Consider the following 144,179-nt stretch of genomic DNA (forward strand, 5'->3'; position numbering starts at 1 on the left):
CGATAAAACACTTCATCTAACACCTTCAGCAAAATGTTGAGGGTGAAAAGTGGAGACGTTGAGCCTGGTTGGTGTTGAAAGACCAAACGGTTCGATTGCACTCGGCAGGAGGACTCCGGGTTCAAGACTCCTACCACCACTCGGGTCGTGAGACGGGGGGGGGGGGGGCGGTTGCTGCTACAGGGGCTTAAACATCGCATTGATACCAAAAACCTCAGGAGCCTCAGGCCTCCTTGGTGTGTAGATCATATGTAGATGGTGTGTAGATCATCCAAAGCGTCTCAGTGGCAGATTACTATCACTGTCCTGCGCCATGCCGTTTGGACTGGACACAAATGGGACTGGACTTACTGGATTTACTGGATTACCTGATGATCCGTCTGCAAAGTGACGCCACCCCCACCAAACTACCTTCGCGATGGATGCGCTAGGACGTCTACACCTCCTCAGGAGCGACACTGGGGGGGGTGCAGGTAGGATTGCAAGGTTTACACTGTACGTAAACACTTCCCATCCTGCCTCATGCTGAGCAATGATTGGCTTCTCCAAATGAGAAATATCAGGTTGTCATCCGGCCAGATCTCACGGCACCCCTACGTCCTTCGCCATGGACGGTTGCGGGAAGCCATCCGCACCCGAGGTGGACAAGAGGAAGTCGCCGTGGCCTAGATTCGTCCAACAGCAGACGCCCCCAGGTAGGGAGAGAGATAGAGAACCAGCAAATGAAAATGTAAAGCTGCTCTAAGCGCCATCTTAATGAAATCCCATATTAAGGTGAGCAGGGAGTCAGCGTGCACCGGAGGGAAGGGGGCCCAACGGGGACCTCTGCCTCCCGTCTCATCCCGTTTCCACGCTATTATTCCCCCGTTATCGCTTCCCACACAATTTGATCCCCTTTTCTCCCGATTCCCTTTTTTACTGTAAAAAAAACATCTTGACTCACTTCGCCCTCCTTTCGTTGTCGTGTCATGCTCGCCCCCCAACCCCCGCCGCCCCCGGGGCCCCGGTGTTCCTTTGGCTGTTTCCTTCCGTCTGCAGATGCCACATCTGGCAGCTCCAGACGAGGCCTGCTTGGCTCCAAGAGAGAAGGAGAGATAATCTGGCTAATCCCTCCGTCATCCCGGAGGCTATCACGCTGCTCTATAACCTCCTAATCCCATAATTCCCTCACACTCGGCAGTCAACCTCGCTGTCAGACACATCGGGATCCTTATCGACTGGAGGCGGCGTGTGTGTGTGTGTGTGCGTGTGTGTGTGTGTGTGTGCGTGTGTGCGTGTCCTTTGCAAGCTAAGGGGCCACTTAAGCAAACGGATAAACAAAGCATCTGCAGACAGAAGCACAAGAAAAATATTCTTTCCTTTTGATTGACGCACTGTATGACAATGTTATTCCACCCCCCCAAGAGCAACGTGATGGATAAGCACATTGATGTTGGACCTGCTGGAGATGCCAGGAGAGATAACATAAGACGTACGACGTCAACGTCAATATTGATGAGAGGAGGTGTGACGCTATGGAAGTCTTCTCCTTTTATATGGGGGTGTTCAAAGTGTGGCCTGGGGCCTTAACAGGAACATGGGAGGGGGGGGGGCAGCAAACATCAGCAGCAATTAGAAGAATAAGAAGAAAGTCCAAAGTCCAGCGGCCGTCTGAAATGTCTTTTCTAGAAGATCTGCCGCAACGCTTCTCTTGAATTCAGCGTCACGAAATGTGGCATCGGATGGCGCTCCCTCCCACCGCCGTGGCGTCTCAGCCGGGCTGCGGCGGTGATTTCGACGAGGGAGACGGCTCATCAAGCCGGGGAGGCAGCCAAGCGGAGTGTGACAAATCTCCATTTACCATCGGCGCACGGGGGCCGGGGTAAAATTAGAAACTCCCCGCTGCTAATTCCATTTGGTGCAAATTAATAAGTGTTTTTGTCCTCCTCCCCTCAGTCCGCCCCCGCCTTCTTACTCCTCCCTCATCTGCTCTCCTTGACAAATTGCATTATCTGAAGGAAAGGAAGATGCTCATACACTAGTAATGAGACATTGTTAGGCAAATCCCAAGTCGCTCCCAGCATTGTTTGTGGAATAAACGGCTGATTATCAGCTCGGGAAGTGTGACTGTGGAAGCGAGAGAGAGAGAGAGAGAGAGAAAGAGAGAGAGAGAGAGAGAAAGAGAGAGAGAGAGAGAGAGCGCTATTGGCCGTAGGGAAACACACTGTTAGCTTTTCATCATCGTTACCCTTTCCTATTGGACGAGGAGGCACTCCTGATCATGATAGGAAAGGAAGTGCAGTAGTAGTATCGTAGTACACAGTATATAGTAGTATTGCAACTAGGGAGTTCCTGGGGGAAATGTTGATGGGCATGCCCTGTGTCGTGTACCGCTGGCCCGGCATTTGCTAGCATGCTGTGCTATGCCAGGAAGTAATGCCATGTAGAGACATGAGTAAATTAGCAAAACGGCTAACAGTTAGCATGCTAGCATCAAAATTTCAGAAACCGTCCTGCAAGGTTTCTATATCATGCCAAGTACATATATATGCATTTGGACACGAATTAAATAGCCAAAATGCTAACATGCTAACTATTCTGGCACCTTGCAAGACATCCCTAGGACAAGGAGGAACCCCTGATCATGATAGGAAATTAAGTGCAGTAGTAGTATACAGTATATAGTAGTATTGTAACTTGAAAGTTCCTGGGGGAGATATTGATGGGCATGCCCTGTGTCGTTTACCGCTGGCCCGGCATTTGCTAGCATGCTGTGCTATGCCAGGAAGCAATGCCATGTAGAGACATGAGTAAATTAGCAAAACGGCTAACAGTTAGCATGCTAGCATCAACATTTCAGAAACCGTCCTGCAAGGTTTCTACATCATGCCAAGTACATATATATACATTTGGACACGAATTAAATAGCCAAAATGCTAACATGCTAACTATTGTGGCACCTAGCAAGACATCCCTATGTACCAAAAGTTACGAGGCAGTGGATTGATGAGAAGTTGTTATATTAGAGAGTTAACGAGTTCGCTTTGATTTATTTCACCACTTCCACACAGAATGGGAGAAGAGTGTGGGGGGGTTTTCCACTGCTGACTCCACGCAGAATGCCACATATCACTTCAATATGTTCGCTAATACTCCACCCTCGACTGCCGCCAAACAGCCATCGTTCCTTCATGATTTCATGGCTGGAAAACGCAAAATAGCGAGGGAGCGCTCAATGAACCGTCGTATTTTTCCAGGGATTTGAAAATTATTTAAGTATTTAAATGTGTTTCAATCATGAAACAACCTCATTAATTATTGAGCTTTCATTCATTCATTTTCTACCGCTTATCCTCACGAGGGTCGTGGCCATGCTGGAGCCTATCCCAGCTGTCTTGGGGCGAGAGGCCTCCATGTTGGAGGTGGAATAAACGAAAATTCTCGTCATTCCAAAAATAAATGATTACCCGAGCAGGGTCGGGATTGCCAATGGCTGCTCCGTTCGGTTTGCCGGGAATCTGGTAGATAAACGAACGTCGTCATTCCCATTCCAGTGTTCATTTCATCCGTGCTGATGATTTAAATTTAACCCCCGGCGTCCCAACAAACGGGTGTCGCCGGACAGCGGAGCCAATCAGCCGACAAGCAGGTGCCTTAATAATTCAATACACGTCATATTCAAATATCAGTGCTCACTGAGCCGATTGGCCACCGTCCCTCAGGCCTCGCTGGTTATTAAGGACAGAAATTATATATTCATAACACAGGATATTGCTGCTTGTTTATTTATAGCCTGCTTCCATTTTTCACTTGTAGGTTGTCAGAGGACTCCTGAGCCATCTTCCGTTCTCTACCTGGGGCCATGTACAGGTACGCACACTCACACACAAACACACACACACCACACACACACACACATCAGGCCAACCTTAAAAACATAGCAATGGCTAACTTCCTGTCATTTTCAGGCTGGATGGCGGTTACGTTTCCAATCTTCTTCAACTTCTTCAACCAGCATGTCATCATCTGCTGTGAGGGGCCGAGGCCGAGGGGCGTCAGGGCCTCGTGGGGACCGCAGGCACACGTCCCTCGTGTGAATACGAGACATGAAAACACCTCAAAATAACGGCAACAAAATGGAACGGAAATTGGAACGTGACTGGAATGGAATGAGTTGAGGGTCCGGGTTACTTGGGGTCATCGGGAAGGGGGGCCACAAGATCTGGTGTCAGGACATCCCGTGAGAGAAGGCCAATCAGGTTGAAGTACGGCATGAACGATGAAGGCAATGTTGAAGTGCCAGCGTGCAAGGCATTAATGGGAGCCATAAAAGGTCCCTGACATGATCATATTAGCAACTTTCTGGTCAACGTGCAATTTGCCTGAATATTGATTACAGTTTTGTTAACCTTGCCATGCGCAGTCCTAATTGACTCCCTTGACTTGTGTTTTATTTACACATCTTAAAATAAGCTACTAGTGTGAGTACAATGTTAGCGCTGGAGCTCCAATAATTGTGTGGAAAAGTGGACAAACGCAGCTCATTAGCATTAAAGCTACAGACACAGGAAGTGGTCTAAATTCCGGCATCAAGCACAAACATGGGCCCTTTAAACAGGGGCATTATCCAATAAATACGAAGGTTCCATATTGGTTGGACTATGTTCAAAGTGGGACATCCGTGTTTTCTGGAATGAGCAGAGAAGAAATATTCCTCAAACTGTCCGCCTTCTGGGAGGCATCCGTTCAATTTTTAAAGGTGAGCCTCCCGGTTCTGCCGTGCAAGATATTGGAGTTGGCTCAGCGGAGACCAGTCAATCAGCAAAGGTCAGTCGGGTTTGGGAGACGTGGGACGTCTGAGCAGAACCTAATCTCATCCGTCCTTTAAGGGAAGGATTTGGGATGCGGGAACGCCATTACCGACCACCTTCCCGAGTTTGTCATCCACCAAGGGCAGAAGGGCCGGGAGACCTGCCAGCTGCACACGTACCACACACATTTCTTGGGGGGGGGGGGGGCAGAAGTTGGCACGTGGCTTCTTGACTCCTTGGCATCCTCGACTCTCGTAATCGTTATGAGACGAGAACCAATCACAGTCATGCAGCCATTATGGCGGAACCTTGGTTAGCATCATTTATTCCTCCCAGAAGGTCAAACGAATCCCAACGGATGCTAACCAGATCCAATTTTACCAGAAGAAGAATGTCAATCAGATGAGCGCGGTGATTAGCAGCTTGGTAACCATGGCGCCAGTGGGGGGGGGGTGGGGGGGGTTATGTATCATACCAGTATACCCATAACCAGCCAGTTTTAAAAACGCTCCTATGAGGCAGGATTACCCGTACTGTACAGCTGAGCAAATCAAGCGCTCCTTTTTTCTCCGGCCTGTGATGTTGACTTGTGGTTCACTGGTAAACAAACACAGGAAGTCATGTGACACGGTAGTTGTACCAAATTGTTGTCGCGGTCTGGAACCGATGAGCTGCCATAAACGAGGGACAGCTTGTGTCTGTTGGAAGTATGCTAACTAAACTAAACGTAAACATGACTTCCTGGTGGCGTTAAGGCCTCCTCGCATGAAATACGACAAACTGGAGTCCTTGACGAGCTTCCACGCATCGGCCAAATGCATCAGATAAAAGCGAAACATGCGAATGAATGAAGAATGTTGTCAAACACGACCTAGAATTAGCATTCCGAGGGGCGTTCTTCCCCCGAATCAGTTACCATGGAGAGGAACACTTGGTTGGAGGTTTCACTGAGGATGACGATGATGATGATGATGATGTTGGGGCTTTGAAGCCAATCGCTTTTTGCTGCAGTGGCTAAACACGCCTGGAACACCAAAACAACATCCAGGATCGGAATGAATCAAATACACAAAATCCCATTTATTATAATTATTGGGGGTGTCTTGCTGCCCCCCCCCCCCGTGTTGGCGATTACGTTTACACGCCAGCATGTGACACGGATGATCAACCTGCCTTCCTAAGTTTGATTCCTCAGAAGTGCTGAAGTGCTTGTCCTTTGTTTCCTACTACCCAGCATCCTCCTTGAGGGAGGGGGGGGGGGGCACACACCACAAGGATTTCCCCCCAAATTAGAATTTAAAGATGGTCACTCAGGATGATTGAGATGAAACAAAAACTAAAACTTCAGATCCTCCTGTGGATCATGCGGGAATATCGTTTTGGTGGGTAAAAGAATTGTTATCTCTTTTCCAAAATAATGAGAGCTTGGCCTAAAAGTCCGAGATGGATCTTCACACACACAATGTCCTCCAACATTCAGAGCCCCCGTGGGGGCATGGAGAGAGAACACCCGATGGGTAAAATAACCAAAGAAGCCATTTAAGTCGGGAATAGGACGTTTGCTGGCGTGTGTTGCTGTAAAATGCGTCCCCAAGGGAAGACAGGAGGAAGTCAAGTCGGGGGTTCAGAGTTCAGTTTCAGACATCGTCTCTCCAACCGGTCAGACGTACCCTGACACCCCATAGAAGAAGAGATGATGGATGATTGGATGGATGATGGATGGATGGTTGGATGGATGATGGATGTTGGATGGATGATGGATGGATGGTTGGATGGATGATGGATGGATGGATGGTTGGATGGATGATGGATGGATGGATGGTTGGATGGTTGGATGGATGATGGATGTTGGATGGTTGGATGGATGATTGGATGGTTGGTTGGATGATTGGATGGTTGGATGGATGATTGGATGGTTGGATGGTTGGATGGATGATGGATGGATGATGGATGTTGGATGGTTGGATGGATGATGGATGTTGGACGGTTGGATGGATGATTGGATGGATAGATGATGGATGGTTGGATGGATGATTGGATGGATAGATGATGGATGGTTGGATGGTTGGATGGATGTTGTATGGTTGTATGGTTGGATGGTTGGATGGATGTTGTATGGTTGGATGGATGGATGGTTGGATGGATGATGGATGGATGATGATGATGGATGGTTGGATGGATGGATGGTTGGATGGATGATGATGATGGATGGTTGGATGGATGGATGGTTGGATGGTTGGATGGATGTTGGATGGTTGGATGGATGATGAATGGTTGGATGGATGATGGATGGATGGTTGGATGGTTGGATGGTTGGATGGATGATGATGATGGATGGTTGGATGGATGATGGATGATGGATGGATGGTTGGATGGATGACGGATGATGGATGGTGGATGGTTGGATGGTGGATGATGGATGATGCACCTTGAAAGATCAGCCCAACTCATCAGTCCCGGGACGGCTGGCTTTGAAAACATCTCAATGAATGAGTTAATTAGACAACGCTTACGAAACAGCAATCGGGAATAGGATGCAGTAATGATTCCGAGTCATCGTGGAAGTACACAGGAGTCAAATGTGCGAGATAGCAGAATGCAACACTAATTCCGGCGGGGGGGGAAAAATAGCAACTCTGGGGGCATAGAAAGCATAAACACAGGAAATTATTCATAGCCTCAAAGCCGTGTTCTTCACAGGCTTGGCACGAACACGGAACGAACACGACTGAAAACACACACACACATGCACACACACACGCACACAAACACACACACACACACGCGTTGTGCAGCAAGCTTGGGAGCGCCGTCTCTGGAGTGCAGCTCAGTCTTCCAGTCTGCTCAATATTGCATGAGCCCCCACTAAAGTTGAACCCTGCTTTTGTTTTAGTTAAGCAGCAAGACGGCGAATAGACGATGGCGGCGCCATCAGAGGGACGATTCCATGAACGGCGCTCGACTTTCGGCGGCGTGGGCGGAGCAGTACCGTGTTCCAAAGACGTGTATTGACTGGGAATGGAAGCATCTGGCCCGTGAAGACAATACGTGCATCCCCTAATGAGCGACTGCGAGGGATTGTGTGGGTTCGTGTACGAGTACGTGTGATGATGGAGCTTCCGACAGCGCGAGGATCTTTGAGATAACAACTGATGCAAACCGTCGGATCGGAGGAGGATTTATTCTGTTCTGCTTGGTGACCAGTGAGTCAGCCTCTACTTCTTAAAGCCAAGACTAGATCCCATTCATCATACAGTCTGGCATCATAAGCACAGGATATTCACAACATATTTGCATATTTCTGCTCAAAACATGATTTTTATTTGGTGGAAAAAACCTGCTGCTGTGTTCCTAAGCTCCACATTTAGACCATTTGTAGGTAGAACACTAGATTGCTCCATGTTGGTATTAATTTGGAACTTTTTCTTCAAACCAATAACTTGCTACTTCTACTACTTCTCCAGACCGATGTTGTACCCGTCACTAAGAAGGACTGGAACCAATGAGGATGTGACCAAGTGTCCCTGCTGATTTGTCAATCAAACGTCCTGACATGACTGCCAGCACATCACCACTACCAGGAGAACCAGAGGATTGAGGGGGAGGAGCCACCTGCTCTGGCCCAGCAAGGTGCACCGTATTCGGGCACACGCTTGACTGGGTTGACTATGGCCTGTTCTTATAAAAACTACTGTGGTGTACTACTACTGTAGTATTCTGGTCAGTAGGTGTACATTGGGACATGACATGACATTACCAACATGATGAATGGACAAAAAGCTTCATCTCCCATTCTGTGTGGAAGTGGTACCCTTTTGGTTTTATACTTTGTCCTTCTTGGGTTTTTCTTTGTCCTCAGTGGTTTTAGTTTAGTTTTAAACTAATATGTAGTCACATATTACACATAGTATGTAATATGTGTAATGTAGTCAAAGTCATCTATGAACCTGGCAGCTAGTGGCTGCGTTCACAAAACACAGGAGGGTAATTGTAGGTCATCGATCAAACTTTGGGCTGTCCTCTGGGCATGGTATAATAATAATAATAATAATAATACATTTTATTTGTATAGTGCTTTTCAAAATACTCAAATACACTTTACAGAAAAATGGAGTTGAATAAAAGCAAAGTAAACAGAGTAAAAGATACGTTAGAATACAACATTCATTCGTTTATACACAGTTAATACATGAGTAAAAGCGTGGCGGGGCATGCATTTATACATTTCATTGACTTCATATAACTGGAAGACATAATTAATTGAAGCCCTGCTAATTTTCTTCAGTTTAGAATCCATCAATTGGAGGCTAACCAGTTAGCTCGGGAGAAGGACGTGCTCAAAGCAGCGGACTCGTGTCCCGGCAGCGAGCCCCTAGCTTGCGCATGACAGTTACGCAATGTGATGTAAAGAATAAGAGACGTTCAGAGGTGACTATAGGGGTGTTATTTCATGTCTACAAGGCTCTAATAGTGCCATAAAAACATACTTGGAAAGTCCAACAGGTTTTACACGCTCCAACTACAGAAATATTCCGACCTTCTACTACTGCGTCGCTCCAGTAAAAAAGGAAGAACTAAATGAAAAAAAGGTGCAAGGCCAGCATATCAATTCCATCAATTAATTATTATTATTATCAATTGCATTTGCAGCAAAGCTGAAGCAACAAGTCGACGATTATGACTGTAACTAAGCAGAAACAAATCCATTCCCTGCCACACGAGCACCCTTGCAGCCATGAATGCTCCGTTCATTAGCGTCCGGGTGAGCTTATTAATCATCCAACAGGCAATTAGCAAGCTGTTAGCATTGGCAGCTGGTATGTAAATGTATCCCTGGCTTAATATCCTCCTCAGATAATAAAGGAAACATTATGAAAATGAGCTTTGCCACCATGTGAGCGATCGACGCCATTAATCGTGCTTCACTCTTCAAAGTGTTTGGACGGGCCGATGGCGGTGTGACGGCCTGGCACGGAGCTTATACGCCAGCCTGCGTGACAATTTATGGGGCGTTCCGATGCCTCCCCCAGCCCTTCTGGATCACAGAGGCTGGCAGAGGGGAACCGAGGGCCGGCAAGGCTGCATGGGAATATTCCACATCGGGAATATTTACAATGAAAAGCACAAAACAGAAGATACTCCTTTTGTGTCCTTTTGTCGTGTACTCAGGAGACAGGCTGGGGTGGGTGGGGGGGGGGGGGGGGTGTCAGCCATGACCTTCTGACATGTCTTCATGTCCACCCCCCCATCCGTTTTGTTATTCTGGGATCCGCTTTCATGGGAGCAGATCCTCACAGGGTGGAATCAAACCCGGCAATATCTCCCATGCTCAAGGGCACCCCTGAAGTCAGACCTCAGCTATCAGTATCTCAGCTCAGTTGGAAGCGATGCCGAAGCGGGCAAAATGCAGGGCGCCTGCTGGCATACGCTCACGGCCAAAAAGTTAAGACCTGGTCCCCTCAGGTAAATCCAATGGAGAAGATTTGGGGACGGGGACGGGGACAATGGAACAATGTAGCACATAAGCGACGAGGATCAATCACATCAAGGAAAACACAAAGCAGCTGGCGCTAAAGGTAGCTGCTAGCTAAACGCCGACGTCAGACTGATCAGGATCTGACGGATCCATCAGGATTTTTCATTCTGAAGAAAAACCCGTGCAAAACACACTTTGGACATTTCAGGTGCAGCCCGTTCGATGACATCCGTGAGAAACGTGCTAACCGTCTGATCGTTTACGCGTTGCCTAAGCAGCAGCCGATGGTGGCATCCAATCATCAGCCACACAGAGCGCTCGTACATTGAAATATGTACGCCTGTCCACAGGGCGTGGCGTTCTCCCCGCATGCTTCGCGGTCTGCCTGCAGCGTGTACTGATTTATTGACGCTGGCCGACGAGGGGAGGCGATAGCAGATAGCGTAGCGGGAATCTGCCGCGGCTGAAATGCTTGTGGTTGCTCCCGAGGAGGCGCTGATTTGAAGGGCGTACTTCAGAGGGCTTGGGATCCTGGCCGTGAAATGGAGCCACGTCACGTTCAAACCAAAGGCATGCAAATGGCTGCCGGGACGGAGGAATCAATCACCGTTTCAAGGTTCCTGTCCAAGAAATTTGGATGCACGCTATTGAGTTTCATTCGGCAAAATCCTCACGCTTCCATCACAGCAGGCTTGAATCGCATTCAGTAGCGGGAATACCGTCAGCTATCAAGCCGGATCAATCCAGGAGAAAATCCCCTAGGAACCAAAAACCAGGCTCTTTTGTGACAAGCACAGTTGAGAATCGGCGACTGTGCAATCAATGAGGCGTTTGAGGCCCGTTAGAGCCAACCAAATTGCAGCGGAAGGCTGGGAAGTGTGTCATCCATTGTGGGAAAGGACGGCTTCATTTAGCAGCCGGGGCTTGAAAGACCGCTTAGCCGAGCACAATCCCATCAAATCAATAGCGACAGCCAGGCTGGATTGTTTCAAACCAGGAACAGGCGTGGCTCCGATAGAGAGCACCCAATATGGACGTCTGGGCGGGTAAGACGCCGAGTCACGAGTCCGGAGGAAGTCACGGAGAGAGGCGGAGAAAAGACAGACTGGGGTGTCCAAACCTTAGTTCACAGGACAATTAAAGGCTGGGGGGGGGGGGCACGTTTATAGAGCTGCATCAGGTACTTAAGCCGAGGTCACAACCGGTCCTAGAGAATCCTACAACGGTCTACGTGCTACAGAACGCAGAGGTTCTTCGTCGTGTCAAACAAACGCTACAGGCGCTTTCGTTTTTGTCAGCTTTCATACGTCTTTGAGTCGTGCGTACGGCCAACGTGTGTCTTTGGCGAGCTAGCTAGTCATGGCTGCTGCCACCAACTACAAATGTCAAAAAAAGGGCTGCATGGTGGTCATGTGGTTAGCGCACAGACCTCACAGCTAGGAGACCCGGGTTCAATTCCACCCTTGGCCATCTCTGTGTGGAGTTTGCATGTTCTCCTTGTGCATGCGTGGGTTTTCTCCGGGTACTCCGGTTTCCGCCCCCATTCCAAAAATTGGCCACTCCAAATTGTCCATAGGTATGAATGTGAGTGTGAATGGTTGTTTGTCTATATGTGCCCTGGGATTGGCTGGCTACCAGTCCAGGGTGGACCCCGCCTCTCGCCCCAAGACAGCTGGGATAGGCTCCAGCAACCCCCCAAGACAGCTGGAATAGGCTCCAGCAACCCCCCAAGACAGCTGGAATAGGCTCCAGCAACCCCCAAAACAGCTGGGATAGGCTCCAGCAACCCTCCCAAGACAGCTGGGATAGGCTCCAGCAACCCTCCCAAGATAGCTGGGATAGGCTCAGCAACCCCCAAGACAGCTGGGATAGGCTCCAGCATCCCCAAGACAGCTGGTATAGGCTCCAGCACCCCCAAGACAGCTGGTGTAGACTCCAGCAACCCTCCCAAGATAGCTGGGATAGGCTCAGCAACCCCCAAGACAGTCGGGATAGGCTCCAGCAACCCCCAAGACAGCTGGGATAGGCTCCATCGACCCCCAAGATAGCTGGGATAGGCTCCAGCAACCCCCCAAGACAGCTGGGATAGGCTCCAGCAACCCCCAAGATAGCTGGGATAGGCTCCAGCAACCCCCAAGACAGCTGGGATAGGCTCCAGCAACCCTCAAGACAGCTGGGATAGGCTCCAGCAACCCTCAAGACAGCTGGGATAGGCTCCAGCACCCCCGCGACCCTCGTGAGGATAAGCGGTAGAAAATGAATGAATGAACTTCCAACAAATCAACCAATGTAGAACATATTTCCAAACAATATATCCAGTCATGCCAGGGACCCTTTATGGGGTCCATGGGGGGTGCAGGCCTGGACTCCTCCTGGATTTCTTTCAAACATGACAAATAAGAGTCCGGCGACCGGCCACACGTTCATCCTGCATTCAGACCGCAGACTTTGTGTTCTGCGACTGAAGGGGAAGATCAGTTTGAGCTCCAGCCAGGAGTCCAACTCTCCTCATCAGTATGGATGTGGCCTCCTCATCCCCAACAACAACAGAGGCAGCGGGATGAAAAGGAGCACGGATCCTTTCATAAAACAGGACCAGGATGAAACCTTGTGAAGCCACATTCCCTTCATTCTGCACCAGCCCGCTCTTCAAAGGCAGGGAACGTTCCCGCAGGCTTCCTCGTAGATCACGCCGGCCTGGCCTCGCTGGGCAGGCTGGGAAGGCGCACACACACGCACACACACACGCGCACACACACACGTATGTGCACACATCCAAGCCCATGCTAACACGACTTCCAGCACATTTCCTTTCAGATCAGACAAGTCAAGCTTGTGTTTATCAAGGGTTGGTATCCTTAAGAATACGGGAGGGTCCCAGACCGAAGGCCAGCGGACCCTCACACATTCATCGATTACTCAATTCCCCAACTAACTGCAGCGGTGGCAAAGTGTTTGGGCCGTTCTTGACTTCAATGTTTCAGATCAAACTTCAACATTAGTCAATAATTGAGCGCTAAATGTCGTTTTTTCATCGTTTATGAAAGTAGAACATAAATGGCCCGTTGATCACAGCAAGTCTTCCAGGTCCGGAAGCAGCAAAGCAGCCCCAGACCGGCATACTACCACCACCGTATTTTACTCTTGAGTCTGCCAGATGGAAAGGTTCACCTTCACCAAAGGTCTTGGGGAGCATCAAGATGTTCCTGGCCAAATGGAGACCAGCCTTAAAGCAGCTTTTGGTCTTGGAACGCCGTCTTTTTAGGGTGGAGTCATGAAGACTGACCTTAACTGAGGCGAGTGGTAAACCTTTACCACTTTGCAGCAAGCCCCCAGTGGGGTAGTGATGGGGGAAAGAAGCCAAAAACCTACCACTTCCACAAGAACTGAGAGAGAACCTGTTTTGCCGACTCTACCTCATGGAGGGTGAAAGGTAACGTCATCTAACGTCATGCCGACGACCGCGATTCGACTTCTCACCCGTGGAACAGGGATCGTTTATTCAATCATTTTTGGAAAACAAGGTGACTTAACGAGGACCAACCGAACATCTGAATCCTGTCTACCAGGACCATGGAAGATCTCCATCCTACAGTAAAACGACCCCAACCCCCCATGCTGTTTACCCCATGTGATCGCCGAGCGGATCCTCAGGGACAGCAGGGCAGGACGCTTCCCCATAGACCAGACCTTGAGTCCAGCCGGGCCCCTCCTGGCCTGTAGACCTGCTTCATGGTGAAGAACATCAAGCAGGAACTGCTGCACCGGGCGAGACAGGAGAAGACCAAGGAAATAATGTCCCGGATCTCCAGGGAGGATTTGGTGCTTTATTGGGAAGATGTTTCTCCTGCCGGGACTGCAAATGAGCCAAGTCACCAAAGAGCAGGTTTCCTTTTTTTCCCGCTTCCTTCATCTGAGCCTATTTCTTCCCACTCGGGTCTGCCAGGAATAACCTTCAAGTGACCTTTAAAGCGCGTGAATAATTGAAATCCCATTTTCATATCAATGCAGGAGTCAAGCCAGGCAATTATCTTTTATCTGTGTACTTTGCTGTCAGAGCAAATCATAATAAAGTCATCTCCTGAGAGGAGAAGGAGATGAGGAACACGCAGCGTGGAGAAGCCACGGGCGGCCAAAAGGCTCCGTGTGGGAAGAATATTCAAGCTGAGGAAAAACAGACACGACGCTTTGCTTGCCGATGAAGAAAGGGATGAATAATTCCCAAATAAGCAGCACATCAGCCACGGAGGGGAAGCCATTCTGCGTCGGGAACCCGGATAGGCCTTCAGCTTGGACGCTCCGCTCCGGCCTTTCTCTTGTCCTCATCCACGGCCATCCCAGATCCCAATTCATGGAGCAGACTCAGGCAGACGGAAATGTAAGAGGAGCATCAGGGAAAAATGTGAAATTCCCCCTGGTGCTCATTAAAATTCAGCAGCGCGGTGCCCCCCAAACACCCCCCCCCCCCCTCCGCCTGCACTTCCTTCCCACTCTCATTTTCTCCCGTCTGTTCCGTAAGCCATCATCTCACCTTCCTGCCTCCGTGGACTGGCCATCATGGCCGCCGTGCATTCCTTTCCGGCAGCAAAGATGATGATGCAGGAACAGCGGACTAAGTTGACAAGGAGACCCCCCCACCCCACCCCCCCACAATCATGAAGACTACCAAATCCTGGTTGCTGTTCCGTATGATGGAATTATATCATATCCATAAATAAATCCCATAACATTATTAATAGCTAAAAATAGCTCAGATAATCCTTTTTTTACGCTCAAATGTGGCAAGATTACCCATACTGTGCAGGTGAGCAAATGAAGCGCTCCTTTTCCCTTCCTGCCTGTGACGTTAATGGCCTGTCGTAACATTCCCTGAGCTCACTTTCCCAGGAAGACATTTTGAGTGCAAGTTGTACCAAATGCTCCGCGATGAGGGGAAATAAAACCAGCAGGCAAAAAACCTCATCGGCCACCTGAAACGCCAGCCGCAACGCCGCAACGCCGCAACGCCGCAACGCCGCACTCAGCAGGTAACCTAACAGGCATGTTTTGGGAATGTGGGACAAAAGCGGAGTACCTAGAGAAACCGGAGTACCCTAACCCTAACCCAGAGATGCCAAGTAGAGATTCCAACCAGGTCTTCCCATCTCCTGACTGTGTGGTCTGCATGCTAACCACTCATCCACCGTGCAACAAAGAAAGGACCTGCAAATTTGGGGAATTTAGTCAGGAAAATGTTGTAATATTGTAAGAATCAAGTCAAAATATTATGGAAATAAAGTCATAGCATGACAAGAAAACAATATAAATATAGTAATATGGGGGGGGGGGGGCAATAGACGTAATATAAGGAGTAGAAGTTCATGCCAATACGCCGTGTTCAACTCCTCCATCCCATAAAGACAAATGGCGTATTCGGACTGATTCCTAGCTGATGTTGGTCCTGCTGTACTGGGAATCATCTGACAGTCGTAACCAGAAAGAGGTGGTACACCTGTCATGGTGGTGGCGTGGGGAGGGGGGGGGGCAACTTCAGCAGGTTAATTAAGAGGCTTAATTAAAGTTAGCATACTTCATTCAGGAAGTCAATCCAACAGAACACTCTGATGCGCTTTAATTAACTCTCTTCTTTTTCTGGCGGCGTGGGAACACAAAGCAGCAGGTGGAACACCCCCCAAAAAAAAAAAATCAAATCACCTGGTACACGAAGGGCATGTGACTTGACTTCCTGAAATAACGCTACGCTACGCTACTAGAACACGTGATGGCCAGGTCATGTGACATCACTGCTGGGGTTCTCAACTGGTTCCACCTCAATGACAAGCGCACATCCCAAAATTCTGCATAAACTTCTCAAATATTGGATGAATTCTGGAAATGATATTTAATCTTTCATTTACTTTTCAAACGACAATACTTTTGAAGATTGTGTTTCTATTGTCTTTATATTGCTTTTACGTATATTATATTCTGTTTCTATTGTCTTTCTATTGCGTTTATATTATATTGTGGGTATAGGTATACATGGAAACTACCAACCTTTTCCCCTTCTTTAGTAATTAGAAGTAGAACATACGTAAGTTTCAGGAAAAAATGTGCTCCCAACTAACAGCTTTTTGTGAAAACTTTCACTTTGACACAAATATTTGAAATATTTCAAGTATAACTACACCTAAATATCCAATATTGTATTGTAATAAAATATACCAACATAAACAACATGATTGATGCCGACATCATAAAGTCCCCCCCCCCCAGCAGGTTGCCTACAAACCCAGCATATTTGTTGAAGAAAGCCCAATTAGCCGAGCACACTAAAAGGTATAAATATCATTAAGACATATTCCGAGCTAATTAGTTTGCTCATGCGGGAGAAGGAGAGAGAAAATAACGAATGTTGCATTCAATTTTCTCTTTTGTTAATTTGCACCCCCCCCCCCCCCGCTGGGAGAGGTAAAATAACCCCCAGTCAGACTTTCCTTTCATGCCGTTCATAATAATACACTTGCTTTTTCAACCATGATTTGCATAAATGGGAATGGGCTGGAAACGGGACAAAATGGCCTCCATTTTGGGTTGTGCTCTTCCTGCCTCTTCTAGGAATATGATAACACCCCCCCCCCATCCTGCTCTCCCATGGGGGAGATGCCCCAGCTCCTCTCCCATCTTCAAGGTTGACTCCCCTCTGCCCCCCCCCAAGCACGCCGCCGTGCTTCCACAGTCGACACAAAGCAGCCATTTTCCTGACATCAAACCTCATTCCCAAATCGTTCCTCAAACAACACGGAGCCAAGGAAAGGTACTAAAGGAGACACATCGACAAGCTCCGGGCTGCTGTTGACAAGCGGAAGCTTGCACGTGCGCGTGCACGTCGTGTTTACAATCACATGACAGAACTTTTTGCTGTCGAGACCGAGACCAAGACCTTTCTGATTCAGATTTGACTGTCCACACCAGGAGGTGAGAAGAACTGGATCCAAGCAGGACTTCATTGATTTGTCCTAATCAAACATCATGACGTGTCCACCAGCAGGAGAACCAGAGGATGGAGGGGGAGGGGCCACCTGCTGTGGCCCAGCAAGGTGCACTGTATTCGGGCACACGCTCCGAGCACTCCTCCTGTCGTCCTTCCTCTTAAAGTGAACGTTTGTTTCCAGATGAGCTCAGCGGTTTCCATTTTGTTTAGCTAGCTAATAGCATGCTAACAAGGAGGATGTAAATACATTAGGAACATAGCTAGCCTCACTCCGTCTATTATTAACGACAAGACCTAACCAAAAAACACGCTAACCAAGGTGGACGCTAACCAAGGTTCCCCCAAGGTCATTTAGATCCAAATCGGTTTGAGCGCCTTCCTCAACCCATGAGCCAAGACACGCTTCTTCCCCATCTCGTCCAATCAAGCGTTTTTCTATTCTCACCTCGGGCCGCTCGGAGCCCGTTAGCGTCTCCGCTCGCCGCGTCGATAATTCAGACAGCGAAGCTGCGTGATGGTCCATGCATTATTCAGCATCATGGCCGCCTGCGAGCGGGCAAACACGGCGCCATCGGAGACGCACCGAGCAAACGGCAAACAGTTCAAACTTCATCGGTTGCTTCATTGACAGACAAAATAAACTCAAGTAGCCCAGGGGGGTTGTGGCAGGCGATGATGATGATGATGATGATGATGGCAAGCGTGCCGGGCAACGTACAGGAAATACACCGTGTACGCACCGCTAGCAACCGCAACTGGGGAACTCACGGGACCCGTGGGGTCAGCCCCCGATGGGGGCGTCCTATAGCTTGGGTACCGCAGCCCTAAAGTCGTCCTAGTAAAGCCTGTGTGAAGGTGGCGGTGCAGGGAACAAGCCCCCCCCCCACCTGACAAGGCACTAATTTGGAAGCTGTTCCTCTGTTTCTCAGTGGGGGGGAGGGGGGGGGGCTCCAGGTGGCCGCTGAGCTGTCCACCGATGTCACGTCACCCGAAACAACATCACAGCTCATTGGAGCATCTTGGCCAACACACACGGATGCTTTTACCATGACGGGGGGGGGGGGGCATGTTGGCTTCACACGCACACACACACCGACACACACGCACACGCACACGCCACAAACATGGCAGCCGCTCCCTCCTAAAGGCTGACGTGTATTCTAAGTGCTGCTGCGTGTAAAAAGGATTTAATGACTAATAAATGAACATCGGATAAAAAGGCCCCAAAAGTCCTTTCATATCTGAGGTGTGAATCTTTTATGCAAATGGAATTTCAAGTGGGGGGGTGGTGGGGGGGGGGCATGGCTGTTTCTTCACAGGCCTGGATTGATGGCGTCGCTGATTCATGGTATTAATAAGACGGCGCCGAGGAGGCGATGAAACGGCTTCACGTCTTGGTGTCTTTCCTTGCCCCCCCCCCCAATCGCTGGTCCTGCCGGTCCCTCGCCGCCGTCTCACGGCTTTCCACGCTGCTCGCCCGTGTGGCGTCTCCCCTGACTTCTTAATTGGCCCCGTGCTCGTTATTCCAAACCCTGCAGGACCAATTAAGGGCGGACCTCCTGACCCCGACTTGCTGTGTAATCGGAGATCAGACGTCCGGGTCGTCTTTATGCGGATTCCCATTTCTGTCCGTGGATTCTACTTTATTTTGGAACTGCATTTTCCTTGTTCGAGAAATGTTACGCTGAAAGTACCACCAGACAGGAAGTTACCTTGTCTCCTTGTCTCCTTGTCTCCTTGGTGCGGCATTGCACCTTCTGCTGTGGCGTCTTCTCCTTCAACCTTTCCATCCTCTTTTCTCTCTCCACCCTCCATCACTCTCTCTCGCCACCCCCCCCCCAGGAAAGAGTGATGCCCCACAGATCCAGGCTTGTGTTCCAGGATCCTTCCCTAGAACAGTCCTTCTCCAATAGTGGGGCGGGCCCCCTGGGGTGGAGGCTTTCATTTCAATGCAGACCTACCAACATGTACTCATTTTAAGTACTCAACATGGAATTAGACTCTTGAATATGCTTTATGCTGAACAGTACAGATGGATGAAGAAATAATAAGCTCTTTTCTGTGGGTTCGAAAGATATAAAAACAGCTAAAGAAAGACAAGAATGGACATAACGAGACACACCTATTCCATCATAAAACCTTCTAAAAAAAACAAAACTCCAAAAAGCGGCAACGAGGCGCTAATGAGGCGCTAACGAGATGCTAAGGAACTACTTTACTTTGCCACACCGCCCCGAATGAAAGTGAAAATGGAGTGGCGACTAACTGAAGTACAGAGAACCCCAATTACAGCCCCCCCCCCCCCCCCTTCCTCCAACAGGGTGGCGTTGCAAATGAAGTATCGTCAAGAAAAAGTACCAAAGAGAGTATTTGTTTCGTGGTTGCGGGTCTGAAGCCTGAAGCCAATTAAATCTGAGTGCCGTCATGGCTGCTCCTCCGTCAAGCTTGGGATTCGTCCCAATTTGGGTGCTACTTGTCGTGAAGGGGTGATGGTGGATTCCAACCCACCCGGTGAGAACCTCTGATCTAAAGAGATGTTCCACGGAAGCCAAAAAACTGGCCTCCATTTCTGCCCCGAGAATATAAAAAGCCACCAGATGGCGGCCAACTTGACTTCCACATTGGACGCGTGTGATGAATGGTTTGTATCAAAACGACTCCATGTCAGCCAAGGACGTCCGAGGAGCCAAGATCTCCAGGCCTCCATCAATGAGATCCAAACATCTCCTTTCATGACCGCTTCTGAGGCCCATCGTAAATCCTTAACGTCTATAAACATCTCGCCTAGGAATATTTTCAGATGCCGTTTTCTGTCTCGGGCCTTAAGACTTTAGACTAGCTTGACCCCCCCCCCCCCCCAACGCTCAACAACCTCCTGATGTTTGGTCATTTCAACTGGAATGACGCACAGAAGTAATTCCACTTTGTTGGAAGTCAAGAGGAAGCCTGGAAAAGGGAAGACAACGGACGTCCGCACATACGTTCTTTCCTCCATCTGCGCCATTTGCGATGCGTTTGCGATGCGTTTGCGGAGCCCATTCGAGGAGCAAATGGAGGCTCAGGCATTCCCCGTGCCGTTCGTGTTGTGAAGCACACGTCCCAAAGTTTCACGCCTAATTAAGGAAGTTTTTGTTAACCCGACTTTCGGAAAAGACAATATGGCAGACTCCAGTCAAACAACAACAAACAGCAAATAAAAGGATCCGTGAACCGCGGCAGCCATTGTTCTATTTCCAGCACCAAGCAACACAGGAGATCAAACGTTGAGGTTTATTAGGACGCAGAGCATCTCCTCCAACAACCGCAGGATGGATAAATAATTGATAGCTTTTATCCGTCTGCAGCCTCTCCACCATCGTTGCAAAACAACTTGCCTGGGATTTGTTGGGCTCTGAAACACAAAAGTGTTTACATGACAGAGATCGGGAATTCGGAGCAACACGAGGGAACATCCAAGTCATCCATCAGCCGCCATCTCGGCGATGATCTGAGGCAACCATTACCCTGGCGGGTGAACAACAGAACAAATACGACTTTAGCACTCAAGGTCATCAGACCTTACCTTTAATAGTGTTCAAATATTATGTTTGGGATATTTGCCCCCCCGTGCTGGCAGGCGGGGGCCAGGCTGCCGGCCTGCGCTGGAACCACCTCCATTCCCTTTGCCCCCCCTGGTGCAAGTCTTCTAGTTCTTATGTTGTAAAGTGTGCTTATTGTGTCTACGCTTTTTTTTGTGGCCAATTCCACACTGTACCCCCCCCCACCCCCCCCGGAGCAGAGTTAGGTCATTTTAGTTCCACTAAATGTGGACTAAAAGTAAATGTGGAAACGACCAACATGGAACCCAACCACGAAGCATCCATGGCTGAAAGACTGGAAATTAAATGGCTGCCAAAACATCACCTTTTCACTTCAATCATGTAAAAAAAAAAGCCTCCCCCCCCGGCCGCAGTTTAGAAAGCCACAGTTTATCCGCTCCCCCCCCCCCCGCCTGTGCGTTGAGTCGGGTTCGATTCTCAGACAGTCAGGACTAGAAAGGATTCCCGAGCTGGCGACGGCGCAGCAATGGCAGCCGTCAGGTTTTCAACCTCGCACGACGAACATGAAAAGGCCAACGCTGATGAGATAAAAGCGTTAAAGAGGCGGAGAAACAAAGGAGGTGAGGAGAGAAAACTCATCTAATTAAGATCTTCAACACTCAATTAGCCTTGAGCACTAGAAGCTAACGGCAAATAAATTATTTCATTACAACAAGCGGCTTAACAGCTGGAAGATGAAGCAGTGTGTGTATTTGTGTGTGTGTGTATTTGTGTGTGTGTGTGTGTGTGTGTAGGAGTTGGGAAGACCAACGGAGGGATCGGAGGAGTTGAGAGATGATTGTGCCGTCGCTGAGGCTTGACCGTGTTTATGAGCGTGAAAGTGCGGAGGGGCAGCCTGGTTTATCCCCCCCCCATGCTCAGGTGGGGAGGGGCAGGACCGGGGCGCTCACGGGTTCTCATGAGAGCGCCATGCTCCCACAGGAAATGAGGAGACTCTTTGGGGTTTAGGATGTCTCAGCGCCCGACGGACCGGCAGAAAGCCTTCACTTTCCTCAAATCCCATTTTCATCGTCTGAGGCCTTCCTCTCATGCTGCTGCCAACGCAGGTCAAAGTTCAACCTGGCGTTCCTTCATAGACATGTTTTGTTTCGATGAATCAACGTATGATTTAGCAGGTGCCTGTGGGAACAGGTACTATGTACTATGTACTATGTACGATGTACTATGTACGATGTACTATGAAATCCTGTGGCAGGGCAAACATACTCAATGAGCCTATGCCGCCCTCTGGTGGACAATAACAACCCATGCAAGAAATCCGATTTAAACTACAAAACATGCTCAGGAATACTCATTACATTTTTCTGGAAGATTCATCCATATATTTCAAACAAATACGTGATTGGAGATTGTTACGCATGTTTATTATATGTAAAAAAAAGAAATAAAAACATGACAAAAAGGATTTTCCTATGATACTAAGGCTGTGTGGTAACTTTCATTATGTTAGCATGTGACGTCGAGCCACGCCCCTTCGTTATGACGACAGACGGAAGCACAGTGGGGGTCTCCACTGTGGGGGGGTCAGAATCTTCTACAAGTTTATTCTGAGCCGAGCACATCGGCAACATTCCAACATCGAGTAGGGATCTCCTCTAAACGTCTATTCCTCCTAACCAGCAACATTCCAACATCGAGTAGGGATCTCCTCTAAACGTCTATTCCTCCTAACCAGCAACATTCCAACATAGAGTACGGTTCAGCTGCAATAAGGGCGTTTTTTTTATTTCATATCACCATTATTATGACAAATGCTCATTATTATATATTGCTGAAAATGTATCAAAAGTACTGTTCACACACTGAAGTCTCATAAAGTTATGTTTAAAAATGAAAATGCACCATTCTACTTTTCTGGGCCAAGCACAACATTGCAACTGCGCATGCGCCTTGTCTACTCAGGGCTGGAAAGAGCACGTGATCACGCGACGCACTGAAGAGTTTACGTTTACGTCACTACGCAAACTCTACCGGAAACATGATCGCTTCTGCGCATGTGTAAGAACTACGTCACTTGCTCCCCCGGCGAAAGCACTGGTCTCGACGTCCAGCAGAGGGGGTCCTTTTACATACTCTATATTAACACGGTGATAAAAAAACAGAAAAAGTGGCAAACTTTCACGACAGCATACGGGATAACAGAATATAAGAAGACATAACCAGGCATAATAAGATATACGACATTAGATATAAGAAGATAACCAGGCATAACAAGGCAGTTCCAAAATGTAAACAGTGAGCCAACTTCAAGTATAAAGATAGCAAAATGCAGAAAATCCACAAAAGTTACCTTCATTGCATTCCTTCACGCCTCGGACGGGGCGGCAGAAGTGACCTCCATAGTAAGTGAATGGCGGACGGAGTCGAAGGAATCATTATGGAGTCATTATGTTTGTAAATCAAGCCAATTAGTGCATCTGTGCACCATGGCTGTTCGTGATGCGTTCAAGGAGCGTCGACTGTGGGAACTTCGCCCTTCCAATTTAGACTGTGAAATAAAGCACCTCATGAGACACATGAACATAAATGGTCAGTGACCATACTTCATATAGGTTATATATTAGGAGGATCTTATTAATGATTCTGCTAGCATGCCATCGTCTTTCTTTTACCGAGACCGAGCGACGTAAAAAGCACGCAAAGACAATCAGAGTGCTTTGGGAGAGACAGTAGTTGTTCAATACTCCAATCGACAATTGCAATTCCATCTTAACACCGCTAGAGGGCAGTGTTTCCACGAGCGTGTGCAAGCACTGCTCCGTTGACGAGCTACATGTAAAGCACTACCAGACATACTAGGGAGACGCCGCATTGAGGGCTGAGCCGTACGTCAACACTGACGCCATATTGGATGGGTCAAGGCTGCGCTGTAAATGAATACAAGTGAATGTACTTACTTTTATAAAGCGCTTTTCTACAAAGAAATTGAAGTTAATTCCTATTTTTTATACATTCATTCACACATGTACTAATATACTAAACACACACACACATAAATATATATATATATATATATATAAAACAATATAATATACACACATATATATACATACATACACGCACACACACACTAACTATCAATCCATCTCGGAGGGATAGGGCGAAAGAAAAACACGGTGTCTATGTTAGGCACTTTTATTGATTCAGGAGTGACTGACAAAGACAAATATTTCATATTTGAGTCGCCATGGATGGTTGTGGAGGAGAAGAGAATCCAAAGACGCGGGCCAAGTATCAAAAGTGACTTGTTAAGTGAAAGACAGGAGTGCTCTATTCTTGGGAGATAGGATGCCATCTCAGTCAACATAAGGTAGCTTTTGTGCCGTTCTACTTCTACTTCCAGACCTGCTGAATGTTGCAACTGTCACACCTTATTTATTTAGTCCAGTCATCAAACGAGTACAAAGCCATGAAAAAAGTGGGTGAAAAGGCACAAGACACACACACACACACACACACACATTCAGATGGCCGAGGGGGGGAGGGGGGGGGGGGCAGTCACGGGGAGCTGTGATATTCTCAACACTTTGGCTTCAAAGTCAAGTTTCTGTCTCGGCTTTCCAAAGTCATCAGCTTCCAGGGAGTGCGCCCCCCCCACCCCCCCACGGGACCTCACAAACTCTACCAACTTGGCCTGCCAAGTCCGACCACTAGAGGACACTCGGGTTTCAACACAGAGACCAGCAGCCACCGCAAACGGAAGGAAATCCAGCATAAGCCCACACCACCCAGCACACACGATAACCACCGTCCGCATTCCTGATGGACGTCTTACATTTTTCTGACTTTATTCTCGTAGTATTTCTTCTCCAAAAATGACAACTTTCTTTCTTTTGTTGTTTGTTTTTCATAATATTACCACTTAAAACACAACATATTTTCTTTAATATTTTGTGCTACTAAAATGATGTTACTTAACATTCATCTCATAAAATGCTTTGACGCTTGTAAAATTATTGTTAATTTCTCCATGTTTTTTTTAGTAATATTCCGACTTATTGCCATAACATGATACCCTTGTCCCCAGCCGACTTTCCCAAATATGACAGTGTTTTGTTTCTCATGATATCCTGACTTTTATTGGGGAGACGAGCTCCAGCGTTTGGCACTTCCAAAGGCACACCAAGCGTTTGTTGTCACGAGGAGAGGCCAGCATGCCCACATGGTTTGAAAGCCGGCAAACACCAGAGGATGGCTGCACTTTGACTGTCAATCAAGTCGGAATGTGAGAAGTGGTGAGGAGTTTCAGTTTGTACCCGAGTTAGACGGACTGCAAAGGATTTCATAAGCGTGTGCCTAAGACCGACCGACTGGGGGGGGGGGTGATAGTATACCGAGAATGGTGACCTGGATCTGCGGGTGGCATGGCGTGATGCTGAGGAAAGCTTTTAACACACAAACTCTTGTCTCATGCGGATGATCTGCAGCAACGCGGCTTGGACGTCCTCGTCCATGTGGCCCTGCAGACACAGAACACCTTCACTTGCTATCACTCGCCGCTTGACTTGCTTGCACATTTTAATCAGATTTAAAAAAAGTTTCTTTATATACTGTATATATCTATACATGGAAGTATTAACTGTACGTAGCTTGTACATGTGAATCAGGGGTGCACACCTATCATGTCCTACTATAAAACCGTTTAGATTTTGTACCCACACGACTAAATACTAGAGGAGCCACAAGACACTCGTTCACAACAAAAAACCAAGATTTTAACAATACTTAAGTAAAGTACAGTAAAAAACTACTGCAAGCCAGGACCAAGTGTTAGCATGCTAACATTAGAGGTTGATATTGCTAGGCTCCTAAAATTAAGCATGACAGCACTTTGAACCGTTTACATAGGTAGACACTTGCATGGTGTTAGCATGTTAAAGCTATCATGCGAGCATGCTAACATTAGCATAGTAGCCTTTTTTCCTTTTTCATAAATAAAACACTAATGCTACATCTTACACGACAACATTAGCAAGTTAACATTAGCATAGTAACATTTTATAGAATCATAATGCTAAATCTTACATGATAACATTAGCATGTTAGCATTCCTAGCCTGTCAACATTAGAATAGTAGCATTAGTAGACCATTATGTTATGTGTTAGCATGAAAACGTAATTAGTAATAGTAATTTTTTTTGCCAGTTTCGTAGTTACTCTTAATCATAAATTTTACATGCTGAAATTAGGCATGTTAGCATCGCTGGCATGCTAGCATTAGCATAACGCCGTTGTCTGCCAATTTTATAAGACACTTAAATAAACACTTTACTTGCTATTATGCTGGGTGTTAGCATGTTAAAGTTATCCCGCGAGCATGCTAACATTAGCATAGTAGCCTTTTTTCCTTTTTCATAAATAAAACATTAGCAGGTTAACATTAGCATAGTAACATTTTATAGTAGAATTATAATGCAAAATTTTACATGATAAAATTAGCATGTTAGCATTCCTAGCCTGCCAACATTAGAATAGTAGCATTTGTATCCACTTTCATAAGTAGACCATTATGCTGTGTTAGCATGAAAATGTTAGCATTAACATAGTTTTTTTTGCCAGTTTCATAGTTACTCTTAATCATGCATTTCACATGCTAAAAGTAGGCATGTTAGCATTGCTAGCATGCTAGCATTACCATAAGGCCATTGCCAGCCAATTTCACAAGACACTTAAATAAAAACTTAGCACTATTATGCTATGTGTTAGCATGAAACGTTAGCATTAACATGTTTTTTTTGCCAGTTTCATAGTTACTCTTAATCATGCATTTCACGAATTTCACATGAATTCACAAAATTAGGCATGTTAGCATTGCTAGCATTAGCATAACACCATTGTCAGCCAATTTCATAAGACACTTAAATAAACACTTAGCACTATTATGCTAGCATGTTAGCATGCTAACATTAGCATACCAGCATTCATAGGTAGATGCTCATACAATGAGAACAAACCTGCGCCGCACTGAGGAGATGAGTTCGGTAGATGGACACCACCTCCCTGTGTTGCCTCTCAGCATCCTTTATGGGCAAAACACACAGAAGGATGTCATTCGGCATCGTGTCATACAGTTTTACACGCGCATGCACGCACACGCACACGCACACGCACACGCACACGCACACGCACACCAGTTTCTTACATGACATACACTCCATGTTCTTTAACTCAAACCATTATGGGTCCAGTAGCACTGGTGTCCAATGTGTGGCCCAGGGGCCACATTCACAAAGCGTGTAGCGTGCACATGAGTGGAACGCGTGCGGCGCCTCCACTCACAGCCAGCTGTTGTTGAAGGTTCTTGATCTGGACCTGCAGGGCGTCGATGTGCTGCGTCTGGCGTTTGTTGGGACTGTTGCTGGTGTACGCCAACTGGGACAACCCGTTCAGTGCTTGCTTTAGCCGCTCCACGTCCGTCAACAACTCCGTGATCTGAGCCGTGAAGAACAGCGAAGAGAACATCACTCATCTCCAGCAATCTCACCACAAGAGAAGTGACGCGTGTACCTTCTTGTCTTTGGCTTCGGTCAGCTGAGACGACATCTGGATTCTCCTCTGAAGATCACCGATGGTGCTGAGCGACTCATCGTAGCGCTCCTTCAGCTCCCCGATTTCTCTTTCGATGGCCCGCCCCTTCTCGTGGACGGCCTCCATCTCCTTCCTGGCCTGGCTCTCGCCCTCCCTTGCCTGGGTGGCGTCTCGGTGGACTTTCTGACATTCTTCTGTCACGCTCAGCAGCTTGGTGCCGAGGTCGGCGGCCTCCTCCTCGAGAAGCTGCTTCTCCTTCTTCAGTTGGGTCATTTGGCCGTCCTTGTGGCGACGCTCCTCCAGAGCCTGCGTGGCTTGGAGGAGCTCGGACTGCAGCGCCGAAACATCCTCCGCCCGCTGGCCGCTGGTCTCCTCCTCTTCACGGAGCGCCACGCGAAGCTCGGCGACTTCAGCCTCCAGGGCTTCCGTGGCCTTGCCGTGTTCCTGCAGCAGAGAAGCCTGTTCTCTGCGGAGTTCCTGGACCTCCTTCTGCAGGGCACCCGCTTTTTGGACCTCCACCTGCTGAGCCTCCCGTGCTCTCTTGCAGTCCGCCTGGGCTTGCCGCATGGCGTCATGGAGAGCCTTGAGCTCGGAGTCGTACGTCGCGATCCGAGTCAACTCGGACTTCAGACGGTCCTGGAGGTTCTGGATTTGCGTGTTGCATAGAGCGTTCTGGTCTTCCAGCTCTGCTTTGTCAAGCTGCACCTTGTCGTGCTTCTCCTCCAGACCGGCCAGCTTCAGGGATAACTCCTCGTAGCGGCCCTCAAACTCCTCCTCGCGCTCCCTGAGCTCCTCACCAACGGCGAGCGCCGTCTCCAGTCTTTGCTGAACGCTTTCAATCTCAACTTTCAGTTTCTCTTTCTCCAGTTTGTTGTTCTCGCCGTCAGACTTCTCTTGGTTGTACTTGTCCTCCATCTCCCGTAGTTTCACCGTCATCTCCTTGACTTGGCAGCTGTAGGAGTTCTCCTTCTCCTCGGCCGCCGTCACAGGGATGAACTTGGACCGGATGGCCTCCTGGATGGTATCAAGTTCCTTCTTCTGAGCTTCCAGTTCTTGGGTCAGCGTCACGTTCTCCTCCCGGGCGGTCTCCTGCATCTGTGACAGCCGGTTTGCTTTGTCCTCGGCCTCGGCCACGGCAGCGCCCAACCTTTCCGTGACCCTGTTGTGATCCTGGATGCTTATGTAGTGGCGTTCCCTCTCCGACAACACCGCTTCCAACTCGTCCCGTAACTTGGCATTCCCTTCCGTCACTTGCTTCAATTCCTCTCCACTTTCCTGAGCTCTGCACTCCAGATCCGCCGCCTCGGCCTTCACCTTCTCCAGAGCGGCGGTTAGCTCCATCCTCAGCTTCTCGTGCAGATGCCTGGCCACGTATTCTCCCTCCATGCTCTTCTTCAGGCTCTGCTCACGCTCCTGGTCTCGGTCTTCGCTCCTTGTCTGGAGCGTCTCCAGCTTCCTCCTCAGCGACTCCATTTCACTCTGCTGCTTCTCGGCGGCGCCCTGCAGAGTGTCGACGTTCTGCTGGAGCGTCACCCGCTCCGTTTGAAGCTGCTGGACCTGCGCCTCGGCTTTTCCGTAACGTTCGCTGGCCTCCACCAGCTTGTCCTCCAGTTCCTCCACAGCGGACACCATGTTCATCCGGGCTTCCTCGTGTTGCTTCAGGGGTACGAATTCCGTCTGGAGTCTGCTGTTCAGCTCCTCCAGCTTCTCCTGCAGTATCTCTCTCTCCTCCTCGCTGTCCTCCACCTCGTGGATGAGCGCCTGGCTCTTCGCCGTGACGTCATGGAGCTTCCTTTTCAGCGAGACGTTCTGCTCTTCCAGGGCAGCCTGTATCTTCTGTTGTTCCTCCGAGACCACCACCCCCGTTCCACCCGGGGCCGGACTATCCAGCTTGCGATGGAGCTCGGCCACCTCCTCCAGGACTCGATCGTAGTCGTCTCTCAGCTCGGCCAGCTGCCGTTCCTTTTCATCCACGGCGTTGGTCAGCAGGTTTTTCATGTTGTCGAACTTCTCGGCTGGCACCACGCCGTCGTGCTTGGCCTTGGCTTCCTTCAACTGGGTTTCCATCTCCAGAACTGTGTCTGCAAGTTCATCTCTCTGAGCGCTCACCGCCCCGAGAGCTTCGTTCAGCCTTTCAGCCTCCGTGGCCAGCTGGCTTTCACTGTTCTTGTACTCCTCCAGGGCCTTCTCGCTCTGTTTGAGGCGGTTACGAACCCGGCCCACCTCGGCAGAAGCTCCTTCGTACTTGCTCTTGATATCCTGAAGCTGGGCACGCAGCTCCTCTGTGGCCTGGCCTCCCAGGTGCTCCTTCACCGCAACCACGTGGGCCTGCAGCTGCTTGACCTTGCATTCCGAGTCCAGCATCCTCTTCTGGACGTCCCCCAAGGCATCCTCCAGCTCCTGAACCTGCTGGTCCGCCTGTTTCTGGATGAGTTCTCTGCTCTGGAGCAGTTCTTGGCATTCTCTGGTTTTTCGACTCAGAGCGGAATGAAGTCGTGCCCTGTCCTCTTCGGTCGCTTGCTGCTTCCTCCTGAGGATCTCCAGCTCATGTCGGACAACATCAGCCTCACCAGGGAGACCCTTCTCCGACTGCCTGGCGAGTGAACGCGACATGGCGGGATTCTGCACTTTCTGCAGGGACAAACATAAATGACTCACAATGTGGTTGAAAAAGGTATCGTAACTTGACTTTGAAGAAAATAACCATGCAAAAATAGAAAAAGCATATGACAATATCTTCTAATATGATCTCTACTACGTTACACTCTGCGTCTGCACCCGCCTCATTCATGCACAGATACAACCTACCTGATCCGAATCCAAGCTGTAAGCTTGTTTGACCAAATAGTTCTCCTTCCCTGTAAAACAAGTACAGATGACATCAATTTGCTAAATATTGCTGCTGCCAAATGAACATTTCCAATTTGTCTGGGAAAACGCAAAAACATTTGGAGCAGGGATGCTCACACTTTGTCAGCCTGTGAGCCCAAAGTTCCTCATCCTACTGTACATTTGAAAAATGTCCATACAGTATGGACTATATAGATGTAAATATTGGTATTCATGCACCTTTTCCATGTGTATCAGGGGTTTCAGCATGAAAGTCTTTGATTATATCTTTTACTGTAAAATATACTGGACATATAAAATCTAACCGTACTATACTAGATACTAATGATTAGTATTTCATAGTTTAGTTCATAGTAGGTAATCATTGTATTTAATATAATTCACAATTCATGAGTTGTAATATGTCAGTCAAAATACCTACAGTACGACGCATACTTTATACACACAGTTCATGTATTTACTGTCAAACATGACCGATGCACAAGAAATGAAAATGATGATCCAAAAAACAACGCAGACAAAGTCAAGGCAACATATTAGAAATGTTTTCACAATGGGCACATTATCCAATTCATTCGATCATGAAATAATAGTTTAAGAAACAAAAGTGTAGAAAACACGCCTTTTTATAGTGGAGTTCATGACGCAAATCAAAGCATAACTGGCCGCTACAAGTGATGGGATAAGTTTATTATTAGATATAATATATATATATATATATATATATTTATCTTACGGCTGACTTGGTTTATTCTAATAAAGATGAACGCCACATCTCCATGTGTAGTTTGAGAGGTCTATTCACCACGTAATGTTCACCAGGGGGAGCGAGAGCCAATCAGGAGAGGGGTTGAATGTCAACCGACCGATGTCACATGACATCTATAAAGTGACGTTAATGCGATCCCTCTAAACTGCCTTTGACTGATTTAGAGATGCGTGCTTTTCCATCAGACGTTGGAATGACATCATTGATGAAATGGCGGCACTTCAAGAAAAGGAAAGTTAGCCAACCTTTGATCACCGACTGGCCGCTGTATTCCCCCTGAGAATGAAAGAAACAACAGCATTTTAATACCACATGGACACGATCATTCCGATTCCACTTCCTATGAAATGATCTGCACGCAGCCACGGACCATGGTGCTTTTCAGCTGGACCTTGACCGTCTCCGAGCCTCGCGACCCTTCTCGCTCTTTGGCGCTAAGTAACACCTTTAAATGCTCCTTCTGGTGCAATGAAAAGAACAACAAAAAGAACAAAAAATCAGTTTGAACAGCTTTCCAAATCAGCACGCAAAGGAATGAGGCTAGCAACCTAAACAACAGTTTGGCTTTCCAACTGGTGAGGTGAACAAAGAAATGAGAAAACTAAAAATAAAGTGGGATTCTGTCTTTATAAATGGAATGTTGTTTTAGTTAGAGCATAGAAAACTACTCTCCGAACACATAATTAACATTAGAGCCTTCTAAACATGGAATAACACCCCAATTGTCACCTTCACACTCCCAATGTAGTAGATAAAATCAAGGAAAATAAGCCATTTAAGTCGACTAAAAGCTAATGCTTTTATTTTTCCCAATATTTTCCCGCCTGTAGCCGAGAGCACCTCGGCAACAGAGCCGCCTGAACGCCACGTTTGACGGGCTTCCTTCAGCCGGCTTGCTGATGTCTCATTAATTATCATGTCGGCTATCTTTTACCCAACAGCAGCAGCCTGGATGGCTCCCATTTGCCACCTTAGCTGCCCTGCAAGGTGCCTGGTGTAAGCAACAATGACGTATAAAAGGGTAAAGGGTGTTACCGTGAGTCTTCTGTGATATAAAAGAGTATGCGGTATATTGTTCAAGAAAATGCCCTTTAGGCTAAAAATCCGCCATTACTCTTGGTTCTTACCAAGAGCAACAAACCACAAGGAGGTAGAGCAGCTATAAAGTAGACGCTCCAGTATTGTATCAAACGTCCTGAACAGCCCTTGGGTAAGTCCAAAAGATGGACGGGTTGGTGATCCCTGCTTGAGGCGACTATGCCTTTCTAACTCCCTGATGGCTTTTCAAGGTCACCAATACGATGCTTCACATCGACGTAAATGTCATTCTGGCGTGACATCGTCAACACGTACAAAAGTACTTTGATAACCTGCAGTGTTTGTGTTTGTACCTCCTTGTGGGTGTCTTCTATCGTTTTCTTTTCCTGCAAAAAGAAAGAAAAATCATCAAGTCAAGTGAGGGACATTTCAGCAGAACCTGGGACATTTCTATTTTTGAAAAAAAAAAACACTCAGTACGACTGTGTACAGGAGGTATCGTTTTACAGCCATATAACATTCCGTGGTTACAAACGTGCTTCCATAAATTAAAACTGTCATTTTGGTCAGCAAACACGAGACATACTGGACAGTTTGTTAGAGTTTGTTACGCTGGCGTAAGAGTACGACTGACTGGGCAACAAAGCCAGCTGAAAAAGAATAAAGTCGCTTCTTAGTTCCTCTTTTGGACTTCATGTCTCCCAAGCGGCAGTGTGTGTGAAGGAAAAGGAAAGCCATCATCATGGAAGAGTGAGAAATCATTGTGACCAATATTGGCCCCCAGCCTGACTACCATCAAGGGGAAAGACTAGTGAATGCTAATGAATGCTAGAGGGGTCATGGAGTCTGTGCGCTGCTACAAGGAGATATATGAGGAGATGAGGAGGGGATGGACCCTTTCCTGTTCCTGCTATTCAGGTTCCTGTATTCGTAGCCGTAGTAAACAGGAGTGCATGGCCATATCAACCACGCGGTCAACAAACAGCAAATAGAAACGTCACCTGTGTGAGCTGCTGTTGGAGCACGTTGACCTTGTCCAGCAGAGCCCTCTGCTCCAGGTGGTATTTCCTCAGGCTTTCCTGCAGGGACTCGTTCTGCCTCTCCAAGTCCTGAAGCACAAATCCAAACCAAATATCTCATACCAGAAGGTTATGGACACGTCTACAACAAAAAGATACGATTCACTCAATACGGGGGTGTCCAAATGGCGGCCCAGGGGCATGTGCGGCCCGCTGCTGTTTTTTCATTAGTACGTAGCACATTAAAAAACCATAAATGAAAAAATCTGCGCTAATTTGACAGGAATAAAGTAAAAATGTTGAGTTAATTAGGGACGCCACAGATTGGTATCAGCCGATTTCCCATGAAACTCAACATTGGTACATGTTTGTATATTTCTAAGGGATGACATTTCAGTGTTAAGTTGCTGGGTGATGAGATTAATGTTTTTTTTTGTCAGACGAAAGCGTGAGTCGGACTTAAATAGTTGGTAATGGGCTCCAGCAGTTTCCAACGTGTTGAGAAGCTGCTAAGGTTATTCAGAGCTCACGATTGGCTCCTTTCAAATAAAGAGCTGCCCCGTCCTCACCGACCCGCGCATGCTACAGTTTGTCATTTTATGACGTGGACACGTGTGGCTAGCACACCAGTGCGGCTGACATGAACAAATGTGGTTTTTCCTCTGAATGTAGTGGGTGGAGCTTACATACCGGAGTTTACGGGAACATCATTTAGTAGCATGAAGTTGAAATATTAAAGAAAAAAAGATGCAATGTTTTTATAGTCATAAAATTAGGTATAATAATTAGGGATATCAGATATTGCCTTTTTGGGGGAAAGCCGATATGCCGATATTGTCCAACTCTTAATTTCTGATACCAATATCAGCACATCATGTGTTGTATACAGCATTTTTTTAATATCGGTTGTCATGATCATGACAAAATCAGATACCGATAACAAATATCATATTTCTGATTTTATTGTAATTTTTGGAAAATTTGGTTGGGGAAAAGTTATAATTTTATGGAAATAAAGTGAAAATATTGTGGGAATAATGTCATACTATTATGAAAAGTTTACAATGATTTTTTTCAGAAGTTGAAATATTTTGGGAGAAGAAAAACTGCATACGTGGGGGGGGGGGGTGCATATCAAATACTAAGACGCTTTTTCACCTAGGTATATGACAAAGCTATCTTTTCTTGAAATAACTATAGCTTCTTAGCACAGCCTGTACAAAACATCAAGTGTCAAAGTTGCATCCTTTCATTTTCACGTTTGGACCCCCCCCCCCCCTCCCCCACAGAGCAACGTGAATGTGTGAGACGATGCTTACATGTATGATGTGATCCCTTCTGTTTGACTCCATGGAGTCTGAGCGCTCCACCGACTGCTGAGGACAAGACGGACATCATAAAAGTCACCAAGTGGAGCACAAATCAACTATCCATGTTCACGGAGAAAGTGAGACACAAACACTCTTTTCTGTGCATTCTAAAGATATACAAACAGCTAAAATGCACATAATGGGACGCACCTATTCAAGCGAAGCTATTAAAACACCTCCAACAAGGTTTTATGCTTTTATATCCAAGCTGTTAGCAAGGAGTAACATGAGCAGAACTTCCTTCCTGGGTGCATTGGAATGCTACACCTAGCATCAAAAGCACAAACACGTGTAGCGCTACCTTTCCGGCGTGTGGTGTGGCGAGGTGTCACTACTCTGGTAGAGTAGTTCTTGGGTCTACTAGTGTTAATAGCAATGTCGCTGTAGCTTAGTTAATATGCAGGTCGCATTATGGAAATGGGGCGTCGGCCCTTTTTGGAGGTGCATCCCATTACGTGTATTCTTAGCGGCCTCTTTTCATCTGTTTTGATATCTTCAGAAGGCACAGAAAAGAGAAGACGTGTGCTCCTGTCTCACATAATGACTGTGAAAAAGCTCTGCGGTTCTTTAGTGTTTGATGTGGAAGTAATGGCTGCTGTTATAAAGAGTTGGGATGAAGGTAAAAAGGAAGTGAAAACAGACGCCGTTTTATCACAACATGATGAGTAGTATAAGAATATAAGTATAAGAATTCCGCCATGTTACCTGTCGCTTCCACTGTTCTATTTTTGCCGCCTCTTTATCTGCAAACAGAAATAATGATCGTGAAATAGAATCAAACAATGCAGGCGGTCCCCGCAGTGAACGTGTGTGATTGCTAGCATTAGCAGACAAGAACGTAACATGAAGCAAAAGACGTCCACCAAAAACGGCCTCCTCACCTCTGCTGGCCTTGTCCAGGCAGATCTTCATCAACGCCACCAGCTCCTGGTTCTTGCTGAGGCGAGCGTAGTGGAAGGCGTCGTGGCCCAAGCTGTCCACTTCCTTCACGTCGGCGCCATTCTTTAACAGCACTTCCACCGCGTCCTTGCAGCCGTACTCACAACCCAGGATGAGCGCTGTTCTAAGGTTGGGAAGAAAAGAGTGAAGCAGTGTTAATGTACACTGTACAAATACTCACACACACACACACACACACACACGAGGGTCTTCATGCACTCGGTACCATCTGCTCTAACAACCTCCACAAACTGTCAACGTGGTAAATCTGCATTCTTCTCGTTAATTTCACTATACGCAAGATGAGTAGTGAAATTGGTTTTGGTGTTAGTTTTTTTATGCAAGGTCAAATTCCAAATTGCCCCCCCTTTCCGGGCCCTGGAGGACAAAGAAGTCCTGCTGGCTTCCAGTCTGAGGACCACTCCAGGGTGTCAAATCTATCATATTTACTAGAATATGATTGGACAATATTCACATTGGAAGTCCTCCTGGACTTTGTGACCGTGTTGGGTTCCGCTGGGGGGGGGCGGGGCTTAACAGCCATTTTTCAAAAGCCGCCCGTCTCGGTACTGGCAATTTTTGATGATATTTCAAGGCGCACAGAATCTTGTGTCCTAGAGCTACACAAACACGATACATGCCGACCTCTAGAGGTCGTGATGTCAACTAAAAGTGTAGGATAGGACCCCTTAAAAGTTATTAAAGATCTCCTTATTTGTTATGTGCGCGTGAAATGAAAGGTTCCGCCATATGTTTCCTGGCCAAGCGGTGGAGATCACGTGTTGTACATCCACGTGGGAAGCTCCTACTTGTTTTGTTTGTCCCGGACGGAGATATCAGCCCCTCGCTCAACGAGAAGCTGACAGATGCGTGGATGGCACATCTGGGTTGCCAGCACCAGCGGAGTCCTGCCATCCTAAAGAACATAAGACACACGGGGACGACTGTGATGTAAGAGTGACGAGTAAAGTTCACAGCAGGTGTACAATTTAGCGAGTCTTTGTGCGGGTCAGACAGGATAACTGCTGGTGATCGCTAGAGAACACCAAATGCTTCCGACAAGTCGACAAGTGGCAAATGGAAGAAAGACTGAAGTGGAAGCTCGCTCTTACAAAGTCGCTGGCGTTGACCGCAGCGCCGCTGTCGCAGAGAAGTTTCACGCTGGATGAGCAGCCCGCCATGACTGTGGAGAGAACAACCAAGTCCCATCATTCAAGTCCATTTGCCCCAACAACAAAAACAAGTAACATGGAATTCTGTTCAAGACGATAATCAATCAATCAATCAATCAAAATGAACTTGGTCATTTTGCCTGCTTCGATATATTGACGTGTGTTTGTGTCCCCCCCTCCCTCTCTCCCACGCAGGCTGGATGACAAGAGCAGAGGGAGCCACCTGCCGTGGCCCAGCAAGGTGCACCGTATTGGGGCACACGCTCCCAGTGGTCGGCGTGGCGCCACGGAGGTCTCTGGCAAACCTTCTGCACTTTTCAAGCGTGCAGTGCTGGCGTTTCTGATGAGGTTTTTGTGGAGCATTTGGTACAACTTGAAGGCCAAAATGTCTTCCACTTGAAGTCAATGTTTGTTTACAAGTGAGCTGAGGGGCGTTTTGTTTAGGATATTGGTTATCAGAGCTATTGATCTGATTGATCAGTATGATGTCATCCTTCATCTTAGGGCAGAGAATGACATCTGATCCCACAAACACTCACCAGCATCATGGAGAGCCGTCCTTCCTTGGAGGTCCACGTTTCCAACCGGACAGTTGTGCTGTTGAAAGTGAGAGACAAGCTTACTCGCAGTAATAATCCATAAAACTACTCAATACTACAATACTACTGTAACAAGTATTCGTCATCATTTTGCCCAAAAGCATAGAAGATAGCATGGCAGCCTTTCCCACTCAGCAGTTTGTCTTTGAAGATTTGCGTTGTCCTGCAAGTCCCAACAAGATCTGCAGGTGGCAGCGTAGCATCACAAGCTAACACCACAAACTTTAAGAACACATCAAACATGAAAAAAGGCCTAAATCTTTTGCTTGGATAATGGACTTCTGCTCAGCAGTGAGTGACGAATAAAATAATCATTCAGTTAACAGAGCCTTGTTTTTGAAAACCTTCATCCGCCCAAACAAGGCTTTGCATGTTAAACCACTAATGATTGACTGTATAGTACACACTACTACTACTACTACTACTACTACTACTATAATTCCCTCTTATCGGCTTGATGACGTTATTTAAATAGCATAACACTAAAATATGAAAGATGGTCATTTTGTTCAAGTCAAAATGTGAAAAACAAACAAAACAACATTCATTCATTCACTTTCTACCGCTTTTCCTCACGAGGGTCACGGGGGTGCTGGAGCCTATCCCAGCTGCCTTTGGGTGAGAGGCGGGGTACACCCTGGACTGGTCACCAGTTTTACCAATGTTATACTGTAAATAGTGTCTTCCAGTTTTGTAGTGTCAGCTGAAAATGAGGCCAAGCGAGGTCATGACAGTTATGGCCGATACATCCCAGTGACCATGTGCTACCGTGCTACTGGTCCACCTACTGCATAAAGATGAGGGCCAGCAGGCCTGGAGATGCGGTGTTGCTGGGTAAGCGTGACATCGAGTACCCCGAGCTGACTATAAAAACACACGGCTCTGTAGCAACAAGGGCCAAAAATGAGCATCATGCTCAGATGACCCTGTGTGTGTGTGTGTGTGTGTGTGTGGGGGGGGGGGGACTATCCTACAGGACAAGTGGGAGCAGATGAGGTTAGACCCTTGGTGCTTGGGGCTGCTATGTCTGGAGCCATGACGGCACCCAGAAAGGAGGCGTAAGGCTTGTCAACGCTGCTGAAAATCCACCGCCACGGCCCTCAGCTCCATTAGAGGGCGGCCACAGTATGACTGGGGGTTGGGGAGTGGGGTGGGGGGGGGGGCAATGCTTGTAAACACACTCGTGCTTCAGTGCAGCCGGCCAAGCGGAGGTGCCGGCCAAGAGATATTTTGCTGTCAGTCATATGCACATTATGCATAAAATATGGGAAATTGGGTTGCCAAAAAAGCTAGAATATTATGACAAAACAGTCTAAATATGGTGGGAATAAAGTCATAATATTAAGACAAGAATATGTACAAGAATAAGGTGGAAATAGTCAAAAAATATAATCAAAAACGCAACAGAAATGGAATAAAAGTCTAAATATTAAAACAAAATATTAAGACAAAAATATTATATTGTATTGAGGGAAAAGCTACTATTTTATGAAAATGAATTTGTAATTTTATGAGAATGGATAACTAGTTAAAATTCATTCATTTTCTACCGCTGATCCTCACAAGGGTTGCGGGCGGGCTGGAGCCTATCCCAGCCGTCTTGGGTGAGAGGCGGGGTCCACCCTGGACTGGTGGCTGGCCAATCCCAGGGCACATATAGACAAACAACCATTCCCACCCACATTCATACCTATGGACAAAAACCTGGCATGTTTTTGGAATGGGTGAGGAAAACCCGGGAACATGCAAATTCCACACAGAGATGCCAGAGGATGGAATCAAAATAAAATCATAATTATGGAAAAAATTAGGTTGGAGAAAAAGTTATAATATTATGGAATTCAAGTCATAATATTACCGTAGCAAAATTACAAATATTATTTGAAAATTTTGAATTTTTTTAAAATAATAAAATCATCAATTACACTAGAAGACATTTGAGGGAAGATGGGCCAAAGTTTAAGGGCCAGTTTACCTGAAGGAGCTTTTGCACACACAGCGAATGGCCATTTCTTGCAGCCAGATGGAGAGCATTTTTACCTGCAAGTATTGGAAGAGATATTATTATTATTATTATCAGGAAGAGTAAGCTGAAAATAGAAATGACGTAAATATTCGGGTATTCACACTGTCATGATCTCTTGTTGGCAAAGGCAAAAAAGCTTTCTCTCTTTGAACCCGGTGGGATGGTTGACCTGCATATGCATATGCATATGTAGCTATTTTATGAAGTTTGAGCGATGGTCTTAAACTTTTGATGAGCTTATGAGCAGCCAATTTCACTTTGGTTGCAATAAATTGCTGATGCAAAACTGTTTTTGTCTCACTCACTTCTTCTTTTTGCATTTTGAAGCTCTACTGAGAACCTCCTTAAAGGGGACCTATGATGCCTTTTCCACTTTTCTGACCTAGAAATGTAAGAAATGAGGTTTGTGCATTTGGAAGTGAGCCCTTATATGGTCTGTAGTTAAGAAGCACTTTGGGTGCGGAGTGGGCGTGTCCGGAGGCGGGCCATTTTGGCAGGAAGCACAAAACCAAGGAAATACAACTGGAAAAGGTACAGATTCTGGAAACTCTAAAAAGTGTAATTGGTTATTGTGTGGAGCTGCTCTACAGGAGACCACAACGTCATACGATGGCTGGAAACATGAGCCTAATAGGTCTCCTTAATATCCTACAGTGCAAAATGTCTTGCAATTTTTCGGCTGGTGCTAAATGTCAGCATGTATTGGCATGTATTGGCATGCATTGGCATGTATTGGCATGTATTGGCATGCATTGGCATGTATAGGCATGCACTGGCATGTATAGGCATGCATTGGCAATTGCATTCATGCTTGAATTGAAGTAGATCAGGAGTCACCCAGCATGCGCTTCACCTGTGGCATCCGTCGCCGTGACGTCAGCGTTGTGCGACAGTATGAGGTTGAGACAATCCAAGTGTCCACGCGTTGCAGCCAGGTGGAACCTTTGAGAGACAAAAAGAAGGGTCTGACATGGAAGAACGCTCGGATCATTTCACGACAGTAAACATTTGCCACTGGCTGCCGGTTTGCCGAACGCTTGTGAGCAACTGAGCTCAGTCGGTAACACATCAACCGTTTATAGACTAGCCTCAAGGTATCTGCCAAGGCGACAGCGTGGCTGTCACCTCAACACCAACGTGGGTATTAAAAGCGGTGTTGATGGCTCGGAGGAGCTGGATCTTAAGGGAGCAGTGGACGGGCTGACCTCACCTCACAGGAAACAGAGAGAAGTCATGTGATGTGATGTAAATAGATGTGGCTGTAGACGGCATACACATTGCATCACATGCGTGTGATTTGGCAGTCTGCAGGACATGGCGGCTGCTTTTAGCTCGTTCAATGCCACGGACCTAAGTATGCGTTTTTTATCAACATAACTTTCACTTTGCTCCCCCGACGTAAACAACCCAAAGGGCTTTTACATCAACATCAATTATGTACAAATATAACACCATTTTTCACAGTTGTAGCTGAACTGTGTGTGTACATGCGTGTGCATGCGTTCAAATTTCCCTGCAATGCGTAACCTTCTGCACGCTACACTCCTCCACGCCCCCTCAATCTCTCCTTGCCGTCTGGCGTGTCAACACGTGCAAAATGTCCATGGCCGGTCTGGGCTCTTATCAAAGGCACGCCAACTTTTCTTGTGCACTTGCATCATCTCTTTTTGCCTCTAAAACTAAAATATGTAAAATACGTACAAATACATCTAATTTTAGAACACGCGAGCCATGCTGTGGGAAGATGAATTCATAATGAATATACACAACAAAAGTCAGTGAGCATAATTCTTATCTAAATGTGTAATGTAATGTTGCATGAGATACTGCATAACGTCTAGTATCCGTACGCTAGAGTACGCTAACATCCGCGCATACTGACCAGCTGCGGCGAATAAAGAGACTAACTGGAAATGTTTACGCAGCTGGAAGCCTTCGACATTTAGGAGATAAATGAATTAGCCGGACACAATGATGCTAATCCAGTCTGCAGAAAATGAAATTGATGGGTTAGCGGTTTGTAATTAGCGTCCCCCCCAGAGGTCTGTAATAACCAGAGGTCAGCCACCACTCAACATTCCTTTCCCGGCGTTTGCGGCAAGTGAAATACCGTCGACACGTGTTAGTCTGTGTGTGGCACACTGAACTAAATGTAGACTTGCTGACGGCTGCAATTGTGGTTCATTTTTGTTTTGGGCCGAGCGAGCAACTGCCTGAGCTCTTTTCCTATTTGTTAATCCGCCATCCAGGCCCCCTGAAAACTGTAGCAGTTGGGTTGTTTCAATAGCGGCCTTTCTTGGACAATGCCACAAAAACATTGCAAGGAAAAGTCACAGACATGAACACGTGTCTCTCTCTTTGCCCTGCCTTCTGAAGATATAAAAAACAGCTAAACAGAGGCAGCTAAGAACGGACTAAAAAGGCCTTCTGAAAAGACCTCCAAAGCTCCAACAAGGCTGTGTTTCCATAATGTGAGCTGCATATTAACGTGGTTATTATTTTTGTTATGAACATTGTTACGCCCAAGAACTACGCCACCACCGCCTCACTACAAGCCAGCCAGCATCTAGCGTCACCATACGCTACGGTGATGCTATGCATTGGAGCTGCCGCCACTGCTGCTGTTTTTGTGTTTTTGGCAAAGGTTCCTTTCTATTTTGCTATGTGAAATCAACGCACCCAGGAAGGAAGTCATACTGTCAGTAGGACACGTTATCATGAATGTACCCGTTACTACTCACAGCATGGATATTAAAGCAGAAAACCTGGTGGAGGTCATTGGCGGTGTTTAATAGGTGGGCTTTGAGTATTTTGATATGAGAACCCAGCGACACACCGGGGCTGCTCTCACAGTGTGTTCGACTACAGTGCACCTTTCTGGGCCGTACCAGGTGGCTCCACCCGCTTCATATACTGGTTCTACTGACCTCCAGGACTCCACCCAAGGCGCTCTAACAGTGTGTCCGACTACAGTGCACCTTTCTGGGCCGTACCAGGTGGCTCCACCCGCTTCATATACTGGTTCTACTGACCTCCAGGACGCCACCCCAGAGCTTGCACCTTGCAGGGCCGGGGTTCCATGTTGCGTTGCAAGCTCATTCAATGAGACGTTTGGTCATTTTAAAAGAAGGATGAAGACGGCAATGACGGTGCGGACTTTGCGGAGGGCTACTGTGTATGTTTAATCTTTGCGTGTACAAATATCCTATGTCTATGGACAAACCTGTTTGTCTCTTTAAATTTAGTGGGTGCGCCTGAAACACCGCTGCATTCTGTAGCGCGGACGTGAAGCTAACTGATGCGTTGCTTTAGCTGTTTATGTTAACAATGCACAGGAAGAGAAAGACGTGTGTTCACGTAAAGATTGTAGGTGATAAAGTCCACAGACTGTGCAGAGAAGCCAGGAGGCTCCCCGAGGAAAATGTAAGCATGTTAAATATGATGATTTTAGATCCCAATAACAATCTCCATCTGAGCCAAAATGTCTGCCGCGTTGCCGTGCACGCCACAGTGGGTCTGAGCGGACTCATTTCCTGTGAAAACTATCCAAACAACCCTCGGCCAGCGTGGTCAAGCCTCCAGAGGCCACAAACATTTTTTAGAGCAACTCCCACACTGACCTCCACAGGCAGACGGCCATTTAAAGGGACACGCTGGATATATAAATCTCTGTATTCCCATTCTAAAGGTGATGCCCCTGAAACGGGAGGCAGCTGGAAGGCGGTTTAAGGTTGAAATGTGAAACACGTCCTACATAACTGTCAAGACTTTATTGGAATTTTTTGGAGGGTCAGACGGGAGATGGAGCCTTGAGGTCATAAAGGGAGGTATCAAACTATTTTGGAGTGAGCATGAGCTAAGAGAAAAAGAATTCCCATCTATGTGAGAAAGGGAGCTCCAAACATCTCCTGGTCGCTGCACCGTAATGAGCGTCAAAGCCGTTTTTGCAAAGGGTCTATTTTCGTATGGCGGGGCGGGCGCTGGTCTGGGCGCTGGTCTGGGCGCTGGTCTGGGCGCTGGTCTGGGCGCTGGTCTGGGCGCTGGTCTGTGCGTGTCTGTTTACTTACGCAGACCGTCCCTCCACATCCAGCTTGGTGGGGATTATACCCTTCTTGCTGAGGACGGCGGCCGCCTTGTCCACCTCCCCGCGTTCCACCGCTTTCATCAGCCGATCGTCATACTTGTTCCAGTCCGTGTTCTGCCAAACACAAACACGACAATCTCATTGACGGTCCCGGACAATATGAGCGACCGTTAAAGCACAACAAGACGTTGCAAGGTTAGAACATGACCAGATTTCCCCTTCATTCTCCTGGGCAGTAGACCTGTGACAATAATAAAACATATTTCATACATAAATTCATACATAAATACATGAATTTCCTCATGTCTCGCCTCCAAACAGGCAGGAAGAGGATTCACTCTGTGCATTCTTTTTAGCACCCTGCTGCATTCTGTTCCATAGAACAACGGCATGAACGGAGTGCGCCGTTTTGTCAGTCATACAGTAGGAGGAGGCGGGGCCGCTAGTAGACACACAGAGGGTTTAAGAGTGTAACACAGTCGAAATGATATTAGTAGACAAGATGTTAACATTACATTTAAGAAAAGTCTTGTTCCGTAGACCCTTCTGGTGACCCCCCCACACTCGTTAGGCATATTTGGTTGATATAAATTGGCCAGCAATGATAGAAGAAGCTATTTAAAGCTATTTAAAGTTGAGACTTTCGAAGCAAACAGGCACCTGAAAGAACAGCCAAGGTCATGCAGCAACCAAACATTTTGGAGGAGTACATACAAAGTGCATGGAGGTGCATTTCAGCCAGCGGCTCATCTTGGGCGAGTGGAGCTGGTCCTTGCACCGTGCTACCGAAAAGGTCGCCAGCGTTCCGGTTTAAAAAAAGAAAAAAACCACGGAGGAGGTGGGGGGGTACACAAATCTCCTCGATGCACTCAACCAGTGAGTGCGAAAAGAAAAAAGGGCAGCGACGAGGTCCTGTTAAAGAAGGCTTCTCCTCTGGAGTGTTCTGACATTTGGGGAATATTTGAGCATTCCCGTGTCGCTTACAGGCTCAACCTGTAGGTTCAGCACTACCGCGCAGCAGCTCTTCAAGGGAGGATGAGGAAAAGTGGACGAGGAGGAAGGGACGGAGGTGGAGAAGCAGTAGGGCCAGCCCCTGCCAGCCTTGGGACCTGCCCTGGCCGGCAACTGCAACTCCTCCTCGGGGGGTAAAGTCAGCTCAGCCTGGCTGCTTGTCAACCCCCAGCAGACGTCTTCTGCTCCTCTAAATCCTCAAAAAGTGGCCTTCCTCAGCCTCCTCGATGGTATCTGTGATATCTGGTGTCTCCCCCCTCTTCGCCGGACGGACACTGGAAGCCAGCCACTCTTTCTCCGCCAGTGGTCTCATGCGTCTTAACCCCCAGCAAATGGCAAGGTCGGGCCAACTCGATGGGGTACATATGTGGGCTCTCCGGTTTAAAATATCCCCCCCCCCTCCCTGATAAATAGCAGCGGTGCAGACAGACTGCAGACATGCTACCTCTTTTTTTGACCTGTAAACCTTCCTGTAGTGACTGATTGGAAGACAGCAGCTAAGAATACATTCTGCACATGACTGGGCCATGAGTAATGGCTGGAGATGCTCCACTCCCAGCAGGAAGGAAGGCCGTCCAAAAGACACCCCCCATTTGTCTCCAGCTGAAAATATTCATGCAGGGGGAGAGTGGAGGTGTTCCTGGCATCGACGCTGACGGCATATCGATGCTGCTGACTTTTAATATCTCCAGAGAATGGGATCCAAATCGCACGGTGGCGAGGTTAAAAGCCAGCCTTTTTACAAGCGGCTGTCTGAGGCTGCGGCTCGGCGGCGTACCGATGGTCCCAGAGGTCAGAGGTCGCAAAAATTACACATAAGATACGAGTGAAAGAGAGCTTTTGTTCACTTGACACAATTCTGGGGTCAGAGAGGCCCCCCCGCTGGGGTGTCAACAGCGCAGCACTGATACCCACCAACACGTCCAACCCTCCTCCACATGACATGGTGTGTGGAGGAGTGGGTGTCAATTTACCAAAGCTGCTCACCCCAGCATGGAGACAAAGGTGCCAAAATGGCACCTAGCTCTACTGCATGTCACAGAAATATCTCCCATAGGCTTGTGTGTATTTGGTAGGCAGTCTGTTTATCTACTAGTTAATAATAGGGCACTTAGCGAGAAAAAAAAAAAGTTGTCACTTTCAAGAAGACAAACATGACATAACACGGCGGTCCGAACGTTTTCCATCAAGGGACGCATTTATTTGGTTCCAAAGAGTATTTGCTGCTTAGTCTCTGACCATGGCCTAGTATTACTACTAAATATTGAAATACAGTTTGTATGTATTATTGTGGTCTCTTGGTATGATGTTAGATTACATTAGCTTAAGCCTTCACACTGATGGAGACAGACTGAGCTAGCATAGACGAACCATGGCGGCCATGTCTACTGCTCCTCTCAATCCTCAAAAGGTTGCCTTAGTCAGTCTTCTCCATGATATCTCCGATATCTGATTACTGAGAATGAGTGTGTGTGGAAGTGGTAATTTTTTGGCTGAATCCCAATTCCATCCCTTAGCCCTAGATGTTGTGCATTGACGACAACCAAGTGGTGTCCCAATTCTCCTTATGTGGAGGCGTAAGGGGTAAATGCTAATGGTTGCGCAGCCGTCCAAACCAACTGTGGTCGGGGAGTAGACTTGAAATGAAGAGGAAGGAGAATCCTTCCTTCCAATCCACTGACGAGACGGCAGAGGGGAGACCGAGAGAAGCGTATAAATCTATGTATTTGAGCTCAATTATTGATTTTCAAAGCGACATCTAAGGTTTCTAATCTAAGATTCGTATCACGATTCCATTCGATACAACACGATACTTCAATGGGAACTGCAGTTTTTTGTGAAGCATGAACACATATTTCTTTCCCTTTTGTGTAAATAAATATAGCAAAAGTTCAATCTAATCTTCAGTGCAATCATAATCAGTCACAGTAGTGTCTCTGTCGTCGGGCTAGCGCCGTTAGCGCTTCCATCTCACGTTCCTCATGACGACAGATGGTAAACATGGTTGATACCGTCTTTACACAACAACCTTTATACCGTATACCTTTTTCGCTGTTCGCTCCTGCTATGCAGCCTCTCCTCCTTTGTATCACTACTGGGATCTCCATTAGCTCCGCGATTGAAACATGAGACCTCCGCATCAAATCCAGTCTAGTATATCCATATGAAACAATATGCTTGGTTTTGATATCGTGCTTCAAATAAATATCAATATTTTTTAAATATCCATATATTGCCCTAGTATTGCCCCTAGTTCAGGGGTAGAATTGGGATGTTCAAACATCGGCCACGGTTAACCTTTGTGTTCATCCCCAGTGACGGGACACATAAGGATAGCGTAGCACATGTCGATGTTGATATGACAGCTTTATACTTACCCTGTTTGCGTGGATCTAAAGCTAGCATGTCTCTTCAAGTTGCTATTTAAACACGGCGACCTCGGCAGCATAACATCACCTGACACGTTTGAGGCGTTGAAGTATTCACACATATTTGTGTTGCCTGGAAATGTTTCAGCGTGAGGCTTCTGTCATCCTCAACTCGGGCTTTCAACCCCTCCGTATGCGCCGTAACTCTTCCCAACACCTTGGTTCCTTGCCGGTCCCTCCTGGCTGGACTAATGCGTGTCTAATGTCCTGACAGATGAAATCACTGGCAGCAAATAGAAAGCCGTCATCTGATAACAGCCTGCAGCCGGGACATAAACATAAAGCTGGATGCCAATATGTAAAGGGACACTCCAAACTACTGATGTTACCGATGACGACAGCGGCGAAAACGATCATAGTGGACGACGACATCCATCTCCTGATGAACGATGACATTATGCTATGAAAGGTCAAAGTTTGACGGGGGAAGTGAGACAGCGACTTGGCGTGTATTGCTTGCAAACATATTTAATTCTAATTTGAACTAATTCAAAGTCAACGGTGCAATCGATCGGCCAGCCTTTTGGAGGATCTACGATTGGCCGATCCTAATTTATGAACCGATCTTATCTACCTCCGCAAAAGTCAGCCAAAGATGGCGTTCACGGCATTGGACGAGCAGCCACTTCCAATCGCTGGGCACATGATCTTTGGTAAGAAGCTGAAATCAGGTCTGCAGTGTGACCTCTGTGACCCAACTTTTGGTTGTTTTTAAAATGTGAAAAAGAAAAGACTAAAGGAACTGATATTTTCTAAACGCTTCCTTCTATTTTCCTTTGTCTGTGTTTGCTCGCTAGTTTAGCGTCTGGTTTGTTACGACGTCATCTTGAACCGAGCGCCCGAGACGAAATCTCATGATGCTTGCACATGATCGCACAATGCACCGTGGGCCGCTGGCGCCATTTTGGGGCAACACTGTTTGGTCATATCAGAGATGCTGTGCCAGAGAGCGATACGCGACATAACAAACACATGGACCGCACAATGGCAATGGACTTACCAAGACAAGGGCGCAAGACCAAGAGAGAAGACCAAGCTTGCTTCCAAAATGGTAGCAACATCAAAGGCCCACCTCAAACACATCCACCCAACCCAGTGTCTCCATGCAGATCCTCGTCCCGACAGTCAACACTCACCGAGATGTTTGGTCAGCAAAGTAAATATAAAACGAACAGCGCAAAATGTTGTGCGTTCACAGAAAGTCAGCGCAAAAGAAATGATGCTCTTTAATATGGTTGAAAAGCTAGCATTTCAGAAATGCTGCAAATGTATGACAACCTGTACAAACAAAAAAGGGAAATTCTGTGAAAGATGACATATAAAAGAAAATGAGTGTGATGTATTCTCTTTTATTATTATTATTATATAATTATATATTTTTTATTATAAACATTTCACACCTGCATTGTTTTGTGACTCGGTCAAACAAAATGTCTGTCCAGTCGCATTTTTCATTGTATTTCTTAAAATGAAAAGTTAAATGAAATATAAAAATTTCATGTTTTATGTAGTATTGTGATCACTGGGCAGCAGTAAGGTTATGGAACATGACGTTAGAGCACATTACTTTTGACACTGCATGGAGATGTGCCCTGGCTTAGACCGATGTGCCCTGGCTTAGACCGACGTGCCCTGGCTTAGACCGACGTGCCCAGGCTGAGACCGACAATATTGCGTTTATTAATATTGTAACCTACTTTCTGGAAATTCGCTCATCGGGGGGGGGGCTGTATAGGAATCAGATGGAGGGGCCACTGTGATCACACCTATCATCGCCTTACACCACTAAAAACAATATCATGACATCTGGTCTGGTACGAGACCCCAAATAACCCTAATCACCAGTTGGTATATTCTATCATCACTGACACCTATGATATACCGTATGCCATTAAAATAGCTGCATGCTGGAGAAAATCACTGTGACACACTGATTTATCGGTGCAATATACCTTGGCTGTAAGAAGCTTAAACCCGAGCTAACGTATATCAGCCAGAAGATAAAGATTACATCACTGTCACTGTCGCTGCAATAGCCTGGAACTATGCGGGTCCTCGGTGTTGGCCAAGTGTTTATGCAGTCAAATGCTTCACTAATCATGTATTATATTCTAAGCTATTTTGGGTGGGAAAGAGCATGCTAACATCTGTCTTAACCACACTTTTAATTGGCAGCAGCCCGTGAACAAAAGGGAATCGTCTCAGAAATGTGCCAGAAGACTGATAAAGAGTGTACCCCAGAATAACTTGTGAAATCATCTTCTCCACCAGGACCACGCAGAGGTTACGTTTCACACCACTTGTGTTTTTACAGCTCAGTGCAGACGTTCCACCTGCACAGCTCCAGGCTTTTGATTACCCCGACCGTCTTCATGTCGTCTTGACAGCAGCTTCTGCACATGCATTTTCCTGCTCGGGATGCAGAAAACATCAAGATGTTTCATGGCAAAATTGATGTCAGCCTGGCGTGTGAGGCCTGCGGTTCTTTGGATGTGGTTGCAGGTTTTTGTGTGACCCCTTTTGGTTGACCAGCTACTGACTGATAGATCTGGATTATTTTCAGTGAAGTGATGTTCCATCACCTTTCCGCACTTTGTCTCCCTTACTAATAAAAGGTTTCATGTTAACTACATTTTGTGTTCAGTTGTGTTGTCATTGACTAATATTTACATTTGTTGATGATCTGATACATTCAAGTGTGACAGAAATATGAATTTTGGAAGGAGGCAAACACTTTACCACACCACTGTACATGCCATTTAATAGGGGGGCTTGAATGAGTTCAAGCGTAATGGGACATTTCGTATATTTAGTATAACAAGTGAAAACAAAATGCCACAAAGCGCCAGTGAAGATGTGAGGAGATAAAGTGAACATCTCAGCTTGTTCAGGTCAGTCATTATGAGCGTTATGGACCTAAAGCAGGAATACTTGCAGTTCTTAGTGTACAGTAAATACTGCAGGATAGACAGACCAATACACCATCTAGTGGTGCAGAGTAAAACTACAACTTCCTTTCAACAGTAACTACCCGGGTTCCTTTTGAAGATGCTGTTGATGAATCCTTTTTGCGGAACATGAACTGTTGTCACTTCGGGGATGCTACTGTTTTAGCTGAAGTGCAATCTTGTTGCTTTCAACTTTTGCATCTAATACACAAACCTGACCAGTCCGGGGTGACCCTGCCTCTGGCTCAAAGTCAGCTGGGATAGGCTCCAGCACACCCCGCCTCCCTAGTGAGGATAAGCGCCATAGAAAATGGATGGATGGCATATTAACCTGGTCAGCTGTTCGTTCATTTGTTATTTTAATTACTAATTTATTATTATTTTTGCATCATTTTCTGCATGCAAAAGTATAATTCCTGTGTATAAAACAACATTTGTGGGTGTCTAGTACAGATAAATTGGATTTTCATTATTTTCCATGCGAAAATTTGCTTTGGTTAGAGTCTGTTTTGGTTTGAGTTGATGAGACATGACCTCACCTTAACACTGCATAAAGTCAGCCATGGCGCGTCCCACCATCATTGAGTGGAAAAAAAGTTATCTTCCCATCACGTGTGGAAGTGGTACAGTTTGGATTTCTTACATTTCTTCAGAAATAAATTAGACTAGTTAGATTGCTAGCTTGTAAGCGTAAACAATGAATAATAGGAGTGTAAAGGTGACTATGGGGGTGTCTAAAATTGTTAAAAGCAGTATTCGGAAAGTCATAACCAGGTTTTCTATGCTGTATTATTATTATCAGTGAATCCTATGAAAACCCATTTAACATGGTCGGGTCGACTTCATATGCTACATAAGCATATGTATATCTCTCGCACTCCCAGGTAGGATTATAACATCTCCACTTGGCCAAGCCGTGTGTGACCTTTGACCCCGCCTATGTGCCTATGAAGTTACTTACGACACAATAAAGCCACAGTAGTCATGCTGGGCAAAGGTGGCGAAAACTGGTCAATCTAAACAGACTAAATCCTTGTTCCTGATGAGTTGATTAGATAAAAACCGATGACTATTGTTAAGTCTGCTCTAACGCCGCTACTAATCTGATGCTGGCTTTATGCAAATGGCTTTAGAGGATTATGCAGCTAATGTGTTGTAGGCCTTCAAATGTTGCCGAGCAATAGTGTGCACTTGCCTAAAATCAGCAGGATTCTTGATTTAATTTTATCAGTGGGAGAAAAATGAGCGCCCTGTGTTTTCCGTGTTAACAGAATCGTGGAACTGGCCAATAAAAACGTGGATTCTTGCTGGAAACTGACAGCATTAATGAAATGCCATCACCGAAGGAACGTTTGGCAAGTTGGCAAGAAAAACTGGGAAACAGAGCGTGAATGGAAGCCAGCTGGGTTAGCTTAGTTTAGCAGAGCATGCTAGTGTGTGTGTGTGTGTGTTTGTGTGTGTGTGTGTTTTACCACTTGTTAATGCAAACAAGCGTTTATGACGCCTGCTGGCGTCGTGCAACTTCTGAATGAAACGAGGGCGAGGGGCACGTTTATTCTCGCTGCCAGGTCGCCTTCATCATCAGACATTCTCAATGCTACCGCCCTTCAAAATAAGAGCGCTGTTCACCACATCTGACTCACCATGGAAACAAAATAAGGGCATCATAATAAAATGTCTAATTAATAATGCAACATTATTTTGAGACAAATGGATCAATATTGTTATCATACATCAGAACCATAATACACACAGTAAATAAATAACTACAAATTTATACGGTAATTTACGGTGTATAAGCCACTCATGTCCACGTCATAAAATGGGATATTGTGGCTCGCACGAGTCCAGGAGGACCAGGAGGTGATTATGTAGTCCAATAACATAACAGTCTGACTGACTCACGGTGTCGTCTTACTAACCACATTAAACTCATGACGCTGGCACTGCAATGCTGCCTCTGTCCACCAAAGGGAGCCAGAGGAACCGGAGCCCAAAGCCCAGAGGGAGGCTGACATCATTGCAGCACCCCAATGAATGTTTTATGGGGAAAATTTGCTTTTTAAACACATACTTGCATATTTGTCATGTATACATTTTGAGTATTTCTTTGCTGAGTGATGAATTTTGTGCTGTCTGTGAGTCAGGTGGTTGTGTTAAGGTAATATTGAGTAATGACCTCAATGGATTGACAAACTTGTTGTGAGCGCACCGATAGCTCGTGATTGGCTCCTGCTGAAGAAAGAGCTACTGTTTCCTCGCTTGTAGTTTTAGTGTAATACTGCTGCCCTTTTCCTGTTTTCCTGATTCCTCTTTTTCCTGATTTCCTGTTTTACTGTGTCGACATGATTGGTGGCAGGAAAACAACATTTGTTGCAACCTAGAACATACTAATATTGTATTTTTTTTGCCCAATTGTTTCCATTTGCTTTCGACAACACTAACATGTTATTGGCAAGCGTGGTATGAATATCAATGAGGTTAAACACTGCACATTGTCATTTGAACTCCTGTGGAGATAAGAAGAGAGGCCTTCAATTCCTCTCTTACTACATTCCTGGGACGCCAGATAAAGATCAGGTAAGAAGAAGCATGTAAAAACCTGTCCCGATTCACAACAAGGCAGAGCTGAGTGAGAAACGTCTCCACCCGGTGTTACGAAACGTGGAATAATACACACCCACACCTGCAAGTTGTTCGATGCGGCCTTATAAAAAGCTGCTCCGCACAATAAAGCCATAAAACCTCCACCAGAAATACAAAGTTCAAGTGGAAGTGAAAGGCAGACGGTTTGATGGGAGTGATACCATGTGTAAATCATTTGGTAAGCTCATGCAAAGTACGAGAATGAGCTTCCAGACGGGGGTGCAAGATAAAACGCTGGCTAATCTGCAGGGTAGAGAACCAACGCCCAGCGAACAGCTTGATGAGGCTTAGTCAGAGCCAGGTCACACTGGAATGACACTCATCAGCACAATCTTTGTCTTCCTTCTGCTCGGCGTGTCTGCATATGTGGCTGTCTATGTGTGTGTGTGTGTGTGTGTGTGTGTGTGTGTGTGAGAGAGGCGGGAGAGCTGCTGATATTAGCTGCACCCCACCCAAAGTGGGTCAATAAGCTGGGGCCCTCTCACATTCCAACCCCCCTAAACCTAAACCATCTCCATTATGGTCTATGCGCATATTACATATTACATCATATTACGTGATAACAAGAGCAAGACACATGCGGAATACGACCACACAGGTACTACATAAAGTAGTGGCCGCACGGCACGGGACACAGACGGGTCGGCCGGGTAAGACAGCGCAGATGACCTCATGGCTGCCCCCTTGGCGCCAGACATTAATCCTAAAAACACAGACTGTCACGCTAGCACACATTCTATAGCCGATACTACGGTATAGTACACTCGGGCCTAAACAAACTACTGTCCTCATGCTGCTGGACGGCCTACAAGCTACATCAAAATGTACGCGTGGGAGCTAATTACCATCATTTCTGTCCTCATGTGGAACCAAATGGTCATCCTTTGAGGAAACAGTTAGCTGCAAATGGAAGACACGTTATACTGTATTTGGTGTTATACTCATATTTATTTGGAACATCTTACATTTATGTTAGACACACTTTAGGATATTTTTTTTTATGAGATGCACTATATCTTCTTTCAAACTGATACCGCTAACTTTGTGCTCCTCCGCTAACTTTTTTATACTCACTTGTTTGTTCACAGGTCTGAAGGACTGGAACAAATAAGAGTGTAGAGTGGAAAGAGCATGAAGACTCTGGTGTGGCCCAGTAAGGTGCACTGTATTCGGGCACATGCGCAGAGCAGCCGGGGTGCTGCTACGGAGGTCTCTGGCAAACTTTTTGTATTTTTCAAAATGCGGCAGCACTAGTGTTTCAGGCGGCTGATAAGGTTTTTTTTGCGGTTTTGAATTATCTGTTATCTAAGCTCTTTTTAAAGTTATTGGATTTATCAGTATGATGTCTTAAGTCCCTCATGTATGTCCGATAACTATCATGCACCCCAAGTGACTATAATATTATATATTTCACTTCAACAAGAGGGGTTGCTGCAAAAAAGCAGAGGGCTCTGATGGTCCCTCCCCCCGGCCCTCACTACCCCCGGCCTTTTGTTAAAAACACCAACGCTGTTTCCACTTGCCAACATAAACAATACTCCATACGCATTTTTCTTCTGCCGTGCCATCGCCAACTGATCCCAGCCCAAATCTCCTGGTTGGACCAGCAAATGTCCTCAGCACACAGAAGGCAGACCGAGATGCAGGAACCCAACACTGAAGTCGGTTCATAGCTAAAACGTGCTGGGCCGGTAAACTGCCACCGCCACGTGTTCAGCTAATGCAGTACTTCGCAATTATTTTCTGTCATGCATGTCTGCATTAAAATTAAAGCACCCCCCCCCCCCACACACAAACACACACAAACTATTTTGAAAAGCACCGAGTTAATGGCTTCAAGGAAAAGTGCACTTTTCTTCCGCTAATGCTTCAAAGACCAAAATACTGTAAGTACATGTTAGCATGATGTACCTGTTACTACATGATCACTGGAGGTGTTTTAATAGCTCCCCCCTTTAATAGCTCTCCCATTACGTGCATTAATGACCTGTCTCTTTTCAGCTTTTTTAATATGTTCAGGAAGCACAGAAGAGAAGCTAAGGATTATCATGGATGATGGGCAAAATTCCCCTCAGACAGTGCAGTTTTCCTTGGAAGTGCCATCCTTGATTTCAACTCTTTCACAACAGGCGTCTTCGCCTGAGGGAACTCGATAGACGCAAGTGTAAAACCATTAGCAGCTTGTAACCATCAAGCCACCAGCATCGTCCTTTTTAATCCATGCAGCCTGCAGACGTCCAACAGCCATGTTTGTCACTCCAGCACATACAGATTATGGAACCAATGCCCCATCAGATATCAATAACAATCAATAAGGCATGTCAACTATTCACGCAACTGACCGTCGTGCGTGTGTTGACCCTATTTAGTGCTTTTGAGCAAGTATTACAATGTGGTCCAGAGATTTAACTAAGTTAAGGCTATAATCCATCAATATGGTCAAAAAAACAACCAACGTGTCGGAATGCATACATTCCAGCAAACGAAAGCAAAGCTATCAGATAGCAGAAACCGCACACATGTGCAGTGCATGCTGGGGCTTTTTCTTCAACCTCATAGAAGGTTCATAACCTTCTGATATCAATTGATGCTTTTCAATCTAAAATGTCTCCGCTGTGTTTTCCCCCTAAAGTGAAGGAAGGAGGAAAAAGGGCAAGGAGCAAAATAGTGGAAGATTTAGTCACAATTTAGTCTCAGTTTGCGTGCATTCTCTGCGTAGCGTACGTCTTGTCATGTTATTCCTATGCTGCGTATTCTTAACTCATTCCATCCCAGCCATGTTTGAAGCCATGTCATTTCACACCATTTTGACTGATCTTTCAAGGCACACATAGTATTGTTTTCCATGGTTATATAAACATGGAACCTACCAAAAGAAAGATTAGACTCTTGTCTTTCATCAGAAAAAACAAGTTGGTTTCTACCTTGTTCAGTTCTTTAGTAATCAGCAGTAGAACACGGGGAAGTTTCAGGAAAACTAAGCTAATCTAGCTAGCTTCCATTCAGGAGGAGTTACAAAGTTTTTTTTCACAAACGTTTGTCGGTGTTTCGGGTTGCCGTTTTGGCGTGTTTAATACGGGAGGGGGCAGGCTGGTGTTGTAATGACATTCCGCCATGACTGAGCGGTCGGCCAGGGAAACACCTCCCCATACAAACGTTCCATTTCATCGACAATATGATTTGTGTTTCATTCGCAACAAAAGCCTACAATGAAATGTCAACAGCGGGGGTGTCCACACAGAAGGTCCCATCATGAAATATCTACAGTATTGGGGGGGGGGGTCAATTCAATCTTTAAAATTTCAGAGCAGGCTATAAAAGATGCTATTGTCAGAGTTGACTAAGGTTAAGAACTTAGCTTGGCAACCTCATCAAGTCCATCTAGGTAAAGGTAGCGCCTCAGAGTGGGCGGGACCTGGGAAGATCATAACAGAATAGGCACTTCCTGGTTGGAGACATCTTCCTTGATGGACTGGTCTCTTTTTGGGATAAACTAACCCAAATCTGGTCTATAGGACATCATGAATGACAGCTGTCCTGAATTACCGCATCCTAATTACTACAGACGTGTTTATTAGACGTGTTAATGTCTGGAAGGAATCATCTCACAGCCTCCAACGCCATAGCGGGTTCCACCAAATAAAGATTGCGCTGGGAATGTTCCAGTGTGAATAGAAATGTGCTTCCGTCCTGAAAGGCTTTTTTAGTCCTGAAAAAGAGGCCAGATAGTTTAGCGGACGCAGATCGCTTGGCTTTGTGCCTTTTGTCATGCTAATTGCTGGCATCTGAAAGCAGCGTGCCGTGCCAAACACCCACTACGTCTTCCAGGCAACACGATTGTTTATTAGCGAGCAGCGCAGGCCGTGCTTGAACTGGGACGACGCCGTTTTCATCTGGACCGATGCGAGTCCACACTGGAGGAGAAATACTCACCGATCCCAAGCTCTTCATGGACCAGCACGGCTTCCCACAAGATATTGGCGGCAGGAATGGGCCATGCATGACGCACGTGCACATGAGGTAAGGGCAGCAAAAAATATTTTTTTAATGCTGTATGCAACACATGTGTTCATTCTACCACCAGAGATATACCACAGGAGTCATATTACACATATCAGTATCTGTATCAGTATAGCCTGATATCGGTATCGGAAATTGAGACTTGGACAATATCGATTTTTAGCAAATAAGCCAATATCGGTCGTCCCTAGTTGAAAATAAATGAGTCTTCATGCTAGAATTGCAAATACTGCACACTACGTTTTCACTTCCTGGTTGCTGTGGGCCGATCTTCTCCAGAAGAAGATGCATGTGTGCCAGCTCTTCTAAAATGCACTCCTGCGTCACTCCTAATGCGGAAGTACAATGTGCTGCATTTAAGAATGCTCAGAAATCTCAGGAAATACGCTCAATTGATGGGAATTCAACTTAAATTACATGGTGTCTTTGAACGCAACCCATCATTACATTTACAGTGGAACATTGGCTAGCACCCTATTCGCTAGCTAAACAAATCGGCAACCAAAATGGGAATTTTTGGCACACATTTATGATGTCATCAGCAGTTGACGCTGTCAAATGTAAACACAAAACAGCTTTTTTTATATAGTTTGACAAAAACTGTAAATCAATTGTGCACAGAAATGATGAATGAAATGGATAAATTTAAGGCTAACAATTTAGGCTACTTTCACATTCACGGAAGACATGAGTGCTCCCAAAGACGATGTGGCGGCGAGATCCACCACCGCCACCTTCCTGTTGTTCCTTCACTCACGTCTTCCACAAAGCGGCCTTAAATGTTCATTTGGCCTTTTCATTCATCGTTGTTTTATTCATGGCAGACTATCATTGCAAAACCAGAAAAACGTGTTTTGTGTTAACATTTATGTCTGGAAGAAGCTGATTATATTGACATGATTTCTCATGGGAATAAATGGACTCCAACCAATGAATGACACTCACCGGGATTCTTGTGTATAATCTAATAATATAGCTCTTCAAGTACTTATTTCAAGGGCCAAACAAAAACGAGCAGCTGACCGGAACTGCCCCCCGGGCCGCACGTCGGACACCCCACACGATGCAACAAGTGTCCCGGAGCTACCGCAGGTGCCCCCGGGCCTGCTAACCTCCCCCGGGGCCACCCCGGGAAGGAGACGTGGAGGCGGTGAGGAGGAGGATCTTCTGACCCAAAACGCCTCACATCGTTGACGTCTTCCACAAAGCTAAAGCTAATCCAACAATAACAAACGGAGCCGCCGTCCTCGTCACAAACAACATTGTACTCACAGTGATGTTCACTTCGTGCTTTTTCAGACGGTACTTCAGACTCTTCATTTTCACGTGTTGGTTTGAGTCGCCAAGTTCCTCTTTTCTTTGACAAATCCGCCAAGAGTCCGACCAGAACTTCCCATGAGACTGAAACCAAGTTTGATCCCCCTCTCCCGCGGGCGAGTTCCACCTGACGCTGAAACGCAAAGTCTGATCGCGTTGGATGGGCAGCCGGCTCAGCCAATCGGTGTCGAGGATGCGCGGGCTGTTGGAGTTCTCGCCCAACCGGTTGCGTCAGAGGGCGGGACTTCCGCGTTTTAGGCTCGGAGGGAGAAGTTGGGGACATCCTGGGACAAAGCGGGGTGACGTCAGGCTTACCTGAAAACCGAAACACCTGGAAAACCAGCAGAAATCTCAGCTTTTAAGAGGTGTTTGTGATTAAGTTCCTACTTTATGGCGGCTATGTGCTATTTATTAGGATCTTCAATAGAGGTGTATGTCGATGCGTCGCTTTAAGCATTGATTTAATCTGAATCAAAAATGTTTATATTTACTTGTGGCCAAGTAAATATGGAACAAAGACAAGCTTGTCCCGATGTGTTTGGCACAATTTGTGGGCATGCCGGAATGTCGCTGTTCCCTCCCCAAGCGGCTGCTCATTGTCTGAGAATATGAGCTGGGTCTGCAACCCACGGCTCCCTGAGTGGAAACAAATACCAGTTGTGAATATTTGTAGCATTTCAAACATTTGTTGGGGGACAGAAAATGCCGGTCTACGCTCTGCCAGGGTGAAACTTTTGTCAGCGACGCCATGGCAACAGTGTTACCACGGCAATGAAGCTAGAGGCCTTGTACTTGACATGCAGAATCATGCTGACCTGACCCACAGAACTCAGTCTACAAGTCCAATCCACCAGAAGCGTTACTATTTGTGGCACATTCTACATGCTAGGATCATCATCAGGCCGAAATGAGGGAATCATAACATTAAAAATAGCTCTCATAAGTGACCATTTAAAAAAGAAAACCCTCCAATGAGGCGAGATTACCCGTACTGTGCAGGTGAGCAAACCAAGCACTCCTTTTTTGTCCTGCCTGTGATGCTAACGTCGTAATTTCCCTGACCTCACTTGTAAACAAGACCTTTCACATGCGAGTTGTACGAAATGCTGCGCGATGTGGGGGGGGGGCGCTCATCTGCCAGAGACCTCCGTGGCGTCAAACCGCCTGCTCGGTGCGTGTGCCTGAATACAATGCACCTTGCGGGGTACATTAGCTGTAAGAGTCAAAATATTACGTCGTGCCATTTTAGTAGCATATAATGCTAAAGAAAAAGATGTTCTTTTTTGTTGTGCCAACAAATAAAGTTGTAATTTTTACAAAATTAGGTATAGTTAATAGTTAATCATTTAAAAAAAAAAACAGCAGAAATGGTTAGAGGAGGATCATAATTTTACAAAAATGAATCCTAAATGTGAAGAGAAAAAAGTCATAATACAACAAAAACTTGTAACTTTACGAGAATAATGTAACGAAAAAAATGATGTAATTTTAGTAGCATGTAGCTGAAATGTTAAAACATAAAAAGCTATAGTAACATGAGAAATAAAGTATCAACAAAGAATAATGGAATATTTAGAAAATTAGTCTGGAGGAAAAAGTTATATAATAAAACAGGAAATTATTTTTTTAATTGCAATATTTGTGCAATTTAAAAAACATTAAAAGTGTAAATAGAAAAGAGTAAAGCGTTAAATTGTTTTAAGCTGTATGACAAAGATGAGATGTTGAAATATATAGAAATGTGAGTGGCAAGGTTGCAGCCCGTGATTATTCACCATGCGGCCGTCCGATGGCCACCCCGGTATCGAGCCACAAACAAAGACGCCAAACGTAGACCTTCTGTGGAAATGTTTTGTTTTTTACAAAAACACAAGACGCAGGTTGTAAAAAGAAGACGTGGTGCTCCTGGTGTGGCAGTGATGACCAATAAATAAATATAAATAGCACATGCAACAACATACGCACACCAAAAGGAGGCATGGCAGACGGCATCTCCTTTTTTTCCTAAAGTTGCTTTTCACTTCACCTCTCATTTTAGTCTCTTGGCTGTGATGACCTCTTGGGAGGCTTGCTGAGAAGAAAATGTCATCCAAGCGTGCACTCGGGCGGCCACGGTGATGACGCAGGTGGGGGGCGTGTCCACCGGGGGCGCTCACACGGCCTTGCGGTGGTACTCCGGGGGTGCCACCTCGTAGTCGCTGGCATTAAAGAGCGTGGGCAAGTTCTTCACCAGATACCTGAGAGAAAGCGAGGCCATGTGTCAACGTTTTGTGACAATCACAGCCTTTTTTTTAATAGTTGGCAAAACACCAAGAATACAAACGTGGGCTCAAAACCCAAAAGCACCTCAGAAATCAACTTTGGGTGTTTATGGGACACGTGGATGAATTAGGAAACAGAAAAGGACACAAAATAAGGTGTTAACAGCGGTAAGATATGATATGAGGGAATGATGACGTCATACCGTCACATCCGCTAGCTGCGTGCTATTAGCAGTTTAGCAGTGCGGAGTGGCCGACAGCAGCTGCTGTGTGAACGTTCTCTGCTTTTTAATAAGCGATGGAAATACATCGAGAGTCTCGCTCTCTCTCCAAACCACAAACACTGGCAGTAGAGTAGTCTTCTAATGTGGTCTCTAGGGGTCTGTAACGTTACGTTGATGACACTATCAGCCACCAGGAAGTACGCTGTTGTACTGACGTGTGAGTCTATGTTATCTTATTTATTTATGTATACATAAGATAGCCAATTCTTTACAAGTTTGGGTAATACAAATGTAAAGGTGACTATAGGGGTGCTATACCATGTCTAGAGGGCTCTAATAATAGTAAAACCCATATGGAGCTAGTTCATAAACAGGTAAACTCCTATAACTTCCCATTTATTAATATCTAATCATATATTGCGGGCATTCACCAATCAACCCCCATAAACGAGTCAAACTGTGATGGAGTGGCAACCTGTGGGAAGGCTGAGGAGAAACAGGAGTGGCCCGATCCGTGCGTGGAGGAAGTGCATCAGGCCTGACTGCACTAATGTGCACGTGAACGCAACATGACAGCCGACAGTCTCCCCACCGTGTCACGCTGGAACAATCGATGAAGCTCAAGCGGGAGTCGAGGCTTACTTGAGGAAGTCCTGGAGATAACCCAGCAGCAGAGCCAGACTTTTCTCATCCAGCGGCGTGTAAGCCAGCATGGCTCCGATTCGGACTAGCGGGAGCAAAATCACAACAGAAGACATTTGAAAGCAAGGATGCCACAACATAAAAAGTGTTTTATATGAAAACTGGTTTTAGCTTGTTTGGTTTGTTACGTTTATGTCTTAAAGGGGACCTACTATGCTCATTTGTATTGATGTGGACTCCTGTAGAGCAGCGCCACACCATTACCCACACGGAAAGCTTTCTACATCTTCCAGAACCTGCACCTATTCCAGCTGGATTTCCTTGGATTTGCAAAACATTCCACTCCAGTGTGATTGGTCACACTCCCAAGCGCTCCAGAGTACTTCCAGACTACTGCCGAACCACCCCTTTGTAATTTGGTGGGTAAAGGTTGATCATAAATGAAGGACGCCTTTGGAGAGCTCCTTGAAAAGTGCTCAGCCACTGTTTGGAGACCCCTGCCTCACTGTGGATAAACTCACACCGCTTGGTCCCGTGGAGCCCGAGGAGGAGCACTCATTGTCGGACACACTTTGTCAGAAGCACCGCGAGTGAGGGCGCCGCGTTTACTAAGTGCAAACAATCTTGGCACAACATCGGCACAACACAGACAACCACGGAACGCCACTAAATAAACACGGTGAAATAAAAGTGCAGCACAGCGAGGAAGTCCGGTGTTTGAAAAGCTAAACTTCTCTACTTCAGAGCTGGCCGCCAATGATTTCAAATAACGAAAGCAGCGGCAGAGTGAGGCTCTCAGGTTTTAATGAAGACACGCCCCCAACACACAACAACCACTGACAGCAGAGATGAAGCGTGGGTTAACCCACGTGTGAAAACGATGCCTTGGAGACCTTCTCTCACGCGTTTGCTCCTTCAGCCCAATCCATGTCCATCCCATCAGGGAAGGAAAATCAATGGACAGGCCAACACGGCCATTTAGTGGATCCCCTTAGTGAGTTCAGCTCTTCTTCTCGGGCAGGTCAGGTTGTTGAAATGAGGAGTGGAGCATGGTCAGTGCTAAATGCCTGATTTGGTGTCAGTGGTGGAGTTCATGGGCTTTGGGTGCCGTGGAGTTGCAGGAAAAAGTGACTTGGTAACTTAGACCTTTGGTCTCTAAACATAGCATGACAATGCCTCCACTTGAGCCAAAGCTAATGATGCTAATTAGAGGATGACATCATCGAGCAACCTTTTGGGAGAGATAATGTAAATCATAGTCCCATTTTCTATAGTGCTTTCCTCGTTAGGGTCACAGGTTGGAAATATTGGAGCTAGCATCATAGCTATCCAGATGATGGAACCACATCTTAGCCACGGTATCTAGATGCGTATCAAATGCTAAATATTAGAGCTAGCATCATAGCTATCCAGATGATGGAACCACATCTTAACCACCGTATCTAGATGCGTATCAAATGCTAAATATTAGAGCTAGCATCACAGCTATCCAGACGATGGAACCACATCGTAACCTACGTATCTACAAGGTGCGTATCCAATGCTAAATATTAGAGCTAGCATCATAGCTATCCAGACGATGGAACCACATCTTAACCTATGTATCTAGGTGCGTATCCAATGCTAAATATTAGAGCTAGCATCACAGCTATCCAGACGATGGAACCACATCTTAACCTATGTATCTAGATGCGTATCGAATGGTTCACCACAGAGATTTCCATCTCTACTTATTAAGAACACATTTCTCCATTGATTGTGATTAATTATGAGTTAACTATGGACAAGACATGATTCATCAGGATTAAATGCCAGCCCTAACATACGGCATATATATTTTGTACTTCATGTTGGGTATTGTGTGTGAAGGGGCCGAGTGCTGCTACTAGTAGCTTGGAGCGAGCATTCAGGCGTGGCGTGTGTGTTTTGTGTGTGTTTTGTGCTAGCGTCCTTACCAAAAAGGCGTAGCAGATGTGGCGCCCCGTACACCTGGGACATCATCATGTCCGGGTGCTCGGCTAACATCTCAGCGTACTGCGGCCTCTCGAACTTGTAGAGGAGCTGGGTGCCCAGCATGACATTGAAGTACTCACGAATGCCAGCCACCACTTCATTGATGGCGTATTCCCTGGATGGTTTGGGGGGGGGGGGCAAGACATCACATCAAATGCTTCTCATGGACTTTCATGAGATGACTGTTGGTTCTTCTTATGAAGATGTGATTGTGGAAACACTTAAAATTAGAGATGCAGTATATGCACAATAGAGTATTTTATCCAGCCCTTTACTGCTGATATCAATAGCATAACCCAAAATGATTGTTATGTAGCTATATAGCTTTTAGCCTACAGGACAGAATGTACTGCATATTGTCTTACTTATTGTCAGAGTTTCCTTTGGACTTCTTGTAGTTGGCATAGTCCTCCAAGACGCCCTCGATATTCTTCTTAGCAGGCAGGCGAAACAACTGCAAGACAAGGACAGACATGCTGGACGCCTGTTGGACAACAAGAGGAGGTGACACTTTGCGGATTGTCATTCGTGATGCACCTGAACGCACCACTGCCATTAGGATCTGGTTGAGTGGAAACTCCTTGCACACCACGGCTGATTAAAGCAGCATGAGATGCTGACTTTGAATACTTTTGCCGTGGACATTCATAGTTCACATCTACATTCATAGATCTAGACACCATCACGAGCTAGCTGTTCGAGTTGTCCAAGCTGGGTGGGACCAGTTATTGTGGGCGTGCCCAGAGGCGGGCCGTGGCTGGAATAAATTAAAACAAAGCATTTTGGAAATCCAAGGAAATGCAGCTGGAATAGGTGCAGATTCTGGAAGATGTAGAAAGCTTTGTGTGCGGGTTATGGACTATAGTCGCTGCTCTATAGGAGTCCACAAGTCAATACAAAGACCCAACATGAGCGTCATAGGTCCCCTTTAATGGGCTCCCTCTTTTTATCTGATGTGGGTGCTCATGTCTCACCTTGATGGGCAAAATTCCAAAATAAGTGCAGTTTTCCGTTAATCACAGAATGTGTGTGTGTGAGAGTGTGAACCTGTTTCTGGCGCGTGATGAGGTCCCAGTCGTCCACAAGCCAGGGTTTCAGCTCCTCGGGGATCTTCACCTTCACCTCCAAACGGTTGGTGAACATCTCTTCCTGGACACAAACACAACACCACACATTACCACACAATAAAAAGGGTGCGCCGAGTGGGAGCGCAGCTTTGCAGCAGACTCATCTTCCGCCGCTCTGTGCACCGGATCGTTATCTCCACTGAATGAAAGGCTGGGAAATCTGCCATTCTTTCCCTCGGAGGAGCGCTGACGCCACGCTGTGCGCACATCTTTGAGGCCTCCGTGATGCGCCTGCTGTATGACAACCATTGTGCTCATTCAGTCTCTATCAGTCACGTTGGCATCTCCGCTCCCGGACCAATACCCTGCATGGCTTTTTAACAATGCAACTTATTGAGCTGCCAAACTTTTGTCCTTTTAATGTGCCAGTGTTAGCATTGTGTCTGTCATTCCTTTGTTATTGTTTATTGTGTTGGTCCACATAAACTCATTCACTTACACATAGCATCCGCATGTTGACACTTGGGGTGTCAATCATTCTTCTTCTATGCCGCTTATCCTCACTAGGGTCGTGGCTGTGCTGGAGCCTATGCCAGCTGTCTTTGGGCGAGGGTCGGGGGCACATCTAGACAAACAACCACCCACACTCACATTCATGTCTATGGACAATATGGAGTCGCCAGGTAATACCAAGTGGAGATTGAAGCCCAGGTCTTCCTGACCTCCCGACCGTGTGGCCAGCATGCTAACCCAACACAAACATAATAAAAGATATTGATGATACTTACGCTCTCCACAGTTGGATCCACACGTGCACGCTTCTTCCGTGGTCCCTGCGGCATTTCTCCACTGCTAGTACCTTCGCCTGGTCCTGGGGCTAAACACATCAAATACTACTATATACTATACTTAAATGCATACAATCATGGTACTTAGGACACATAAGAAAAAGACTTGACTTACTCTTCTGCTTTGCCTTTTTCACTTTCCTAGAGTGCAAAGACATGAAGCATTCAGGTTGAGCTACATCGTTGTGATTATTGGCTGCTGCCTATGACCTACACGTCCTACACGTGATACAAAGTAAGAACTTACAGATCAACATTTTTCTGCTGCACAGCAGCAATCTTCTTGCTTGGTGCCAAACCTCTCATCTTTCCCTCAACATAATGGTCCCTGCGGGGGAGAAAGTCATAGACACGCTGTCACTCATAAACCGGGACTGTGTTCCAACCCCGTAACTAGGTGGCAGCATAAGTAACACACCCAATCAGACAGAGAAGAAGAAGACGTAGCAGGAGGGATCAGTGAAGCCTACTTATTCAGCGATGAGTCAAACCCCTTTAAAAGCCACAAGCACGTTTTTCTGATCTTATTGGACATTTTTGGAGACTCTTTCTTGATGGTGAAATAATGGGATTAAAAGCAACGGAAAAAAGTTCCTTTGTATTTCTGAACATATTTCTTTGGCTTTTCATGTTTTGCGCTCCCATCATCATCTCAGGCAATTATGAATTGTTGCTGGGGATGCAATCAACCTACCAAGGCGATGGTGTTTCGGGCTGATTCCCAATCAGATGCCTCTAATCACGGCCACGATGGAGCGGAACTTCAGATATGACTGAAATGTAAACACGGAGCAGGCTGTACGAAGAACTGTACTATTCTATGTACAAAAGTTTGTTTTCAGGGGCTCTTTGGGTCCACAAAGTCGCCAAATCCATATGTGCCATGTTGCTCTATGTCGCTATCATCGCAATTCACCGTTGGCTTATCACTCCATCTCCGTAGGGAGGACTTTCAGAAATTCATGAATAAATGATGGTTGTTGTGTGCTGGACTATAATTAGTCAAAACATACCAAAATATGCTTGATATGTCTTATTCTGGCCACTAGGTGGCAATAATGACACAAAACATTGAACCATGAGCTTACATGACATCACCTTAACACTGCATGAAGTCAGGCATGGCATGGCATGACTTAGATTTAGCTGTTTGGAGATCAGCTTCGCATACGCCGTCCCATCAAAACTTCATGTTTTTATATACGAGTGTAAAAAACAAAACAACTTACTGATTGGCCTTTTGAAGCTCTTTTTGTTTTGCAAGGTTGCTGTCCACATATTTGAGAACTCTGCTTTCAGGAACCCATTCATCCCAGCTGAAAGACAACAAGAATACTAAATCAGGGAAGCACAAAAAGGAAAATCTATCCGATATCAAGCACAACAAATCAGGCGAGTGATCCAGATTGCAACCGGTGTCTCCGAGGGTGTGGGGCAGTGGGACACACAAGCACCAGTAGAAATTTACCCGTATCAGTTTGAGAAAAAATATATCATGCATCTGCAGAATGAATTGGAAACGTGTGTTTAGTGCGTTTGGGATGCGGCTCCACCTTTGCCCCGTCGGCCACAATAGGTTTGATACCATGACAGGAGGTAAAGCTCACTTTTTGTTCCATCCGCTGTAATGAATGAAGTATTTAATCTGCTTTTCCTTTATGCTGATCTTGACACACTGCAAGACACACAAAAAGGCACAACCAGGTGAGAAATGGCCACGCAGCACAACGCAGACGATAGACACGATACCTTTGCCTCATACAGCAACGGCCCATGAAAGCACAGGACTCTTTCACCTGTGAAGAAACCACGGTTAATACACAAAGGACTGCAATATTGTCAGCTTTTAGGTTCACTTCCTGTCTTAGACAGGAAGTAGAATCTGGTAAATGATGGTTAGCTTCTAACAAGCTAGCTAGGGGTTAGCGTAACATCGTGTGTAATGTGCCCCGGTTCGTTCGATGCACTTTATTTATGTTGTGTCACATTTGCGTAAATGTGACTTAAATAAAGAATGAGGTTATCCGTGCGTCCAGTCGGCTGTGCGCCTCCCCCCGTGCTCCGTGCCGCCATTGTTTGGGGAAGAACAACAACAAACCCGCCCCCTTTGCCGCCATGCATTTTCTCCACTTACCTTCTTGAAATTTAGGTTTCGGCTCCTGTTTTGGCGCCATTCACAGACTCCGTTGATCCGATCTCTGGATGGTCAAATTCGGGCATCGCCAAAGTCCATGTCTTCCAGATAAAAAGCAAGTCGACATCGGAGCCGCGCTACGCCGAAATGCAAGCGGAACTGGTTGCTGCGGGGTCACGTGACGCCGAGGCCGGGGCGTTCAGGTGCTCATTTTTAAAATGGTAAAAAACAGTGACGTGTTGCATAGTACGCCACATACAGTAAGACGCAATATTTATTCAAAAGAAAAAAATTGTCAAAACATCAATACTCAATGCTTGGCCGGTGTCAAGTTCCAGAAAACTTTACATTTGAACGAGGGTTTATTGTGAAAAATGAACGGATGCAATTTTGCTATTGTGTAAATTAAGCACCGCTCAGCGGTTGTATGTGTATATATTTTTTTATCTGTATACTCATCTTGGTCATATAACTGAAAAAAATATTATTAGTATCAACTTTACCCTTTGCCTCGTGTTTTCCTTCTCAAATTATTTTCGTCAATTTTCTTTTCATAGTATTATGAGTAGAACTACCTATATGGTATGAGGGTACCTCAGGGTACCTACCCCTTCCCTCACACTTCTCATCACAATTCTCACCTTACGCTATTCTTGACCAGGACCATCCTTTCTTTCCCCAGCATCTCCCAAAACAACACACCAGCAACCAGCATGGACACATTTATTCTATGGAAAAGAATGATCATATAAGTTATAAGACATAACAAGGTTCATGTAACATCAAGTAACATCATGTAACACCAAAACATCAAGACCAACAGCGTCAAACACGACATCGACCTTGACAAACGGCTAGCGGAACTGCATCATGTTGTCCATGTCACTGCCAAGCTGGTGAAACTTGTGTCATCATCCAAAATTTGGGTCGGGGGGGGGGGTCTTTCCAGGACCAGCAGTGAATGGTGATGAGATGGCCGTGCATCCCACGGATCAACATTTGCAATAAATTCAAATGACTGCCATGATGACAAAGTTACTCATGACAAAGATGCATATTTCCCCCACTCTGGGGTAAATAAATACTTGAGCATTACGACGGGAGCCACAACAAAGAGGCTGAAGAGCCACATGCGGCTCTGGAGCCGTGGGTTGCTGACCCCTGGACATGCCAAGGATAACTGGCGGGGTGTTTGGCCAGCATACGATGGGTTACACCTGGGATGGGCTGAGCATTGGTCCAAAATAATAATTGTATCTACATTTTATTATAACACTTTTTTTCTCATAAATGTACAACATTTTCCCGTGAATTTAATTTATTAAATTAAATATATTTTCATTTATTTATTTTAATTTATTAGGGCCACATTGAAAAAATAATCATCTGAGATTTTCAGATTAAAGTTGTGAATTCAGAAAATCTGAGATTATTATTGCTTTTCAATGTGACCCTAATAGTTTGTGGTAGATATGAAAGGCCAATGTGGACATTTGGACCCCCCCACCCCAACCCCACCCCCCATCACCACCACCAAGTAGTGGCCCACAGCGGTCAGCGGCCACCCCGGCTTGCTAAAAGATTCCCCAATGCGCGTAAAACGCCCCCAAGCCCCGCGTAATTACGCCCTTTACGCACGCCGCGCGTCCCGGGATTCTAGCGGTCCGCCGTGCGCCCCCCGTGGATGAGAAGCTTCAGCCTGGTCCTGAACTCGGCCCTCATGAGGCAGTAGATGACCGGGTTGAGGCAACTGTTGGTGTGCGCCAAACACACGGTGAGCGGGAAGACGTACGTGTGCACCACGTAGTAGGTCCTGTCCCAGTTGGCGGCGTTGAGCTTGACCAGGACGCTCCACAGGGTGACGGCGTGGTTGGGCATCCAGCACAGGAAGAAGGACAGGACGACGATGGTGACGGACTTGGTGACCCGGGACCTCCTTTTGGGGTTGCCGCACTTCATGCTCCTCCTGCGGACGAAGCGCAGCAGCTTGACGTAGCTGACGCACACCACGGAGATGGGCACCACGAAGCCGACCAGGATCTTGTGGATGTGATAGACCGCCAGCCAGCTCTGCCCGCCGGGGAACTTGAGCAGGCACAGGTTTTCTCCGCCGACGCGGCTGACGGTGGAGAAAACGGAGGTCGGCAGCGTGGCCACGGCGGCGAGGCTCCAAACGACGGCGCACGTCCACCTGTCGGAGCTCCAGGAGTGCGCGCAGGTGCCGCGGAGCGCCGACGTGAGCGCCAGGTACCTGGTGACGCTCATGGCCGTGAGGAAGAAGACGCTGGCGTACATGTTCATCACCGTGACGGACAGCACCGCCTTGCACATGGCGTCCCCGAAGGGCCAGCTGAAGTCCAGGGCCGTGTCCGCGGCCCAGAAGGGCAGCGTCAGCACGAACAGGAGGTCCGTCAGCGCCAGGTTCAGCACGAAGAGGTCCATCCTGGACGACCTCCTCTCCGGCTTGGCTCCTATGAGGAAGAAGACCAGCAGGTTGCCCGCCAGACCCGCGGCGCACACCACGGAGTACACGACGCACACCAGGACCCGGAGGTGGGGACCCCCGTCCGCCGAGACGTCGATGTCCTCCAGGTTACTGAACAGGTCCGACGCGGTCCCGGAGTCGTTGGCGCAAACGCTTTGGTTGTCTTCGGCCATGCTTTCAGTCTGCTTGGATGCAGACACAACTTCTCAGACTGGAACGCTGGCATGCCCCCCCCCAACCCCAAGCCCACCCCCCTCTGACGCAGCATCACCGAGGAGCATCGCATCATCTCCCAAAGCATCATCTCCAGCTCTCACACGGCATGAACCGGAAGGTGACAGGTCAGCTGTTCCACGTGCGTGAGAGCCCATTCATGCACCTATAGAAAATATGAAATATGTACAGCGGGTACAAACCCCACCCTCATTAATCAGTAAGGAATCAGCAACCCCCCCCCCCCCCAGCCCGTGACGTGATTAATCGGAAAGGATAAAGAGTCAAATTGAATGAGGCCACAGACGCCATTCCATTCCAGCATCGCATTGGTCTGCTCTTTGCTGCCACCCGGTGGCCAGTAAGGGAGTAGCGCCTTCTCAGTCTTCCACTTGGAAATAAAACATTCCACGTGTCATTGAAGTGTGCAATATCAGCTGTTTCTTTCTATTTAATAACACTTTTTACACAAACGTGGCTTCCACAGCATCAGACGTTTATGTGGAAAATAAACAGCTTAAAAATATTAAAATAAAACAAGTAGCTAAAGGATAGTATTTCATTTATTTATTTTTTATTTTACACAAATGCAATATTGATCATTTAAGAATTATAATCATTTTCTATCCAATAGCTGCAGGGGTCAAATGTATTTGGATCATTTAGCCTTTATACGCAAACAGAAATGATTTACATGAAAAAACAATGATTTAATTTGTCTTTAATTTAAGATTTAAGTGTAGCGTTTCTGCTTTGAGTTGCTTTTTCCAAAGATATGACCTCTAGCATTATTTGCACCATTTGGGGTTTACGGTTTTACCAATATTTTAACAATTCCAAGTCATTTTAATTTCAAATTTACATTCATTTATTTAGTTTTAAACTCAAATATAGCCTTTAGCTAGTTTATGTAGCATGCCAACAGCGGCTCAAGTGTATGGATTTCTTTTCCCCTCGATGACCTGATGAAACACAAGAAGGTCAAAGGTCCAACCTCCGTGGTCCTTCCAGAGATCGCCTGATGACAAGGAAGCACGGAACAGACCAGGAAGGACATGAAGGACGGCGACTACCAGAGACTAATACCAGAGTGCCAAGTCAACACCTCATCCTAGCAACCTTTTACAAAGCAAGTGCCGCAAGGCATGCTGGGCAGCCGTAAGCAACGCCACAATCCAACATATATTAATTATATGTTATATTCACTGCATGCATGGAGCGGCAGGTATGACAAAACGATGGTAATATTTCCAGAAAGGGGTCAAAGGTCATTCCTCCTCAAAGATGCAGCACGGAGCCGTGCGTGAAAAGAACGACCAATTTGCATACAAAAGTGAAGGAAGTGGCGAAGAGAAACGCCATGGCTTCTGGAACCTTCTCACGTGCGACATCATGGACATCCGCATCTGTCAACAAAACAACATGGCAGTAGCTGCACTTGGGTGGTCTTCATCTAGCTCTGCATGCGCTTTAAAGCGCTGCCACTCCAGCCAGATGTTGGTTCTTTAGTTCAGAACACGTCGCTGCTGGAGGACACCGAGCACATTAAAGTGGACGCCTCGGTCCCACGTTGCCCGTGTGAGCAAACATCTGGCAAGCCATACGCTCCAGTTCCTATATGGCAGCTCCGGGAGGGGGGGGGGGGGGGGGCGTTCTCCTCCACACCCTGAACTCTGACCTCCCGTCGCTTCCTTTCCAAATAATTGGAAATGAACATAAAAAAAGGGAATGAACATAATGTGGTTTTTTTGTGTTGTGCAGCTGGCAACCGCACGCTGGGGAGCACCATGATTGTTCTACATCCTAACATCCTCTGGCAGAGCTTCACAGACACGGTCACAACATTAGGTACACCTACCCAGTAATTACATCCCCTGGCCAACAGGGGGCGCTAATGCCAGCTTGGAGGTCCCGCAGATGGCGTTCCATCCTCCAAAGTTCTCATTTGGGGAAAACGTTAATATTAGGGGAATAAATAAATAAAGTAAACATTATAATGGCAATAAAGTCAAAATACTCAGGAATAAAGTCATATCATTAAGGGAATAAAATGTAAATATTACAGTAATAAAGTCATATTATTAAGGGAATAAAACATAAATATTATGGAAATAAATTGTAAATATTAAGGGAATAAAGTCACATTATTAAGGGAATAAAATGTACATATTACGGGAAAAAGCCATATTATTAAGGAAATAAAGTCAACATAGTGAGGGAATAAAATGTAAATATTATGGGAAAAAGCCATATTATTAAGGGAATAGAGTCATATTATTAAGGGAATAACGGGTAAATATTATGGGAATAAAGTCATATTATTAAGGGAACAAAGTCAACATATTAAGGGAATAAGGTCATATTATTAAGGGAATAAAGTCAACATATTAAGGGAATAACATGTAAATATTATGGAAATAAAGTCATATTATTAAGGGAATAAAGTCAACATATTAAGGGAATAACATGTAAATATTATGGAAATAAAGTCATATTATTAAGGGAATAACGGGTAAATATTATGGGAATAAAGTCATATTATTAAGGGAACAAAGTCAACATATTAAGGGAATAAGGTCATATTATTAAGGGAATAAAGTCAACATATTAAGGGAATAACATGTAAATATTATGGAAATAAAGTCATATTATTAAGGGAATAAAATCATATTATTAAGGGAATAACGTATGAGAACAGAGTTGACACGAAAAAAGTTGAAATTGTTGGAAAATAATAAACCAACAACAAGAGAAATCTTGTGATATAACGAGAATAAACGTAATAGGAAAAAGAGGAGGAATAATGTCATTTGGGTCGCATAGAGTTAAAAGAGTTTTTACAGCCGTGAAATGAGAAAAAACTCGAGAAACTAAAGTTGCAATTTTTGGAAAGCTAAAATATTTGGAAAATGAAAACGTGATCAGAAACGGAGACTACCCTGCAATAGAAGAAGTAAACATGAGGAGATGATATGAACTGTATTCCATCATTGTGTAGTTCTTCTCCTGTCCTGTAGGTGCTGATAAAGAGCATCTGAAATCTCCCCCAAAATGAAGTAAAAAAAAAAGCCTGGAGTTTTATAATCAGGTATTTTTGGCGTGGAGATGCAAAAAAGATCCAAAAACGCCACAGGCAGTGAAATGGTGGCCAAATCTTCAGCTGAGTGCTAATTAGTCTAACCCGCCACCTCGTCGTGGCCCACTAATTAATGACTGTCCAAGTGATGGGGGCACTTCCTGTCCTTCCCCGCGGGCTGCCAGCGGTGGATGGCCGGGTCTCGTCCGCCCGGGTCCTCCTACATCCATCCCTGCGTGCTCTACATAACACCTTGCTCCGGTGTGCCGACGGGAAGCGGGCCTGTTGGACCCTGTTGGACCTGGCTCGGCACGACGCTGGCCCGACGCCGGCACGATATCAGATCCACACCCGGTCTGACCTGGCCTGGCCGGGGGGAGGAGCCTGAAGGATGCTCACGGGCGGGTGAGAGGTCAGCTGTCTGCTTTGCGGCCTTGCTTTAACTTTTGGCGAGTGGAGGCAAAGTCATCCAACAGGAAGGCACGACTCCCCACGCCGGGGGCGGGGCGGGGGAGGGAGGGCACCTAACCCCCTGGCATCCTATTTGAAACATAATTTAAATAGCCAATCATCACCTTTTCCCTAGCGCTCATCTGATTGACAAAAACACATGACTCCAGCTTGTAGTGACCAGTTTCGACCAGCGAGCGGCGCTGTTGCTCCACGGCCGTGGGAGCCCCAACAAGTAAGGACATTCGAGCTCTCTTCTTCGAGGCTTTTTTCATACTTTTCAAGTGAAAGCGAGCACAGCTTTGTACCTGACAAGCAAGGGCATGCGCAGTCATAAAGGCAACAAAGAGAATATTTGGTAATTGTGTTTAGCTGGCTGCAGCCCACAAAAAAAGCGTCTTTCAACCTTCATTGTGGAGCTGTGTTGCATTCGAGGATGCTGGGAATTATGGCAGTTAGGGTTGACGAGGTCTGACCTCAAAACGTCCCAGTAAACAAAACGCATGACTAAGCAACTGAAGTCTCATTCGTTGTGTCTGACGAGCTCATTTGATAAAGCTCATCTGCTGTTAGAAATACACTAGCGTTAATGCGGCAACGTCCCAGTGTACTTGAACGCAGCAGCCTTTTTTTGAGCCAATAATGGACTTTGGTCAATGACTTTTATGTCGATAGCAGCGGGAGGCGACCTTTAGCGTCATCTATTCTGTCCATTTAAGGTGACACCCCCTTGTTGATGTATAAAATAGGATTAAAAGTCATAGTCTGGAATTTTTAACAGGAAGTCTGTTACCCAAACTCTGGCATTGATGCAGGAATTAAAGTGTGTTGTGTGTGTGTGTTCGTGTGTGTGTCCAAGAAGCTATTGTGTACTTCTATCCACTTTGCAGCAACATTATGCTATGTTAGCATATTTGCTGAAGAAAAACTAAATGGTCAGAGTTAAACTCCCACGTCTGACTGACGGATCGTTGGTAGTAGAGAGGCTTTCATTTCAATGCAGACCTGCCAACTTGTACTCATTTATAGTACTCAACATGCACTCTTGAATAGTATCTAGTTTACTCTCCATTTGGTTGCATTTTCCTGGTTTCACTTTACGTTCGGTCTGTAGAGTACAGGTACATGAATAAATGTCATCAGTTTCGCTAGTATTTCAAATGGGGGGGGCGTATGACAGAAAATAATTGATGAAATAATTGTATGCTGTCTTAAATAAAACCTGGTACAATGTCAAACATCACCAATTTCACAAAATGATGTTTTAATGGTGTCCTGACGTTGGACCAAGCTTTATTTTAAGATGTGTAGCGAAGCCTGGTGATGATTTCGCTTTTTTGATATGCATAAAGAGGCCGTAGGGACACACGTCATTAGAGCTATTTAGCATAATTGGTGACAGTTGGCCTGGAGTTGGCTTTATTTTAAGATGTGTAGCGAAGCCTGGTTAAAATTTGTTTTGAGGTTCAGGCTTTAAGCTGTGTAGTGAAGCCTTTGATTTATTTGTTTGGTTTACAAGGCCGGGGAGGGTACATCTTACATCCAGCCAAGGGGGGTTACATCTAGCCAGGGGCGGGTACATCCAGCCAGGGGGCGGGTCAGAGGCGTCATGTCCATGAGTCTCCGTTGTTGGTTTTGGTTTATTTAGGATGGAACCAGCAACCCTGCAGTTGAGCCACAAGCCGGTTGAATGATTTGAAGGCGTGATGGTCTTTGAGGAGATGCTTGTTTTCTCAACAGCAAGCCTTGGGGTTTTTTTTGGTAACAGGAAGATTGCAGCTTTACACGAAGGTCACCACTCAAATAACCACTCAGTGAGATTCTTATTGTCTCCAGCGGCCATCCTCCTGTGTGGATGCTTCATATGCATCACTGCACACTTGACTGGCTACATCTGCACAATCTAATGAGATCCAACAAAAGAGCAACAATTGTGTCTTTACCAAGACCGTAACGCTCACTTTTGTGTGTTTACTGCTGCAGTCCGACTACGTAATCAATAATCGCTTTTAAATTCCTTTGGCATCAGCGAGTATCAAATACACCAAATATTGATACCAAGGGTAAGACCGGTACGGGATCATCAAGAGTAATATTTTTGTTGTTTTTGTCCGTTTTCAGGATGATACAAATGTGTGAAGGACAGATATCTCGGGTCTTTCTTTCCTGCGGCTGTCAGATAAATTCTTCCAAAATCCTGTGCAATAAACCGTGCAATAAACCTGAGGCATGATCAACACGTACACAGCAGTAAATAGCTTACGCTCTTCAAGTAGCCTTTTTAATGCTTGAAAATCCATTGTTTTTCACCAGAATAAAATATTTAGAAAACCTACTTATGACCTTCTAAATACAGTTTTGAACATCATTAGAGCCCCGGAGACAGGAAATAGCACCCCTATAGTCACCTTTACACTCCATCCCAACACAATGCGACCCATTACCCCGACTTAAAGCTACGACGTCACACGTTCACCTTACCATCGTCCTTCCTGGAGGACGCCTCATGAATTCCAACTTGAACGTGAGAAGTTGGATGGATGGATGGATAGATGGATAGATAGATGGACAGATGGATGGATGAATGGATAGATAGATGGAAAGATAGATGCATATACAGACAGAGTTCGGCCTCTCCAACCACTGGATTGCCCCTTTCTGCCAAGACCTCATTCAAATCCCCCAAATGACTTTTCCTTCTCCTTCACACTTCCACCCCTGTGAGTTCGTCCCAAACGTCCACGATGGGCCAATGATTGATTTCATATGTACGCTACATATTTCTATATTGTGATGAACGTTTCTGTGACACATTTGGACATTTTTGTCTGTAGGACCATAAATTAAAAAGCACATTTTACTTTGGACTTTATGGCACCGTAGTCATTTTTATCCTCAGCATGCAGACTGAAGCAAGGCATGAAAAGATGATATTAGATATAAGATATCACCGACACTATATCACATGGAAGTGAAGACCATAAAGCGGGGGTGTCCAAGGGCTCCCAGCCAGTGAGATTAAAGGATGCTATTTCCACTCTGGTATTTTCTTATGTGCTTAGAAGTTAAGGAAAAAAAACTGCATCTCAGCTTCGTCATGTCGCTGAAAAAGCCTATGAATAATATCAACTTCACTTTTTCATCCTTTTTGCTGTTTTTTTCACATATATTTCTCATTTGTTCTTCAATAATATTCATAAATGTTCTTCTCGTTATATTATGACTTTATTCCCTTAATATATGGACTTTATTCTCACAATATTGGACTTTATTCTCGATGTCATTTCCCCAAAAATGCAAATGTATTTTGTTTCACATATTTCTACTAAAATATATATATTTTTCCTCATAATATTATAGGTTGACGAAATGTTTTCCTCATTTTTATTTTCCTATTTAGACTTTACTTTGATAGAACGACAGGTTTTATTTATTTTATTCCTTCTGTTTTTTAAAACTCAATTATTTCAACTTTCTCCTGGTAAAAATCCTTCTCATAATATTATGAATTTATTTCCATAATATCTTGATTTATTCTCATAATAATTTTTTCCACAACCAAATTTTCTAAAAATGATAAATGTAATAAATGTATAAAAACATTTTTTGTATTTCAAGTAAAATTATTTCAATGATTTTTCCTTATAATACTACATGCTCATTCTCATAAAACTGCAACATTTTCCTCTCCTACTTTTTTGGCTTTATTCTTGTAAAATTAATTGTTTTTTAACTTTATTGTGGTACATTTTTGCTGTCATATTATTACTTTATTCCTATAATATTTGCACTTTATGTCCATAGTATTGTCGTTGTTGTTACTTTTCCGAGCCTAATTTGCCAAAAATTACAATAAAAAAAAAACTGTTGCATTCTGGTGTTAAACATGCCAAAGTTTCAGCTCCAATGCTAAAGCTACTTACCATTGGAGAAACCTGGGACTTCCAGTCTCTACACCCGGATGGGATTGACTGGGAGTCAAAAGTGGGTATTTTATGAAGATACATCGCCCTTTATTATCAACTCCTATACCGCCTACCAAGTCCTATAAAGTTGGGTTTGCAGCTAGCAGCACTTGAGGTGTGACCAATCACAGTGAAGTGGGCGTGCCAGGAGGCGGGCCGTGGGTGGAATACATTAAAACAGAAATCCAAAGAAATACAGTTGGATAGGTGCAGATTCTGGAAGCTCTCAAAAGCAATAGAAATACAATGAGCATAATAGGTCCCCTGTAAGAGCTGTGGCTTTAAGTCATGTGACACCCTCATGTCGTTTTTATGACGAAAATAACGATGAGCGTTTGGCCAAAGATGGGATTGTAGATCTTCACATAGAAGTGTGAAAAGCAGACGTGCGACCGTCGGCGTACTGACTGTGAGTGACGCGCGCGGACATTTGGAGCGCCGCTAATGAATGGTAATAAGGTTTGGCCACAGCACACGTTGGCAGCCACGCCTGGCTCGGGGGTTTGGAGACCAGGGCTCGGCTTTCGCTCGCTAAAGCCGCATTGGCGTTTTGGATCCGGCTGGCGCCGCCGCTGCATCCACGCCGCGCGATGTGCACTGGCACCGGTCGGCATGCATGTCCGCTCTGATTAATCACCTGCTTCGCCTCGCGCATACATTTCATGATTGGCCTTAAGTGGGCGAGAACAAGGCTTTGAGGTTGTGACGAGCGGGAGGAAGAAAGGCAATTTATCAGAAATAGATTAGTGACCTCCCTCCTTGTTTTCCTCTGATGGGCCTCAAACCCTGTTTGACCTCTGGTGACAAAAACATGCAAGATGCCACAACGCATTTGACGCTCTTTGCTCCGTGCTGCCATAAACGCATTCAAGGTCCGCTGTTATGCAGAAAGGACCTTTGAACTCGTTCAATCCCAGCCATTTTTCACCATTTGGACTCATCTTTCAAGGCACACGGAATGTTGTGTTCTATGGCTGTATGGACATGGAACCTACCAAAAGAAAGATTAGACTTTGTTTTCTGTTCTTCAGTAGAACATGGGTAAGTTTCAGGAAAATATCAGTTCCTGACTGGAAAAGGGAAAAACTTGGTCCTTGGTATTGAAGGTGTTTGTAAAAGTAATAGTAATCCCTCGTTTATTGTGACTCCAGAACCCATGGCGATAAGGGAATTTCCGCCAAGTAGGAGTCTGTGACTATAGGGGTATTATTTCATGTCTACAGGGCTCTAATCATGTTGTAAACAGGTTTCCTATGCTCTAACTGCTAAAATATTCCCGTTATAAATAAGGAATTCCATTTCACGGTCACAATAAACAAAGGATGACTGTAATCCCTCACCACTTCGCACTTCAAATTGTGCATCTTCACTCTATCATGATTTTATATGAATAAATCAGTTTTGTGTTTAAATACGGTGTATTGCGCATAAATGTTGGTCTACTTAATCAAACATTGGGCATTTCTTTGCCTAAATGAAGGATTTGCAAGCATACAAATGGCTAAAGGAAGAGCACAGAAAGTGAAGTGCAATGATAGACTGTAGGCGAAGCTAACTGGCCGACTACAGCCACCAAAAAAGCAGGCTTCGCTACACACCCTAAAATACAGATGGTAGCTCTGCTAATGTGCACACAAAAAAAGACATGCAACCGACCACTTTGAATAAAAAGCAGGCTTCGCTACACACCCTGAACAGGACACCAACACCACTCGTTAGCATTAAAGCTAAACACACACACACACACACTAGGGCTTGCTAAAAACACTTTTAATCCGTCTAAATTCCAGCATGGAGGCCAACACACTTTCAATACACTACTGTGCTACCTTTGACACTTATTGAAACTTGCTGAAAACATTTAAGGTTTCATCTCGCCAACGTTTGCCAGGCTGCTGAAGCTTAATAAGAACATTCAAAAGCCAACTTAACCTCCGGCAGCAAGAACCACTGGACCAATGTACCGGACCACCTGGGACCGACTCAATAAAGCCTGAAAAAACCTCCAAAAAACAGATTTAGGACTTGGAGCAATTTAGCTGCTTGCTTTGACCTTCTCTTCTTTCAGTCCTTGAATCGGCTCAGATTGGGAGCTGAACTACTTGAAGAAAGAAATGGTGATGTTACGCCCCTGATATGAGAAATGATTACACCTCGAGTTGTGGTGTTTCCTCCATTGTGAAAACGAGTTACAAAACTACTCAAGTTCGTCTTTTTCATGCTTCCATCCAGATCCATGTCCAAGGTGACATATTACAGTCATGTTACCATCCTTTAGCAGTGACAACATACCTGATATGGGGAGAAATGACGACACATGAAGTTGTGGTGTTTCCTCCACTGTGAACGCCGGTGTCATGGCGTCCCAGGGTATGTGGTCGGAGACAAAAGCAATCGATCACCGGCTAATTGATGATCATTGCTCGACCACAGATTCACATTTTACAAGCAGTTTAACCAAATATAATGAAATAAACAGTATAAAACACTTTTCCTCACTTATTTACACTAATTCATTTCAATTACTAACTATTTACATGACATTTACTGATTGAATGGATGATCGTTTTATCTTCCCTTCTGAAACAGTTCCAAATCAAGTTGTAACATTTCCCATTAAACAGACATTGGCTGTGTTCGAAACCGCATACTAACTACTACATACTCCCATGTACTACTATCCACACTCCATACTGCATACCCAATCCATTAGTATGCAAAACTGCAGCTACTACATGATAACCCACAATGCATTGCTCCTCCTACCCCAGCCGAAGCTGATATCACTTTAGCTCTAAACTCTTTAAATATCACTTTATTGAGATTTTTTTTTAAATCAGGCGAGAAAGTGGCCGTTTAGATCCCGAGTGTGACATTTATTATTATTATTGTTATTGTCCAAATACCAACCGTTTACAATTTTGTTCAGATGAATTCTGCAAAATTTAAGCTAGCTAGTGAGCAACGCACTTCCGGGTTATTTTCACAAAATAAAACACCCCCTTACTTTTCACGTACAAAAAAAATAGTGATTTTACTTTGAAAACAAGAAGTGAATCAACTCACAATATATCCTGCTTAACAGTCTTAACAGCCTCATCATGTAAGGTAGAGTCACGGCTGCGCCTCCAGACGCCACTGGTGTGTGAGTGACAGGAAGATAAGCTCTGACTCATTGTTTTGAATATTTATCCAAATGCAAATATTTATCAAAATGCTAGCTTGTAAAGGCGTAACGTCATGGTGTGGGACGTGCCTCAGGTTGAAGGTGACGGTTCTGTTCATGTTAGCCATCCATTCAATGGTTCCATCAACAATAGGATTATTACGACAGGCGACCTGGCCCAACGGCGCCTCTGCTGGTGGCAGCCAGTCATGCGTGCCATTTTTCCTGCGCCGCTTCCGACCGTCTCGCGTTTGCGTTTCCAAGCAGTTTGAGTGGAAATGCGCTGGATTTGTTCGTCTCGCCGGCGGAGAACAAAGGCTCAGCGGCTAACGTGACGGGCCGTAAAGCCGCGAGCGGTTTAATGCGTCATGAAATTGATGCCGCTCGCCGTTGCCGACCTTGAATCATTTACTTAACACAATCTCTCAGCCTCCTCCGCCTCCTCCCTTCATTACTGCAGATGATGAAAATGAGGTGCTAAAAAACAGAACACCCCCGGTGACTTTCAGGCTGCCGGAGAGGAAAAGCGGCCTGGGCGAGTTGAGGGGAGATGATGTGAGGGGGCGGGGTGGGGGTGTGTGTAAGCGATGGCCTACATCGGCGCACCCCTCACCTTTTCTGTGGTTTTACAGGACGGGCTTACCTGCAAGGCCCTGCTTAACAGTGAAAGGTGCACACAATCCCATTTGAAGGCCGCTCTGTGGATTTAGCCACTTTGTAAATTCAAATCAGTCTCCCCGCAGTGTCAGGACGAGGGGGTGGGGGGTACTTAATATAAAACCCAAATCCCATTAGAGATGGACGTGAAGGAAATGAGGGGCTGGCACCGCGTCGCCTCAGCGCCGCGTATGCAGAGAGGAACTCTTTGATGGGGGTCAGAGATGACGTCCCACTCTTCCCTGCTTTTTTCCCTCCCAGCCATCAAAGTGAAAACGGCCAGAAGTGAAATGTATCATCGCAGGATCTGCGTCCGCAGAGGAGCCGGGCGAGGAGGAGTAGGTGACTTATCTGCCACCGACACGGGTCTGCTGGGTAATAAGACATGCATGAGAAGCTGTTCCCGTCCTCTCCGTGGCCGAGCCGTGTCCGCCGGTCCCCACCAAGCCTGAAGACTCTCTCAAGCGCTCCACTTGGCCTGGCCCGCTTGTATAATTAGTCCTCCATCGTGCGGGAGGCCTTTCCTTGCCCGCCTCCACACGTCTTGCTTTCCATCCGTGCTCACCTGCACATCATCCCGTATCCTGGTATTCAAAGCAGTCCTGGTATCAACCTGGCATTTTGGATGCTACGCAAAACACTGGAAGAGATGTTAACTTGGGTTCTGGGAAAGTCTACTAATGGGTACCGAGTACAAGAGTCCTGGTATAACATTATTCCCAAAATAGTATTCCCCACTCAAGCATCTCCGTGTGTTTGGTCAATCTGCACGTTGGCGTGGGAAACGTGCGTAGCATCAAACATACACGATGTTTATGTCGCACGTGCACGTCACTCGATATTAACGCGTCCGATTCCATCTTGGCGAATGTGGAATTAATTCCATCAATCATTATGAATGAGCTTGAAACCCCGCCCCCTCCCCCCATCCGCATGCTTGGAATGGTGCCAGTGGATCTTTGGTGCCAATCCGTGTCCTCCAACTGACCTTGCCCGGCTCGGGAAGAGTTGGTGGAGCAGATTGTTTCATCTTGAAGACGGCGGACGTGCGTGAACGGTCATCGCCATCCCCGTCTGTCCGTCACAGGAGGCGGGATCTACCTTGGCTCCTCGCTTAAAACATCAACAACGCAAATGTTGCTTCTTGCGCGTCTCGCTGGTCTCCTTCCTCCGCTCGCGTTTGCCAAAAGGACCTGGCAGCATTTATTACCTTCTTATTAGCATGTTCATGATTTCATTTTTACAGTTATGATGTATGATTTATATGGATATGTATTAAAATAATTATATTAAGCAACAAATAACAGATGAATAAATAACATTGATCTTATCTTTTCAAAGTGGTTATTTACAAAAACAACATTTATTATTTATAATTTACATTTTTGGATTTCAAACATTTTGATTTTTTATTTCCTGAATTAAATGTTCTTATAAGCTTTGACTCATTTATTGTAAATTAATCACACGATGCCATTTAGTCATTCTACATTAAGACAATAAAATCATATATTCATATGAAATAATGCAATTTTATGACAAAATTACAATAATAGGGCTGCACGGCGGTCGAGTGGTTAGCATGCAGACCTCACAGCGAGGAGACCTGAGTTCAATCCCACCCTCGGCAAGTTTGCATGTTCTCCCCCTGCGACCGTTGTGAGGATAAACGGTAGAAAATGAACAAATGAATTACAATAATATTCTGTGTTGTACTTAATTAGTAAAACATTAGTTGGCTCTTCTGTAATAAACGCCATACCGCTTAAGAAAATAAAGCCATCCCGGCGCCGTTTCGGAAAGACTGCAAATATTTGAAGGAGATCCAGGAGAGGTGGAGAAGGTCTTGTGGTGGACACATTGGCACGCTGGAGTCTATTTTGGAGAGCGGCTCGACGCATGAATATGCAAATGGATGTCAAGGCTTTGTTCCTAAAAATGAACACAGGTGGCGCCTCTCCAGCGGCGCCGCTGATTGCTGTCGTGTCTTTTTTAAGAGCGGCGGACGTGCGCCGAGGTGATTGATAATGACAGCAATTAAACACAAGTTAGGTGAGGGGAACCTGCGGGGACCGTATTTACTCTTGATTGTTCCATTTAAACACACACACACACACACACACACACACACACACCAAAAAAACACCATCAACAAACTCCTCTACAACCACCCGGTCACACACACACACACACACACACACACACACACACACCCTGATGATTTATTTTAGGACTGTAAGAATTCCATTTAGTGGAGCTGGCAGCGGGTAATAAATCCTCATCACGTCTGGTTCATCCTGTTAGCGTCTTCTCTGCTGGTGACAACTTTTTAATAAGGCGTGTGTGCTCCTGCGTGCTCCTCCGTGCTCCTCCGTGCTCCTGTATGTGTACTTGACATTTACTAGCCGACCCTCCCCGTCCGTCACTGCACATGTTTTTCCAGGGATCCCTGGGCCAAGAACGGTAATGAAGTGTGTAGCGGCACACGGGCTGCGCTTGTCATGGCGTTTCGGCAGCACGGCACAGAAACCCACCAACACGAGTTCCCACACGGTCCACGAGACGTGGGGGCCCTGCAGCCTTTGGCTAGCGGCAGGCTAGTCATCGTGCCGAACCCAATCCATCAATCAATCCGTCAATCAATTTGTCCAACTTCTAATCTCAACGTCTTCTCAGAGTTTACAACTTTTTTCTCAGAATTTTACAACTTTCTTGTATATTTACAATTATTTACAAACATTTTATACAACATTACTCTGAAAAATTTCTGAATTTTTTTCTCACCATTTTTTTATTTTATTGTGAATTTATGACTTTGTCCTCATAAATTAACAACTTTTATCTTGTAGGTTTACAACTTTTCTTGTGAACTACTTATTCTTGTAAATTTATGACTTTTTTTTCTTAATTTTACAACTTTCGTGTACATTTACAACCCTTTACAAACATTTTATGCATTACAAAATTTCGGATTTTTTTTTCACCAATTTATGACTTTTTATCGTGAATTTATGACTTTGTTCTCAGAATTTAACGACTGTTATCCCGTAGGTTTACAACTGTTCTTGTGAACTACTTATTCTTGTAAATGTACAACTTTTTTTCCTCGTAATTTTACAACGTTATTCTCACAAATCTATGACTTTAATCTCGGAATTTGAAACTTTTTTTAGCATGAAAAAAAACATTATCTCTCATAAATGTACTAAATTTTTTCCTCAATAATTGACAACATTTATTTCTCAAAAATCTTCGTGAAAGAAAAAGTTTCTATAAGAAAATACTACAACAATATCAGGATAAAAATAGTAAACATTTATAAGAAAAATAATCTTAAAGGATTCCATGTGTGAAAAAGTCGGAAACGTATGATACATACGTTGCAATTTTATAAGACAAAAGCTGTCATATTATGAGACCACTCTTGGAATAATATGTTAGAATTTGATAAGAAAAATGTTTCAAGTCATACTTTAATATGAGAAACGAGTGAAACATTAAAAGAGTGAAAAAGATCCGATGACTATTGTTTGACTAATGACAAAGAGTGATACTTTGATGAGAAACTACTGCAGTTTTCCAAGAAATAAGCCAGACTTTTAGAGAAAAATGGAATTTGTTCCTAAACGAGGGATGACAGTCGTCACTTTATGAGAAAAGTTGTAGATTTTCTGTGTCATTTTCTTCTGACCTGCTGGCGGTTTGTTGATTAGGAACAAAAATGCAATAGCAAAATCAATAGAAAATCAAAGGAGATGAAGAATATGAATGTGTAATAAATGCAGGCTACAGACAAAGTCATAAGTTATGAAATAGTGATAAGTGAAATCTGGATAAATGTTATCAGACAACATTCTCCTTCCTTGTAAACAAGTCGACTTTTTCTCACCTTCTGCTGAGAAGAAGTCGCAGCCGCCCGGGGAAAAGCGCCTTTGTGGCCATTTGCTGTTGGGCTGCTTTGTCAGCAAAAATTAATTACTACCCCCCCCCCCCCCGCCTCCACAGAGCCGTTACTTCTATGAGCATGGAGATACGCAGGCCAATTAGGTGCTGTAAATAAGATTTGCTCCATAATTGTTTGAATAAAGACTTCCGACCCAGCAGCCATTGTGTCCATGTGACGAGGACGACGACTCGCGTTAAAGCGGGCGGCGTCCGGCTGCATTATCCGCGCCGAGATCTCAAATTTCCATTACCAAGGTCTGCCCGGGATGCAAACGAGAGCAAATGAGAAGAATGAAAGTTCATTTAGCACTGGCAAGGACAATGGTCCTTATCGTAATCGTCAATGAGGCCCGTTTAGGACACGCAAGCCGGGTAGATGTGTCCTACTAGCTAAAGGTCAAAGCGCGGTACGCACCATCAATCCATGTGCTCCACCTTCTTCTCCTTCTTTGGAGAAACAACAACAGCAAAAGTTCCACAATCATCATTCAAGATCTCAGCATGGGACTCTAACGGGACTTTAACCGGCAGCATGGAAACCACATCAGAGCTGCCCAAGTTCCCTTCAACAGTAGCATGACAATAGACAGTACCCCCCCCCCCCCCCCCCCCCATGGCTTATTGGAAACCTTTGGTAAAAATCGTAGTGGAGAAGGGGGTCGAGGACGTACCAGAGAACAAGTCAAGAATATTCCTTGAGACCATAATCCTCCCAGTTGACTGGCCAGTATACCTTGGACTGAGAAGGCCGGATGGCCATCCACCAGTCCGGGAGGAAGAGGCACCTCCAGGGGGTTGAGGCCTCAAGACGCAACTGGCTGGGGTGGGGGGGTTGGACACATGACGAACCAAAGCATCTTAAGTGAGGTCAGAACTTGAGGAACCCCTCAGCCAGGTTGATTAGGCTTTCCACTCCAAAAGGGTCCCACAAAGCCAGGTACCAACTTCCCGCATTTGACAGCCAGAAGTGAATCACAGAGAGAGAAACCAGAACCTTCTGGCCAGGATGGTGGTCGGATAAGGGTGCAGTGGTGGTTGGCCAGCCTCCGGTTGCAGGCAGAAGTTCAACCTCATGGTTACCGCATGGTTAAACCCAGGCTGGCAGGAAACCTGAGACTTGTGGGCCCTTCTGAGGACATTGAGATGCAGATCTGAGGAGACTTTTGGGGAGCTATTGGGGATCTGGGACCAAGGGATGATGTTCTCCAAGGAGGAGTCATCTGAGTTGAGGAGATCATCCCGGAAAAAGCCACTGGCTTTTTGTTTAGAGAACCGGGGGTAGATGAGGGTGTAGTTAAATCCCTGTGAGGAACAGCACCCAGTCCCGGCTGGGGGCACAAGGACCGGAGTGGCGGAAAGATGGCAGTGAAGCTTGGTCTCTGGACTCCGTACTGACTGTTGCTGAATGGATGAACCCCGGACTCCCAGGGGAGGATCCTGGACTGGCGTTCACGTAGGGCTTCCATTTTGATTCATGACTTCCTGCTATGCTATTGTTAGCATGATGTCGTTAGCGGCACATTAAGGCAAGCATCAGTAATGTGCAAAACAATTGGAGGGATGTAGGGATATTTGGCTTAAATTGAAATCCTTTACTTTGTGCTGAAGTTATGTACTGTTTTTTACTGCCTTTGGTCACATGACAAAAATAGCAGTACGAACACAAAGCAAAAACCAAAATGGCAAAACGTTTTGCGTCAGCCCCCCAAGCGTGAACGTTAAAAACATGACAGAGTATGATGTCAGTACGGCACCAGGAAGTTGCCAAAGTAACTTTGAAAGCGGACCTCGACACCCGAGCAGCCCGCTGCCCGCTGATTGGCGACCTGCAGATTGCTTTGGAAGGAGCGCCCCCCCCCCCCCCCCCTTCTAGATGCCGCTGAAGCCAAACGGTCAGCACGCCTCGCCCGGCCTCATTTGCTGCTTAATTGCATCTTCTAGTTGAGCTAAAGACCTGTCATCTGTTTCTGGGCTTCCATTTATCTTGGAAAATAACCTGGAAGGTTCAAGTACCGAGCGCCTCTAAACGCCTCTTAGCGACCGCTATTTTTCATAGCGGATTTCATGGCTGGCGTGGGGCGGGATTACATTTGGGGAATTACGGCGGACCGACTGACGATGTCGGGCTAAAGCAAGTTTCACCGCTACGGCATTGAGGGTGTCCTAAGGGTGGCCTGGGGGCCTTTTAGGACCTGTAGCTCGGTTTTGAATTGACAAACTCTGATTAGGGCCGCACGGGTATTATATTACAAATACAAATACAAATACAAATACAAATACAAATACAAATACAAATACAAATACAAATTACCAATACTACAGTCGGACGGATTTCTTTGGTTTCAATTTCCAACATCCACATTTCTTGTAATTCCACATTCCTCAGGGCCGTAAAACATTCCCTGTGCTCCTAAGAATTCCCACCACTTCCACATTTGTCAAGCAATTCAAAGCATCATGTTCGGCTCATCCGGGACATGATGGCCGTCTACTGTAGCAACACATTCCCAAAAATGTCCACATTTTCCATACTTCCATATTCACACCACGGATGACACCCAAAGTGGATGCAAAATTAGCCCCAATTTTCCTACCAATTCGAAACATCCCAACATAAAATTCCGGGCATTCTGGCGAACAATTGTCCTTATCCCCTTAAGATTCCCATACATAAATTCCCTATTTCCCAGAATTCTGCATTTTCCAGGCCTGGAATTCCAACTGATGACATTTCTCAACTTGTTCCAACATCAAAACATTCAGGTCAACAATTTCCTCCTTCCAAGAATTCCCGTTCATATGACAATAGTCATCTTCCGGATATCAATAAACTCCATACGGTTGAAATTCCATGAGAAAGAGCTGATACTGAAGACAGGCGTTCCATCCATGAATTGATTCCATGAATGTGATGCCGACATTGAACGGGATCCAACGGGATCCAACAGGATCGGTTTTCCGGTGTTTTAAAGTTTGGTCTTCCCGCCCGAGTCGGCCATGACACACATAAACGCCACGCCAGCGAGCTAAAATAAAGCGCCAATCAGTCTTATTGTGTTTGCGCTCGTCGAGGTAGCGTGTATTCCCACGGTATTCCCACGGCGAGCGCTGTCCCCGTTTCTGCTAATTATGCAAACGACACGTTAACGAGGTGTAATTGTGAATTCATAAAACAGCGGGGAGAAACTCTTTCAAAGGCGCCGCTTGTGGGAGCGCTTCATCTTTGAAGGGTGAACGCGCTAATCGTTTAGCCGCCGACAACTTTTGAGGGCCGCGCCGTCTCGTTAACCGTCGTGTCTCGTTTACGCCTCTTAAACGGACGCCGCGCTCTTTAACAAATTTGGAACGACTACACTCCTTGTTCTCGCACTCGTTGCGGCGCTTCCCGTTCTTTTTACAGGAAAAGCAGAGTGCTCCCCTCGTATAGAGGATCTTTGACTTCTTTGGAGGAGCTGTTTAAAAACAGCACAGCACTCTCGTCTTATAGATGATCTTTGACTTTGTTTTTGGCAGTAGGTCCTTAACAGAGGACTCGCTCCGTGACTCGTGTTTTTGTCCGTGGAAAAAACAAGAGTGCTCCCGTCACAGAGAGGACTAAAAACAGCCCTGCGCTTGTTCTATTGAGGATCTTTGTTTACTGTTTTTGCAGCCTGTACCTACAAAAAAGATATTTGTCTGTGACAACAGAGTGCTCCTGTTGTAGAGAGGATCTTTGCCTGAAGAGGCCCGCTGAGGTCTCCTGTCACATACAGGATCTTTGATGTTCTAAAGGACTTGGACTCCTGTCTTTCAGAAGATTTTGACCAGTTGATATATAGAGGATCTTTGACTAGCACTGAAACGCTACTTTCAGATACAAAGGACATCCATTTGTCTCAATAATCTCGGTAATCTTTGTGGATTACCCTGATGACTGAGAATCTAGACCCACGCCATATAGATGATCTTTGACTGGTGTTTTCGGCGTCATTCTTAAAAACTATTACAGCGCTCCTGTCACAGAGAAGATCTTTGCATGACGTTTTGCCCCACACTCTCTTTTTAGCCACTTGCAGCAAAAAAGCTCGTCTCATTTGGAGGATCTTTGACTCGCCTTTTTGCAGCAGGGCAACTCTTGATGCATAGAGGATCTTTGATTAGCGTTAAAAATACTTGAAAAGGAAATGGAATGTTGCTTCAATTTTATTTAAAAAATATTTTTTATAATTAATGATTTATTAAGTAACAATTTATTAATAATGAAATAATTAATAATGAATACTTTCTTATAATTAATAATTTATAAAAAATAAATATTATTAAACATATAGGATAAAAAATGTAATTATTAATGAAATGAGATATAAATTTGAAGTGAAGGCAGATAAAACAGAAGCAAACGTCGGTGCAGCCTCGCCTTCCATCCAAGATGAGAAGAGCGAAGGAGGCGTTGCTTCAGGAGATGGAGGAGGAGGCGCACGCGTCTTCTCCTCGGCTTCTCCAGGAGAAACAAGGAAAGGCGAGGAGCGAACCGCCGAACCTGAAATGTGATTTAGTGGGCGAGAGGCCGGACTAATGAAGGCTTTAACGAGGCGATGGAAGCGCTCCTTAAGCCGCCAAGATCTCCTGATGATTATGAGATGGGCGAAAAAAAGTGCCATTTCCACCTCATTTTTTCTCCTTAATCCCATTTTCTTGAAAGAAACGTTTATCCACAACAAATTTGGAAATGAAGAAGAACTTTTGAAATCCATCGGTGAAAGAAACAACAAGCGCGGAGAAGTCGGAAAAGGCTTTTCCTGTGCAGCTGCACTCCAGGATTTGTCCTGGCAATCCAATTCCTGCGTTCCGATTTAAGAGGGAGACGTAATTAAGGCTGATTACTCGCTGGAGATCATTTAGGAAAATTACCTTCATTGTCCTGACATCACGGATGCAATGGCGACAAATCAGTTACTTCCTGTTTGATGGCGAACGCCTTTTTCACGTTTTTCATCGCAAATATTTGCTCCTTTTCATCATCCCGTCATTCATCGGCCGTAATCCAATTGGATTTACTATGTCAGATAATCTGGAGGCGCAAATTAGATGAAAAGGACGACTTGAATGTCACTCATGCAGCCTCGGGGATGATCTCTTTAAAAGCATGTTTTATGAGCTTTTGGTCAAATTTAAGACGGTACATACAGCCAATGATAAACATAATCTACGCATTCAATCCGGCAGAAGACCTTTTGCTTTGGAATATTTGAGCTAGGTAACGAACTAGGTCAGATATGCTCTGTAAAAGTGTATTTTAGAAGCTTTTGGTGAACTCTAAGAGGATTCATATAACCAATGATAAACATAACCTACGTATTCAATCCAGCAGAAGGCCTTTTGGTTTGTAATATTTCAGATAGGTCACAAAATATGTAACGGATGCTCTTTAAAAGCATATTTTAGAGGCTTTTGGTGAAATCTAAGATGGTAAGAATAGCAGAAGATAAAAACAACCTCGTTGTTCAACCCAGCAGATGGCATTTGGGTTTGGAATACTTATACATTTGACATACTTGAATTAAACCACGTAGTATGTCACAAAATCCCTTTAAAAGCATATTTTAGAAGCTTTTGGTGAAATCTAAGATGTTAAAAATAGCGGAATATAAAAATAACCAATGTATTCAACCCAGATGACAGCCTTTTGGTTTGGAATACTTGAGCTAGGTCACAAACCAGGTCAGAAATGCGCTGTAAAAGCCTATTTTAGAAGCTTTTGGTGGAATCTAAGATGTTAAATGTAGCAGAAGATAAAAACAACCTGGGTGTTCAAGCCAGCAGACGGCATTTGGGTTTGGAATACTAGAATTACTTCACAAAGTAGATTTTGGAAGCCTTTGGTGAACTCAGATGATAAGAACAGCAGAATATAAAAATAAGTTGGGTACCCAAAACCCAAAAGAGAGGTTGGACGTACTTGAATGAAGTGACATCATCGCTGAAATATTTGCGTTAGGTTATGCGATACGGCAATCAAGTGCTTATGTTGTGCATACTCTATACGTATATGTTAGCGCGGCGCCTTTGGTCACGTGACAAAGGTGCATTTAACATTGTGGGCGGGGCCTGCGTGGCGTACACGTGCTGGAGGAAGAAAGAAAGAAAGCCTCCATGTTTGTCCTCCAGCATCAACACAATGAAGCCTTTCTCCATCCCGATTGCTGACATGAAAAGACACGCTTGCTGTTATTTATTTGCCTCTAACAAGCTGGGGGGGGGGGGGGGGGGGCTTTTCAGGCTGCTGGAAGAGTCGGGGGTAGACTTTGTTGTCGGTGCCTTTCAGACAAATACTACAAATACTACACTCCACTTCAAAGGATGAGCTTCTTTGGTTTTGCTTTTGCTTTTTATGTCCACACAAAGAAAGCCCACTCGTATTAAAAAGCCTCCAGTGTCGCCGACAAGACCCCCCCCCCCCCGAAAGTTCTCTCTTCTAAGTTTTCTTACCATAACGCTGCTTCACGTCTTCCTCCACCTCTTTCGTTTGTTCGACCGCTGATCCTTCATGACACAAAGCTCGTCTTTTCACGTTGGGGTCATTTCACCTTTTATTTTGAAGAGGATCCATTCTGAACAGAAGAAAAATGTTGCTTTCATGTATATATTTTGTATTTTGGTTATTTGCATTTTATTTGTACATATTGAAATGACTAATCATTAATATCATGTATATGATGTTATAATTATATATATTGTCTAATAATTCAAAATAACCAAATATTGTGTGTATATTTATTAACAAAATAAAATGAAACACGGTAATAAAATACTAGAATTGTTTTTAATGAAAATAAAATATAACAAATATTTTGGAATAAGATATTGACCCAAATACTGAATGACTTAAAGGCAGGGAGTGCTTTCATATTAGCGCAGACCAGCTGCCAACATGTACACATTTATGGTACTCCCTTGACACGAGCGTCTGGGGACGTTTTGGTTGTACGGACGTATTGGACGTAAACGCTAAGATTCCAGCTTTCCTCCCCGAGTGCAGCGTGTCGTTCTGCTCCGGAGTCGAGGAATCTATTATCCGCGTGTATTTTTAGGAAATTCATTTGTCGGCGTCATACAGCCGGCGGCCTTCAAGCCGTCGTCAGCTGCGGACTCTTAATTAGACGAGGTTAGCGGAGGGGCGTGACACTCGCCACCGCATTGTCTTGGTCCGGAGCGGCTGGGATGTTTTCCTGGATCACGTCACCCCCCCCATGATTAATGTGTTGGTGTCAGGGGCCGCTTTTTGGCAGGGGCCCGGCTACCGTGTCTGCAAAGTGGAGGCGCGTCGGCGGCGAGGAACATCAGACTTGCAAATGGCGGCGAGCGTGTCAGAAGCTGGGGGGGGGGGGGTCTTATTCCAGCGAAATGGCCAGGCTCGGTTTGACGAAGGGACAGGACGTCAGCTTGAATCGCCAAACCGCCACGTTTGGTTGGCATTGATTCCAACATCCGCCGTCGCTCCTCGTCTTTTGGTTTTCCACTGCCCGCTCGTCACGCCGCGGCGGCTGCTTTCTGTCACCCGCCTCCTCTCTCGATGTGCCAAATATTTCTCGGTGTTCACAATTTTCATTTGCATGCTAATGAAGGTGAAGGGCGGAAGCCACTAATTATACTCCAGTAAAGGCCTGCCTAATGGTCCACTAACGACAGAGCATGGCTGAGCCCATAATTCCATTATGCTAATGCGCAGGCAGGAGTGCAAAAAACGTCTCGGTCGCCGCCAGCGGGAGTCGAACGACGTCGTCACACTTGTTGGAGTAAAGAAAAAAAACATCACTGTGGTCAGGAGGGGTGGGAAAGTCCTTACTAATGGGGTAGTAAGTATCGCTACGACGACCGAAAAAAATTGCTTTGGAGAATAAAGTCGCAAATTTATAAAAAAAAAAACAAATCAGTACATTTACGAGAAATTGACGAGAATCGGGTCATAATATTAAAAAAAATAAAGTTGGAAATTTACTAGAAAAACAGAAAAGTCGCCAAGTTACGATAAAAAAGTGGGAAGATGACAAGAATAAAGTTGTAAATTTATGCCAAAAATGTTACATTTATGAGAATAAAGTTGCAAAAGTACGAGAAACGTATGAATTTTACCGGAATAAAGTCATAAATTTAGAAGAAAATTAGTAACTTTTCTCATTTGTTGAAAAAATTTGGTAAAAAAAACCCTCAAATTTACCAGAAACGTTGCAAATTTACTAGAAGAAAAGCCATAAAATTGAAAGGATTAAAATGGTAAATTTGAATGTAGTATTCTGGTATTAAACCATTCTGACCAATAACGTAGTACGAATGTAGTATTTGTATTAAACCATTCTGACCAATAAAGTAGTACTAATGTAGTATTCTGGTATTAAACCATTCTGACCAATAACGTAGTACGAATGTAGTATTTGTATTAAACCATTCTGACCAATAAAGTAGTACTAATGTAGTATTCTGGTATTAAACCATTCTGACCAATAAAGTAGTACTAATGTAGTATTCTGGTATTAAACCATTCTGACCAATAAAGTAGTACAAATGTAGTATTCTGGTGTTAAACCATTCTGACCAATAACGTAGTACTAATGTAGTATTTGTATTAAACCATTCTGACCAATAAAGTAGTACTAATGTAGTATTCTGGTGTTAAACCATTCTGACCAATAACGTAGTACTAATGTAGTATTTGTATTAAACCATTCTGACCAATAAAGTAGTACTAATGTAGTATTCTGGTATTAAACCATTCTGACCAATAAAGTAGTACGAATGTAGTATTCTGGTGTTAAACCATTCTGATCAATAAAGTAGTACGAATGTAGTATTCTGGTATTAAACCATTCTGACCAATAGTAGTACGAATGTAGTATTCTGGTATTAAAACATTCTGACCAATAAAGTAGTACGAATGTAGTATTCTGGTGTTAAACCATTCTGACCAATAACGTAGTACAAATGTAGTATTCTGGTATTAAACCATTCTGACCAATAAAGTACTTAGAATGTAATATTCTGGTATTAAACCATTCTGACCAATAAAGTAGTACAAATGTAGTATTCTGGTGTTAAACCATTCTGACCAATAAAGTAGTACTAATGTAGTATTCTGGTGTTAAACCATTCTGACCAATAACGTAGTACGAATGTAGTATTCTGGTGTTAAACCATTCTGACCAATAACGTAGTACGAATGTAGTATTCGGGTGTTAAACCATTCTGATCAATAAAGTAGTACTAATGTAGTATTCTGGTGTTAAACCATTCTGACCAATAACGTAGTACGAATGTAGTATTCTGGTGTTAAACCATTCTGACCAATAAAGTAGTACTAATGTAGTATTCTGGTGTTAAACCATTCTGACCAATAACGTAGTACAAATGTAGTATTCTGGTGTTAAACCATGCCAAAGTTTGAGATCATGAGGTAGTTCAGGAGAAGGTAGCCCTGAAAGAAGTTTGGGACGTCTCCGAGGCCGAGGTCTATGATGTCACACATCAAACAGGAAGTGGGCTTCCTTATATGGGCGTGGCTGTAGGCCAGATGGAAGGTCTGGAAGCTGCTGGTTCCGTGCTGGTCATGGCGTGTAGGTGGTCCGTAGGAGTCCACTGGTCCATGCCAAGGGTGGGAACAGGAGCATCAGAGGTCCATCCAACATCCGCCAATTCAAACAGAGACGACATCAAGTTCACGCCCCCCCCAAGATGGCGTCACGAGTAAACAAGGAAGAAGCAAACGTGTGACTGAGCTGGAGTCTCACATGATCAAGCCCTGAACTCCGAGCATCCTCCTCTTTTTCGGCATTTGGGGAGTAGCACCTCGGGGCCCGTCACGGGCGGGACGATGACAAGCGGACATCTCCTTGGATGGACTCAGGAAGCAACTGAAAGGATTGAGGAGAAACGGCGTGCAAAAGCCAGCGAATAAATGTCAGCAAAGAAGAAGTGAGAAGAAAGCAGATGAGTAAACGTGGGCGGGGTTAATGGCGAGTTAAAAAGTAAGACGCTCCCCGCCGAGATTTGGAGCCGAGCAGCTTTGGATGGCAAACAAACGCAATCCCGTTCAGCCGGCTGCAGAATTCCTCAAAAACACTTGGCAGCCGGCGACGTTTGCACAAGGGAGCGGCGTGGAAGGAAGACTTCCTCCGACGGCATCCGAGGAATCATCATCATCATCATCATAAGCGGCATCGTCTTCACCCCCTTGACCCGTCACCGTGGAGGGCGCCACAGCCAGCCAATGGCAGGGGGGTTTACTTCCCGGGGCCCGACGCTCCATTTGTAGAACCAAACCAAATGATAGAAGAACATCACAGCAGCTGGAAGACACTAAGAGTCTTTAAGAAGATCAAGTGGACAAAAGGGATCTGTCTGTGGTGTCATTAGGCCTATTTTAGAAAAATATTAAATAAAAAATATTTTAAAAATATATTTACAAAATATATATATATAATTATATAATATATATATAAGAAGAAAAATATAAAAACAATTATAATAAATAAATAATTCATAAATTTATAATAATTTATAAATGATAAATATATAATAATAAATATAATTGAACCTCAGAACCTAGTGACGCCTCTGCCGTGCACATACCCAAAGCATCCTTGTGTGGTTGGACTCCATCGGACCTACAGACCTGATCATCATCTCAGGACCGGTGTAGAAATAGCTGGGATGGACTTTTAGCACTTTTTGGATCTTCAGGAGGTTTTAAGTGGAGCTTCAATAAAAGCAGGAAGGGGAAGGGAGACTAAAAAAATGTTGAAAAAGTCATTATTGAAAAGAACTATCCACCCATCTTCTGTACCGCTTATCCTCATGGCGGTGGTGGGCATCGTGAAGTGAAATCAGCTGGTCAAACGTTGAAGATGATGGCTCCAAAAAGGAGAAAAAACTCTGAGAAACTCTGAAATGTCAGAGTAGGACACTTCTTCTTCTTGGGCCATGCTGGATGGGAGTGTTTCCAGGAAGCTACTGGGAACGTTGGTCCAAGCGGTGAAGATGGCTTCACCAAGGGCATTCACCAAGGGCATCCCAAATGTTCTCTATGGGATGTCAACCAGGGGAAGATGCGGGATGTTCTTGGTCCTTGGTCAAGCCACCGTTGTGACCTCCAGCGTTGGCCTGTTGAAGAACTTTGACTTTGACTTGGCTTTGTGTTCCGTAATGCTGCGGATCTTTCCCAAAAGTGGAATGACCGTCTTCCTGCGTCCAACCTCAGCCGCCGTGGCAGGCTGCCAGAGGCCTGGCCGATGGAGGTCCACCATCCCACCACGGTCAGGAAGAGAAAGCTTCTTAGCTTTAGCATCAGGAGGGCTGACCGTGTCAATGCCTGACAGAAAGCGTCTGCCCTCTTGTGGCCGTTTTTTATGGCGTAAAAGTGCTGTGAAGGGAAAAGCATTGGTGGGGAGTTGCATCATCATGCCCCTTTTTGGTAGGCACCAAAAAACGGAACGTTTAAATACGGGCGTTTTGGTTTATAGAAATGTATAAATACGTCTTTGGGATTGAATGACTTCATATTTTGACTTTATTGTTGGAAAATTACTGCTGACTTTCTTTTGTTGTTGTTTTTTTATGTTTAATGTTAGACGCTATTTTTAGAAGGTGCCTTTAAGAGCAGCTGGTTTTTGTGATTAACAGAAGCCAAACGCTACATTTCCTAAAATGCATCATTGTATCCGTGTTTCCTTTTTCACTATGGATCGTTTCGGTATTACCGGACACGAGGCGCCCTGTTGCTCAGTGCCCCAGGAGCGCGTCAGTGAGGGTCTTGTTACGCCCCCCCCCTTGTCTTTCCTGCACATTTCAATCCCGCCAAGCAGGATGATTTCTCCATCAAGCGGCTGCTTTGTGAAGCACCCGAAGGCAGCACGGGCGACACCGTGTTTACTTATTTATTCACGAGTCTCCCCGCGACTCCTTCCTCTCGGTGACATTTCCTTCCCCTTTGATTAGCAGGCCTTTACGCCGAAATGATCCCGTTGGTGACGCGAGGCGGGGAAATGGAGGTGAACGCCACCGAGGACCTGGCGTCTAATTGGCCAGATGGACGGGAAAAGAAAACTTTGATTGTTTTGTCTTTCAAAGCAGATGTGCCAGGTCTCTGACTTTTGGCTTGGGGGACGCGGCCGACTCCCCGACTCCCCCCCTGATGATTGCCGCTATAATTGCGACACGTGTCTTCCTGCGACGATTACGTCAAGCTCAGCCGTGCGTGCTTTTTAGAGAGGCATCAGGTAATGGGCGGCACATAAGCCCTGGGAGAAAACCCCAAAGATCACCAGCAAGGCTCCATTTCCGTAATGACCAAGCTGCAGCGACATTATTATTATTATTTTCATTATTACTGTTATTATTATTACTATTCTTACGCCCAAGAACTACGCTAGCGGAGTAGTGACACCACGCCATATAGCGGCCAGCTTCACCAAGTCATTACCGTAATGGCCACCACCCTGCACACTGGGAAATAATCAGACCAAGACTGGAAATCATCCCAAAAGTCAGGAAATTGCAGTGCAGGAAGTGAAAAGAAGCGATGGGACGAGCAAGGGTGGGCCAGCAGAGAGGAAGGGAATTGAACCCAGGTACGGCATGGAAGGAAAAGCCTCAGACGGCGTCAGCCCTCCAAGCCGCGAGGAAGCATGATGGCCGCCTGATGGACGGCGGTGCTCTCTAATGGCGTCCATGAAGAAAAATAAATGTTCTTTTCTATTTTACGACACTTTTATAGGCGCCGACTGAACGGCGTGTGCGGGGCAAATAGTCCTAGTCGGGAGTTATGATGTAGTCCTTTCCGCTCCTGTCAATTCGGACTCTGAGGATTGATGACGCATGGATGGCGCCGCGCTCCCTGCGTGGCGGCCAAGTGGAGTGACATTAAAAAAACACCAAACGGTGCAGCCGAGCACAACGTAATGGCAGGAAACAAGAGCATTAAAAACATCTTCTCTAAATGGGACGGCTTGGATGAAGCTGGAACGTTGATGAACGTTAGCGTCTCCATGTTTGCAGATGGGGGTCATGCCGCACATGAACTGCAGATGGCAGCACTGAGTCCTTGCTGAAAGGGTATCAGACCAGGGGTCCCCAAAGGGCGGTCAATTCATGAGAATAAAGTCTAAATATTACAAAAAAAAAAGTTACATATAAATATATAAAACCCACAATTACAAAAAATAAATGTGTAATATCAGGAGGAAAAATATTTTTATTTTAGTAGCATAAACTTAAAACATCTAAGAAATAATACACTATTTTTATGCTTTCCGCTTATAGACGAGTGGACTAGCCACGTTTATAGACGAGTGGACTAGCCACGTTTATAGACGAGTGGACTAGCCACGTTTATAGACGAGTGGACTAGCCACGTTTATAGACGAGTGGACTAGCCACGTTTATAGACGAGTGGACTAGCCACGTTTATAGACGAGTGGACTAGCCACGTTTATAGACGAGTGGACTAGCCACGTTTATAGACGAGTGGACTAGCCACGTTTATAGACGAGTGGACTAGCCACGTTTATAGACGAGTGGACTAGCCATGATGTTTATAGACGAGTGGACTAGCCACGTTTATAGATGAGTGGACTAGCCATGATGTTTATAGACGAGTGGACTAGCCATGACGTTTATAGACGAGTGGACTAGCCACGTTTATAGACGAGTGGACTAGCCACGTTTATAGACGAGTGGACTAGCCACGTTTATAGATGAGTGGACTAGCCATGTTTATAGATGAGTGGACTAGCCACGTTTATAGATGAGTGGACTAGCCACGTTTATAGACGAGTGGACTAGTCACGTTTATAGACGAGTGGACTAGCCACGATTATAGACGAGTGGACTAGCCACGTTTATAGACGAGTGGACTAGCCATGATGTTTATAGACGAGTGGACTAGCCACGTTTATAGATGAGTGGACTAGCCATGATGTTTATAGACGAGTGGACTAGCCATGACGTTTATAGACGAGTGGACTAGCCACGTTTATAGACGAGTGGACTAGCCACGTTTATAGACGAGTGGACTAGCCACGTTTATAGATGAGTGGACTAGCCATGTTTATAGACGAGTGGACTAGCCACGTTTATAGATGAGTGGACTAGCCACGTTTATAGACGAGTGGACTAGCCACGTTTATAGACGAGTGGACTAGCCACGTTTATAGACGAGTGGACTAGCCATGTTTATAGACGAGTGGACTAGCCACGTTTATAGATGAGTGGACTAGCCACGTTTATAGACGAGTGGACTAGCCACGTTTATAGACGAGTGGACTAGCCACGTTTATAGACGAGTGGACTAGCCACGTTTATAGACGAGTGGACTAGCCACGTTTATAGACGAGTGGACTAGCCATGATGTTTATAGACGAGTGGACTAGCCACGTTTATAGATGAGTGGACTAGCCATGATGTTTATAGACGAGTGGACTAGCCATGACGTTTATAGACGAGTGGACTAGCCACGTTTATAGACGAGTGGACTAGCCACGTTTATAGACGAGTGGACTAGCCACGTTTATAGATGAGTGGACTAGCCATGTTTATAGATGAGTGGACTAGCCACGTTTATAGATGAGTGGACTAGCCACGTTTATAGACGAGTGGACTAGTCACGTTTATAGACGAGTGGACTAGCCACGATTATAGACGAGTGGACTAGCCACGTTTATAGACGAGTGGACTAGCCATGATGTTTATAGACGAGTGGACTAGCCATGACGTTTATAGACGAGTGGACTAGCCACGTTTATAGACGAGTGGACTAGCCACGTTTATAGACGAGTGGACTAGCCACGTTTATAGACGAGTGGACTAGCCACGTTTATAGACGAGTGGACTAGCCACGTTTATAGACGAGTGGACTAGCCACGTTTATAGATGAGTGGACTAGCCATGTTTATAGATGAGTGGACTAGCCACGTTTATAGACGAGTGGACTAGCCACGTTTATAGACGAGTGGACTAGCCATGTTTATAGACGAGTGGACTAGCCATGTTTATAGACGAGTGGACTAGCCACGTTTATAGACGAGTGGACTAGCCACGTTTATAGACGAGTGGACTAGCCATGATGTTTATAGACGAGTGGACTAGCCACGTTTATAGATGAGTGGACTAGCCATGATGTTTATAGACGAGTGGACTAGCCATGACGTTTATAGACGAGTGGACTAGCCACGTTTATAGACGAGTGGACTAGCCACGTTTATAGACGAGTGGACTAGCCATGATGTTTATAGACGAGTGGACTAGCCACGTTTATAGATGAGTGGACTAGCCATGATGTTTATAGACGAGTGGACTAGCCATGACGTTTATAGACGAGTGGACTAGCCACGTTTATAGACGAGTGGACTAGCCACGTTTATAGACGAGTGGACTAGCCACGTTTATAGATGAGTGGACTAGCCATGTTTATAGATGAGTGGACTAGCCACGTTTATAGATGAGTGGACTAGCCATGATGTTTATAGACGAGTGGACTAGCCACGTTTATAGACGAGTGGACTAGCCACGTTTATAGACGAGTGGACTAGTCACGTTTATAGACGAGTGGACTAGCCATGATGTTTATAGACGAGTGGACTAGCCACGTTTATAGACGAGTGGACTAGCCACGTTTATAGACGAGTGGACTAGCCATGATGTTTATAGACGAGTGGACTAGCCACGTTTATAGATGAGTGGACTAGCCATGATGTTTATAGACGAGTGGACTAGCCATGACGTTTATAGACGAGTGGACTAGCCACGTTTATAGACGAGTGGACTAGCCACGTTTATAGACGAGTGGACTAGCCACGTTTATAGATGAGTGGACTAGCCATGTTTATAGATGAGTGGACTAGCCACGTTTATAGATGAGTGGACTAGCCACGTTTATAGACGAGTGGACTAGTCACGTTTATAGACGAGTGGACTAGCCACGATTATAGACGAGTGGACTAGCCACGTTTATAGACGAGTGGACTAGCCATGATGTTTATAGACGAGTGGACTAGCCACGTTTATAGATGAGTGGACTAGCCATGATGTTTATAGACGAGTGGACTAGCCATGACGTTTATAGACGAGTGGACTAGCCACGTTTATAGACGAGTGGACTAGCCACGTTTATAGACGAGTGGACTAGCCACGTTTATAGATGAGTGGACTAGCCATGTTTATAGACGAGTGGACTAGCCACGTTTATAGATGAGTGGACTAGCCACGTTTATAGACGAGTGGACTAGCCACGTTTATAGACGAGTGGACTAGCCACGTTTATAGACGAGTGGACTAGCCATGTTTATAGACGAGTGGACTAGCCACGTTTATAGATGAGTGGACTAGCCACGTTTATAGACGAGTGGACTAGCCACGTTTATAGACGAGTGGACTAGCCACGTTTATAGACGAGTGGACTAGCCACGTTTATAGACGAGTGGACTAGCCACGTTTATAGACGAGTGGACTAGCCATGATGTTTATAGACGAGTGGACTAGCCACGTTTATAGATGAGTGGACTAGCCATGATGTTTATAGACGAGTGGACTAGCCATGACGTTTATAGACGAGTGGACTAGCCACGTTTATAGACGAGTGGACTAGCCACGTTTATAGACGAGTGGACTAGCCATGATGTTTATAGACGAGTGGACTAGCCACGTTTATAGACGAGTGGACTAGCCACGTTTATAGACGAGTGGACTAGCCACGTTTATAGATGAGTGGACTAGCCATGTTTATAGATGAGTGGACTAGCCACGTTTATAGATGAGTGGACTAGCCACGTTTATAGACGAGTGGACTAGTCACGTTTATAGACGAGTGGACTAGCCACGATTATAGACGAGTGGACTAGCCACGTTTATAGACGAGTGGACTAGCCATGATGTTTATAGACGAGTGGACTAGCCACGTTTATAGATGAGTGGACTAGCCATGATGTTTATAGACGAGTGGACTAGCCATGACGTTTATAGACGAGTGGACTAGCCACGTTTATAGACGAGTGGACTAGCCACGTTTATAGACGAGTGGACTAGCCACGTTTATAGATGAGTGGACTAGCCATGTTTATAGATGAGTGGACTAGCCACGTTTATAGACGAGTGGACTAGCCACGTTTATAGACGAGTGGACTAGCCATGTTTATAGACGAGTGGACTAGCCATGTTTATAGACGAGTGGACTAGCCACGTTTATAGACGAGTGGACTAGCCACGTTTATAGACGAGTGGACTAGCCATGATGTTTATAGACGAGTGGACTAGCCACGTTTATAGATGAGTGGACTAGCCATGATGTTTATAGACGAGTGGACTAGCCATGACGTTTATAGACGAGTGGACTAGCCACGTTTATAGACGAGTGGACTAGCCACGTTTATAGACGAGTGGACTAGCCATGATGTTTATAGACGAGTGGACTAGCCACGTTTATAGATGAGTGGACTAGCCATGATGTTTATAGACGAGTGGACTAGCCATGACATTTATAGACGAGTGGACTAGCCACGTTTATAGACGAGTGGACTAGCCACGTTTATAGACGAGTGGACTAGCCACGTTTATAGATGAGTGGACTAGCCATGTTTATAGATGAGTGGACTAGCCACGTTTATAGATGAGTGGACTAGCCATGATGTTTATAGACGAGTGGACTAGCCACGTTTATAGACGAGTGGACTAGCCACGTTTATAGACGAGTGGACTAGTCACGTTTATAGACGAGTGGACTAGCCATGATGTTTATAGACGAGTGGACTAGCCACGTTTATAGACGAGTGGACTAGCCACGTTTATAGACGAGTGGACTAGCCATGATGTTTATAGACGAGTGGACTAGCCACGTTTATAGATGAGTGGACTAGCCATGATGTTTATAGACGAGTGGACTAGCCATGACGTTTATAGACGAGTGGACTAGCCACGTTTATAGACGAGTGGACTAGCCACGTTTATAGACGAGTGGACTAGCCACGTTTATAGATGAGTGGACTAGCCATGTTTATAGATGAGTGGACTAGCCACGTTTATAGATGAGTGGACTAGCCACGTTTATAGACGAGTGGACTAGTCACGTTTATAGACGAGTGGACTAGCCACGATTATAGACGAGTGGACTAGCCACGTTTATAGACGAGTGGACTAGCCATGATGTTTATAGACGAGTGGACTAGCCACGTTTATAGATGAGTGGACTAGCCATGATGTTTATAGACGAGTGGACTAGCCATGACGTTTATAGACGAGTGGACTAGCCACGTTTATAGACGAGTGGACTAGCCACGTTTATAGACGAGTGGACTAGCCACGTTTATAGATGAGTGGACTAGCCATGTTTATAGACGAGTGGACTAGCCACGTTTATAGATGAGTGGACTAGCCACGTTTATAGACGAGTGGACTAGCCACGTTTATAGACGAGTGGACTAGCCACGTTTATAGACGAGTGGACTAGCCATGTTTATAGACGAGTGGACTAGCCACGTTTATAGATGAGTGGACTAGCCACGTTTATAGACGAGTGGACTAGCCACGTTTATAGACGAGTGGACTAGCCACGTTTATAGACGAGTGGACTAGCCACGTTTATAGACGAGTGGACTAGCCACGTTTATAGACGAGTGGACTAGCCATGATGTTTATAGACGAGTGGACTAGCCACGTTTATAGATGAGTGGACTAGCCATGATGTTTATAGACGAGTGGACTAGCCATGACGTTTATAGACGAGTGGACTAGCCACGTTTATAGACGAGTGGACTAGCCACGTTTATAGACGAGTGGACTAGCCATGATGTTTATAGACGAGTGGACTAGCCACGTTTATAGACGAGTGGACTAGCCACGTTTATAGACGAGTGGACTAGCCACGTTTATAGATGAGTGGACTAGCCATGTTTATAGATGAGTGGACTAGCCACGTTTATAGATGAGTGGACTAGCCACGTTTATAGACGAGTGGACTAGTCACGTTTATAGACGAGTGGACTAGCCACGATTATAGACGAGTGGACTAGCCACGTTTATAGACGAGTGGACTAGCCATGATGTTTATAGACGAGTGGACTAGCCACGTTTATAGATGAGTGGACTAGCCATGATGTTTATAGACGAGTGGACTAGCCATGACGTTTATAGACGAGTGGACTAGCCACGTTTATAGACGAGTGGACTAGCCACGTTTATAGACGAGTGGACTAGCCACGTTTATAGATGAGTGGACTAGCCATGTTTATAGATGAGTGGACTAGCCACGTTTATAGACGAGTGGACTAGCCACGTTTATAGACGAGTGGACTAGCCATGTTTATAGACGAGTGGACTAGCCATGTTTATAGACGAGTGGACTAGCCACGTTTATAGACGAGTGGACTAGCCACGTTTATAGACGAGTGGACTAGCCATGATGTTTATAGACGAGTGGACTAGCCACGTTTATAGATGAGTGGACTAGCCATGATGTTTATAGACGAGTGGACTAGCCATGACGTTTATAGACGAGTGGACTAGCCACGTTTATAGACGAGTGGACTAGCCACGTTTATAGACGAGTGGACTAGCCATGATGTTTATAGACGAGTGGACTAGCCACGTTTATAGATGAGTGGACTAGCCATGATGTTTATAGACGAGTGGACTAGCCATGACATTTATAGACGAGTGGACTAGCCACGTTTATAGACGAGTGGACTAGCCACGTTTATAGACGAGTGGACTAGCCACGTTTATAGATGAGTGGACTAGCCATGTTTATAGATGAGTGGACTAGCCACGTTTATAGATGAGTGGACTAGCCATGATGTTTATAGACGAGTGGACTAGCCACGTTTATAGACGAGTGGACTAGCCACGTTTATAGACGAGTGGACTAGTCACGTTTATAGACGAGTGGACTAGCCATGATGTTTATAGACGAGTGGACTAGCCACGTTTATAGACGAGTGGACTAGCCACGTTTATAGACGAGTGGACTAGCCATGATGTTTATAGACGAGTGGACTAGCCACGTTTATAGATGAGTGGACTAGCCATGATGTTTATAGACGAGTGGACTAGCCATGACGTTTATAGACGAGTGGACTAGCCACGTTTATAGACGAGTGGACTAGCCACGTTTATAGACGAGTGGACTAGCCACGTTTATAGATGAGTGGACTAGCCATGTTTATAGATGAGTGGACTAGCCACGTTTATAGATGAGTGGACTAGCCACGTTTATAGACGAGTGGACTAGTCACGTTTATAGACGAGTGGACTAGCCACGATTATAGACGAGTGGACTAGCCACGTTTATAGACGAGTGGACTAGCCATGATGTTTATAGACGAGTGGACTAGCCACGTTTATAGATGAGTGGACTAGCCATGATGTTTATAGACGAGTGGACTAGCCATGACGTTTATAGACGAGTGGACTAGCCACGTTTATAGACGAGTGGACTAGCCACGTTTATAGACGAGTGGACTAGCCACGTTTATAGATGAGTGGACTAGCCATGTTTATAGACGAGTGGACTAGCCACGTTTATAGATGAGTGGACTAGCCACGTTTATAGACGAGTGGACTAGCCACGTTTATAGACGAGTGGACTAGCCACGTTTATAGACGAGTGGACTAGCCATGTTTATAGACGAGTGGACTAGCCACGTTTATAGATGAGTGGACTAGCCACGTTTATAGACGAGTGGACTAGCCACGTTTATAGACGAGTGGACTAGCCACGTTTATAGACGAGTGGACTAGCCACGTTTATAGACGAGTGGACTAGCCACGTTTATAGACGAGTGGACTAGCCATGATGTTTATAGACGAGTGGACTAGCCACGTTTATAGATGAGTGGACTAGCCATGATGTTTATAGACGAGTGGACTAGCCATGACGTTTATAGACGAGTGGACTAGCCACGTTTATAGACGAGTGGACTAGCCACGTTTATAGACGAGTGGACTAGCCATGATGTTTATAGACGAGTGGACTAGCCACGTTTATAGACGAGTGGACTAGCCACGTTTATAGACGAGTGGACTAGCCACGTTTATAGATGAGTGGACTAGCCATGTTTATAGATGAGTGGACTAGCCACGTTTATAGATGAGTGGACTAGCCACGTTTATAGACGAGTGGACTAGTCACGTTTATAGACGAGTGGACTAGCCACGATTATAGACGAGTGGACTAGCCACGTTTATAGACGAGTGGACTAGCCATGATGTTTATAGACGAGTGGACTAGCCACGTTTATAGATGAGTGGACTAGCCATGATGTTTATAGACGAGTGGACTAGCCATGACGTTTATAGACGAGTGGACTAGCCACGTTTATAGACGAGTGGACTAGCCACGTTTATAGACGAGTGGACTAGCCACGTTTATAGATGAGTGGACTAGCCATGTTTATAGATGAGTGGACTAGCCACGTTTATAGACGAGTGGACTAGCCACGTTTATAGACGAGTGGACTAGCCATGTTTATAGACGAGTGGACTAGCCATGTTTATAGACGAGTGGACTAGCCACGTTTATAGACGAGTGGACTAGCCACGTTTATAGACGAGTGGACTAGCCATGATGTTTATAGACGAGTGGACTAGCCACGTTTATAGATGAGTGGACTAGCCATGATGTTTATAGACGAGTGGACTAGCCATGACGTTTATAGACGAGTGGACTAGCCACGTTTATAGACGAGTGGACTAGCCACGTTTATAGACGAGTGGACTAGCCATGATGTTTATAGACGAGTGGACTAGCCACGTTTATAGATGAGTGGACTAGCCATGATGTTTATAGACGAGTGGACTAGCCATGACATTTATAGACGAGTGGACTAGCCACGTTTATAGACGAGTGGACTAGCCACGTTTATAGACGAGTGGACTAGCCACGTTTATAGATGAGTGGACTAGCCATGTTTATAGATGAGTGGACTAGCCACGTTTATAGATGAGTGGACTAGCCATGATGTTTATAGACGAGTGGACTAGCCACGTTTATAGACGAGTGGACTAGCCACGTTTATAGACGAGTGGACTAGTCACGTTTATAGACGAGTGGACTAGCCACGATTATAGACGAGTGGACTAGCCACGTTTATAGACGAGTGGACTAGCCATGATGTTTATAGACGAGTGGACTAGCCACGTTTATAGATGAGTGGACTAGCCATGATGTTTATAGACGAGTGGACTAGCCATGACGTTTATAGACGAGTGGACTAGCCACGTTTATAGACGAGTGGACTAGCCACGTTTATAGACGAGTGGACTAGCCACGTTTATAGATGAGTGGACTAGCCATGTTTATAGATGAGTGGACTAGCCACGTTTATAGATGAGTGGACTAGCCACGTTTATAGACGAGTGGACTAGCCACGTTTATAGACAAGTGGACTAGCCACGTTTATAGACGAGTGGACTAGTCACGTTTATAGACGAGTGGACTAGCCACGCCGATAGACAAGTGGACTAGCCACGTTTATAGACGAGTGGACTAGCCACGTTTATAGACGAGTGGACTAGTCACGTTTATAGACGAGTGGACTAGCCACGCCGATAGACAAGTGGACTAGCCACGTTTATAGACGAGTGGACTAGCCACGTTTATAGACGAGTGGACTAGCCACGTTTATATCAGACAGCGATGTTATTTTACGTGACAGTTCCATTTCCTTTCAAAGGTGGAAGTTTGAACCCGGTGCTTCGCCGCCAACAGTGACGTTATTGTGTCTGACCGTAACAAAAACAGCCAATAAGAGAACGCTTTGACTCGCTTTCATTTTAAAAAGGCCCCCACGTTCCTTCGCCGCGTCGAGACTCATTTTAGCGCCGGCATTGAAGAGAGCGTGACGCGTCTGCACACAGACGGCGCCAGACGGAAAGGCGGCGTGGCGCGGTGTGAAAAGGCAGAGGTGGGCGTTGCGTTGGCGACGGCGGTCGTCTCCGATTGTTTTCCCGCCGTCTTCCACCCCCGCCTGAACCTAAACCGGAATCAAATGAGTTCCGGTGTCATTTTTCCCGACGCTGTCGTCGTCTCGGGGCAAATGTGGAAACAAAACGGCGGTGACACCTCCTCATGCATTTATGCAGCAGATGAAATATGGCGGCATTACAGCGAGTCGACGCGTGCGGCGCAACTTCCCTCGAGTCACAACAATATTAATCTCTCGGCGCCACAAACGGATCAGCGAAGCATCTGTTATTGTTTGATAAGTCGCAGCGTGGAGAGGTTTAGGAACGCCGGATGACACTGATGCTGGATTAGAGTCCACCTGGTGACTAAATTGAACGCACCTTTCCAGCCGGCAGCTGATAAAAACTCCTCGTCGGCGACGCCCTCGGAGTTAATCACAACCGTTCTGACGCGACACGCCGCCGTCCGGAACGTGAAAGGTGGGGGATCGGGCTTTTTCGGGAACGTCTTTTTATTCCGGCTTTGGCAGTAAGTGGCGCCCGGCTTGACAAATAACCCTTAAGCGCTTCCCACCTACATACTTCCCGGATCCCGGAGCACTCGTGCCGTTGCGATAAGACCGTAAGACAATCTGGCACCTGACGGCCATCCAGCCGCTGCGACATCACAGCCGAGGAGGCCGCTGGGAATTCTGTGGCTTTTAAACAAGAGCGCGGCGGTAAGCGTTGACTGACAGCGCTTGAGTGGTGCCCCCGCCCCCCTCCCTCCATTCCCCAGCCTCCCGCCTCCCAGTTCTCGCTGATGGCTTAATGGTGTCAACAGGCGAGATAGCGACCCGACTCCTTTATCTGGACAAAATCTTAGCGCCATCACCTTCTCTGTTTGCCGTAATTGCGGGCTCGGCTCCAGGTGGAAGGCAAATCAAAAGGCTCGGCTTCAATCCACTTGACCGGGCGGGTCAAAGGAAATAAATGACTTTCCTTTGACCGCCTCTACGTCTATCTCTTCGGTGGCGAGGACGCCGTGGACGATCGGCCCCCCACTAAGAGCAAATGAAACTGGCGAGCGGTGCAGTAAATGCCTTTCTTTATCCATCTGCTTGCTTTGTAACAGTGAAGGAACCTGTGGGAGAACCAGCATCTTCTCCTCGAGCCCTCACCTCGGGGGGGTCATGGGGGAGGAGACCGCGAAAGGTCCACCGAGTCTCGACCGCTTCCAAAATGTACGACCGGAATCACAGCTTCACTGCATCACCAGGATATATTAGGACATGGCTTCAAATAAAATGAATAAAATAAACGTCTTATCAAATGCACTTCTGCCCCCTAGTGGCCGCGTTTATGGCTTAAAATTGCTGTTAGTGAAATGCATCAGCGGAGAGTTGCATCATCTCTCTTAAAAACATAAACGACGTATTAATACGTTGTTGCGTTCAGAAAACGTGTCAATAAATCTTTGCTATTGAACGACTTAAAGCGATAAATGAGGGATGGCGATATTTTAGCTCATTTAGCCTCGGCTTAAATTCAGCCTATTTTGACGAATAAGTCCATAGTCAAGCACTAAACAGGTTAATTATTATAAATATTGTAATATAATATGAAATATGATAAATTATTATAAACAGGCTAATTATTATAAATATTATAGTATAATATTAAATACGATAAATTAATATAAGCAGGTTAATTATTATAAATATAATATAATATTAAATAAGATAAATTATTATAAACCGATTAATTATCATAAATATTATAATATTATATTAAATATTAAAAATTATTATAAAAACGTTAATTATTATAAATATTATAATATAACATTAACTATTATGAATGATTATAAACACGTTAATTATTATAAATATTATAATATAATATTAATTATTATAAATGATTATAAACAGGTTAATTATTATATAGCGATACTGTTGTGGGGTTGCACGGCGGATGAGTGGTTAGCGCGCAGACCTCACAGCTAGGAGACCCGAGTTCAATTCCACCCTCGGCCATCTCTGTGTGGAGTTTGCATGTTCTCCCCGTGCATGCGTGGGTTTTCTCCGGGTACTCCGGTTTCCTCCCACATTCCAAAAACATGCTAGGTTAATTAGCCACTCCAAATTGTCCATAGGTATGAATGTGAGTGTGAATGGTTGTTTGTCTATATGTGCCCTGTGATTGGCTGGCCACCAGCCCACCCCGCCTCTCGCCCGAAGACAGCTGGGATAGGCTCCAGCAGCCCCGAGGATCAGCGGCAGAAAATGAATGAATGAATGATACCGTTGTGGATGTGGTCCTGTGTTGGGTCCCATTCGGTGATGGTGGAGGTGTACCTCGTCAATCAGTCTCCATGGCAACATGGCCACAGCATCCCTTGATGGCCGGATGACCCATGATCAGCGCTAAAAGTGTAAAATAAAAATTGTTCCCGTGGATGAACCCCCCCACCTGAGGGAAGGGGGCGAGGAGGTGCCGCTGGCACACAAGCAGACGAAGCAGATGGCTCGCCGCCGTCTCCTCGCTTGAGGAGCGTGGAAGTGGGTGCTGGTTTTTCGAGAAGCAAACAAGCAGAGGAGACGTCGTTATTTACGGCTGCGTTGCGTGTTTTCCTTCAAGGCCTTAAGAGGATGAAGGCCACGCGACTTCCTTACCGTTTAGCTTTCCGCCTCGTTAGCCACCTCAGCGCCGCTGCCAAATCCGAGCAGAGCACTTCATGACGTGCCCCCCTTTTTCCTCCTGGCTCGCACCCCCGGCTCCATTCCCTTCTTTTCATGGGCCGCCCGGGTGCCAGATGGAACGCGACGACTCTGCTCCACCCCGGGGTGGAGGTGGGTGGGGAGGATGCTTTCTGTCACCGGTCTGCAGGTGGAGCGAGACCTGGTTATTCTGGGGGGGGGGGGGGGGGGGTGGTGCTAAAAATAGCAACAAACTACAAGAAAATAAAGCCATACTGTCTGATATCACGCTTATCCGACACAAATGTTAGCAACACTAGCATAGTAGCTACAGGATGTGATGCTAAAGTGCTAGCATTACAGTTATTTTACTAGCATCATCATGCTAGGTTAGCCTGTTTGCTGAAGACAAACTAGTTGATCAAACGTACGGCTTACATATCTGTAGATGACTGACATTTTAAGATGTGTAGCGAAGCCTGCTTTTTTGTGTGAATGTATCCTCACCCTCAGCCCGTCCTACTTCTCCTGGTCAGGAATTTACGCACACCAGATCAACAAATACACGCGGAATACCTGGGAATCACACGGCAGCCACAAACTGGGCGGCCCAAGTCCGTCTGAGCAGATGCTGAACTCTGGATGGATGAGAGCCGAAGGACAGCCGGGGGGGGCATTTGTCTTCTTCAGGCCATGAGGTGACATCTCAACACGGCCGTGGGTCCGAAGAGAAGACTCCACGTTCCTCTTCTATGATCGTCTTTTCAGGCTGTCGCCTGGCGAGGACCACAAGCGTCCATCCGTCATCATCCATACAAACACGGGCGCTGAACCAGCAGCATAAATCATCACGTACACCCTGGGGGGGTAGGGGGGGGTGGGGGTAAATCAGCAGGCATTAGCATGGCTGCTCCATTTGTCAGATAATGAAGACATCTTCATAATAGTCTCAATCAAATAAACTAACTCCCATTTACCATCAACCACCAAACGCCTCAGGACGCCACAACCTGGGGACGCGGACGCACGGTGGACGTGGAGATCCTTCCACTCCAAAAAGAAATACTTGATGATGATGATGGCCCCTGCGGGAAGTAGTACAGAACAGAAAGTAAAACAAGGAAATTTCCCAGTACTAATTTGTTGTTCTATGTTATGTCCTATTTATGTCTTATTTTCTCTTATTATCCACCGGGAGTGTAACTATGGGGGTGTTATTTCCTGTCTAGAGGGCTCTAATGTTAAAAACTCTATTTAGAAGGTCATCAACTTACATTTCCATGCTCAAACGACAAAGATATGAAATTCAACTTAACGGAACGTCATTCATTGGTCTGGAGCCAATCAACTGGAATACTCCACACATTCCTGGGAATATTGGAGACAATCTGTAAAATCGTTTCTAAATCAAAGGCTGCGTGTGTTTTGGGATGACGGCTGGAAGATGACCGGCCAAATTGGCCGGTCGATGGCGGTAACCTCTGGTGGCGCCGGCCGACCAGCGTTGTCGTGCTGGCGTCTGACTGGCACCGCCGTGGAGCGCCGTAATTGGCTTTCCAAGACAGGTAAACATGTCTGCAGCCACGCTCGGAGGGCGGCCGGGGACTGACCTTCACGCGGGCGGAGGAGGGTAAGGAACAGGCGGAGTGGCGGCGGCGGCGGCCTCGGGCGCTGCGCTGTACTGGCTGTCATCCGACTGCCGCTTTGACACCACAGCTGTAATTTTACCTTCCGAGGATAATCACATTCCAAGCTGGCACATTACATTTCTCATTGGGACAACGGGGACGGGAGGACAGCGTTCTCAAGGTTCCTCTTCCATGTTTCTCCTGATAAGGCGCCCGGAGGTGTGACGACGTGTACAGTATACGGTTGAGTGCTGAGAAGCTTGTACGAGATGTCAGGCCGGGCGACGGCGGCGGTATTCCCAGGCTTCGCCCGCTTCCTGGTTGCTGACAGGCTATTTGTCGAGCTAATTGTGTGACGCCGAAACACAAAGCAAGCGTGGGTCTTTGTTGGAAATCTAAACAAGCTCAGCAGAATGCAGAATATTTCAAGATGGATGCTGCCGGATTACGCTCCTCTCGCAAGTGCTGGCTGCATGCATATGGAATATTCATGGAAGCAATCATGGATCCGCATGATGGATGCTGGGGGGGTTCAACCAGGGGTGTTCAAAGTGTGGCCCCGGGGCTGTTTGTGAAAATGGCCCAAGAAAAAAGCTGAAGCTGGTCTGAAATGCTGCATGGAAAATGTGGAATGGCGGGAAAAGTGGGAATTCTGGTGTGGAAAAAGCTTAGCCTGAATGTTTGTGATGCTTGAATGATTGCAATTTATTTCAAATATTTCTTTTTTGGCTGGAAAATGTGGAATTCTGAGAAACCGGGGGAATTTTATAAATGTTGAAAATAGGTCACCGGAATGTTTGCGTGATTTGAACTCAGCCATGTTTGGATTAAATGTGAACGCAGTGAGAATACTTCGATTCTAATGTGTGGAAAATAAAGGGATTTATTTTTGGGCTGGAAAATGCAGAATTCCAGGAAAACGGTGTCATAAATGTCTACGTTTTCATGTTGGAAAGTCTTACATCTGAAATGTGGAGTTTTGGGAATGCTTTCAATCAGTTGAGGAATGTGCGGATCACAGTGCCGATGAAAAATGGTCATCCATCTGAAGGATGTGTGAAATGTGAAATTATGGACAATATAGGATTTCTTTGGGAATGTGTCAATACATAGCCATCCTGTCCCGGATGAGCTGAACATTCTCATGTGGGAACGTTTTGAATAGGATGAGCAGTGAGCGAGTAGCCGTGCACCAAGAACAAGAACAAATAATAGCATCTAAATTCTGAAGCTGAACCGGAATACAGTGTGGAAAACGTAGAATTAAGGCAATCCTGGGAATATTGAATAAAATAGTTGGACAAATGCGGAAGTAGCCGAGCATCCAAACGAGTGGAATACAAATAAAAGTGAACTGAAATTTGAACAAAAATGTGGAATCACTGAAAAAGTGGGAATATTTGCCAATTGGGAACACATCCCAATTGAATGAGTGCTTTGAGAGAGTTGAGAAAGACGGAAGAGTAGCTTGGACACTCCTGGTTTGAGCCCAGCTAGCTGCAAAGATTCTTAGCGGCCTTGCCGTCCTTTTCCTGTCCTGACCGACTCCTCGGTAAATACTATCGGAGCAGTGAAGTGCGCTCGCTTGATTAGTTTCTGGCGAAGATGGCCGACTTTTCCCTGCACTCCATCTTAATTAGCTAGCCGAGACGCTTCCGCGGGCTTGATGAGGTCAAAGATGTTCATTTTCCAGCTCAGCGGGGAATCTTCCGCCGCTCACTTCTGCCTTTTTTTGTATTGACACACGGCGATAATCATATCGGTGACCGCCCTTGCCAGCCACCGCTTCCCGAAGAGGAGCCCACCGGAAAGGCAAAGCAAATGAGGCGAAGCCGGAATGAACAAATCAGTTCAAGGAATTCTTACGCCAGAGTTTTTTATTAACCCTTTGGAGTGCAGGGTAGGAGTCTGGGTTTATGTTTAAAAACCGACATTCCACTTTCAACAAACGAACAATATAGATCATAATTACAAATAATCCAGAACATATTTAAGGTAAATGGATTAATCAAGTCAGGTTCCCTTCCAAAGGGGACGTATTGTGGACTCCTGTAGAGCAGCTACACACCAAAACCAGCACATAAAGCTTCATAGATCTTCCAGTATCTGCACCTATTCAGCTGTATTGCTTTGGATTTCGTACTTCCTGCAAAAACGGTCCGTTTTAATCAATTTTAACATGTAGGCTTTTGTGTTGGATCCCCAATCCGATCTGGAAGTAGAGACCGGACAGTCCAAAGTTTCTCAAGATGTCTCTCAATGGTAAGTAGCTTTAGCATTTTAGCATTAGGTTTTGTACAGCATCGGTACCCAAACCAATGGCGCTGAGAAACGGCTATTAGCAACCCCTGCATTTTGGTATCAGTTTGATATCAGATATCAATGTTGGAACAGAAACCCCCAATTACCTCGGAATAGTAACATTTCGGAGTACTCACACGTTCCCCCCTCCCATTCAAAGCATTCCAGCGTGAAAACACTGAGGAGCGTTTCGGTTCATCTTCAGCGTTCGACCACAATTCCTACACAAACGTTCCAATACCCGATTGTGTTTGAGGTTTGAGCCCCTGATTGTGTGTTGTACGTCGACACGGAGCGCTACGCTGGAGCACAATGCTGCTTTGCCTCTTCAGGAGCCATACGGAGGAATACGTGGATTAACATACATTGACTTGTTGTTGGAGAACGTAAATAAAGAAGAGATTACTACCATCTCTGGGAGCCGAGGGATTTCTCTTCTCACGGGGAAGGGATGATGATGAGGATGAGGAGGGGTGGTTGCTACATAACAATGAAGAGTTCTCTTTCAAAAGAACACGGCAAACGTGTGACAGACTTCTTCTTCTTCCATTTGACGGCTCGTATTTGCCTTTTTAAACGGGTGATGGCAACACAACAGCATCTCCTAGATCTCCAAGTTGCCCCCCCCCCAGATATGCAAAAGGACGCGATGGTGCACTCCTCTCACTCAACGTCAGGAAGATCTACCATCTCCGCCACTTACTTGCTGCACGTTTGGGGGGGGGACTACCCCTCCTTCCTGCAAAAATGAGGAACCTTGCAAAAGACATGCATGCGGCCTGCATGGGGCTTCAAACCGCAGCACCCAAAGCCTGCAGGTCGCAACGGCACGGCAGAGGAGGAGTGCGTGTGGAAAAGTTTCAATTACATCGTGAACATTTATCGTCCACGCCAGTGGCTCCTCCCACGACAGGCGACGCACTTCAGCTAATAATAATAATAATAATAATAATACATTTCATTTATAGGCACCTTTCAGGACACTCAAGGTCACCGCACAGAGTTGTTAAAATAGTTGTTAAAAAATAAGTTAAAAAAATGAGTTAAAATTCCACACATACGTATATAAAACACAAAGGTACATAAAATGGCAGAATTACGGGATAGAGTAAACCTGTCTGAATGAATACATTTTAAGCTGGGATTTGAAGGTGGTGACCGAGGGCATTCCAGAGGCGGGGGGCTGAGCGACTGAAAGCTCTGAAACCTCAAATTTCCCCGAATTCCGGAGCCCGTGTGTGGCAACATGTACGCCGTGATGTAAGTCCCACTTTATGAGAGGAGGCATTCGAACGCTGGTGTTCGGGCGCCCCCGCTTAGGTGCGCTATGTCCTACGCCGCCCTGTTTCCCGCCTGCTGACAAGCCTTCGCTTTGGTTCCATCGGCCTCGTGGAGCGTCTCGAAGACGCTGACAGGTATTTACAATCAATAAAATAATAATCCAAGAATTAGCAGAGGATAACAGCAAAGGAACACTTAGCGTCACCTCTCTGCTGCCTTTATTGTTATTAACGCGCACAATGGAGCGTCAATCCTGTACACAAATGATATGTCACTCACGTCTCCTAGGAAACGCTTTCAGCTCAGCTTTGGAATGTGTTTTTTCCCCCTCTCTTCCTGGAGGAAGCGGCTTGAAGCTGTCACGTCGGCACGGCGATAACAACCTGGGGCGGAGAGTGACACCTGGAGAGTGACACATGAAAGGGAATCAAATCCTCCCCGAAGACGACTGTATGGAGAAGATACCGAACACCCCTCCCAGCCCCCAACACCAAAAGCCCAAACCCTCCCCTACCTGCACGCGATGTATCGTCTTGCTGAAACGGAGAATCTATGAACGACACAACCAAAACATTCATGACTCGTTTCCTAATTTATCTATCATCTCATCATCTCACTCTTACTCCAGCATCTTGTGCTGAGCAGCCAGGACAGACAGTTGTATTGCTTTCGTTCATTTCACAAAGATCCTCAATTCCACACGAGCGCTCTACTTCTTATAGAATCTACTGCAAAAATGCTAATCAAAGATCCTTTATGAGGGGCGTCTGGGGACCGCCTGCAAAGAAACAACAACCGACTGCTGCTGAAAAATGCCAGTCAAAGATCCTTTATATGACAGGAACACTGAATTATTTAAGGGTCTACAGAAAAAATGCCAGTCAAAGATCCTCTATAATATGATAAGAGCGCTCCAGGGATTTACAGGACCAAAACGCCAGCCAAAGATCCTCGACATGGCAGATGTGTTTGTCATGGAATCTACCACAAAATGATGAGTCAAAGCTCCTCTATTTGACAGGAGTGCCCTACCGTGTTAGAATTGACTGCAAACATGCTTGTCAAAGATCCTCTATGGCAGGATCACCCTGCTGTTGTAAAGAGCCTAGTGCAAATACTACGCTAGTCAAAGATCCTTTACAAGACAGGAGGACACTCCTGGACTCTGTTTTGGGGAAAATTCAACAAAAATGTTGCAGCAATGCCGTTTTTAAGAATCTACCACATAAGTACTACTCAAAGAGCGCTCTGCAGTTTTTGGAAATCTGTTGCAGTGAAATGATTCAGTCACATATTCATGCCAGGGGCGTCACTAGGTTGTGAGGACGTGGGGGGGGGGGGGGGGCCCTTAGCCCCCATGGAGATGCACAGGATCTGAATGAATGTAGTAGACATTCCAAAAAATCCAAACTTTCCCACTTTTGGACAGATTTAGTAGAGATACTCAATTGTTTTAGGCCACCATTAAATGTACCCAAGAACACACAATCTACACTGCAAAACCGCTGCTCAAGCTCTGCAATCAGTGATATAATAGTCATTATTATATTATTGATTAGCCTATTATTATTACTATCATCATTATTCTGCGGCTAATACCACACCTCCAAAGCAATCACTCACACGCGGTGCTATGCAGCAGAACAATGCTAAGATAGACTTCTTCCCTCACATGATACTGACCACTTTCTGCTTCTCAGACCAATATGTTAGATAACTTTGGATTTAAGTGCAGTTTGTCAACACTTGGAGGGAAGAAGGACTCAAACAAATTTGACAAAGTCTACCTGTCGATTTGTCTGAATCAAATATCCTGACATGACTACGACAACATCACTACTATCTGGAGAACCAGAGTATAGAGGGGGAGGAGCCACCTGTTGTCGCCCAGCATGGTGCACTGTATTCAGGCACACGCTCCGAGCAGCCGGTGTTGATGCCACGGAGGTCAAATAGGACGCTAAACGTCTCTGTGAGGTCAGGGGAAGTTAAAGTCACAGGCGCTTGATTTTCTTTTCTTCTTGCACTCACGCTCAGTAAAAGCAGCGTGTGTTCATGACACGATATTATTTAAGAGCTTCCGTCAACATCGGTATCCGAAACAGACGATATCGGTTTATGATATCAGATCCTTGATCAGAGAAGCTGATGTGGCTGAAGTCGCTGCTGAGGTGTCAAGACATTGTTGCCATGGTGACAGCTCAGCTCGGACCGCAGGTGATCCTCATCTTCATCGTCATCATCATCGGTGTGAGATTTGCTCTCTTTGGTAATGAGCGTATCCTCGCCCCCCCCCCAGGATGAAATGCTTGCTCGGGCTTTTATGAAACTCGGTGACGCAACGACAAACGGCGTGCAGGAAAGGTAAAGGTCGAGTGAGGGAGTGAGTGAGTGACTTCCTGGCGGAGTCGCCAACTCCACCTCCGGGTGTCGGATGCCACGCTGTGCGGCAGATTGAAGTCAGCGACTTTGGGAATCATCTTTAGTAATTTGGCTAATGGACTAATCCCAGCTCAACTTTAGCAAATGGGGCTTTTTACGAGGCGATTCTGGGGAAGAAGCGCTCCGCCAATGTCATGGATGATAAACATGCAATTGAGCAATGGCGGCGTGATGAGTGTTTTCCTTTTTGCACTGCAGCAGGAGCGCCGCCGCCACCGCCGCCGCCTGACGGTACCTCCCAGTGGCGATAACGCCGCCATCTATTATATGGATCTGCACTCTGCCTTTGATGGGTGGAGACGCTAAATCAACGCCGGGATTTTTGTTTGAGCTCAAACTTCACAACTTTGTGGCGACGGCTTCATAAGCGGAACTTTATTTTTTATTAATGGCACTTTTAAATTCCATCACCATTCCCCGGCTAATCCCCTCGGACGTAACGGCCAAAGAACGTGTCCGCCTTTTGATGTATTTGTTTCAAAGTTACAGCTCCAGGCGCTGAGCGTCAACCATTTGTCATTAACGTGTGTGTGTGTGTGTGTGTGTGCGTGTGTGCACTTTTGCCACATTTGTTGCCTGGCTCCTTGGAGTCCACAGAAAAAGTATGGAGGAAAAGGTTTGGACGAGATGTCCATCTTGTATGAGGATGTTCTGATCAGGGTTTCATCCTGCCGATCTCCATAATCCATCAGTGAAATCGTCGATACCAATGCCGATGCTGATACCGAACCAATCACAATTCATAGTGCTTTATCATTCTGCAAATCACTATAATTCCAAAAACAAAGCAAAACCAAAAACTCAAAATGAAGAGTCACGATAAAATACCCCCCCCCCCAAAAAAAGTACTCGCAGCTGCTGTGTACAGTTGAAGGGAATTGAACATTGCCAAGGTTGAGGGAGGATTGTCGCACATCTTCTGGAAGACTGTTCCAGATTTTGGCAGCATAAAAGTCAAATGCAGTCCGGACTCCGCGCACCCGCAGGAGACCAGTACCCGATCTTCAGAACCCGAGACGGTTTATGTGGCTCCAACAAGTCAGAGACTTACTTTGGTGAAAGACCATGAAAAGACCGCAGAGTCCATTCTCTGAGCCACAGGAGGCCAGTGCAGAGACCCGAGTGCTGGACTATGCTCATATGATCTGGTTCTCGCCAGGACTCGAGCAGCAGCATTTTCCAGCCAGTCTAGTGAGCCCAGTGAGGAGACCTGACCTTCAGAGGAGGCTTCATGACAGCAGTTTCAGGGCCTTTGGGAATCATCCAGTCTGGATGGAGACGTCAACTGGATGAGGGAGTTCTGGGAGCAACCTGGGGGGATTTTATCAACATATTTGCATCATTAAAATCACACGTGGCAAATGTAACAGAAGCTAGAGAAACTAGAGATCAATATTACCACCCCCCCCCCCCCCCCCCAATGTACAGCTTTCCTTTGCTCTAATGAGTCCTGCTACTCTTTGTCTGCAGAGGAAGTGTCATCATGTTTGAGGACACATGGATGGTTTTTGGAGAAAGGAAACGATTAGCCGAGCTAGCAGCGCCTTTTGTTCCTTGGGCTAATGCCGCCGTGATTTGGACATCTCCGCACGTCCCATCAAGCCCAAAGAAACAAGGAGAGCCTTCATTTACGTTTCACATTTCAGTCCGGCTGTCACTTTCTTCCGAGCGTCCTCTACATTAAACCTTGCAATGAAGGCAGAGTGAAAAACCGCCTCTTTGACGCGCGTCGTATTTCGTCCTTCGGAAAGCAATGCGCTTTGAAGCCAACATGGCCGCCGAGCTCCGAGACAATATGTCACTTGTGATTAAGGACGAACGGGCCGGCTCAGAAAGAGGAGGACTGCCGTGGCGTCGCACACTCGCAGCGATCCGAGGAACTCCAAATTGTCTCACCCTGGAGGTCAAACGCACGAGAGATGCAGACGCGCACACACACACACGCACACACACACACGCACGAACACACACACACACAGCTTGTTTGCCTGCTGACTGTGGATATTGCAGATCCGTGTCGGCTCCTCCAGCGATGGGCAGGTGATTGGCAGCTCTGTTTACGGTGCCGCCCGCCCCCCACACCCCCCCGCATCACCAGCCCACGCCGTCCTTGACCCCAAAGCGCCACCTGAGCCGCATACGTTTGGATTGAGACTCGTCCCCGGCAGACGGTACCTCCAAGACTCGACCCCCCCCAGTCAAGAGCATGCCTACGCATGCCGCAACAAACCGCAAGCTAGTGCCTGTTTAAGGGACAATTTGAGGCTATCATTTGGACTTTTGATGGCGGAGACTCTCGGAATGAAGATGGCGGACTTGGAAGAATTCCTAATTTGACCAACATTTCCAGGAAAAGTATGCTGACACTTTTTGGCTTCTTTTTGGTTTGGATGACGGCTAATGTTGAAAACGACATTTTTGTTTTTATATCCGAATATGATGAAACTTTGAACTTTGACCCGACCACAGTTTATGTCTAATTACATGATTTCCTTGGGGATTTATTGAAATTGCAGCTTTAAAAGTGTACACTCGAGTGGGGGATGGTTACTACAACAACAAAGAAATATGGCGATGTGCATAGTTTATTATTATTTTTATTATTAACATGTTCAAAGGTTATTATAATTAAATAGTATAAAAGTAAATATGTTTTTTAATGAAAATACAGTTAAAATATTTTTAAAGTGAAAATGATAGCGTGAAAACATGTAATTAAAACTGAAAATGAAAGAAATGAAACCAAAAGTGAAATGAAGCTTTCTTGTAAAAATAAGTGGTAGCTGAGACATACAGAAAAAATAAAATAAAATTCCAATACTGCTCATGTTGCAGGCTAACACCCATCAGCTAACAGTTAGCTAACACACTAGTTAGCTAGCTAGCTAACACACCAACTGCAAATGCAAGCTAGCAGTAGCATGAAGTTAGCGAACTTGACAGAACAAGTACAACTTTTGAAATGGAAAATGCATCTATGTAAGTGCTTTATACACCAATGTACTTACAAAGACGATCACTTCCCAAGAAACAAGCGTTCAGAGCAACTTTCAGCGTGTTTATGAGGTTTTCCCTTCGTTTCTGCCGTGAGGACAGCCTGCTTTTCACCGAGAGAAAACAACAAAGCTTGTCTATATACAAGAGCACTCACTCTCCAGTGGCCCAAAACGATACTTTCTAGAAAAGATGTCTCACTCTGTAAACTTTTTAACTTTAGCGTTTTTAACAATATTTATTAGAACTTTTAGCTATTTATTACTTTCATTTTAACTAACTTATGAAACGTATGAATTATTAATGTCTTCGAACCAAAGATATGACAGAGTGCTAAAATTGAAATTAGTGATAAAATAATAAAAATGACAAAATAAGTGTTAAAAATATAAAAATTATGAAATTGTTTTTGCTAAAAACAATTTAATAATAAATAATAAAAAAAGAACATGAAATATTATACAAATAAAAAATTCCCTGCATGTTTGTGATGCTCTTGACAGATTTGATTCAAGTCCGATTCAAAGACTCGATGAGGCCACGATGAGCGACCGTCTGCTTTTGAGTGAATCCGTTCATTCTTCATGCTGAGGCTCCTAAGTGCTGCTGCAGTCCCAGATTGACACTTCCAAGGGGAAGAGGCACAAAGGTGGCCCAAGAGTGTGTGTGTGCGTGTGTGTGTGTGCGTCCTGTCCTGCAGGTGCTTTGCTGCCATTCAACCCCCCGCTATCTCTTCCCCGTCAGGGATGCGCCCTGGAGGTGGCTGCACACTCGGAAGCAAAACACCCACCATGGACCGGAAGGCCCCGTCTGCCGCCCAGCAGGTCCTCACCTGGGGGTAAGGTCACGGCCCCGCATGCCCGCCTCCTCGTCTATTTTTAGGATTTGGAATCCTATTTTGTTCTTAATAAAAATAATCACCATGGGGATATTTCGGCACAAATCCTCAAAACGTCTCGTCTTTGTCACATGGTGCGTGGTCTGCAAAGCAAGTAACCGCCAGCGTCTCTTAGCAAGTGTAAAAATAAGTTAAGCATGAAGGGAACAGAGCAGTCCAAATAATGTGCAAACGCCCCCCCCCCCCATCTCCACAAAAGACGTCTCGTGTACGACATTGGTGGCGGTCTGTTTGTCATCAGCGCGTCCCGCCGCCTGACCAGCACTCCTAAACCGTCTCATTTCCATTTAGAGTGAACGGGACGTCACCAGGCCAGCCCATCACAGCCCCTCGCCCCCCTCCCTCCAAAAAACAAACAAACAATAAGCGCTGGTGACAGGGGGAGACATCAGACTCGTTAATTTGGCGTCATGGACCCACGAGTCCAGACCGGAATGATAAGTGGAATTTTGCAGGGTGGATGCAAAAGATCCAAATACAAAAAGTCAGCATGACAAAAGATGACAAAAAAGTCATTTTTGTTTGTACAAATGGAGATGGGACGGCAGAAAATCAAGAACAAAACGATTTCTAGAGGGCAAAACAGGTTTGTCATCTCACTGAAGCGTCGATGCCAAACTTTAAACTGCAATCTGCACACAACGGCTCCGAAAATCGCCGCCAGGGGGCGCCAAATAGGAGCAACTCGCAGCACAAGCATCAAAATCAGACGTCATTCTTCATCTATTTAGTCCTTCACTTCTTATTCCGCCTCATTTTTGTCAGCATCCTCCCACCGATTCAACGGCGAAAGGTTCAGCTCATTCCGGACACGCTGGCCATCCATTCAGAATTTTACCAAAATTCACAAATTTCAGGAATTTCATATTTGGGATTGTGAACGGCCAATTTATATGCGGTACAAAACACTTTAAGGTACCCAAAGCCTTTCAAAATAAAGTAAGGCGTTATTCCTTCACTGCTCAGTCACACACTGGAAGTGGTCAACTACACCTGTGGTCACAGGTGCTCTGGGGTCGTCTGACAGAAACATGGCTGCCAATTCGTGCCTACGGCCAAAGACTTTGTTGTGAAGTCAAATTTTTAATGAGAAAAATATGACTTTTTCATGTAAGATGAAAACGTTTTTTCATTCCCAAATTCATAAAAAATGAATACAATAATTTCTAATGGTTGAAGTATCATTTAAAAAAATGTCAGGTCATTTTCTAATTCTTGGAATCTTGTGAATAATGCCATCCCCTAACAATTTTCATTGTTAGACTTTTCTCATGCTAGCGTGATTTTATGTTAATAACACGACTTTCATCGTGGAAATTTTTTTTTCATTTTCATTTTTCAACAAGTTTTCATTTTAATGTTGGACTTTTTGCCTTTAGTAACACTGAATTATTTTCTCTTCATTTTTTTCTTGCAAATTGCAAATTTGTGGCTTTCTCAAAAATGTACATTTTCTCAAGTTGCTTTCGGATTTGTTTTATGTAAGATTCCAATATTTTTTTGAAATGATGACTTTTTCATGTAAAATTACAAATATTTTCATTCAATATTTCATGATTCAATACGAATGAATACAACAGTTTGTTAGGTGCAACAAGAGATTATTATTATTTTTTTAATGGTTGGCTGGAAATTCTCCAAGATATAATCCCGTGAAATCTCATAATATATATTTTCATTAAGCAAAAATCTGCCTTGACTCTAATATTATGACTTTTCACACGAGTGTTTAAGTTTAGTTTATTTTTTCTGGATATTTTGTTGTCGTGAACCACGTTGTCCTACTTTTGTGGAAGGCAGCATCAACACGAAGAGTCAGGCGAACACACGTTATGGTTTTTACGGATCAAACGTTCCAACGCATTTGTCCACGGTCTAATTGCACGGCCGCCCTTCCAAGCCTCCCAGAATAGCCTTCGCTGCTCTCCAGGCTGCACTTGAGAGCGGCGAGAAGGTGTGAAAATGAATAAAGCGTAAAATATGATTTGGGCCGACACTTACATTAGCCACAAATAAAAGCACGCCGCCATTATGGGACAGAGGCCGTCATAAATAAGTCCATTAATGAGAGCCGCTTCGACGAGCCTCTGCTGTTTAACGCTTTGGCTCGGCGGGCTGACCACTATTTTTAATGACAAAAGTGGGTTTCACGCCGGACCCGATGGGCGTGGCTAGCGTGTTGTACGTCGTTGAAAAGCTTATCTCGCCGAGATGTGGAAGATACAATCAGAACTGCATTCGCATCCATAACCACACATCAACCATTGCTGCACACTTTTAGCATTTTGGCACAAATCGTGGGTTGTAAACCGTTAGCATGGCTACGTTAGCCACTCTGTGCTACTATTTTAGTGCACTACAGTCATTCCTCGCCACTTTGTAATTTCTTGCAGCTTTCTACTACGTTGGGTAATGGGGTGCAAAGTCACTATAGGGGTGTTATGTCATGTCTAGAGGGCTCTAATAATGCTAAAAACTGTATTTAGAAGCTTTCTCTGTTCTAACTACAAAAATATTTCATTTATGAATAAGGAATCCTACTTGATGGAAATTCATGTCTAAACAGACTAACTGTATTATGTAGTATTATGTAGTACGGATTACAGTACTTTAAATTCAAACGCTATATCTTTTCATGAAATCTAAGATATTCGAGAAAACTGGAGTAGAAAAAAGTCCACAATTGGCGATGGTGGGCCAAACTGGTGGAGAACCGCTAGGTCCAGCAATGATCACAAACACGGCCAAGAACGTTCCACGCGGTGCCTTCAGGGTCAATATTTTCGAGCTTTCGATCTGAATGTGACTCATTTGGACTTTTATTAGTTGTGCTGCTTTGGAGGTTGCGGGGAAATCAAGTGTGCTGGGTTTTTTTGCAGCAGGCTCTAATTACACCTGGAAGAGATAATAACTGTATTTATCGTCCAAGGCTTTTTTTTTGACGGGTTATTTATCAAATACCTGGCGGGATGGCAAAATCAATTCCGAGAGTCACAAATTAATTTGCAGCCATCATCTGCTTGGCTCCCCAGGGAGGCGACAGGCGGTGGCGGCACCTAACTAATGCCGAGAAAAACTGCTGAGCTGCTTTTATTTTGAAATACATCTCCCAACCCGAATGAAGGACGCTCATGTGACATCATCCGTATGTCAGATTTATGCAGCTATTTCTGTCCAGCTCATGGCTTCGTGTCTTTATATTTAGTATCATATTGTACTTACATGGGTACATGTTTACTATTATTGTTAAAGATGCTTGTTATGGTTATAGATAGATATTCCCTGAAAGAGAATTGTCCGATTCCGGAGTTGGGACACAATCCGTGCCTTGCAATGTTTACTTTTGTTCTGTGTTTAGCAGACAAGCAACAATCTCACCAAAACTGGAGAAAACGTTTATAGTTCTGTTGGAACCACAGCCGGCTGCACGGTGGACGAGTGGTTAGCACGCAGACCTCACATCAAGGAGACCCGAGTTCAATCCCAGTGTGGAGTTTGCATGTTCTCCCCGTGCATGTGTGGGTTTTCTCCGGATACTTCAGTTTCCTCCCACATTCCAAAAACATTGTTGACTCCAAATTGTCCATAGGTATGAATGTGAGTGTGAATGGTTGTTTGTCTATATGTGCCCTGTGATTGGCTGGCCACCAGTCCAGGGTGGACCCCGCCTCTCGCCCCAAGACAGCTGGGATAGGCTCCAGCACCCCCGTGACCCTCGTGAGGATAAACGGTAGAAAATGAATGAATGAATGGAACCACAGCTCCACAGTACTGGCAGCACTCATGCACGTTACAACCGCCATGCAAGACATGATGGCCTTGCTACTCACTGGCGTTGCCGTCTGTTCAGACAACAATGGCTGCCTGCTGTGTCATGGATCGATAGTGCAAGCTGAACACTGACTACTCTAAAGTACATCCAAGCTCCACTTCTCTAGTTTGGCTCCTCGGCGAGATGCTGAACTTAACCGTTACTGATGTGCAAGTACGCTGCGGTGCTCAGACAGGGGGAACCAGTCGTCTTTGAAAACACGGAGGAGGGAATTCTCCCACGACAAACACGCGCACGTGCACGTGCACGCGCACACAGAAAGCGTTGTGCCTGGCAAAGAGCCGTGCGGCTCCGAGAGCCCAGCATGACAACATTTGATATTCATAGAAGAGAAGAGGAAAGGAAACAACAGCAGGGGCGCTGCCTTACGCGTGATATTACATTGTAATTATGATTTGGATGAAGGCGCCGAGGAGGCAGTACAAATGTATGGACCCCCCCATGGACCCCCCCCACACACACACACAGAGAATAAAAGGTAATGAAGCAGTCTCCAAACTTCACAGCGCTCGTTGCAGCGGTAATGCGGGATCATCCCGGCTTGTTTGTCATCTTTGGAGGTGCGGCGACGGCGCTGGCGGCGGCGGCGGCCATCAACAGACGCCTCCTGATTGCTTTGTTTACATCAATATTTGCACATGTCAGTCCCGCCACCTTTGGGAAAATGGCTTTTTCAGACAAGGCACAGCAACAGGAAAGGAAGCGGACATTTTGTAGGAACGCGACGCCGTAGGAAGAAACGCCGTGATTTGGATCGAACAGTCAAGCGGACAATGATGGCGTCTTTCAGTGTGGCTGACATCATCATCAACTGGAGAAGGAAAGCCATTCACACCGGGGTTGTCCAAACTGTGGCGCATTCTGAATGTACTTTAACAGCAGCAAAAAATGAGAGATTTTAAACCAACTAAAAAAAAAACAAAAGCTTGTACTTTTATAGGAATAATTCCGTAAAATCAGTAAAAATCACTTTGTTTTAAGAAAATATTAAAAAATAATATTATGAAATATTTAAAATAATATTTAGGAAAAGAGTTGAAATATTATGGAATATGTTTTTTTCTAGTCATAATATGACTAAATATAACTAAATTATTTTTGCAAAATTGTCAAAATATCAGAATAATGTAAAAACATTATGGAATAAAAGTATTTCAAGAAAAATGATGAAGAAAGATAAAATTAAATAAAATTAAAAAGTGGATACTACTGACGACTACTTCACCTACTGTATATACTAACAATGATACTAACAAGGATTTATCTTGGCTGTTAGTGACCAGCGGTGGCCATTTTGGTTCACGTTGCAAACATACGGTTCCTTCTGTCTTCCACAACTTCTATTGAGTTCTCTTCATGAGTAGCAGCACTTGAAGGCATCACGCACAAAAACACGGCGTGCGTCCACATTTGTAAGGCGTACAAGAAAAGAAAATGAACTTTATTTACCTCAGGGAGCGAGAAGCAGCAGTCCGTGGTGTCGTCACGGAAACACAGCCCCGGTTTAACCCCCCCAGCGCCCGATCCAAGCCGCACTTGAAAAAAACCTGGCCGAGAGACCGGCAATACGGGAACACTGTCAAATAGCGTCGCCATCAACACACTCAACGTAAATACCACCAACTAACCTCATACACAGATTTAAGCGCCATGCCAAACATTGGACCTGGTCCTGGTCCTGGTCCTGGTCCTGGTCCTGGTCCTCGTCAGCCACAATCATGGCCGCCATCAGGCTGATCACCCACAAGAGCGACCTGCAACACATGACCAAAACCATTGAAGCTGCTCCAAAGAAGATCTGGTCGACTTTTTATAGTACTGTATACGCTAGTACTAATACGCTTGCTGAAGTATCGTGTACTGCTTCATCTTTCCTCTTGATGGACTGCCGGCAGCACTCATGCAGCCCCAGGCCATGCTGGATTGTCAGCGAGACACACAGGACCATGCGAGACCACAGCATGAAACAAGAAAACGTCGCTAGCTTTGCAGGTATGGATGATGATCAAGATGATGATTCCATGTGCGGAACCGCAGCTCCCCAGCGTTGACAGCACTCATGCACATTACTGCTGCCATGCTACTTTTGTCGCTTCAATTTGCCAAGATCTTGTTTCACATGCAGACTTGGTGTCCTATCAGAAGGACAATGCATGATACGCTGCATGCGGTTTTAGGGGGTCTTCGTGGGGGGGTGCTGACTCAGATGTTCAGATGTTAGTCGAGTACATCTCTTCCCTTGGATGTGATTAAAGACTTCCACTTAAGAACAGGATGTGAGCATTTTCCTACAGAGGGCGCTCACGTTGGACTTTTGACCACAATCAGAAGTAAAGGAGAACGTACACGAGGAATAATAATAATAATCATAATCCATGTGGTGAGGATTCTTCGGGGATCTCCCCAAGCAGATTAGTATCGGTATTGTTTGGAGGAGACGGCCAGATGCCGCGCCAGCACATCTTCTATCAGGAAGATAAGTAGCATCTCCTCACTTTGAGGCTGGAAAAAGTCGGCGTCTTAAAGAGCTGACATTTAATAATCCGTGTTGTGCTGGAGGCCTGGCGAGGAGCCTGGCGAGGAGCCGGCGAGGAGCCTGGCGAGGAGCCGGCGAGGAGCCTGGCGAGGAGCCGACGAGGAGCCGGACGTGGCCTCGCTTGTTTGGGCTGCTTCTGCTGCAGACATCTCTCGGGTCCTGTGCTGCCACACGCTACGTGGGGTTAGGAGCAGATCGAAACCGCTCTGGTTAGTCCGCCACCTTTGAAGACCACGTGGAGGACGTCTGGATGTGGTGCGATGCGGGGCAGCGAAATGAAACATTTCCAAGCATGAAAATGTCTGAATGAACAAAAATACAAATATAAGGTATTCAAAAATGTGATATGTAGTATTCTACTCTGGTCACTAGGTGTCAGTAATGTTACATTGATGCAACATCGGCTATAGTAGGAAGTATAGTTTCAGAAAAAAACAACGAGGAACTCTCCCAATGCTAACATGTCTTATTTATGTCTTATATGTCTTATTTTCTCTTATTATGTTTACTCTACTATAATGGTTAATTGGGGTGTCAACATAGGGGTGTTATTTCCTGCCTCACAGGCTCTAATAATGGTGAAAAGCATATTTAGATTGTCCATGATGAGCCATGATTGGGGGATTATGATATGCGTCATTTTAATACGATCACCTCCTCAATTTGGAGGCTTTTGTAATTAAAATAATTTAAAGATCATAAAAATATGATTAAATAAATTAATAACATTGTGAAATTATTTATTCAATTTAGTCACAAACTCCAAATTGTCCATAGGTATGAATGTGAGTGTGAATGGTTGTTTGTCTATATGTGCCCTGGGATTGGCTGGCGACCAGTCCAGGGTGGACCCCGCCTCTTGCCCGAAGACAGCTGGGATAGGCTCCAGCACCCCCGCGACCCTCGTGAGGATCTTATTGGTTTATTGGTGGTTGTAATAATTATTATTTATTATTAGTATAATTATTAATTATTAAATAATTATTATTATAATTATTGTAATAATACCAATTAATTAATTTAATTACATTTTCAGTTAATTAATTATATCCAAATTAATCGTTTCATATTTTTAGGAATAAATAAATGATGAATACATAAATATGATATCATTATTTATTTACTGGCATGATGCTGTCGAATATGGAATCAGTGGTGGGCGTGTCCAATGACGTGATTGGTTGAGGTTATCAAGTGTCAACATCCGTTGTTTAAGAACATGACTCGACGAGTACTGAAACAAAGAACCTCCAAATGCTGCAAAGTGACCAAAGTTCTCCGTGAGGGCTTGGAAGGTTCCTCCTGTCCATTAGCTGGCCCCGCCCCCCTCACAGTGGCCGGCGTCTCTGAGGAGATGTTCTGAAAGACGACACAGCAAATGAGATGTGACACCGTTCTATTTATACTGGAGGGGGTGGGGGGGTGGGGGGGGGATGCAAAAAAGTACTCACCTGCTGCTTGATGAGGTCTGCCGGCTCCCCAAACCCGCTGAGGAGGCGGTGTAATTTTCACCCTGGCATCCGAGGGACCACCAGCATCCCACCCAACGCCATCCTCAGCCCCCCCCCCGCCCCCCCGAGAGGCAGCCAAACACGGCGCATAATTACCTGGTGTGAAGGTTCCCCGCGGTGAGTGTGTGTCTGTCACACACGGGTGTCATATTTCCACTCCGTGATGCGTTTGAGGACACGCAACACGGCTACTGTGTTGATGGCTCTTTTGGAGGGCCCCTCCCTGGAGTGCTTCTAAAAATAATGGCTACTTGTTTGGATGGATACTTCAGGTGTTCGGGAAAATCCACCACACTACAGACAGTTTTGTGTAAAACGCCGCGCTCTGAACCATCAGGAAGGACGCACACGTTAAAAGTATCTCCACGTTCAATCATCCTCCAAATTTAATGTTTTTTTTTTTGCTCTTTGACTATACAATCATTATAGATTATTACTAGTCTGTTTGTGTCTAATGTTGTATAAAACCGTAATCAAAAACCGAATTATGACCAGTCATGATGTGCTATATATATCACTATATTGACACTTACTATGGTACCCATTATGGCATTGGATGCTCATATCACCCAGTACTTCGGTATGAGGTGCATTATTAAAAAAAAAGTTAAAAAAATGAATAAATACCTTGAACTGTATTGTGGAAAGCAGGAGGTGAACAAATGTAACAGTTACTGATTGTAAAAGTACCAGATGGAGGGGTAGGATTTAATAAGCTTTGCTTCTTCCTACTCCTTTTGGACATGTGGAACTGTGAACTGATTATGGGATGCACTCAATTGGAATCTGATGCATGTTCAAATGAAATTAAACCATTACCATTACCATTACCATAATTATAGAAGAACTGGGGTGTTGGAAAATCGAGGTCGTTCCCAGGGGATTATTCGGTTGTCAAACCATCAAAAACCAAACCACAGAAAAACCTGGTTTCAACTTTGTCATTCTGGGATCCGTGATCAGGGCGTCCCACCCACGTCTTCCAACGGCGTCACCGACAGTAACCATTCCGAACTTCAGGTGTGAAATGTATCCAAGCGCAGTAGCATTTACGGCCCGCTATGAGTCCCTGAAAGCCTCCTTTGCGAATGTGAGGGGCGACCGCCCGGCGGATCAATGACTGTCCGGGTCAAAGCGAAGGGAATCACCCCAGCTCACCTGCTCGTGTTCACCTTTTCCAAACTTCCCTTCCCGGCTAATGGCCACTTTAGTAGCTAAGGTTGCAGTGTTTGCTTTGCCGCAGTCGATATGGGCGCGTGCGGGCGGCAGAAGCGTGGCGGGACGCAGGGTCAATCCTGCAAAATCCTTTCAACCTTAGCGTGTTCTTATCCTACAGCCAGCCGTCTGCGAGGAGGGTCGGCGTGGCGATGGAGCGGCCATTAGTGGCGGCGACGTTGTGACCTCACAAAGGAAAACTGTCACAAACTAAGTTCTCCCGAGCCGACGGCCTCCAAAAAAAAAAAAAAGCATGATCAATCGAGCTGACTCAAGGGTTTTCACCGATGCGATTCCGAGTCAGGAGTGTCAGCGTGCGATTAAACGTCCATCTGTCAGCAGGATGGGACAAAGTATTGGCTCCTGTGACACTCTCTGACGAATAGGACTCGACTTGACGACGGACTCACAACATCAGCAGTCTGGAGCGTCCGCCAGAGACCGGAGAGGGCGCTCCGATTCCTCCTCAGCCGATCTCAGACCTCTTCATCGATGCTTGTGAACTTTGTTTCCCTCCATCCACATCCCAACCCCTCAGGGCTTCTTGTTGCCACCGAGTTAGGAATTAGAGCCGCGTTCCTGGAAACACGGAGCGTTCAGTCAAACGAGGGTAAATACAAGCGGAACGCCGCTTCGCTTTCCTGACCAAGGCAATTTGTGTCGCATTATGAATGTCATTTTTTCAAAAGTTAATGGCGGTTAATGGGAGCTAGCCTGACCAATGATGTTGGAGGTCATTGAAAGTGACTGTACAGTGGAACCTTGGTTAGCATCATTAATCCCTTCAAGAAGGTGCCACTCGAACCACAACGGATTTTGGCTTCCTCACTTTAGAAGAAATACATTTGAGGTGAAGTGGTTAGCTTGCTAGCTAGCGGCCGTGTTATTTCATGTCCGCAGGGATCTAATAATGTTCAAAGCGTATTTAAAAAGTCATAAGATTTTCTATTTTCTAACTCTGAAATTGTTCCATTTATTAACATTGAAACCTATGTTGGCCAAATTCATTTATCACAGTCGGGTCTGGAACCAATTAACCTCTATAAAAGAGGGAGCAGTGTTGTATGAGGGACAACTAGTCCTGTTCATATTCATATTAAATGAAAATGAAGTAGGAGTGAGTAGGAAGAAGCAAAGCTTATTAAATCCTACCCCTCCATCTGGTTCTTTTACAATCACTAACTGTTACATTTGTTCACTTCCTGCTTTCCTAATATGGTTAAGTTTTTTTTCCAATTTTTTTCTTCTTTAAAATTTTTACTTTTTTATTATGAAAATAATAAAATAATAAATTAATAATAAATTCATAAAATAAAATAAAATAAGTGTTCAGGATTTTGCAGGCTTCCCATAAAATTAAATCCTGTGTTATAAAGCCATAGTGTTGCTATTGTCATGAAATTACAGTTGTTTTTCCATTTCAGTTTGTTTTAATTTAGCTTATTTTGAACATTAAAAAAAGGAATTGTTTAAGCAAAAACATTTTTTTTACAATTCCTAAAATCAAACGAAATCTAACTAAATAAAAATGTCTAAACTCTGACTTCAAACTAACAGGTCGGGCATAATCCAGGACAGAAGATTGACCCGTAGATGCCTTTAGGTGCTTAGCATCCAGCACCTTCATCTAGCTTTGCATGCGCTTTAAAATGTTGCTGCTCAGCTGTTGATGTGCAAGGCACGTGTGCTGCAACTCAACCATCAACTCACCGGCGCCATCAATGCTGGCTGAGCAGTTTCAGCGCCTTACCGCCATGACAACATCGGTTCTGTTTCTGCTCTGTTGTGAAATGTTCTTGTTAACAAATGACCATGTGATCAAAGAGAGCGATGCATTCCAATTCCTGACTAAAACGATATTGAGGTGATTACGCCGCAACGCCGCCAAGGCGAGGCGTCTCGGGGCTGCCAGACAGAAGTTAGCCGAGCTGCACTTTCCACACTGACAGCCGCCCGGCGATTCTCTCTAATGGACTTGACGCTCCGTCCAACGAGAAGGTGTTTTACCGCGATGGATTGTAGCGAGATCAGCTTCATTGACGGCAAGCGTCACGCGTGACAGCCGCTGGAACACGCTTGGCCTCCATCCGTCACCAGCAGACGGGAAAACACCAGCGGGCTTCTCGGGCCTATCAACGGATGGAGAACAGGGAGACCGGTCTTAAACTTCACTTATCGTGGTCGGGGTTTTAGTTGGGAGGTTTAATTTCACGTACTTGAAGCACATCAAGCCAAGGGAAGCCCCGCCCCACTTGGGCCAAAGCCAGGTGAAGGTCTGAGCGACGCTCCGCACCGTCGTTATCATCTGCCGTGGAATCGGTGCTCCAAATGCATAATCAGCTCTTAATTAATCGAACAAAGTGATTAATCACGTTCACGCTCGCACGCAAGCTGTCACCATCGATTATCGGAGGGATAAATCGCCACTCTGGAGATGGCGCTCGCAGGGGCGGCGTGCTTGCGCCAGATGAAGACTGATGACAGGTCCGAGCATGGGACATGACAGCGGAAACATGCCGGAGATTGGAGCCCTCAACCCTCAGAGCGCCTCGCCAATTATGACGGATCTGCATGGCTCACACCTGCAACTGTCGTCCTTCGCCGGAGACGACAACCGCGTCAACATTTAAAGACCGGAGCAGGCTACTTCCTGGTTTGTGGAATATGACCTCAAAAGAGGACAAAGAACTCCACAAATGAACATTTTTATCTGGATTTGCACAAAACCTCAAGGAGTTTTGAGTTTCACGAAGGAAACTCAAAAGTAGTTTTGACAGAATCCTGCTGACACACAAACCTAGCCGACCTACGGAAGAACCTTACATGAACAATTAACACGACTATGTTAGATGTTAGCATGCCAACAGCAGCTTGTTAGCATTTTGGCCAATTTTATAGATTTGACAGACGCTTAGTGATATCATGCTAGGTGTTAGGATGCTAACTGTTAGCCCATTAGCACCGTTTTGGAGCCATTTCGGAGCTAGGAGCTTACATAAATACTTAACACTATCATGGTAAGTGTTGGCATATTAACAGTTATCATGCTAGGTGTTAGCATTTTTGCAATTTTCATAGTTACAAATAAACGTATATGTTAGCATTGTGAGTATGCTAACTGCATGATAGATTTCAGGCCATTTTTATAGATTTAAATAGACATACAGTGTTATCACGTGAGGATGTTAGGATGCTAACTGTTAACCCATTAGCACCGTTAGCATGCAAAAGTATGTTAGCCATTTTGGAGCTTGCAGCTTATATAAATACTTAACACTATCATGGTAAGTGTTGGCATATTAACATTTGTCATGCTAGGTGTTAGCATTTTTGCAATTTTCATAGTTACAAATAAACGTATATGTTAGCATTGTGAGTATGCTAACAGCATGATAGATTTCAGGCCATTTTTATAGATTTAAATAGACATACAGTGTTATCATGTGAGGATGTTAGGATGCTAACTGTTGATATGTTACCAATGTTAGCATGATTCAGCCATTCTGGAACTAGATTAGCGCTATCATTCAATGTTTAGCATGCTACCAGTTAGCATGCAAACTTTAAAATAGCTAAGTAGCTATGTTTTAACATGCAAACCGTTTCTATCCCTTCAGTACATTGACATCCAATTTCTCCCCAAATTGTTGGATGTAGTTGTATTTTTAGAATGACCGGGAAGAAAAGCCCCCTCAGGCCACCCTTTGGACACCCCCGGTGTAGTCGACGCACTTTGATGCGTGGCGCACCCAACACACACACACATCGACTTCACATGCGCTGTCATCCAGGTGGTTGATGTGTGGTTATGGCAGGTGACAGCGTGCCGCATGCTCAGACAAATGGAGGCTGGCAGCTTCCTCTCACAAAGACGAGCTGCTGTGGGTTTTTTTAACCCAATGTTGCCTATCACATCAGACGACGTGCCATCCGTGGAGAACCGCCAAAGTGACACGGCGTCTGGCCTCCTCCAGTCTCGTATAATTAAGTCTGGCAACTCTGGGGAACCGTCATGTGACATGGAATAATAATCGTGTGTGTGTGTGTGAAAACAAACCATAACAGCTCTTTTAGATTTCATATATACTGTATTATTTAAATAATAATAATATTAATATTGAGAAAACATGAGAGAAACATTTTAAGAGCAAAAGCTGTTTCGACTACGACTGAGGGAAAAAGTTCTAAAATGACAAGAAAAATATATATAAAAAAAAACAAAATAAGAAAAAGTCATGCACTTACAATAATTTTTACAAGACAAAAAACAAGCGGTTTTGAGGGATAAAAGCTGTACTTCCATGACAAAATTTTCATTTTAATTTTTTTGACAAAATACTGTAATTTTCCAAAGAAAATAACCTCTGACTGTTGACAGAAAGAAACTGAATTTTGCAAGAAATTAATAGATTTTTACAAGGTGTCATTTTTCTTCATTTAAAAAAAAAAAGACAGTACTGCTATTTTACAAGACGAATGTCATAACTGTACACGAAAAAGTCATATATACTGTTAGCATGTTAGCACTGTTAACATGCTGTAGCTATTTTGGAGTTATAACTAAACATACCTAGCGTTATCATGCTAAGCATTAGCATCCCAAGACTTAGCATGTTAGTTAATGAAATAATGCTCAGTGATAGCATGCTAACAGTTATCATTTTTGCCATTTTACAGGTATTTACTAATATGGACATGTTAGGTGTTAGCATGCTAACTGTTAACATTAGCATGTTAGCATTTGAAGAAAATTACTGCCTTTTTAAGTTTCTGTTTTACAAAAAGGCTAGTCATTTTACATGAGAAGGTAATTGATTTACGAGAAAATACTGCAGTGTTATGAGAGCAAAGTCGGAATTTAAGAAAAGCCTCAAAACGTGAAAAGGTTTTTCATCAGCATAAGATAAATGTTTCAGTCATAGGAGAAAAAAAATGTGAAGTTCATTTTTCTGAGAAAATCCTGCAATTTTATGAGAAAAAGACAAAATAATTGGAATTTTGCAAGACGTGCAAATTGACAAGATTACAAAAACTTGTTATGTTTCATATAAAATACGATGAAAGCTATTCAGCACTTAGCTTACTGCAGCCAAAAGGATCCAAAGCATCACCTTAAAGCGGCGGTACGTACAAAGCCAACATAAAAATATGTTTGTGTGGTTGAAGAGAATAATATCACAAAAGCCAGACGCAAAGTTGCAGCACAAGTCATCCTTAAATCACAGCCACGGGCCTGCTGTAGCGCCTGTCAGCGTGGAGGATTTAAAACCGTCTGCAGGTTTATCAGACACTCCGGGGCCTAAACATCACAAACCTCCTGCAAGGTCAAAACCTGACAAGGTGAAGCCCCCGTGAGTTACGCCGCTTCCTCCCCACTTGCACACTTGCCCACGTTAACCTCCGTTTGAACCGGCGGTGCATTTAAAAGCACTTTATTTACTGCGCCCGCTTTTGCTTTTTTTATTTACTTGTAATTTCTTTTACGTGCAGCATAAATTCCTCCCTGAAGTCTTGTAGTTGTGAACGGGGCTTCCCCAAACGTAATATAAAGGCTCGTCTGAGTCCCTACTTATTCAGCCGTTTTAATTATGCTCCATTTGTGATGCTAGGACAAATAGCGGACGCATGCTCTAAACCACCCACTGTTTCACATACAACAACCTAACCTTACCTTAGCAACACTAGCATAGCTAAAGTGCTACACTCATATTTCAATGGCAACTTCATGCTAGGTTAGCAAGTTGTTGAGAGCATTTGAAGATGTGTATTACTAAATACTAATGCCAAATATGACATAGAACAATGTAACTTAAAGGTTTACAACAGTAGGATTCAAATGTTAGCAATACTAGCATAGCGATGTGCGATGCTAAAGTGCTAGCCCAGCAAAACATCCCGTTATAGGTGCCACATATCACATACAACAACGTAGCATTACGGTCAAGGGCAGAACGAGAAAGATGCTAGCAGCACTAGCATAGCTAAAGTGCTACACTCATATTTGAATGGCAGCTTCATGCTAGGTTAGCATAGTCGCTGAAGAAAAAAAGTAGTTGGCAGAGCATTTGAAGATGTGTATTACTAAATACTAATGCCAAATATTACATAGAACAATGTATTTGAAGGTTTACAACAGTAGGATTCAAATGTTGGCAATACTCGCATAGCGATGTGCGATGCTAAAGTGCTAGTCCAGCAGAACATCCCGTTATAGATGCCACATATCACATACAACAACGTAGCATTAAGGACAAGCATCGCACTAGCATAGCCATGTGATGCTAAAGTGCTAACTTTACACTCACATTTTAACAGCAACGTCATGCTAGGTTAGGTTGCTAGGTTAGGTTAGCTTATTCCACATACGATCAAACTTGCAGCTGACTGATGGCAGATTTTAAGATGTGTAGCGAAGCCTGCTCTTTAGCAAAGTGGTGGGCTCTTTTTTTTTTCCTTCAATGCGATTCCAAAAGCAAATTCTCGGGAGATGACAGGTGCTTCTCTGGTGTTCATAAACAGGCTCCGAAGACGCACGGTGCGACTACAACCTCATTAAAAAGCCACTTTTGCATAATTGGGGGCCTTTAATGACCCCTTCCAGGTGAGTTGCCGCATATTAATTGAGGATGTTTCTTCTGCTGACGACTGTGTCATGGAGGACAAGCAAGCTAGGAGCATCTCTAACGGTCCCTGGCAGGCCGACGTGCTGCAACACATCATTAAGTCCGGCGATGGCCGACGAGCGTAAGGTCGGTGAACTTAGACGAGCGTATCGATTGGGCGTAAGCCTTTTGACAAACAAGCCATTCTGCGGCTTGTCAGCATATCAATGCATGTAAGCGAGGGCTTATTGACAGACCCTCACGCTATTGATCACATAAAGTTTCACTTTGAGGGACGAGCACGACACCAGGCTTCCACTGAAGTTTCCTCTTGGCTATCAAACGGCAGGCCGACGAAAGACTCCCGAAGGAAAAACCATCAGCATTCCCTTCCTCCGGGCTACGTGGATAGATGCTAAGGCGACCGTCCAATCACATGGTAGCACCAAATGAAACCGATCCATTCGTGTCATCCTCAGCCTCGGCCTTCTGTTTGCTCTCCAAGGAAAACATGAATATTCAGGTCTTAGACTGGCTTAAGAATGTCTGCTATCACCACGAAGGCTGTAAAAGTCTTCATTGAAGACACTTACGTAGTTTTATTGTGTTTCCATAAGATTATGGATTTGACCTCCATGAAAGGTACAGTATGTTCTTTTATTCACGTCATCCTTGTGATCTCTTGTTCATGGCAGAAAGCAATCGATGTGATGAAAGCCCTCGTTAGGGGAAGGTATGTTACCTTGCTAGCTTAGCCTCTTCGCTGGAGAAAAACTCTTGTTGATTGACAGTCCAGGCTGCATTTAAGATGTGTAGTGAAGCCTGCTGCCTGCCCAGGCTGCCCTCCATCAAGTGGTGGCGTAGTAAGATTACATTTAGCTCATGTTCATGAAGTATTTACGAGTAAAACGTTACAATATACTGCATTAGGATTACTGTACAATGGTACTGGTACCACTATGGTTGGGTTTTTTGGCTGAAATGTTGCCAAAGTTTTTGTACAATATTGCAGTAAACAAACGAGCATCCTGTGCGATTCCGACTCCCCGCCCATGCATATGATGCTAACCCAAAAGAAAGTCCCAAAACAACATTGAAAGGCACAGTTCCTGACGTACTTCATCTTTTTACACTTTGTGTCACTAAAAACGGTCAGAAAAGTACTTAAAATATACTCAAAGTAATCCGTAACAGTAAATACAAATACTACCCAAACGTTGTTGGTATATTTCATGAAAAAAGCGCCCAAAGTATTGGTAAAAAAAAAACAGTAATTGTATCGGTATTGAAAAAAATGCCAAAAAACCACTATTGGTATGAAACAAAAACAGCAAAAAAGAAATGGTTTTGCCAATGAAAAGCCAGAAAAGTCATTGGTATTGGTGTATTTTAAAAGTGCATTAAAAAATTGATTGTATTGGTAATGCAAATAATGCTCCAAAACTAATGCAAATCACTCGGTTATTGAAAAAAATGCCAAAAAAAAAATCAATTGCTATCTGTATTGGAAATAAACCCCACCAAAAGTAATCAGTATATTATATACACTCCTGCTCAAAAGTTTGGGATCATTTGTCTTGGTTTTCCAAAGAAAAAGCACATTTTCCTGCATTTCACAAACAAATTTTTCCATTTCACAAACAATGAAAATGAATGAGATGATTTTCAAAGAAGGATGTACATTTTTGCATAGAGGCCTACTATCAACAACTGTCAGTCCTCTGCATCAATCTCCTGGTATGGCTGCTAAGCCAAGTTCATCATTTTATAAGGCTAATAGATGATTAGAAAACCCATCTAATCTAAACTAAATCTAAATTCTCTTACCATGCTGTTAACTACTCGCTTCAGAGAGCAGCACAAACTGGGTCTAACAAGGACAGAAAAACGCTACACAACTGTGCAAGAAGACAAATATCTGAGAGTGTGTAGTTTAAGACAAAGACGCCTCGCAGGTCGTCACCATATCTGGCCCAACAAAGTGATCCCAAACTTTTGAGCGGTAGTGTATGTTTTTCGGTATCTATGAGGAAAAAAAGCCTAAAACAGTAACGGTGGCCAGCCAATGGCAGGGCACATACGGACAAACCATTAACACTCACGTTCTAATCGTATCGGTATTACAGCGAATCTCCCCAAAGCAGTGGATATCACTATTTTAAACAATACAATCAAAAATAGTCATCGGTATCGGTATTGAATAACAAAAGCCAACAAAGGGTGTCGGCTTGTAGGCCCACATGACTGACCCGAGACGACGGGCCGCCATCGCCTGTGTCGACTGATGTCGACGGATGTAGGCGGGACATATCCCCCCTCACGGGCGGGGAAGGCGGGGTCAGGGGTGGCGATTGCTGGGAGATGATGACAGAGGGCGGGTGTGGGAGGCGTCGCGTGTCTGCAGAGAAACGGTGGAGCCACGCCAAGTCCTCCATTAGGGAGCCCTGCAAGGTCATCTGGGCCGGCCTCGGCGGTGCCAAGCGACCCGGCCGGCGGGACCGTCCTGCGAGGAAGCGAGGACAGCAGACGACAAGGAGGGGTTGCGCCTTCCAGCTCATCTGGGATGCGCTCCGCAGACGGTCGGTGCCGGAGGTCAGCGACTGAGGCGACCTCATCTTTGTCCGACGTCTAAAAGTTCCCGGAGAGAAAATGAGTTTTCGGGGGGGAATTTAAAAAGAAAAAAGGCCAACGGGCTTATCAGAGCAAAGGTCTGCGTGGAACAAGGGTGCCGCGGCAGAGAAATAGTAGTTTTATTCTCCTTACAAGAGTAAATGTGACACCTTGCCAGCAGGGGGAGGAGGCGGGGGCGATGTTGGGGGGTACGACGGAGCCAAACATTGGACAGTAACTCCTTTGCCCTTCACACCCAAGCTGGTTCTGCTGTCTCTGGACTCTTCAAGCTAGGAACTAAATTAAAAGGAGCTGCTGATGAGCGTGGATGCAAAATTGCAACTGGCAGAACAAAAAGAAAGAAAAACTCGATGGTGACCTTTGAAACAAACCTGGATCTACATAGTCCACCTGTGTTGCCATGGTAACCGCTACCCAGCACTTGTATAAATACACATGCGCCACAACCTCCTAACCATCCATTTTCTATAGTATTTTTCTATGACCTTGAGGTCATGGGGACGCTGGAGCCTATCCCAGATGACTGACAACAAAATTTGAACAAGTGAACAGTCCAAGACCGGAGTAGGCCACGGATAATTTCATACAACAGCACTAATGTGGCACCGCCTTTCAACGGGATCGTTTCTCCATCACTAAAACTGTTTTAGAACGCCCCGGTTTTTGGACCATTTGGAAAATATCTCGGTTTTTGTACAGTATTGCACCGAGCAAATAAACTACGTGTAGCTGACTGACCGTCCGTGCGGTGCCATTAATAAGATGCCCTAAGGCAAAAAAAAATGTTGTTTTCTGCATGAAAAACTAGAATTACTTTCTATAAAATGCATTTTTTTCATACTTTTGAGTGTCCGGAATGGATTCATTGGATTTCTATTATTTGCTATTGTACGGTTAATGTACAGTATTCATACTTTTTGCTTTCATTTGGGTTGATCATACCTTAAAATCACCAGGTTTCTTATCGTAGAAAATAACCATTAAACTGGCCAACCTACCTTTAGATGCATAAGTGGGTCAAAAATGACCCGGTCAGGTTGTTTTCTTGAAATATCTTTGTAATGAAAAAATTGTTATAATTTCATATTCCAGGTATTCCCCAAAAAACATGTTTTTGATATCATGCCATTCACATTTTTAACTTTTATACATTTTAAGAAATTTTTTGTGTTACTACCCCAACCTTCCATAAGTGGGTCAAAAATGACCCGCATGTATTTTCTATGGAATCCAATAGGAACCATTGATTCTTATCAACTTTGGCTGTCAGGAATAAATTAACTGTAGACCACACAGACTATATCAGAAGTGTCACCCATCAGGAAGATTATTTTACACATAAAGTGCTAATACAACAAGTATTATCTTCATATATTATTGTGTATGTGTCTTTCATGACTGATAGTATTATCACCAAATTAGCCTACTTTATAACTAGCTGACACTAGCTGGCTAACATTATTATATGTATTGTTGGGTATTACCCTTTTGTTTCCTCATCCATACCTTGCCTGCTAGGTACACAGCTGATATGGTCCTACAGATGCTAGATGATGGAGAGGCAGTAACGGGGTTGGACTCTGAGTCGGAAATGTCTGATGACCCAGACTTTTGTCCAGGTGGCAAGCCAAGCATGGCCTAAAGATCTTCTTGGTTTGTACGGGGTCATTTTCCTTTTCAAAAATGTAAAAAAGTGAAAAATGAAGATGTTTCTAACATGAAATCATTCTTGTGTGGTCCTAAATATAATACTAAATATCATACAAGTGATTATTCCTAACCAAAATGGCAAAATTGGCATAAAAAGGCATTGATTGTAGTATGGGTGATTTTTGACCCACTTATGGAAGAGTGGAGGGTCCAGTCACTCGAGCATCTAAAGGTTAAGAACGTAAGCTTTAGTTCGCAGCTTGAAATGGGCTCCACGGTCTCGGGTGGTGTGGCCAGCAAAACCAACAGTGCTCTGGTCCCGACTTTGAAGGACAACCCAGCGACTTCCAATAAAACTGGCAAAGATTGGGGACCCTGAAGATAACCACCGGGTTCTTGCCTGGACACTCGAAAATTGTTCATTTTCATCGGAAATGGAATGAAAGAGCGAGGTTTTGTCACAGCGGCCCGCTTCTGAGCGCCGGTCCTCCGCTTACCTGGGTGAGCAATTTTTGTGCGATTATGCGTAACGCCGCTTCCTGGCTATCGGGGATTGGCAGGGAGGTTTTTGCCAACGGTGGACGAGGACTTCAAGAGAAGACGGGTGCTCCTCTCTTTAGCACGACTAGCTTTGGAGCCTTTTTTTTTATTATTGTAATGTGATAGGATTTCCTGCAAAAAGCAGCACATTGAATTATTAAGCCCTCCACTACGGGTGACTGCGCTTCATTATAGCGGCCCCCCCTCTCCCGCTCTGTACTGCAGACGGATAAGCATGCCTGATTATTCCCGGATTCCTTCCCCCTTTGCTTTCTAGAGCCCAGAAAAGGAAGAATTGGCTGAGATAAGATTTCCGACGCAAATTCTGATGCAAGAAAAAAAAAGGTATACCGCGGTGTGACTCCACATCTTCCTTACATCCTTCCCGTCTCCCCCCCTCTGCTCCCCCCCTCCCGAGCCAACAGTACAGGCTGTACGGTGATAACTTTTCAAAGTGAACAAAGGCATCAGAAGGATAGAGGAGACCCGGGGATTATTTAAATACGAGGTGCATTAGGAGCCCCGGTGTGATTTCCATCCCTTAAGTCATCAACAAAACCTGCTCCACTTTTCTGGCTCGGGCTGAGGAGCATGTGTACGGCTGACAAAGGAAGGATAAAGCAGACGCTCAGACGGCCTTGATTTCAAAGTATTATGCTGTGTTATGGCGGTGAATAACACACCAAAAGACACTTTATCCGCGTCTCCATACGCCGACAACGAGGGACCAACGGAGCGTGCGGGTCTGACACCTGGCGATGACATCACCGCCGTCATCGCCAGGACCTGGAAATTGGTCATGTTGGTACAGGACCAAAAAATGTAGGTGTTTGTAGTAGCTTGTAGTAGTTTTCACATAAAATACACTCTGGATTTCATCTTAATCCTCAATAAACCGCTGGCTCCCCACTGCCGGCAGCACTCATGCATTCCTGGGTTGTGACGCTGCCACCACCAAGCGGGACTGTAGGTAAGATCTGTAGCTATAGTTACACTCTTTGCCGTCCATTTTCCATACCTGAGGTCATAACTTGTGGACATTCGACCATGGTTTCCTGTGGGGGCGCTCCACGTGGCAGGCTACCACGTGGCAGGCTACCACGTGGCAGGCTACCACGTGGCAGGCTACCACGTGGCAGGCTACCACGTGGCAGGCTACCACGTGGCAGGCTACCACGTGGCAGGCTACCACGTGGCAAGCTACCACGCGCATTGCCTTCTTCTGGTGTATGTTGGCCTCCGCCAAGGCTTCCTTTTGTCATCAAATCTATTCATAATTTTGATTTGAGCCAAGGCATTTAGGGGTCCAGTCCGGGGGTCCTAATGGTCTCATCAGGCTAGAACCGTAAGCATTTACTGAGGTGCTTCGAGTGCGACGCTTCTGGGAGGAGACTCGGCACCTTCAGACCTGAGGCCATGGTTCTCAACTGAAACTCTTCGGGTTGGGAGTGAGGTCTTGCCCCAGGTGGAAGAGTTCAAGTATCCCGCGGTCTTGTTCATGATGGAGGGAAGATGATTGACAGGTGGATTAGGGCAGCGTCGGCATGATAAGAGAGAGGTGAGCTGCAAAGCAAAGCTCTCAATTTACCGGGTGATCCATCTTCTATCTCTCCTCCACCCTCACCTGGGGTCATGAGCTTTGGGGTCTGAGATCGCAGATACTGAGTTTCCTCCCTAAGTTAGCCGGACTCACCCTCGGAGCTTGGTCAAGTGGTCGGAACTGCTCACAGAAGAATGGATGTGTTCCTTAATCAATGAGGTGACTCGGGGA

At 45.3% G+C, this 144,179-nt stretch overlaps 3 protein-coding genes and 2 long non-coding RNA genes across 8 annotated transcripts; 1 reads left to right on the plus strand and 4 right to left on the minus strand.

The window, feature by feature from the left end:
- The first annotated feature begins 600 nt into the window (after window positions 1-600).
- LOC144901619 (uncharacterized) lies at window positions 601-4,414 on the plus strand. Its single transcript, XR_013629673.1, has 3 exons — window positions 601-695; window positions 3,796-3,849; window positions 3,948-4,414. It is a non-coding gene; the product is annotated as an uncharacterized LOC144901619 (long non-coding RNA).
- Window positions 4,415-23,963: 19,549 nt separating this feature from the next.
- uacab (uveal autoantigen with coiled-coil domains and ankyrin repeats b) lies at window positions 23,964-57,814 on the minus strand. Of its 4 annotated transcripts, none has more exons than XM_058088957.2 (19): window positions 57,559-57,814; window positions 43,216-43,346; window positions 40,002-40,090; window positions 39,098-39,162; window positions 37,063-37,120; window positions 36,464-36,534; window positions 36,161-36,267; window positions 35,294-35,475; window positions 35,118-35,155; window positions 34,362-34,418; window positions 33,025-33,132; window positions 32,377-32,409; window positions 31,356-31,445; window positions 31,231-31,261; window positions 30,175-30,224; window positions 27,346-29,997; window positions 27,118-27,270; window positions 26,793-26,858; window positions 23,964-25,298 (listed from the first exon to the last, which is right to left on the minus strand). In XM_058088957.2, exons 1-19 carry the CDS (start codon window positions 57,604-57,606, stop codon window positions 25,227-25,229), a joined length of 4,101 nt encoding a protein of 1,366 aa, XP_057944940.2. In that variant the 5' UTR covers window positions 57,607-57,814; the 3' UTR covers window positions 23,964-25,226. The 4 variants fall into 4 exon arrangements, with proteins under 4 accessions (XP_057944940.2, XP_057944941.2, XP_057944943.2 ...); XM_058088958.2 differs by having other exon boundaries at window positions 34,362-34,415; window positions 57,559-57,771; XM_058088960.2 differs by lacking the exon at window positions 57,559-57,814 and adding an exon at window positions 43,947-44,500.
- Window positions 57,815-59,440: 1,626 nt separating this feature from the next.
- On the minus strand, window positions 59,441-66,976 carry LOC131139512 (mortality factor 4-like protein 1). The gene is made up of 12 exons (XM_058089198.2): window positions 66,793-66,976; window positions 66,408-66,454; window positions 66,266-66,333; window positions 65,888-65,974; window positions 64,906-64,986; window positions 64,774-64,799; window positions 64,599-64,687; window positions 63,791-63,892; window positions 63,109-63,197; window positions 62,686-62,858; window positions 60,731-60,815; window positions 59,441-59,840 (listed from the first exon to the last, which is right to left on the minus strand). The coding sequence occupies exons 1-12, from the start codon at window positions 66,830-66,832 to the stop codon at window positions 59,756-59,758; spliced, it is 972 nt and encodes a 323-aa protein (XP_057945181.2). The 5' UTR covers window positions 66,833-66,976; the 3' UTR covers window positions 59,441-59,755.
- A 1,407-nt stretch (window positions 66,977-68,383) lies between these two features.
- On the minus strand, window positions 68,384-79,352 carry LOC131139845 (relaxin-3 receptor 1-like). The gene is made up of 2 exons (XM_058089772.2): window positions 79,274-79,352; window positions 68,384-69,459 (listed from the first exon to the last, which is right to left on the minus strand). Exons 1-2 carry the CDS (start codon window positions 79,298-79,300, stop codon window positions 68,449-68,451), a joined length of 1,038 nt encoding a protein of 345 aa, XP_057945755.2. The 5' UTR covers window positions 79,301-79,352; the 3' UTR covers window positions 68,384-68,448.
- A 36,255-nt stretch (window positions 79,353-115,607) lies between these two features.
- Window positions 115,608-121,132, minus strand: LOC131139814 (uncharacterized). Its single transcript, XR_009132302.2, has 3 exons — window positions 121,008-121,132; window positions 119,051-119,310; window positions 115,608-115,959 (listed from the first exon to the last, which is right to left on the minus strand). It is a non-coding gene; the product is annotated as an uncharacterized LOC131139814 (long non-coding RNA).
- Between the last annotated feature and the right edge of the window lie 23,047 nt (window positions 121,133-144,179).

Source organism: Doryrhamphus excisus, linkage group LG13 (genome assembly GCF_037039965.1).
Source record: "Doryrhamphus excisus strain RoL-2023G ecotype Guam linkage group LG13, RoL_Dexc_Guam_v1.1, whole genome shotgun sequence".
Lineage (NCBI taxonomy): Eukaryota > Metazoa > Chordata > Actinopteri > Syngnathiformes > Syngnathidae > Doryrhamphus > Doryrhamphus excisus.

What these genes read in the sequence shown, in the direction of transcription:
- LOC131139512 (XM_058089198.2), bottom strand. Translation starts at nt 66,832, where the DNA reads ATGGCGCCAAAACAGGAGCCGAAACCTAAATTTCAAGAAG. An exon ending in CGTTGCTGTATGAGGCAAAG is followed by an intron (nt 66,334 to 66,407) that starts GTATCGTGTCTA and finishes TGTGTCTTGCAG; the next exon opens with TGTGTCAAGATCAGCATAAA. An exon ending in AAAGGAAACTCTGACAATAA is followed by an intron (nt 62,859 to 63,108) that starts GTAAGACAATAT and finishes CAAACCATCCAG; the next exon opens with GGAATACGCCATCAATGAAG.
- LOC131139845 (XM_058089772.2), bottom strand. Translation starts at nt 79,300, where the DNA reads ATGTGTCGTCATTTCTCCCCATATCAG. An exon ending in GTCATTTCTCCCCATATCAG is followed by an intron (nt 69,460 to 79,273) that starts GTATGTTGTCAC and finishes GCATCCAAGCAG; the next exon opens with ACTGAAAGCATGGCCGAAGA.
- uacab (XM_058088957.2), bottom strand. Translation starts at nt 57,606, where the DNA reads ATGAAGAGTCTGAAGTACCGTCTGAAAAAGCACGAAGTGAACATCACT. An exon ending in TCCAGCTGAAAAGCACCATG is followed by an intron (nt 31,262 to 31,355) that starts GTCCGTGGCTGC and finishes TTTCATTCTCAG; the next exon opens with GGGGAATACAGCGGCCAGTC. An exon ending in ACAGCTTGGATTCGGATCAG is followed by an intron (nt 29,998 to 30,174) that starts GTAGGTTGTATC and finishes TTGTCCCTGCAG; the next exon opens with AAAGTGCAGAATCCCGCCAT.